General features: G+C 53.3%; 4 protein-coding genes and 1 long non-coding RNA gene across 18 annotated transcripts in view; all 5 read left to right on the forward strand.

Moving 5' to 3' along the window:
- The first annotated feature begins 4,687 nt into the window (after positions 1–4,687).
- Positions 4,688–56,494, forward strand: IFFO2 (intermediate filament family orphan 2). Of its 3 annotated transcripts, XM_032759113.2 has the most exons (10): positions 4,689–5,693; positions 39,670–39,730; positions 41,018–41,113; positions 42,291–42,431; positions 42,936–42,998; positions 43,753–43,892; positions 48,753–48,873; positions 49,326–49,418; positions 50,335–50,465; positions 52,123–56,494. In XM_032759113.2, exons 1-10 carry the CDS (start codon positions 5,032–5,034, stop codon positions 52,226–52,228), a joined length of 1,614 nt encoding a protein of 537 aa, XP_032615004.1. In that variant the 5' UTR covers positions 4,689–5,031; the 3' UTR covers positions 52,229–56,494. The 3 variants fall into 3 exon arrangements, with proteins under 3 accessions (XP_032615005.1, XP_032615004.1, XP_032615006.1); XM_032759114.2 differs by lacking the exon at positions 42,936–42,998 and having other exon boundaries at positions 4,688–5,693; XM_032759115.2 differs by lacking the exons at positions 42,291–42,431; positions 42,936–42,998.
- Positions 56,495–58,219: 1,725 nt separating this feature from the next.
- On the forward strand, positions 58,220–88,217 carry ALDH4A1 (aldehyde dehydrogenase 4 family member A1). The gene is made up of 15 exons (XM_032759112.2): positions 58,220–58,313; positions 70,966–71,059; positions 71,619–71,711; positions 74,555–74,602; positions 75,434–75,589; positions 77,631–77,780; positions 77,861–77,935; positions 79,172–79,359; positions 81,639–81,712; positions 83,377–83,573; positions 83,733–83,780; positions 84,561–84,713; positions 85,523–85,644; positions 86,455–86,573; positions 88,079–88,217. Exons 1-15 carry the CDS (start codon positions 58,252–58,254, stop codon positions 88,189–88,191), a joined length of 1,692 nt encoding a protein of 563 aa, XP_032615003.1. The 5' UTR covers positions 58,220–58,251; the 3' UTR covers positions 88,192–88,217.
- Positions 88,218–92,757: 4,540 nt separating this feature from the next.
- TAS1R2 (taste 1 receptor member 2) lies at positions 92,758–122,637 on the forward strand. 6 transcript variants are annotated; one of them, XM_032759119.2, is made up of 7 exons: positions 92,758–92,830; positions 99,554–99,630; positions 103,365–103,665; positions 106,001–106,774; positions 111,721–111,930; positions 119,431–119,554; positions 120,739–122,637. In XM_032759119.2, the coding sequence occupies exons 1-7, from the start codon at positions 92,819–92,821 to the stop codon at positions 121,665–121,667; spliced, it is 2,427 nt and encodes an 808-aa protein (XP_032615010.1). In that variant the 5' UTR covers positions 92,758–92,818; the 3' UTR covers positions 121,668–122,637. The 6 variants fall into 6 exon arrangements, with proteins under 6 accessions (XP_032615010.1, XP_032615008.1, XP_058299780.1 ...); XM_032759117.2 differs by having other exon boundaries at positions 92,795–92,857; XM_058443797.1 differs by lacking the exon at positions 92,758–92,830 and adding an exon at positions 99,916–100,044 and having other exon boundaries at positions 99,553–99,630.
- A 12,284-nt stretch (positions 122,638–134,921) lies between these two features.
- On the forward strand, positions 134,922–135,663 carry LOC116813007 (rootletin-like). Its single transcript, XM_058443809.1, has one exon. It carries the CDS (start codon positions 135,025–135,027, stop codon positions 135,361–135,363), a length of 339 nt encoding a protein of 112 aa, XP_058299792.1. The 5' UTR covers positions 134,922–135,024; the 3' UTR covers positions 135,364–135,663.
- A 101-nt stretch (positions 135,664–135,764) lies between these two features.
- LOC116813009 (uncharacterized) overlaps positions 135,765–138,967 on the forward strand; it is a 12,739-nt gene continuing 9,536 nt past the window's right edge. Inside the window, exons 1-2 of one of the 7 annotated variants that reach the window (XR_009214792.1) lie at positions 135,765–137,497; positions 137,931–138,049. This is a non-coding gene — a long non-coding RNA (uncharacterized LOC116813009). The remainder of the gene's footprint in view (positions 137,498–137,930; positions 138,050–138,967) is intronic. The other 6 variants (XR_009214791.1, XR_009214788.1, XR_009214789.1 and 3 more) reach the window with 6 other exon arrangements.

The following is a 138,967-nucleotide window of genomic DNA, read 5'->3' on the forward strand; positions in this document are numbered from 1 at the left end:
TCCACTTGTTTTGGCCTCCCAAAGTGTTGGGATTACAGGTGTGAGCCACTGCACCTGGCCCCAGGTCAGATAGTCTTATAGTCTTATTTCCAGATGAAGAACTGAGTACAGAAAAGGAAAAATTAAAACTATTAAAATTTAAAAAGAGATAATTAATAAAGAGGAACAAACTACTGATACATGCTACCACATAGAGGAACCTCAAAGACATTGTGCTCAATGAAAGTGGCCAGACACAAGAGATCACGTGTTGTAGAATGTCATTTATCTGATATATGTATAAAAGGCAACTCCATAGAGACAGATCCTAGATTAGCGGTTGTCTGGGGCAGGGGGTAGGAGTGGGGATGATGAAATACTCTAAAACTGGTTTATAGTGTTGTTTGTACAACTTGGTAAATTTATTAAAAACCACTGACATGGGTGAATTATGTAATATGTAAAATATTCCTCAATAAAGTAAAATAAAGAAATGCAATTACGTTCTGCAAATATAACATTTCCTAAGCAGCCATGATCCACTTTACAGGAATTTCTCCAGTAATTAACAGCTTATTCATTTGTTCACCTGAACTCATCTTCGTTGAGCACCTATTATGTGACAGCTACCATGCCAGGATATGGGTTCCAGGGTGAATCGGGTTGGCAAGTGTTAGAAGGCTGGGCTAGAAGGGGTGGAGATGCAGATGAGAAATCCAGCAATGACAAGAGAGTATACTTGGGGCTGCCACAGGGTGGGCAGTGCTGGCAGAGCCTGGAGGAAGCACCCTCCACCCAGACCTGGCAGGTACTTGAGAAGGTTCCGAGAAGAGAAGGTTCCGAGAAGAGAAGTTTCCGTGCTTGGGGTTGGGACCTGAAGGATGAGGGGTTGTTAGCAGGTGAAATGGCTGGGGAGCAGGGCAGGAAGAATAAAAGTCATTTTCTCATTCATTTCTTAATTCTTTTATTCATTCATTCAGCAACTGTTCATTGACAGCGGTTATGTCCATTTCCCTGATGAGGAAATAGAGCCTCAGAGAGGTAAAGTGACTTAGATACAAACCTTAGCCAATCTCTTGTCTTAAAAGTCCATCTCTTTCCACTCTCCCCTCTTGCATCCAGAAAGAGTCTGGGCAGGTTAGACACACCACTGTGACTTTGACAGTCAAGGGGGGAGGTACCCTGCCAAAAAACAAAAACCTAATTATCCTTATTTAGTGAGAGGAGGCTGGTGTGCCCCTCAGGGATGTTCCTTTGTCTGTTGGAACCCTCCCGCTGCCTTAAGGACCCGCCTTTAGCCTCCTTTGGATCTTGAATGGGGGAGCCAGCCTGCCAGCGTCCAGGGTTAAGGGGAGGAGACCACTGAATTCATTGTCTGGGCCAGGGAGGACCTACCGTTGGAAAGGGAATGGGACCAGAATTCTAGACCAGGCTTTGCTACCAATTATTCGGGTGACCTGGGTCAGTCCTTACCTCTCTGTAGTCCTCAGTTTTCTGGTCCCTAAAACAAGAGCATTGGGCTGGCTGCATCCTGAGCTACAGGACTTCTGGCTTCAGACGCCTCCAGATTGATACGGGATGGAAGTAGGCTGACACATTCGTTCTGATTTGCTCGTTCTGATTTACTTTCCAGGTTTTAGCATCAAGAGAAACCTTCTCAGTCCCTGATAAATTGGGATGGTTGGTCACCCTAGCTGGAGGACTGTTAGGTTAACCTCACCTCACATTTTACCCACAAAGAGCGAGACACGCAGCACCCGCGTGTCTTGTTCCTATGTGGCCAAGAAACTATTTTCTAGCCATTTTGTCTGTACATATCGTGTTTCTAGGGTTCAGCTGAAACCCCTTTCAGGTCCAGCTACCACTTCCCTCAATTCCTTCAGATCTTCTGGGCTCTGCTTGGCCATCTCCTTTTTCCTCCTCTGCACCCCTCCCATGCCTCAGGATGGTCTTTTTTGGTTGTCTCCATCAGCTCCCCTGGAACCCCTGTAGCTCCTTCCTCTGCATTTAATGCAGGATCTGTGCCGAAGCAGGTGCTCCACAAGTCATCATGGAAAGTCTGAGTATCTCCAGGGCCCAGGGCAGGGCTGCCCCCACCCTCAAGGAGGGCTTCACACCCCAATTCCAGGGCAACTTTGTTGGCAGGACAGATCCTTCCTGAAAGAGGTTACAGGGAGCCACTCCCCAGGTGTGACTTCTTAACCCTTTCTCTTCCATGGGACCACTCAGGCATTGGGTGGAGCCTGTGGACCCCTTCTCGGAATAATTTTTTTTAAAAGGCATTAGGATTACATTGAAAAATCATTTTACTAAAAATAGATATCAAAGTATTAACAATTTGTCATAGAGTAACATATGTTCTCCTTTACTAATACATTAAATAAGATTTAGTGGTGGGTCTAATATGACTTTAATTTCGCAGTTCTGGTAGCTTAGATGATATCTTGAGATGTTTACAGTAACTGTAGTGTGTTATGTAAATACCTGTGATTTCTACTAGTGACAAAATCACAGGGACATCTACTTGCTGCCTACATTCATAATCAAAGGATATGTTAAAAACCATTGGCTGGGCACGGTGGCTCACGTCTGTAATCCCAGAACTTTGGGAGGTCGAGGTGGGCAGATCACCTGAGGTTGGGGGTTCAAGACCAGACTGACCAACATGGAGAAACCCCCATCTCTACTAAAAATACAAAAAATTAGCCGGGCGTGGTGGCGCATGCCTGTAATCCCAGCTGCTTGGGAGGCTGAGGCAGGATAATCACTTGAACCCTGGAGGTGGAGGTTGTGATGAGCCGAGATCGCACTGTTGCCCTCTGGCCTGGGCAACAAGAGTGAAACTCTGTTTCAAACAAACAAACAAACAAACAACAAAGCATTTAGAGATTAGTGAGGATAAAGATACAACTTTTGTCCACCCCTGTGTCATGGACCCCCCAGAATTCTATCCTCAGTCCTCTTGGGGGGTCCATGAACCTCTGCTTCAAGGCAAAGGGGTTTTGATTACTTAGGTTAGATAAACAAGAACATCATCAAGAGAGGAGAGAATGAAGAGTAAAGGGCAGTGTCCAGATTGGGTTGGGTTAAGCAGAGAAAGGTTTCTAGATGAGTGAGTTTCAGAGCTGGGTGTTTAAGGTGAGTCCGTGTTGACAGGAAGCAAGGAACTGCGGTTGAGGGAAGGTACTATGGGGAAGGTTTGCTTTTGTGGCTAAATCAAAAACACAGCAGACTAACATCACAGCCACATCACTCCAGGGCAAGCCCGTGTCTCCTTTGTCACCAAGAACACCAAGGCATTGTCCATGTAAGACAGTGTGCCTGTCCTCAAGCTTACATACAAAGAGACAAAACAAACACAAAAGTTAGTAGCAAGACAAAAATTAAATTGCTATTAAAAAACGCAGTCGGAAGAATCTGAAACATGCCACATATCTGGTTAAGTATATACAATGCAAACCACAGGCGTTCAAAGGTGGGGGTTCAAGGTGGGGGTCACCTCCCCTCTGAGGTTTGCGGTGAGGACCAAATGCGGAAATGGACACAAGGCCCGAGGCCAGCATTGCGGAAGGCCGGTTAGAGTACGCACTTTGGACCACTGTGGCTACTTAACATCTCAGTGACCTTCTCTGTAAAATGGGGATAATAAATAAGTATGACGCCTGACATATACTAATGTTTGCAGCATGGTTCAGGAGACACCAGAGACTGGAGAACTTGGCCTTTAACGTGGTAGGTGTGAAAACATTTGAATGAATGAATGAATGAATGAATGGGTCCTCGGGTTGCCTCGGTCTGCCCCGGGCGGCCCGCTAAGCCCCATGTCTGTGAAAGGAATCCCCAGCTCTCGGGGTCAGCTTCATCTCAGCGTGTGGGTGTGGGTGGTGGGGAGGTGCTCAGCAGCTCAGCAGAGGCGAGGCCCAGGCCGAGTTTGTGGGTGTCATCCCGGGAGGGTCTTTCTCGGCCTCCCCAACCTCCATGCTGCTCGGCTCCTCAGTGGGCGGGGGAACCAGCGGGCTTGGCTGTGCCCGGGCCGATCTCGAGAGGACAAGGCCCGCAGTTAGCATCCGAGGAGCCCACCCCCGGGTCCGCAGCGTGGGGCACGTGCCGGCCTAGGCGCCTCCTTATCCCCGGAAGGTCGATCTGGGCCTCCCCAGACTAGAGTGGGGGTGGGGTTCTGATGCACCTTCGGATACTGTGGTCCCCTAGCCCTTCCAGCCGCGGTCGCCCACATCCGAAGGAATTTGGGGCCAGGGGCATTGGGGGCGGAGAGGACAGAGAAACGGAGCCCTCTCGGCAGGCGACGTGGGAGAGGAGCGCCCTAAAAAGTGGAAGCGAGCGTTGCCGAGGCTGCTGGCCCCTTTAAGAGGCCCGGCTGGCTCTGCGGCGGTTCCAGCTAACCCGGTCCCTGGTGCAGCTCTGCGGTCCGGGTCCCCCAGCAGAGAATCGGCACCCGGCGGGGAGGCAGGACCAGACGCAGGAGAGGGCGTGGCCCCGCCGGGGAGCTGGGCGGAGTCTATGCTGCGGAGAAAGCGGGAGAACCCGGAGGTGGGCGGAGCCGAGGGTCTGTGGGTGGGGCCCGGCGCTGCGGGCCTCGTGGGGCGGAGCCTCGGGCTCGGGGAACGCCGCAGAGGGAGGAGGGGTGGGCGGGGCCGCGGCGGGGGCGGGGCCAGTGTCTGCAGTGGGCGGGGCCCGCCGCAGAGGGGGCAGTGCCGGCCGAGAGTCCTCTGCGTGCGGCTGCCGCGGCCCCTCCACAGCGTCTCTGACAGCCCGGGCGGTGCGACCCGCGACCCTTCTGGCCCCGCGCAGATACCGCGGCCTCCACCGCGTCCCGAGGAGCGGCCGAGTGCCCTCTCTCGCCTCGGCGCCCGCATCCGGGGCCATCCGTCCCGCCGTCGCTGCGGAGGCCGCATCTGGCGCGCATCTGGAACCGCCCGGCCGGCCGCGCTGGAGCCCGCGCCCACCCTGGCCCGGCCGCGCCGGGAGCCCTGCCCGGAGCTGGAGCCGCACTTGGAGCCGCGGGCCCGGGGCCCTGAGCCGCGCAGCCGGCGCATGGTGAACTCGCTGCTGTTCGGGGAGATGGCCTTGGCCTTCGGCTGCCCGCCGGGCGGCGGCGGCGGGGGCTGCCCTGGCGGGGGCGGCGGCGGCGGGGCCGGGCCGGGTCCGTCGCCGGTGACGGCGGCGCTGCGGGACGACCTGGGCTCCAACATCCACCTCTTGAAGGGGCTCAACGTGCGCTTCCGCTGCTTCCTGGCCAAGGTGCACGAGCTGGAGCGGCGCAACCGGCTGCTGGAGAAGCAGCTGGAGCAGCAGCAGAGCGAGCGCGAGCGGCGGCTGCGCTACAAGACCTTCTCCCGTGAGCAGGCCGTGCAGACCGGGCCCGAGCTGCTGCGGCCCCCGGCTCCCGGCGGCGGGCACGGCCTCGGCAGCGGCGCGGCGGCCGGCGCCAACGCCAATGCCGTGGCCCTGGGCGGCCTGCCTCCCGGCGGCGGCTCGCATCCGCAGCACTACGGCCGCCTGCCCGGGACTATCTGGAGCTACACGCAGGTGCGGCGCACGGGCGGCGGCGGCGTGGAGACCGTGCAGGGCCCCGGCGTGTCGTGGGTGCACCCCGACGGCGTGGGCGTGCAGATCGACACCATCACGCCGGAGATCCGCGCGCTCTACAACGTGCTGGCCAAGGTGAAGCGCGAGCGCGACGAGTACAAGCGGAGGTGAGTGGCCGCCCCTCCCCCGCCGCCCTGGGAGGGGGTGCCCAGGTCCAGGCTGCCGCGGAATGCGTGTGCGGGCCGGGGGCCGGGCGGGCAGCTGGTACTGGCAGGTGGGCTGGAAGCTGTGTTTGCAGAGCGTCTTACGCACGCCAGGAAGGCCCAGTTATCTAGATCCCAGGATGGGGGCGGGCGCTGGCTACCGTGGGGGCCACCTCGATGCTGTCACTGGTTAGGCACATTGTTTTCTAGGTGACATAATAACTATCTGTGTTTTATGCGATCTCATTTAATTCTCAGCACAATACAGCGTATTGTGTAAGGCAGTCTTATCTTCATCTTGCAGATGAGGAAACCGAGGTGCAGAAATGCTAAACGATTTGCCTAAGGTGGCTTGGCGAGTAAGTGGTGAAACCAGGATTTCAACCAGAGATTTTAACCACTCCTGGCTAGTCTGTCTCCTAGCATAGGTATTTTTACCAAGGAAGTAGGAAATAGGCTCCCCTCCCTCAATATATGAAAAGAAAAACTCTAACCAACCCACTGCCTTTTTATTTCTTGAATTAAATGAGATCACGTGTTTGAAAATGGATGGATCTGCCCCTACCCCCTGGGGCCAGTGTCTGCTGTCTTGCTCCAGCTCTGTAAGGTCCAGCTTGCTGGGTTGGATAACCACAACTACAGCAGACTGCTCACAAGCTTTTATAAAATGCCTCCTTTCATCCCTCTTCTCCCCACTCCCTGAGTCTCATGGTTTATTGAGCCCTAACAAACTCAGCCTTAAAAGCCCCCAGGAGAAGATAATGTTGGGCTGGAGACTGGACATTGAATGGACTGAGACCACCATCTCTGGCTAGAACTGGGGTCCAGACTCTGCAAGACTGGCCAGTGCATTCCTGCCCAGCCCAGATTCCCCAGCTGGGAAACTGTCATTGCTTCCTGCCTGCAGTCTGGCCGACAATACTGTCTGCTTGGCTTTCCGATAAGAGGAGAGGGGTCTCCTATCCTCCTCCTCTTCCCATAAGAGGAGAAGGGTCTGTCTTTGGCATCTCAGGCCTGGCTGGGGGAGGGGCCCTCTGGCCCTGGCAGTCGCTGTTCCAGGCACGGGCAGCCTTCCATTTGGAGATATTGGCTCTGAACTCCAGGGTTTGGAGGATGTACTGAGAAGGACCCTTCCTTCCATCTCTAAAGGTCTGTCCAGGGAGCTGGGCATAGGTCTCCTTCCTTATTCTCCCATTGGACAGGCTAGCAACTGGGTAGGATTCAAATGCCAGCCTTATACCTGCTGGTGAGATTATCAAATCACTTGAAAGCCTGTTTGCTCATCAGAGAAATGGGAATAATAAAATCTGCCCACAGTTGCTCGAGGAGAGAGCAGGATGGTGATGCTCTTTGGAAGGTATGAAGTAATCAAGCCGATGTTATTAAAGATGATAGGCACTTTGTCAAGCTAGCAGGGAGTAGAAATGCTGAGAGTCCTCAAGCTCTCATGTGGCACCTAGCTTCCTGGGGGTAGGTCTTACACTCCACTGGGAGATGGGCTTCTCTCCTGTGTTACCTGTTTCTCTGGAGGACTTGAGAATGGCCTGCCTGGTGCCTTGCCACAGGGAGGCCACCTCGCCGCCCCTTATGGTCAATGTCATTGGGGCAGGCTAGGGAAGCAGGCACTTGCTCTCAATGGTGAAACTGGGGAAGGATGGGCCGGGCCCTCCTGTCTGCCACTGTTGATTGTGTCGTCATGCCTCAGGCTTGTGTTGTGTTTGTTTTATTGTGTGTGTGCTTTTTGGACCTGGCTACTAAGGTGATGGAAAAACCGTGCCCAGTCTTGGAGGGAGATGGGTTGGCATTGAGCAATGATCTATTCAAGTTGCACCCAGGGCGTGGGGTGTGATGTCAGCTTCTGGCGCTGGCCTGGAATGAGACGGCGCTGCTGAGACAGGTGGAGTGCGGGCGTCTCTCTTCCCGCCCTTCTGGGAGGCATGCACACCTCTTCTTCCATTTTTTTTCTGAAGTTGACTCAAGACTCATGTTGAATTTTTCCAAAGCAGGTATACTCCTTTCCCGGGGCCTCAGTTTCCCCATCTGTGAAGTGAGGTGGGTGGGCTAGAATTGTGGTCCTTGAAACCCCGGGCTTTCTTAGAGATGCTTTAGGGGTTTATTGAATATCTAATAAAAATGATAATTTAAAATAACATTAAGACGTTAATACAGTGATAAAAATGTGCTCACCCACCTTTAAGTTCTTAATATTCACTCATTGGGTTCCACTAACATGCTAACTTGTTAGTAGTATCTTTTGGGTATCTCCTAAGAATTTTCTTTGGGAAGGAGGGCAGACATTTGATAAGCATTTTTAAAAAAGTTGAAAAACCACTGGGCTAGATGATCTCAAAGGGTCTTTCCAGCCTTGGCAATATATAAATCTGAGTTTGAGCTCCCAGCCCGCTTCTGATCCCCTGGCCATAAGAGAAGTCACCGTCTAAGGGATGAGACCCAGGTGTCTTCTGCCTGGACTGTTGTGGCCATGAAGGGCTTTAAATCATGCCAGGATGTCTATCACAGAACTCCAAGCAGTGACGCTCAGAAGGAGCCTAACCCAGAAGGGAAAGGTTCCAGGGTTTCTGCTGGTCCACCTGGAGGGAGCTGCACCTCCAGAGACCCCCACTTGCTTCCCCAAAGGACAACTTGGGCTGCGAGGCTCAGCGATCTTCAAGCCGGAGGCTTGTTGAGTTCCACCTCCGTGAATTCTGGCCACGTCCATGTACTACCGCCTGTGCTATTACTTACATAAAATGTTTTAACAACTTCATTGAGGTACAACTTGCATATCACAAAAACTGCCCATTTTAAGTGTACAAGTCAAAGATGAATAAATTCACAGAGTTGTGCAGTCATTACCACAATTCCGTTTTAGAGCATTGCATCACCCCCCAAAAAGATCCTTCATGTCCATTTACAGAAAATTCGCATTCCAAGCCTAGCCCAGGTAATCACTGACCTGCTCTGTTTCTAGAAATTGGCCTTTTCCGGACATTTCATAGAAATAGAATCATATACTCTGTAGTCTTTTGTGTTTGGCTTTTTTCACTTAGAGTATTTTTTTTGAAGTTCATCCATGTTGTAGCATGTATTCATCGGCTGTTCCTTTTTATAGCTAAAAATATTCCTCTGTAGTATAGACCATATTTTGTTTATGAATCCACCCAGGTATTCAATATATTTTAGATTTAAAATGTCAACTGTATACCACCGAGCATCATCTCATGTGCCGTCAGTGGTCCACGAACTGTGCTTTGGAAACACCAGCCCAAACCAGAGCCCCTGGCCTGGGGTGCCTGGGTCCTGGCCCCAGTCACCACTGCTTTGGTTCTCCCTTGGCCCAACCAAGGTCTTTACCATGTGGGAAATGTGGTTGCTGAAGCTGCAACGAGGACAAGGTTGTCAAGCGTTGATTTGGAAACCAAAACAAACATCTCTACTCTGTCACCACCCAGGGCCACTAAAATATCCTGTTCTGACTTTGCAAGCTGGGGGCTTTTCCCTGGAGATTCCCACTGAGTTTATCTGAACTCAACAGTGGAGAGTTCCCTGAGTTGGCATCCAGGAGACCTGGACTTTAGGTCCAGCTCTGCCACTAGGTGCTGTGTGACCTCTGGCCAACCGCTGCCCTCTCTGGGCCTCAGCTCCTCCACCTGTACATGCAGGAGTTCCTGTAGGTGATCTCTCTCAGCTCTCTCTCTACTTTAGGTCAGTGACTCCAAGAGGCCTGCGTCGTGGCTGATCTTTCTGCCTCTGGAGACCACACTGTGTTCGCTGAAGCCTTTCTCTGTTCTGGGCTTCCCCTTCCCTCTCCTGTCTCTGCCCCAGATAACTAGGATCCAGGCTCCAGGCATGGGCAGTGCTGGCCATCCCATCCCCAGGCTTAACTGGTTCAACCGTTTCCCCTCTCTTCATTGGCTCCAAGGAAGGACGCAGGAAAGCTTTAAGGTTGTCAAGAAAAAGGTCCCTCCAGCCTGGCAGCTGCCGCGAAGTTGCCATAGGCTGGTAGAGGAAGTTGCCTGGTGCTGGTAGTGCTGGCCTAGCTGCCTGTCAGGCAGGGTGACTCATTTGGGGGCCTGGTGCCCCTGTCCAGAAGCCTGTCCAGCCATCCTGGCCCCCTCAGGCCTAGTGTGATTTGCAGCTGGCTGGCCTTGTTCCCTTCCGTGCGAGTGGCTGAGTGTATGCGCCCCCCAGTTGAAGTCAGCCTGGAGGCTAGGTTTCTTTTTTCCTGGTGCCTGGGGTGATTGGAGGGTGGTTTGGAAGCCTGGAGAGACCACTGTGATCATTCAGCCTGGTGGCTTTCAGGTGGGCTTTTCAGAGCCCTGGAGTCCATAGCAGGGCGCCTTGGGAGACTTGGGGGACAGTGGGAGGCTGAGTACCTGAGATTTGACCCATGTTGCCCACCATAGCTCCAGCCTCTCTGACTCCCAGATTGTCCAAAAAATATTCCATTTTAAAAAGGGTTCTGCTGTTTTAAAAAGAAAGAAACCGCCGATTCAGCTGAGTACTTTCATTTTAAAGGTGGGGAAACCAAGGCCCAGAGGGGGGCTGGCCCTCAGTGCCGAGCTGGGCAGACCTTCCATCTGCCGTGCAGAGCGGGCCTGCCCGCCTCGACATGATGCCCGCATCATCTGCCCGCAGTCGAGGCTTTGTTATGTTCTTTTCACCTTTTTGTGTGTCTGTTTTAAACATTTTTTTAAAAAGCCACTTTCTGGGATGGGAGGGACTTTTGTCACAGCTATTTCTGACTGTGAGCCGGAAGGGGCTGGGCTGCTGGCCGGAATGGAGGACTCCAAAAAGAGATGGTGGGTGGGTCAGCTGGAGTGTCCCCTGCCTGGTCCCGTCACACCCCAGGGGGGCCCTCAAGCAGGTGGGTGCTGGCCCCTGAATGTCCCGAAGCCCGAAGGCTGCCCTGGAATAGAAAGCTGAGGGCTTTGTTCCCTGCCACTCCCATTGACACTTTCGTTATTTCTGAAGCTGGCACCAATACGGATTCTTTATTTCTGATTTTCCAGTGAGGCAGCCTTCGATGGTGGAAGAGGGTTTCGCATCCTGGCTCTGCCACTGTCTGAGTGAACATGGGCAAGTGGCTTGGCCTCTCTGAGCTGCCCGTGGAGCTCCCCACTTCGTCCTCTGTAAAAGAGGGATCATCTTGTTGCTCTCCCAGGGATTGAGAAGGAACAAATGAGATCTGGTGTTAAGGTACCTGGGGCTTGGCAGGTTTTGGGCATGCCTACCCCCACCGCAGCCCAACCCCCTTCCCCTGGCAAAGTCTGTTCCTTTAATTTACAAGGATTTCTCAGCATGGCCCTGACTGCCTAACAAGTCCATTTCAGGGCACGTCGCCGCTCTCTCTGTCCCATGGAGGCGCCAGAGATGGTGTTGGGGGTGGAGGGAAAACGGCTGCTTCTTTGTCCGGCATCTAAGAAGGATGTTTGACCTACTCTTAGCAGTTGATTTGTGCCTCCGGAAATCTCTCGCCATCCCCCAGCCCTTTCTCCCAACTTCCTTTAAGAGAAACACACAAACCCCTCCATCTAGCGCCTTGGGTCCCTTGAGAACTATATTACAGAATCCCTTGGCTGGGTTGGCATTCTCACTGGGGACAAATTTGGGAGCGATTCTCAGAGCCTCAAGCTAGAGGGAGGGGAATGAGGTCCCAGAAAAGAAAAGGAAGCAGGGAGACAGCTGACGCTGAAGATTCCTTCTCAGAGGAATGCGAGGCGGGGCTTTGCCTTGGCAAACGAGACCGGATGCGGGGCCCCTGGGTCCCCCTTCCCCCCACGTGTATGCACACTCACACACACATGTACATGCACACACACACACTGACATACACATGCAGATGCACACACCAGGCTCTCCATTCAGTCCTGTGGCCCACGTCCCCACACATGACCGTGTTTGAAGGACACAGAAGGGTAGACCCGGAATTTGAACACGCCCTTTGCTGCAACGAGATGCGTTGCCTTCCAGGAGAATTGATTTAAACTGTGCCATGTGTCAGTGACACCGGAGGCTGTGGGCTTTGCGTTTGCAGTCCTGGCTTTTGATCGCATTGAGAGGTGAAGGCCGGCTGGCATTCCATTTATTTCCTATGTCGCGGATGGCTGAAGGCCCGGGATGGGAAGGAGGCAGCCCTGCCAAGTCCCTGTTCTCAGGATTAGGGATGTGTTGCTTTTTCCTGACTTTTCTGCTGTCAGGCGGTCCTAAGCGCCCACCACCTTCCGCATCACAGCCCGCCACACCCGGAGTTGTAACTACCTGGCATGTGTCTGCTCCCGCATCGACTGGAAGCTCTGTGGGGGCCGGCTCCAGCTCTGCCTTCGTCTCCCACTGGCAGATCCCAGCCAGGACCTGGCCAAGGCCCATGCTGAGTAAATACTCATGCAGCAGGGAGGCCTCTGTGTCTGGCTGCTGTGAGCTAGTAGGCCTCCAGGAGGATGGGACAGAAGACGGACGACACAGACCACGTCCAGGGATTCGGCTGCTTGTGGAGGGAAGGGCCTGCACTTGGAATCAGAAGGCCTGGGCCAAAGTTCAAAGTTTGAATGAACCCCCAAGCCTGGCATTGCCGGGTGCTGGGGCCCCAGGGCAGGAGTTAAAAGCCGAGTGACCTTGGGCTAGTCACTGCCTCTCGAGCCTCACTTTCCTCATCTGTAAAACAGGGATGCTAAGCTCTGTGTCCGGAGGTTGTGGAAGAAGTAGACAGGCTTGCCTAGCTACAGCGCAGGGCATGTAAACAGTCAAGTTCGGCATGATTTCACAGGGCAGAGAGTGGGTGCCCTACAGAGGCTGAGCTGTGCTGGCCCTGTGGGGTGGGCAGAGGTTGAGAACCAAGCTGGAAACTGGGAGAGGGTGTCCCGTGCCCTTTGCTGGCAGCATCTGTGGGTTGCACAGCCCTTTGAGCATTGCCAGACTGTGAGGTGCTTAGAAAATTCCAGGCCAGATGGGAGACTGCTGAAGGTTTGTGACGTTGCTGCCGCCTGCCCACAAGGGGAGTGTCCTCCCACCCACACTGGGCACCGGGTGCTTGGCTTCCTGGGCAGGATGTGGTTTCTCATTCTAGACCTGGTACAAGAGAGGGTAGTTGTCACCCAACAGTAAACCTGGCAAATGGCAGTGCCTGGTTCTCTGGAGGGTCCGTGGAGCCCAGGTCCTGGTCTGGATTTGCCTGCGATGTGGTCTGAGCTTCACTATGCCCACCTGGGAATGGGGACAGTGGGAAGGTGGGCTTGCCCAGCATCCCTGTGAAGACTACGTTCTCTCCGTAATGTAGCACAATTCTATGCATGCCATTTAATCTCTTGCACCTCAGTTTGTCGCTCTGTAAAATGGGGGTGTGGTTTCTTACGAGTTCTGCTTCCCAGGATTGAGGTAAAAGTCAATTAAAACAGTGCAGTAGGAAAACATTTTGCAAAAGGGTTTGAAAATAAATCAATATGGCTTAATGCTCCCGTTTATTGAGCACCTACTTTGTGCTAGGTGCAGTGATGACTTCTTTAAATATGTGATAATTATGGGAGCAGTCTCAAGCGGTGGGAAGTGATTATGCTCATTTTACAAATGAGAGGTTCAGAGAGGTGAAGACATCTGTCCCAGATCTCGCCACGAGTCCGTCTGGGTCTCTGGACCCCAAGGTCAGTGCTCCTCCCAGGAGGTGGCCTTGTCCCATGCCCCTGGAGGTTGGCAAAGCCTGGCTCAGGGTGAGGAGGCAGGCAGGAGGCACAGGGTCTCCCCAGCACCTGTCACAATATTGCCATGGCGGGTGGCAGAACAGGAGGCGGCTGCTGCACTGGGAAGACTCCCTGCTGTCACTTTACAGTAATTATTTCTTGAGAAGCAAATGAATCACTGGCAGTAGCAGGCAGATGAGGCTCCCGGGCCACTGTAGCAGGCCTGTCCAGGCCCCTGCTCTTTGGAGAAGGTCTCAATGGGGGCTGGCAGGGCTCGCAGGGGAGGGGTTGGGGAACAGGGAACACATATTATGAACTGTCTGGTGATTTCCATGCGGTCTCATTTAAACCCGGTGGTGGCACTGCAGGATGGAAACCGAGGCTCAGAGAGGAAAAGTAACTTGGAAGTCAGGCTCCAGATCCAACCTTTATCCTGTGCTGTACCCAGAAAGGGCCATGCCCATTGCAAGCCGCTTTCCTGCTGTGAGCCTCAGTTTTCACTTCTGTGAAATGTTGCCTAGCAAAGCTGGGGCAGCCTGTGGATCTCAGACTCTCAATTAATGCTCCATTTATCTTGCCCGGCCCCTGAGTGTCCTCAGGGCAGCAGCAAGCCTGAAGTTCTCATCACGGATCACCAGCAGCAGAGGGCCTCGGGTGTTCTGGTGGCTGTTTGGGAGCTCATCTCCGCCCTGGGCTGGAGTCTCCCTAGCTTTTGCTTTCAGTCAGTGCTGTGAACTTTGCCAGGGAACAGAAAGTTGTTACAATCATTTGGTGCCTCTCGTTGGGGAAGATGAGACTGCTGGGTGTGGATGTCTGAGGAGCCAAAGTGGTGGTGATCCCAGAACAGTGGCTGAGTACACACCGTGGGCCAGGCCCCTGCCCTCGAGAACTCAGAATCTGGGGACATAGACAAATGTGTCATGCCATGTGGCAGCATCACGTGACAACAGCGTGTGCCCAGTACCTTCTCCAACAGTGCTTGTGGATAATGGGAGCACAATAAACATGTATCACTTAATGAATTTCATTGAATATTTATACAGCATTTACTCTTTGCCAGGCTTCATTCCAAGCGGTTTGCAAACATTTAATTCATGGAAGCGCTAATAACCCTGTGAGTTGGGTGCTATCATTAGCCCATTTTAGAGATGCTAAAACTGAGCCACAGAGGCAGGGGAGGGAACTGGGCCAAGACACCTTGAAAGTGGCAAGCCCAGGCCCGGTGCGGTAGCTCATGCCTGTAATCCCAGCACTTTAGGAGGCTGAGGCGGGTGGATCATGAGGTCAGGAGTTCAAGACCAGCCTGGCCAAGATGGTGAAACCCTGTTTCTACAAAAAAAATACAAAAAAATTAGCCGGGCATGGTGACAGGCACCTGTAATCCCAGCTACTCAGGAAGCTGAGGCAGGAGAATGGCTTGAACTTGGAGGGTGGAGGTTGCAGTGAACCGAGATCTCACCACTGCACTCCAGCCTGGGCAACAGAGTGAGACACCGTCTCAAAAAAAAAAAAAAGAAAGAAAGTGGCAAGCCCAGATCTGACCCCAGGAAGTCAGGCTCCAGTTCCAACCTTAAACCTGTGTAGTACCAGAAAGGGCCGTGCCCATTGCAAGCAGCTTTCCTGCTTGAGCCTCAGTTTTCACTTCTGTGAAATGGGAGTAATAAATCTGACCTCATGAGGCTGTTTGGAGGACTGTGTAAAATGATACCTGTGGAGCACTTTGTAAACTGGCAAGTGGAGTGCCTGTGGGGACTAAATCCTTGGGAGCCCTGAGCTCTACCCACACTGCGGTTTCTTTTCCAACTTCCCAAGCAGGCGGAAGCTCCTTGAAGCTCCATGCAATGCCTTGTCCTCTCTTGCCTTTACATTCACACCTCCCCTGGATCCTGGGATGGGAAGTTGGAGAGAAACCTGCTATGTTAGACAGCTTAGAGCAGAACGTTTGTGTGGAACCCAAAAGCTGGGAAGAGAGGAACCTGCAGGGTATATTTCTGCTGCCTGTCAGCTCCGAGACCTTGGGAGAGTCACTTTGCCTCTCTGAGCCTCCATTTCTTATCTGGAAATGGGAATGGTCATGTTGCGTGGATGGCAAGTGCGATGATGGTGCTCCGATTCTGGCTGCTGTGGCAAAAATCACTAAATAAGGCTGGGGGTTCTGGGGAGAGGAGCTGGGCAAGAATCGAATGGCATTTGGGCCTTGGCCCTGGCAGGAGCCCCTCCACGTGGCCGTGCTGGGGGTGGGGACTGTCTCTGAGCTGTCTCTGAGATGCTTGCTCAGCGCCCTCTGGCCTGCGTGCTCCGACTCTGGGATGTGTGTTCGCACGGACCCTGCTCATCTGCTGCTCGATGGAGAGAGGCCCCTGCAGTGGAGACAGCGCCTTCCGCCCTCTTAATTGGCCATCTTTATTACTTGAGTTATTTAAGACGGTTCTTGGCTCGCTGCCGCCTGTTTGCTGTCTTGGGGGAGGGGAAGAGCTACTGGTCTAAGTAGACCTTGTGAAATTCCCCGCAGACAGGCTCCTCTCTGTATAGGGTCAGCCCATCTTCCCAGGGCCCGTTGGCACCCCCGTTTTGCTCCTGGCCCACTGTGGTAACAGGCAGAAGGCCATCTTGGGGGGTGGTAGTGGAAGCTTTAGGGAAAGCTTGTTGCAAAGTCAGGACCAGAGAGTCTTGGAGGTCTGGGTGGGACACTGGTGAGACCCTGGGGTGCCCAAAGCCCAGGGATTCTGGGAGGTACTCAAGCCAGTTTAGGGCCAGTCAAGAAAGGCTTCCTGGAGGTGACATGACCTAGGCTGTATTTGGAAGGTTCAGTAAGAGTGGAAGAGAAGGAGAGAGGGTGTTCCAGATAGAGAGGACAGCTTGTACAAGGGCCTGGAGTTGAGCTGCTGTGCAGAACACAGTGTGGAGCTGCTCCTGGTGCCCGGGCTTGAGCCTGGCACTGCCAGAACTTGGCCTGTCCTGTGCTTGCTTCTTCCCTGGCTTGTCCCCTCCTCCCTCCTCTTGCTCTTCTTGGCTCTCATTTTCTCTCTTGCTCACCTTTCCTCTCCCTCTTTCCTTTCTTTCTTGTTTTCATCTCTACTCTTTACAGCTGGCTGTCTCACTCCCGTCCTGCCCGGGGCAGGGCTCTGAGGGGCATCCTGTCCCCCATCCCTCAGCCAGATGCTGGGCCCTGGTGAGTGGCTCTTGCTGCTGGGGCCTTGTGAGCCCGTGAGTGTGCGTGTATGTGCATGCATGTACGTGTGTGTGTGTGTGTGTGTGTATACACGCATGTGAGCACAGGTCTGGAGCCTCTGGATTTGGAGCCCTTAAGGTCATTGCCCTGCCTCTGGCCACTGCAGACCCCTTGTACTATGGGGCTAGGGGTAGGGTCTTGACATCATGGTGGGGGGCAAGGGAGGCTGCCTAATGAGAGAGAAGCTGCCGGTTTGGAGCTCAATGCTGTCCACTGGGGACCCTCAGCCTCCCCAGCCCCCGTTACGGTCCAAGGCCTAGGATTAGACACAGGTCAGGAATTGGGGGCTTGGGGGAGGCTTGGCTGCTCCCCTTACCTCTCCCCGCCCCAGCCCCCGATCACCCTGGCTGTCCCTTCTCCCTCACACCTGTGACTTCCTCTCATTCCCTGGACGCCCCAGAGGACTCGAGGTACCCTTCAAGCTCATCTCATCCATCCTCCTGCTTCCAGGCAAAATCATTCCCTGACATCCCAACCAAGTTAGGTATGCCTTCTGTCTTTCAAAGCGACCTTCAGCCATTCTTTAGTGGTTTCTATTTCTCTCTCACCCCATTCGCATATTCATGACCATTTTATAGATGAGAAAACTGAGGCCCAGGGAAGGAGAGCAGCTATCTTGAGGTCACGCAACAGAGCAGGGGCCGGAACCCAGGTATTTTCACCCTACCCCCTCCACAGGACTCTCCTTAAACCCTTGAGCTCAGGGCTCCCTCTGGGGGCTGCTGGCACTTTCAGGAGGGGTTTGGAAAACTCCCAGAGGACAGAGCACTTGCAGCAGAGAAGCCACTGCCAAAGGCATGACTCGGAGCCTGTACAGTGGGGTCTGCAGAGACAGGGCCCTGCTCCTCGACCAGACATCTGGGTCCCTGGCGCTGTGGATGAAGCTCCCTCTGCCTACAAAAGAGACATCTGAGGTTGCCTGTGGGGTTTGTCTCCATGTTGCAAAAGGCACTTATCCAGCCTCTGGCCTGGTTTTGAGGTCTTGGGATGCTGACACTGACCTGCCTTCCCGATCTGCCAGCCCTGTGCTTGGCTGCACCATTTCTGTGCCTCATTTCCCTTTTGTATGGGATGGGATGGGATGATGAGACCCACAGGGTGTTGGTGAGCCTGGCCCAGGAAAGGCTGCCCTGTCTCCTTATCTCTGGGATAAGCCCTGGAGCTGGAAGTCTTGAGAACTTTGCCTAGAATGTTGGAGTTGGGTGAACCACAGAGGCTGATCTTTCATCCCCCACAAAGACTATGTTTCCACAGCTCCTTGTCTGGGGATGTGGCCTGACAAATACTACTTTGGGATTTGCACATGTTTTTATATGGAAAGACTTTTTTTTTTAAGAGAGGGTCTTGCTCTGTTGCCCTGGCTGGAGTGCAGTTGAACAGTCACAGCTTGCTGCATCCTTCAACTCCTTGGGCACAAGCAATCCTCCTGCCTCGGCCTCCCAAGGAGCTAGGACTTCAGGCACACACCACTACACCCAGTTGATTTTTTTTTTTTTAATAATTTTTGTTGAGATAGGGGTCTCGCTGTGTTGCCGGGGCTGGTCTTGAACTCCTGGCCTCAAGTGATCCTCCTGCCTTGGCCTCCCAAGGTGCTGGGATTACAGATGTGAGCCACCATGGCTGTCTGAGTCTTAATATTACATTGCAGTTGGTTTCACACTTACCTTTAAATAAAATATTAGCATTTAAAACATCAGGACTTAAATTTGCCGGGTGTGGTGGCACATGCCTGTAATCCCAGCTACTTGGGAGGCAGAGGCAGGAGAATGGCTTGAACCTGTGAGGTGGAGGTTGCAGTGAGCCAAGATCTTGCCACTGCACTCCAGCTTAGGTGACAGAATGAGACTCCATCTCAAAAAAAAAAAAAAAAAAAAAGAAATAATATAAAATAAAACATCAGGACTTATCTGACTTGGAGACTGATGGCCTGAACTCAGCAAGCTACTGCTGGCAGAGCCAGAATTAACCTGATGCCAAGTTGAGGGACCTCCAACTTGTAGGTTATTCTTTTTCTGAGCCCTAAGGCGTGATTCGATTGTGGGGAATTAAAAAGAAATTTCTTCATTTGCTCTTGCTTCATGTTTCCTGTTGGCCCGTGATTTGGGCCTTCTCTTGAGTGGGAGCTCTGGCTCTGAGGTGAGACTGCTTGGAGTCGTGTTACTGCTCTGAGCCTCAGTTCTCTCATCTGTAAAATGGGGATGACAATCTTAGCTGATGAGGCTGCAAGGATTTGATGTTGCCTGCAGAGTGCTAAGTGTGCCGCTGGCCCCTCAGCTGTTACCGCTCCCTCCCTCCTGCCCTGGCCTGGCTCCCACCAGCCCCCAGGCCCCAGTTTGTACATATAAAAACGTGTACAAATCCCAAAGTAGTATTTGTCAGGCCACGTCCCCAGACAAGGAGCTGTGGAAACATAGTCTTTGTGGGGAATGAAGGATCAGCCTCTGTGGTTCACCCAACTCCAACATTCTAGGCAAAGTTCTCAAGACTTCCAGCTCCAGGGCTTACCCCAGAGATAAGGAGACAGGGCAGCCTTTCCTGGGCCAGGCTCACCAACACCCTGTGGGTCTCATCATCCCATCCCATCTCATACACAAGGAAAACAGGGCACAGTGAGAACTGCCTGCTCCCTCCCCCTTTGGCTGAAGACTGGCCTTTTGTGTTCTGAGCACTTCCTCTCCCCAGTAGAGCTGCCTGGGCAGCGAGGAGGAGGTCATGTCCCCTCTCTTCTCGAGCAGACTGTCAGTGCAGGGTGACTGGGAAGGCAAGACCTGGCATTCAAGGCTGTGTCCAGTGCAGGGTGTTGCCTGGAGCCTGTGGCTCCTAGGAGGGCCTGATGGAATGTGCACATGAATGGGGGAGTCTTTCCGTGTCCCCGCCACCCTGGGGATCATGGACTGTCTCAGCCTCCCCGTTGTGTGGATTTGGAAGCAGCCTCAGGGGGTCACATTGCTGGTCTGAGGTCTCACTCTGAGGTAGGGCCAGGAACAGGATTCGAACCTGCCTCTTGCAGACTGTTACCCAAAGTACTCTCTGCCACACGTGCGAGCTCATTCTGGCAGGCTGAGATACGGGAGTTGGAAGACAGGGGTTCAAACCCTGCCCTGCGCCCAGCAGCAGCAAGGCGGCCGTTCCGCCTTCTGGGCCCCCATAGGCGATGGGTAGATGGTTTCTGTGTTTTCATAGACTGCCTTGCGAGGCCTTGTGGGTGAAGGGCCCACTCCCAGACCTTGGCAGAGGAGTGACGTTGAAGGCTGGCTTGGCATTGTTTTTCCAGAGTTGACGTCAGGGCAGCTGGTTTAGGGTTTCATCTGTGAGACAAAGGCTGCTTTGTAGCTTCTGCCCGGTTTAAGTCCGAGCACATCACCCCCCAAGGTGGGAAACGAGGTGGAAGGGATTGTAGGGCCCAAACAGAGAAGCCTTGGGAGGCTTGGCTTGCGCTCAGCCCCTCCAAGAAGGGAGCCAAGATCTCATAATTCTATCGCCATCTTGCTCACTTCCTGAGAGCACCCTGTATGCCCACTGCAGTGTTTGAGCCGCACACATGTGTTCTCTGGAACATCGCACCACTCCAGCAAGGTGGCTGTGGGTATGTCCATTGTACAGATGAGAAAACTGAGTCGTGCCAGGTAAAATGACTTGTTCCTTGTCAAAGCTAGAGAGTGGCAGAATGGGCATGTGACCTCAGGTCTCTTTGGCTTCCAAGATCACCACTAGGTTCCACCACTAGAGTCTCGTGTTGCACCCAGCTTTGGAAAGGGACTTCTAAAAGCCAAGATACCCTAGAATCAGACTGGAGCAGATAAACCTCATGGCTTTTGGGGGGGGACCTGGAGCTTTCTCGTCAGGATTCAGAATTGGGTCACTGCTTTGAGCACGTGTTGCGTATTTGTATCTGCATGTGTAGGTATTTGCACATGTACGTACAAGTTAAAGAAGGGATTTGGATACTGGAGGGTCTGTATCACTGGCAAGTGATTCCAGGGAGGCTTTGTGGGCAGGTGTAAGGAGGCATCCCAGGGGACACCTAGGACCTTCTGCTCTTCTTTGCCAGGATTACCCTACTTGATCATTCATTCTTCCATCCATCTGTCTGTCTGTCCATCTGTCCATCCATCCATCCATCCATCCGTTTGTCCATCAGTCTGTCCATCCATCCATCCTTTTCTGGGCCACGGTGCTCAGGCCCTATGTTTGGGCTTTGGGGATGATGCTGCGTGAACTGGGAGCTTGTGGAATCAGGGGAGCTTGCCAAGGGACTATTAAATCAGGGCTGGAAGAGTCCTTAGAGATTGGTTAGACCTTTTCTCTCCCTTTTGTCAGAGAGGGGCAGTGACTTGCCCAAAGTTGCACGGGGCGAGTGGCGGAGCTAGGGCTCAAAGTCAGGTCTGTAGTTCCCAGCCCCATGTTTCTGCTTCTCCGCTGTGTCAACAGACAGCTGTCACTCCTGGCCGGCAGCCCCCTTACCTAGCTCTTCCTCCTCTGCTGTTTTGATGTGTTCTTGGCTTTTCGGGAGTTGCTGGCAGCCTCTGTTCTGAGAGACTTCCAGAGGTGTCTACTGAACCAGCATGCAGGCCCCAGACTGTGGCCAAGCTTGGCCATGCTCTGCCCTGAGATGACACCCTCCCACGTCTGGAGCAGCAGGTTGGCTGAGCCCCTGAGGGGAGAGACTCCAAGGCCCTGTTGACTTTACCCTACTGGACCCTGGCTTCTTTTCCTCCAGGGGTCTCCAGAGGTCATCTGTTCCTTCCTCATCTTGGGGCTAGGACCACTGCAAATCCTCCCTGAAGATCTTACTGCCTTGGAAGCACGTTCCAGAGCCCTTTCTGAGACAGGCCGTCCAGTGTCCTTGTGGCCTTTTCCATTGGGAAGTGCTCCCTGGTGTCTAACCATGATCCCTACTGCTGCATTTCCCCCTTTGTTTAGCCTTTCCCAGAGGAGGAAAGTGGTTGGACATCAATTGCCTGGTGGTTCTCAAGGCAGCACCATTACCTTGCTGCGTACCCTCTTCCCACCTACAATCTCCCTTTTCTCCACTTCCTGAGAGACTGTGCCTTGACTCAGATACAAGTTGAGACACAATCTTCATGCAGAAAGGATCTAGCTGGTCCCTGTAGGATCCCACAAGTTTCTGGGAGGGAGGCACATTCCTTTTCCAGGAGTCATGGAGCCCTCTGAGCCAGAAGTGGCCTGGATCTCAGGGATCACTCTGGTCCCATCTTTCTTGATAGGGAAACAGGCCCAGAGAGGTTGAGCAACACGTCCACAGCCATTCAGCCAGCCTGTCCGAGTTGGGTGTCCTCCTTCATGTGGCAATGCTGTTTCTATGGTTTGGGCAGGGGGCTTGAGAAAGGTGGCCAGTGGCCTTTTGGCCTGGCGGTCCCTGCCGCAGACAGATGTCCTGGAAGCAGAACAGCCAGCCCCATGTAGCCCCAGAGGGCTCCCTGGCCTGGAATCAGTGCTCCTGCCTGCTGGTTCCCTGGGCTGGCAGATTCCTGGCGGTCCTGGGCTGCCCTCAGGGCCAAGCAGTGGCATCTTCTCCACTCCCACCCACCCTGTGGCTTCCTCTCTCCCACAGCCTCCCAGCCTCCCTTCTGGCCCTAGAGGTGCCAGGGAGGCCCCTCACCTCCGAGGGGAGAGGACCGGAGGCCTGAGTGTACACCAGTAATTAAGTTGCCAGGGGGACACTAGCTCCTATGGCTGGGGCAAGAAGGGGTTAAGCAGTGTTGCCTGCCAGGGCTGGACTCCCAGCTGGTGTCCCGGCCCCTGGGGCCAACCAGGCCATCTGGCCTGACAGATACCACACTGTGTCCCATCTGTCCCAAGGCAAAGTCACCAGGAGGAGACTGCCTTTGAGGGCCTGCAGGGGTGGGCGTGGCCCCTGCTGTCTGTCCCTGGGGGGCCAGGCCAGTTGGGAGGGGGCTCCCCACTGGGCAGGCTGTCCTCTGGCCACGCTCCCTGCAGGGTCTCCCTAGGTGTGAGCTGGGGGAGTCTGAGTCCCTGGTGTGGTCGGAGCTTCCTTGTGCGGAAGGTCTAGAGAGGTGCAGGGATGGACTCGAGGCCACACAGTAAGTCAGCACAGGCGGAGCTGGGCTTCCCCCAAGGCCCTGCTGGTGGTTACGCCTGGTGGCTCCAGCTCACAAGCTCATTCATCCAGTCAATAGCGGTTGAGGGCCTACGGTGTGCTGGGCACTTGGTCACTCTGGATACCAGACAGTTCCCCAGTCCCAGCATGGGAGAGGGAACCCAGAGACAAAGCCTCTAAGGGGAAGCATGGCGCAACTTAGCCAAGCCTGGGGCCCTGGACGCTGTAGCAGCCCTCCCAGTAGCCTCCCTCCCAGCCTTCCCAGCAGCTAGAGGTGGGGCTTGCTCGCTAAGTGGAGCAAAATAATGTTAGGCACTGGTGTTTATGATCTTGTGGGGTCTTCACCATCCCGGGAGGTGTAGGTACTGTTGGTATTCCCATTTTACAGATGAGGAAACTGAGGCTCAGAGAGGTAAAGTCACTTTAGCAGATCACCAGCTGGGGAGCGCCTGAGTTGGACACCCATACCAGCTCTGCCTGACATCAAAGTGTTTTGGGATAAAGGACAGGGGACGGCTGCAAATGGCCTCCCACTTTGCCCCAGGCCGGCTTCTCGCCGCGCTGGCCTGGACCATCTCCTTTTTGGCTTTTTGCTGAGTCCGGGCTGGGAATCCTGTGGCTGGAGGCCCAAATCTCAGAGGGAAGAGAGCCCCCGCTGGGTTGGAGTTGAGAAGAGAGGCTGTGCTGGTGCCGGTTCTTTTGCATAGCTGGGGCTAATGACCCTCTGCCTCCCCTGTGTGGGGGTGCCCGGCAGCATCTGGGCAGCACTTGAGGGATTCCCCTCAGAGGACCCTCCATCCATCTGAGAGCCCCAAGGCTCTGCCCTCCAGTGGCAGCTGGGCCAGGCCGATGGAAGCCTCCATAATGCTGTTATGATTATGTGACCCTGGATGAGTCACTGCACCTTGGTGAGCCTCAGTTTCCCCATCAGCAGAATGAGGGTGAGGAGATGACAAGCTCCAATAAAGATGCTCTCCGAGGGGCTTTGCAGTCACAGAAGGGTCCCTGGGAGGCTTTGCTCCATTTCATTCCCCCTCTCATCTTAAGGGGACTGGCTTCTCTCTCCAGCCCCATGGGTAGGTGGGAGGAACACTCTTGTTTGTGTGTTGTGGGGTTGCCTGGTGCCCTGCCTCCGCACTCCCACTGGTTCACATCAGGTGGAATGCCAGGGCCCGCCATGATGACAGGAGCCTGGGATTAAGTAATGAGTCCGTCCCCTTGAGCTGTATTTAGTCACTAATTCTTTTGGTGCTCATGTTTGCAGTCTAATTACCTGTCTCAGCTGCACTGGAACCTGCCCCTTCCTGGCCAGTGAGGACCATGACGGCTCTGCACAGACAGGTGGCCGTTGCCCTGTCACCCATCCTTGGTTGTACAAGCCCCACGTGTCTTTTGTTAGCTGGGTCCTTGTCACTCTTCCCTCCTCCCTCCTGGAGATTGCTCTGGAATGTTCTCCTCCCCTTACCAGCGGCATGGCAGGCAGCTCCTAGTCTCTGGAGTTGCACTGAGCCAGCCGCTGCCTGTGTGGGACCTTGGACATATCACCTCCCACCTCTGAGCTTCAGACTTCTCATTTATGACTGACCTGGACGTCCCCGTCTGATGTCCTAGGATCCTGTGTTTTGTGCTTTTTTTTTTTTTTCTTTGCCCCACCTGGAGCCAGTTTATGTTTGCCCATCCTCATTTAATCCAGGTGGGGTCATTCTCACCCATTTTACAGGTGAGGAGACTGAGCCTTAGGGAAGTGACTTGGCTTAAGGCTGCAGGGCCTTGCTTTCAATCCAGGTGTGCTGACTCTCGCCTGGTGGGCTCTGCCTGGCTGCCAGCCCCTCATTTTTTCAGGCTGCACATGATAAGGAAAATCTGGGCTCCCAGGCAGCTGGCTCCAGGGCGGCTGCGGGTGAGTAAGTATGCGAGAGATTACCCTGAGGTGCCCTACATTTACCTCCAGGGCAGCACAGTCACTTGGAATAAACAGTGGAGAGACCCAAAGTACATATTAGGTTTCCAAAATAGCCTTGGGAGTTGCTGTTTTTCTCAAAGCTGTAAACATAACCCTGGGCCGGGGGGCCCCCACACTCTCCTGGGCACAGACCCCCTGGGCCTCCTGCCTCTTGACCTGAGTGCCCAAAGACCTGCTGCCCAGACCCCCTGCTGGCTTCCACTTAAGCAAGAGCCGGCAGACACTGGGGATGGGGTGGGGGGTCCATGGGGGCTTGGCCAGGCCTAGGCAGAAAGACAATGTCCCAGGGATGGAGAGCCGTGGACACCAACTTTCCCATCATCTGCCCCATGCAAGGTAGGCCCAGGCTTCAAGTGCAGAGAAGACAGTAGCAGAGTTGGCCTGGACTGTGGAGGTTGTTTGGGGAAACTGAGGCTGGCAGGGAGGGGCTGGCAGGGAGGCCATGTCTAAGGCGACTGGGCTGCATTGGCCTAAATTGGATCTCCTAGAGAAGGCCCTGGAGATGACATTTACTGGGCCTTTTTAATCCAATGAGTATTTATGGAGCCTCCTGTGTGCCAGGCTCTGTGCTGGGCACTGGAGTTGCAGTTCTGACCCAGAGACGGGCCTGATCTTGAAAGAGATGAGGGAAAAAAAATTAGCCAGGTGTGGTGGATCACCTGTAATCCAGTATTGGAGGTAAGGCAGAAGATCCTTGACCTAGATTTGAGGTTGTGCACTCCAGCCTGGGCACACGGTGAGATCTTATCTCAAAAAACAAACAAACAAAAAAGACAGAAAGAGGGAGAGAGAGAAAAGAAAGACGAGTTAAGTAGAGGAGCCCAGTAGGGGATCAGTAACCTCAGTACCAAGTGTCCCAGAGCCTTTGCAGTACAGAAGAGTGGCACTTGACCCTGACCAAGGAGTCGGGTCGGCCTCCTGGAGGGGGTTATAAGCTGGGTCCTGAAGTCACATTAGGTAAGGGAGAGAGAGAGGAAAATAACAAAGGGGAAGGGGTGTAGAACCTGTTGGGCAGAGAACGCAGCCCATACCTTGGAAGTGTGATGGAGTTGGGCACAGCGGGGCTGGAGGTGTGGGGGGATGCTATTCAGCCTTACTCTACCCTAGCATATGGCTTTGATCTCCAGGGCTTATCACCCACCAGGTGAGACCTCTGTCTACCCTGTTGGAGAAGAAGTGTCTGGCCCATTTCTCAGATGAGCCTGATCTCCCAACCCTCGCTCCTTGGGGAAGGTAGAGGGCCACTGGTGAGGAAGGACAGTATTTATAGTGGGGTCTTCCTGCACCCAACGGAGGCAATATTTTGACTAATGAGGAAACTAAGGCACAAAACATTGTTGCTGCAGGAGCTGGAGTAAGGGCCCAGGACCCTGCTTTTCCTTGGCTGCCTGGGCAACTGGGAGCCTGTGGTAGAGAATGCCGGAGAGCGTTCTCTCCAGCTCATCACACATGGCTCTTTAGAGGGGCACAAAAGCCTTTCCACATCTGCACACTTGATCCAGAAACCCAATCTGGGTATCCCAGAGGGATACCTGGACACGTATGCAAATGTGAGGGTACAAAGGTGTTCACAGTCTTGTTTAGATTGCAAGGACTCTGCGCTGACAGTGGAGGACCCATCAAACCAATGGCCCTGCAGCCACCTGCTGTGTCACCTGCTCGGGAGGATGCTGCCGTATATTGTCAGGTGGAAAAAAACGCATTTGAAAACCACATATGGTCGCATCCCATTGTCGTTAAAAACCAATCTCATAAGAACAGAAAATCTAATAAGAAAAAGCTGGGAAGGATATAGAGCTGATGTTAACCGTAATTCTCTCAAGGAGGGGGATTCATTTGGGTGGGTTTTACATTGGTTTTATCTGGCTTACCTGTTTTTTTCTTTTCACTTTCTTGTGTAATCATTGTAAACACTCATGCAATTTAAAGCTAGGGGAAAATGAGCAGGTATTTTTGTCTTTTAAAAATTTAAGTGGTTTTGATGTTTGAGCAGGTATACATGACATGATTCAAAATTAAAAAGATACAGAAGGAGGGGAGATTCTGACACACACTACAGCATGGATGAAGCTTGAGGATATTATGCCAAATGAAATCAGCCAGGCTGGGCACGGTGGCTGACGCCTGTCATCTCAATACTTTCAGAGGCCAAAGTGGGAGAATCGCTTGAGCCCAGGAGTTCAAGACCCGCTGGACAGCATGGGGAAACCCTGTCTCTACAAAAAATAATTTTTAAAAATTAACTGGGCGCGGTGGCTCATGCCGATAGTCCCAGCTACTCCAGAGGCTGAGGCAGGAGGATCGCTTCAGCCCCGGAGGTGCAGGTGCAGTGAGTTCTGATTGTGCCACTGCACTCCAGCCTGGGCAACAGAGTGAGACGCTGTCTCAAAAAAAAAAATAAAAGAAAAAGAAAAGAAAAAGAAAGAAGAGAAATAAGCTATTCGCAGAAGGACAAATACTATCTGATTCTATTTATACAAAGTACCCAGAAGTCGAATCCACAGAGACAGAAAGTAGAAGGGTGGTTGCCAGGGGCTGCGGGGAGAAGGGCATGGGGTGCTACTGCTTAACAGGTACAGTTGCAGTTTTGCAAGATGAAAGAGTTCTGGAGATGGATGGAGGTGATGGTTGCACAGCAGTGTGAATGCACTTATTGCCACTTTAAAAATGGTTAAGATGGTAAATTCTATGTTATATGGTTTATTTATTTATTTTTGAGACAGGGTCTTGCTCTGTCACCCAGGCTGGAGTGCAGTGGCGCAATCTTGGCTCACTGCAGCCTTGAGGTCCTGGGCTCAAGCAATCCTCACACCTCAGCCTCCTGAGTATCTGGGACTATAAGCGGTGCCACCACACCTGGCTACCTGGCTAAATTTTTTGTAGAGATGGGGTTTCGCCACGTTGCCCAGGCTGGTCTGGAACTCCTGGGCTCAAGTGATCCACCTGCCTCGGCCTCCCAAAGTGCTGGGATTACAGGCGTGAGCCACCATGCCTGGCCTATTATGTGTATAAAGAAAAGATACAGAGGGGACAGAGTGACAGTTCTACCCCATAATCCCCAGCCACCCACTTCCCCGCTGAAGGGAACTGATGTTTTCAGTGTGATGGTGGATGCTTGGTTTCCTTCCTCCTGCCTCTGGGTACAAATGGGCAGTGGCAACTTGGATGGGGCCCCTTCACTCATGGACAGAGGAAGATGACCCCTGGCCCAGGGCGAGCATTCCCTTCCATCCCTGCTTGCCTGGCACAAGGCAGCCAAGTGCCCAGAACTTCCCACGCTTCTTGGGTTGAAGGGATTGAGGATCTGAGGCTGGAGGAGCCAGAGGTCCTGCCCCGGCGAGAGCTCTGGAACTCGCCTCCCCTCTCTCAGCAGGAAGAAAATACTCTTAATCCACTTCTGTGTCCCCAGCACTTGGCTCCTGGGTGAGCACTTGGGAAATAAATGTTTGTTGATTCTGTCCTGGGGGAAGAAGATGAAATGGAAGCCGGCAGCCAGCCTGAGTTGGGCTGTGGGAGATATTCTGGGCTGCCGGGCCTGGGTGTCTCCAGAAACACCCAACGCTCACTCCTGAAGGCTCTCTTGGTGCCAGGTCTTGTGCCAGGCACTGGGATATGGTGCCGAATTGGACACAAGGGAGATGAGGCGTCCTCCTGTGTGTCTTGACAGTTCATGTGTTGCCGAGCATTGGTAGCAGAGGGGACTGGTTTGGCACCCAGATACCCTGCCTCATCCCCGGGGCCTTGGCCAGTCTACCCAGAGGAACTGCCCTCCAGCTGAGTTACCCATTTTCCATGGCAGGGAGGACAGCAGAAAGGCCGTGTTCCATGACTAATCATAGCTTCCATCTATTGAGTATTTACTGGGAGCTGGGCACTGTGCTAGGTGTGAAACGTGTGTTGACTCATCTACTACAGAAGAACCAGTGGCAAGGCAGGTTCTTCCGTTAGCCCCTGCTCAAAGCTAGGGGACATGGAGCACAGGCGGTCAAGTGCTTGGCTCAAAGGCACACAGCTCAGAAGTGCAGATCCTCTGCCCCTCCTGGCATCCCAGTCTGCGGGGGTCAGGGGTGGGATCTCTGCAGTCAGTGCCTGGGGGCCGGATGACAAGCTGCAGCCTCCCTGCAACCCCATGATTTCCATAGCGCAGTGGAGCCAGAAAGAAACAGACCATTTTACAGACCAGAGCAACAAGGGTGCTGCTCTCTCAGACCCTGGAGCCAGTGACAGGGAAGGCGGAGAAGGAACGAGAGCCTCCGTTTATTCGGAGCCTGTGCATACCCTCCTTTTCACAAACTGTAGCAGCCTCCAGAGGCAGGGGGCATCTTTATGATGACCAAATGGGGAGGCTTAGGGGTTGGAAATCACTTGCCCAGGAGCGTGTGGTTGGTACCACTGGGATTTGAACCTCGTTCCATCCAGCTCCAGAGCTGGGTGCCTTTCTTGCTCACCACGTGCTGGCCCCAGCTCGTTGCCTTGGCAGTGGAGGTAGTGGTGTGCTGAGGCCTTCCTGCACCCTGGGTTCTCTGGCGCTGAGAAATAAGTACGTGAGCAAAGTGGCTTTTTTTCCGGGTCAGTGACTGTGACCCCATGTGTACACATCTGTGCATCTGACCCTGGCATTGTAACCCAGGGGCATTTTCTAAGTGATGTGCTGGGGGTGTGGGCAGGGAGTGGGGCTTACGGAACTGACGAGACACCGTTAGACTATAGAGAGGCTGCCCAGGCTTGGGAGCCATATGGACCTGGATTTGACCTTGAACAGGTCATTTCACCTGAGTGTGTGTAGTGGGAATGATAACATCTGGCTCACAGAACTATGGTGAGAATTAGAGATGGTGGGAGTTGAATGATTAGCACCTAATCAGCATTTTACAATAAATGCAAATTCTTCCCTTCTCGGAGAAGAGTGGAGTCTGATGAGAGAGACAGGGAAGTGAAAATTTACAGCCCCTGGATGCCAGTGCTGAAGGAGTGGGTTCAGGACTGGGAACATCAGAATGGGCATAGTGACTTATGCTGGGGAAGTCATGAAAAGCTCCCTGGAGGAGGTGATGAAGGGGTACCCAAGCCTGGAAGAGGTTGGCAGTGGTACTCCAGAAACTTCATGGTGGCTTGCAATTTGCGATGCAGATTTTTCCTCACTGTGAGATGCTGGTTGAGACAATTTCCTCCTTGGAGTGGCCTGGTGTTTTAGGGGTGGGGGGAGTGCCCACGTGGGTGTAGTTTCTAGACAGAAGCAGTGGGAAGAGGGCACTGCCCAGCATGCTGCTTGGGATTACGAGTGTCCACAGAGCTGCAGTTTCTCCAAAGCTGTTTTTTGTTTGTTTTTGAGACAGGGTCTCATCCTGGTCATCACCCAGGATGGAGTGCAGTGGCCTGATCCTAGCTCACTGCAACCTCGAACTACTAGGCTCGAGGGATTCTCCAACCTCAGCCTCCCAAGTAGCTAGGACTACAGGTGCGTGCCACCATGCCTGGCTAATTTTTAAAATTTTTTTGTAGGGATGGGATCTCACTATGTTGTTCAGGCTGGTGTTGAACTCCTAGCTTCAAATGATCCTCCTGCGTCAGCCTCCCAAAGTGTTGGGATTACAGCCGTGAGCCACCATGTTCAGCCTCTCCAAAATTGTTTTCAATAAGCAATACCAAGTGGGAGTGATGCTGGGAACCTGGGCAAATATAGACAGGGGGGAATTGGACAGGTGGCTCAGAAAACAACTGAAACCTCAGATTGGCATTGGGGCAGGTGACCTGGGGGTTCCCTGGGCCCCATGTTGCCCAAAAAAGCCAGCAGCCTCCCTGGGTGAACACCCTTAAATGCCTTGTGTGTATTGGAGAGACCAGCTGGGCTCTCCTGCCCTGGACCCACCTGCTGCCACAGTGGCCCTTGTTAGGACAGACCTCACAGGGCTGGGCATGCCCATTAGTTCCTGGGGTACGTTTATGGGGTGTGGACGGCCAAAGCAGGGTTTTCAGTGGGTTTTGCTGATAGGGGGGTTCTGTGGCATTAGCATCTGGCTTCTTTCCTTCTGCCACCCCGTCCCCTTGTACTGCCAGCCACCCAGCCAGGTGAAGTCGGCATCTAGCTCATTTTCATGACCATCAACGACATGACTGTTATGCAGACAGTGGCTCTGGGGTCAGATGGCCCTGGGTTCAAGTCTGACCCCCTCACTTACAATGTGGTCCGAGAGCATTCTCCCAGCCTCTCCCCACCTCTCTGAGCAGCTGTCATTGGGAGGTCGTGAGGATGAGAATGACACCAATGGCATGCTCATGGTAGGCTAGGCACTGTTGTGGGCACTTTTCATATGCTATTCCATGGAATGTGGGCAAAACCCCTCGGAGCTGGGAGGGACTACCAAGGCCCAGAGAGGGTCATAGCTTGCTCAAGGTCACAGAACTGCAAGATGGATAGCTGGGATTTGATCCCAGGACCCTCTGGCTCCAGAGTACCTGCTCCCCTCTTCACTACACACACTGGCTGGAATGCAAGGATAAGACGTCTCAGCTGGCTTTTGAGCATTTGTGGTTTGTCAGGTGGCTTTGTGGTCAGTGTAGGGTGCTTGTCCAGGGATCATGGAAGTTGTTTTCTGGCTTGGCTGGGTGGCCCCTTAGAATTCATCCAGTTTGACATCATTGTATTACTGACGGGAAAGTGGTGCCAGGGGAGGGTAAGGGACTTGCCCCAGATCACAGAGCCAGCTGGGGCAGAGGCAGGGACTAGCTTCAGGACTTCTTGCACAAGGCTGCTGCCTTATTGCCTGAAGGGGTGTGTGGCTGGGGGCCGGAGCCCATTTAGGGGCTTGCCGTTCTTTCCCACTCATCTCTCAAGTCCTGTTGGCTCACCACAGAGAGCCCAGAGACCAGCTAGCTGCCCTGCAAAGGGTCCCCTTGGTCACCAGGAAACAAGTTGGGGGAATGTGATGACCCCACACAGCTCATCCCCCCTTCCTGGCAATGGGACTCACTTTCACCTCCTTGCTGGGAAAACTCCTTAGCAACTCAATTTCAGTGCCACCTCTCTCAGTTGCTCCTGGGTCCCCAGAGGGCCAGGACAGGATGGAGAAGTGTCCTTGGTTAGGGGGTCCAGATTTCACTCACCCATTTGCCCCTCCCTCCCCCAGGCACGTAGAGCTAGGGTGACACTGGTGAAGAGCATGGCCATCATCCGTCTAGGACACCTGTGTGCCTCACTTGAACCTGCTCTCCTGATCTGTCCATGAGCCCCACAAGGTGGGATTGCTATCCCCATTTTACAGAGGTGGAGACTGAGGCTCCTACCTTGAGGTAGGCAAGCCCTCAGGGGATCACACAGAGGCAGATGACTTTCTCAGCTCACCCGCCCTTCCTAGAGAGGTCTGCAGAATTGCCTACAACCTTCGACTCTCTAAGGCCTGTGGGGCTCGTGGCAAGCCCTCAGGAACTGTTTATGGAATGAATGAGTGAGGGGCAAACGAACGAATGCATGCTCCCACACCATGCTGCTGCTGCTTCTGGGAGAGGGAACCCAGTGGGTGCTGTTGAGTGCAGGCTGTCAGAGCCCTGATGGCACCCAAGATAACTCTGGATGGAGTTGGTGTCCCTGAGGCTGTCACCTCTTCTGGACTCCAAGGAAGGGCCCTATCCAGGGTGTGCAAATAGCACTGCAAATATCGTGTCCCAAGGGATTTTGGGAGATCCTATTACAGATGGGGAGACTGAGGCCCAGGGCAGAGAAGGGACTTGCTCAGGGTCATGCAGCGAATTAGCAACATAGCCAGGATGTGAACCAGGACCTCCTGCTTCCTAGCCCAGTACCTCTCTTCCACAGGGAACTTCCCTATGGATGTCAGACCCCTCTGCCTCTCCACTGAGCAGCCTTGCGCAGACCTGGCCTGCTGGGATCCCTGGAGGAGGCTGCTGTTTCTGGTTGAAAGCAGCTCTGTGTGTCTGTGTGGGAGGCAGTGTGCTGGGGCACACTTGATTAGTGGCTTCTCAAACCTGGCCCCCATCCCCAGCGTGCAGCCTGTGCTCCGTCCTGCCCAGGCCATTACTGCCCGCCTGTAATGGAATCGGCTGCCCTGGTTAAGTGTTCACATTAAATTAATACCTCCTCCGTGGAGACAATCAGTTGGCATTTAATTTGTCTTTCCTTCCGAGAGCAGCAGAGTACAGCTGGGCAGCCGGGCTCCAATGGGCACGTCTGCAAGGCAGCCTTTCCCGGGGATCAGGGGCTCCATGGAGATGGGAGCGGGGAGGCCACAAGAGGTGGTGCCAGGTGTCCCCGGGGGGTGGGGCTTGGGGCAGGCAGGAGGGGGCCTCTTCCATGTGCAGGGGCTTGTGCTTATTGGCTGTCCATTTTCGGGGAGCGCGCCACGTGAGAGAGGAAGTCAGGAGGCCACGCATCCACACGTGCATCAGTGCTGAGCTGCCCGGGAGGTGAGCCCTGTGTTAGCAGTGGTGGCGGGATTTCCACATTGTATTCCCAGCCCTGCCCCACTCCCACTCCCTTATCGGATTTTTTTTCTGCCTTAAATATAAATTATCTGTGGTATTCGAGGGGGACGGTGTGCAAGGAGGAAGTTGACTCAGTTGTGGTTTTTGGGTTCTCTAGAAGGGCTCAGCAGAAGCAAGTGGAAGCTGTTGGGGGCACGCAGCCCTGACCCCACCGGGGAGCCTGCTCTGGTCTTCCCAACCCATCAGCTTCTGCGAAACTGCATTTGAAGAAAGGGCTCCCCTGGTCTACCACTGTGCCTGCAGCCTCTTCCTCCAGCTCAGATGTTATTTTAGAGAAGAACAGCCGGTTGGGGCCCCCAGGCTTGGCCCTGGCTCTGCTGTGAGGATGCCTCCGTGCATCTGCAGGTGGGCAAACACAGGAGCTAGGGCAGCGCAGAGCTGAGGGGCACCGGCCGGGCCAAATCTGTGGTCTGAGGCGCCGGGCTCCAGCATGGCTCCCTGGCCACCTCCATCCAGCCCTGCTGCAGTGGGGTGAGCTCCCCGAGGCCAGGGTGGAGCTGAGAAGGTGCCAGCCCTCCACCCTCCGGGAAGGAAGCTGCTCTCTGCCCCCACCTGCCCTCTGCCAGAGGCCAGGCCCACGCTTGGCCCAGAATGAAGTCTTCCACTGAGGGCTCCAGCCCAGCCTCACCTGAGTGAGTGGGCCTAGGCGTGCCGGCCGCTTGCCTTCCCGCAAGGTGTTGGCCGTTTGCACACCTCCCTCCCAACTCTGGAGGTGGGAGGCAGCCACGTGCTGTGCAGTTCACATGGAGCTGCTGAACACTCATGGTCTGTTTGGTGCCGGGGTGCTTTCACCCACACCGTCCCCTTCCTGCAGTTCTCACAGCCACCTTTGAAAGGGGGTGGCTGGTTTCCCGACTCACAGAGGGGACAACTGGGGCCCAGAGAGGGTAACTGACTTGCTCAAGATCACACAACTGGGAAGTGATGGGCAGGATTTGAACCCGTCTCTTGCTGCCCTGGTGTCTTGGGATGCTCACTCAGGAGCCCCAGGTTCGTCCCTGGAGCCTTCATTGTTTTCCTGGGCCTGCACCTACTTTCCTCCTGAGCGGGAGCCTCGAGCCTCTTTCTCTGACTGCACAGGAAGTGAAAAATCTGTGAGTCAGCCCCTCTGCTGGTGACTTCAGCTTGGGCTTCCGCCCCTCTGTAGGGCAGGATTGTCGGTCCCTTTCCTGTGGGTCTGTGTGTCATCTTGAGCTGACGGGGGAGAGGGAGGCACTGGCCCTGAGTGCGGTGGGGGTGGGGACTGGCATAGAATCTGCCCACCCCCTTTCCCCAGTGGCCAGCAGAGACTTCTCGTCCCTCACGTGGTTCCAGTGGTGGCTCCTCAGGAATGCGGAGAGACCACATCTGGCTGGGGTGGTGCTGCCACCTCCCCTTCCTGGCCACCAGCCTCAGAGAGTGCTTGTTCTGCTAAGATGGTGGCCGAGGCCCCCGATCTCAGCTGCTGTGTGCTTTTGTGGAGTCATTTCCTCTCCCTGCACTCTTTGTCCTGACATCCCTGTCTCCCCTCCCTGGCCCAGGGCTGTGGGAAGTGGGAAAGGGAAGGTTTCTCCTTCTCCTGCCTGCTTCCTGCCCTGGCCATCCCTCCCCGTGGCCTGGCCTGGCCTCTCCCAGGAGAGGCTCTGGAGCCAAATGGATGAAGCTGAGTGCAGGGGCTATGCTGGGAATTTGCCTCCCGTGAGCCCCTGGGCTGGGATGGTTCAGGCTAAGGATGCTCTGGGGGAAAGGAGCTCTGGCTGGAGGCGAGGGCCATCAGGGCGCTGAGGAGTAAGTGCAGCTTTGGATTCATTCAATCATCCATCCATCCATCCATCCATCCATCCATCCATCCATCCATCCATCCAACCAATCCATTCGATAAATATCTGACTCCTTAGCAAGTGCCCAGCCAGTTTTAGGTGCAGGGAATACAGCAGCAAGCACAAGAATGATCATCATAACTAGCTCTCTGGGCCTGCAGAAGGACTGGACCCTGACTTGAGACCCGGCTCCTGTGCCTGTTTTCCCATCTAGACCAGGGACCTTGCCTCTTGCTTCCTCCTTGCCCCATCTCTGCGCCTGAGACCTCCCGAGATGAGTGCCAGCCCCCGGTGGTGGTGGGGAAGGTGGAAGTGGCGGTGACCGCACAGTGGAGCCATCACTGGCTTTGGCATCATGGGACTGGCTCCTTTGGGCAAGAGCTGTGTGCCGTGGGATCCCACGACCATGCCACTGGGGAAGAGGAGATGCTGGGGCCTCCGCTGCTCTAAGCTGCGGGGCAAACAATGGAAGTGGATGTGAGGCTTGGGGAAGAGATGACATTTGAGACAAGCCTGGGAGACTGGCTAGGGTTTCAGGAGGCTGAGGAGGAGAGAGGAAGAGGGGAAATGAGTTACCTGACCTCTGAGCCTCATCTGCAACATGGGGACAATCCCCAGGGGAGGGCTCAGCGGGATTTTATAGAGGGAGGTATGAGTGCCTAACGTGGTGGATACCAGCGAGAAGGTAATCAATAAATGTCCCTTCTCTCATCCAGCGCTAGAAGAGAGAAGGATTTGGAAGTTTTATGAGCTGTTGGGTCAGGGTGGGCAGGTGCGGCTCTCAGTGATTCAAGCCATGTTGGCCGTGGCTGGAGTTGTCCATAGGCCCTGGGTCTTCATTTTCCCATCTGTAAAGTGGGGACAGGGTAGCTTTCCAGCCCAGTGCATGTGCAGTATGATGGAGGGGATCTATGGAAAGACCCTGCCCCGCAGAGAGCACTGGGATGTGTTTGTCACCTCATTTTCCACCAGTGGCAGGCCTGTCAATATCCTGGAGTCTTCAAAAGACCAGAAAGGACCCCTCCCCAGCCAACAGAACAGCCCCTGGACTGCCGAGGGAGACTCGAGGAAAATGGCCTCTTTGTGCCCCTCTTTATGTTCATTCCAGCCTTCCTTCCCCTTTCAGTCTTAAAGGGCCCAGGCGCAGGATTCCGCCAGATCTGGGTTTGAATCCAGGCACTGCCACTTCCTAGGCAGTCTTTGGGCAAGTTGTTTGCTCAGCCGTGGGCTGGGGCTGGGAGCGGGGATGGCGCAGGCTGACAGGAAACGATGTCCGCAAACCCCTGATCCAAAGTAGGTGCACCCGCCTCTTGCTGGCAGACAGCGCCTGACCTGTCCCTTGCTGCTGCCCTCTTTGTTTCTGTTGGTCCCTCTGCCTGAAACACCCTCCCCACTGAAACCTTACTCTTGTGGGCAGACCCAGGGAAGAGGGAGGGTTGTGCTTGGGAAGCAGCTGTTGAAATCTCTGTGCCAGCAACTTGGTTGACCAGTTCTCAGTTAAGCTGAGTGCCCCCTGGCTCTGGGTGGGTGGGCAGGGAATACGGGTGTCTGGAGTGCCGTAAGAAACACATCGCCCACCTAGCCCTTCACGCCAGTCCTCAGAACGGTCCAAGGACAGAGCTTTTCTGCATTGTCAACACTGGAGCTGGCTGAGCCAGGTTTTCTCCCACCACCGCCGGGAGGGATGTCAGGGCGGGCGACAGGCTCTTCAGTCAAGCCAGCTGCTGTCCACATGCGGGGTCTGTCCTCAACCTCCTGGGAGCAGGCCAGCCGGCTGCCTCCCCAGTCTGGCTTTGGAAATAAAAAGCCCATGAAATCATTTGTGCAAGCTCATCCTGGGGGTATGGTATGTGCAGCTCAGGAAACACGATTGAGATGTGGGGTTGGGGGGTTGCAGAACTCAGGGCAGGAAGGGAGAGGTGAGGTGGAGGGGCTGGGTTGCGTGGTCTTCAGAGCCTGGCCACTCAGTGCCAGCTGTAGCCCAGCATCACTGGGGAGCTGTCTGCCCCAGCCCTTGCCTGCCGAACCGGCATCTGCATGTTAATAAGATGCCCAGGTGATTGGTGTGCACATTCTAGGCTGAGACTTGCTGCTGTAGACGCTGGACTAGCTTTGAGTCCCAGCTCCCTGCTTGCTAGCTGTGTGACCTTAGACAAGTTACTTTACCTCTTTGAACCTCAGCTCCCTCATCTGCAAGATGGGCTTAGTTAGAAATTCTTTCCCCAAGAGGGTTAATAATTCACATTCAAGCCAGTGATGTGTGTGTCCAAGGCAGTGAACCGGGTGTGTGGGGCCCAGACCGTACCCCCTAGTTAATGGTTGCTGGTGCTCTTGCTGTTATTGTGTCTGGAAAGCCAAAGATCTGGGCTCCTGCTGTCACTTTGGGTGGATTTGGGGCAAGTCTCATTCCCTCTCCGGTCCTCGTTTTCTCCATCTGTACAAGGGGTCTGTTGGCCCCTGCCTCGCCTTCCTCATGAGATGGTTGCTCAAAGGAGAAGTGAGGGGTGCTGGGCCTCATTCCCAAGGGCCCCTCTGGGAAATGGGGAGTGTCAGGGAGGTGCCCCTGTGTGCCTGCGTCCAAGGGAGGAGCCATGTCATTCTTTATGTTTTGTGCCCTTCTTTGCCACTCCTGCTCTTGCTGCAAGATGTGTTAGCGGGCTGGCTCTAGATGCCAGGCTGCAGCCAGAGCCACACTGGGGCTCACCCTTGCACCTGCCCTGCTCAGTGGCTTTGGAATTGAGTCGCCTTCCCCGCTCTGAGCAGTGTGGCCAGGAGAGATGATTCAGCTTGGGACCTGTGCTCCAGCCTTGACTCCCCGAGGGAAGCCCCAGATGCCCTGTGCTCCTGGGCAGGGATAGGGTGGCCTGGGAACTTTCACCCCGTTGTGATTCCTGTCCCCAACATGGGGCCTGCTCTTCTCGGTGAGAGGGGCCTGGGACTGGACTCCTACCCTTGCTCCTGATATACTGGGTGATCTGGGCAAATGGCTTGACCACTTGGCCTCAGTTTCCTCATCTGTACAACGAGGGGAGGTTCAGTGAGATGGTCCTGGCTGGATTAGGCCCTTAGGTTCCCTTCCTGCCCCTTCTTAGCTTCCTCTGTGCCCTCCAGCCCTGGCAGGAATCCCAGCCCCTTGCCCTCCAGGTCTGGACCTGGGAGCCCACGCAGATCTCAGCCTAGCAGCTAATGCTGGGGCTGGGAAAGGCTGGAGAAAAGGGGGAGAGGGAGAGAGTGTGTGTCCTCCAGGAGCCCTGGCCGGGGCTGTCTCCTGTGGGAGAGAGGAGGAATTTTCCTCTGTGTATGCAAACAGTATCCGTTTTCTCTTCTTTCCAAAAGCCAGTGACGTAACCGGCTCTCCACCCCTCCCTCCCCTCTGGCCTATTTTTAGCTGGCCCGACAGCATCCTAAAAGGGTTTCAGACTGCCCTGCTCCGAGGCCATGTACGGAGGGTAGCAGTGGGGTGAGGAAGGAGAGAAGCTCCTCTGTCTGTCCCAGGATGGACAGACATCCCAGGAGGGACAGAACCTGCCCCCAGCTTCCTCCAGGGAGGAGGAACTCTGTTGGAGGAGCTGGGTTAGGGCCTTCAGGCTTTGACGGTTCCTGGGTCTATGAGGAGCTCCACAAGGGGATTCTGAGCAACCAGTGTGGAGCCTCCCCACCTGGGTTTCAGTCCTAACTCCACACTATCTCACCCTGGCCTTGGGCTCAGCTTGTGCCTCTGGGCCTTGCTTTCTGCACCTGGGGATAACGACGGTACCTACGCCATAGGTTGTTACGAGGATTGAATTAACTTCATGTAGAACAGTGCCTGGTACAAATAAGTCTCAGTGAAGGTGGTTCTGGAATTGGTATTATCATGCAGTCTCAGGGAACTGCTCCCACCCCTTCCTGCAGTTAAGGGCAGGGGTCCACTGAACTCTCCTCTGCCTTCTCCCCTCCCGCTTTTCCTATTCAGCTTTGGGCGGTACACATGTCAAAGTAGTGGTGTGGAAGCCCTTGGAACAACAGGGCCTGGCACATAGTAAATGCTAAATCAGTGGGAACTGTATTTATTGAGTTTTGTTTTAATGTAATAAAACAAACCTGGGTTTGAATTCAAGCCCCACCCATTGACTCGCTGTGTGTTTTTGGGCAAGACATTTATTTAACCTCTCCAAGCCTCGGTTTCCACATCTGTAAAATGGAATGATAACACCTGCGTAGGAGAGTTCTGTGTTGGTTTGGGTAGGCTGTAGGGCATCGCAATGCTTAGCACAATAAAAGTTTGTTTCTTGTGGGTGCAAAGAAGAGCCTGAGAGTGGAGCCGGCTGCAGCTGGCTCCTGAGGACCGGCTTTGCTACTGCATCTTGCAGCAACAACGGGAGCAGCAGTGCTTGCACAGCACTTTACAGGTCACACGCAGGCAGGGTGGTGGTCCCTGCCACCTCTGTCTTCACGAAGTGCTGGGCTCATACCTTAACGTGGCACTTGTCACCACCACCTGGTACTCTGGTTATACGTCAGCCTGGCTGTCCTCTCACACCACCTCCCCTGGGCTGGGAGCTCCCAGAGGGCAGGCAGGGATGGAGGCCCCAATGCATCTTCCTTGCCCAGCTCAAGATAGGCCCCGGGTGGGTGTTGGGGTTGTGTCTGAGGGCTGAACTGGCACAGGGAACTCACCTTCTGACCACCCGTTCCTCTTGGCTTTTGCAGATGGGAGGAGGAACTCGCCAAGCGCATGAACCTTCAGACCATGGTGGACACGCTGCAGGAGGTAAGAGCCCTCAGATATCCCAACCAGGAGAGGCATGCCAGAGAGCCATGTGGCCAAGGGGCACAGTCTTCATGCGGCAAAGCCAGGAAATTCTTGCACAGCCCCTACTCTGTTACCTCCTACTGCCTGTCTCTCCTTTATGGAGCCAAGAGACCCCTTCCACTTACTCTGCTTGGAAGCTAGGAATGGACCAGCACAGTGTTGCACAAGAGCTCTGATGCAGGGGTTGAGAAGCCTGGGTCCAGGTCCCAGGGTGCAAGTCCCAGCTGCTATATGACCTGGGACCAGCGACCCTTCTCACCAGTCACTGTCTCCCCACCTGAGGCTTGGACTAGATGGTTTGTAAGCCCCCAAGCAAGAAGGGTGCCCTCGGTTGGGGCTGAAGGCATTGGAGAGGGCAGGTGGGCACGTCGCAGGTGGGCTCCCAGCCTGAGCAGGCTCTCCGTGGTGGGCATTTGGGAACATTCCCCTTGCTGCTCTAGCTGGAATCTCTGCATTCTGGGCTCTGCAACTCTCCCGCCTGCGGTGTAACCTGGGCAGCAAACTTCATCTTCTCAGCCTCTATTTTCCTCTCTGTCAAATGGGAACAAGAGTAGCAACCCCATGAGAAGGCATGAAAAGTTCTCCCAAAAATGTCTAGAAATTGCATTCTGCTACTTAAAGCATTTATCGTCTAAGAAAGTTAGAGACAGATTAATATAATTGTCAATGTGTAGAAGGAAAAGGTTGAATATCTCCCTTTCTTTTATAACGAAAGTGCTTTTTTCTTTATAAATTTAATGGGTTCATCGTCAAATATGTGGAAAGTATAGAAAAGCACAAAAATAAAAATTATCTCCAGTTCCACCCCTCCACAGTTGAAAAACTGGTGTGTGACCTTCCAATCTTGTCTGTGCAGACACACACCCACGCTCTTTAGACACATGTTAGGTCGACACACATGACATTGTCATTTTTGAAAGCAGAGATGGCCCAATAGTGGCAATTTCACATGGATTGATCTCATATTTGTAATGTAATAGGATTGCTTGTTAATTAACCTGCTCTTTTAATACCTGCCATGGATTTTCCCACGTAATAGATAATCCTTTGAAAAGTGTTTTAAGCAGTCAGCAGTGCTCAGTGGGAAGCCAGGCTGGGACGAGGTCCTTGGCACCGCTTCCCTGGCATGTAGGTGCCCAGCTGGGGTGGACATTGGGTGCCTAGGGCTCTGGACTCAGGTGTCCAGACCCTCCTATCCCCAGAGGACCCAGCCCATCTGAAGCCTCCCCATCTCCGTCCCCGCAGGCAGCACAGGAGGCTGACGCCATCCAGGAGGAGATGAACGAGAAGATCGAGCGGCTCAAGGCCGAGCTGGTGGTGTTTAAGGGGCTTATGAGTGACGTAAGTGCCGCCCGCTGCCCCTGGGTGTCATGACCTCCCCCACACCCATCATGCAAAGTGCTTCATTCCCTCCGAGGCTCCGGAGCTCGGCTTCTAGTTAGAATCCTGGCTGGCTGTGTTTGACCATGAGGATGACGGATGCATTGGATGCATCGGAGACCAGGCACCCTCCTCCCACCCCCTCCCCACTTCCGCTTCCCTCGGTCTGAGTAGAGATGCATTAATCTGCCGCTTAACCCATCCTGCCCTCCCCCGGGCTCCCCTGATGGTCTGTGTGTGTTTGCTCCCACTCCTTCCCAGCTCGCCTTGATGAGGGCAGGCCTCGGTGTCTGGGTGCAGCGGGGCGTCTGGCAGGTTGGGCCAGGTGCCGTCTGGTCTGTGCGGGCCTGAGAGACTCGCAGGCCCAGCGGCCTTTGGCAGGGTTGCTCCATGAGGTCAGGAAAGGCCAGCGTGCGTGTCTTTTTGACAATCCGGGGCCCCTCTGAGTATCCGTGGGTTGGGGGGAGCTGTTGGCAGCAAAGGGCTCCTTGCTGCTGGGGACCCAGGTCTCCTCTCCCTTCAAACAGTGGGCAGTACAGGGGGAGACCCCACCAGAAGGCAGAAGGGGCCAGAACGTGGGTGACTGAGCCTGGCGTGGCTCCTGGTGTGGAGGGGCATGAAGCTGGGTGTGGTTGGTAGAAGCCTCCCAGGACCCTAGTTGGAGGCCACTGGGCTCCCTCTCACTTGTGTCCAAGGGGATCTACCCTGTGGTCCTCAATGACTCCCACTGCCGGCCATGGGAGGCATCCAGGAGAGAGAGCTGCCTGTGTGGGGGACAGGTGGGGCGTGCAGGTGGGAAAAGAAGGGCTATCTTTCTCCAGCGGGAGTTGTCTTTTTTCTTCGCTCTGACAAAGTAAACACAGACCCTGTGTCTGCTGGGAGGATGTCTTCTAGCCCTTAGGGAGAGCAGCACACACGGCGTCATACTGGCCCCCGACTCCCAAGGCCCCAACCCCATTCCACCCTGAGCAGCGCCGCCGCAGCCCCCCACTCCACAGAAAACCCCAAGGCACCCTCGGACTCTGGAGGCCTCCTCGCACCACCCCTGCTGACACCTAGGGGTCTCCCCACCTCTCTGCGCAGCCCTGCAGGCTTGCTCCATCCCTTGCTCATGTAAACCCTGCTGTCCTCCCTGCAGCCCATGACAGACCTGGACACAAAGATCCAAGAAAAGGCCATGAAGGTGGACATGGACATCTGCCGCCGAATCGATATCACGGCCAAGCTGTGCGATGTCGCACAGCAGCGGAACTCGGAAGACGTGTCCAAGATCTTCCAGGTGACTAGGGCTGCCCTGCTCACCAGCCAACCCCCCACTCTCCCAGAGCAGCCCTGGCCTCCACCCTTGCCCAGCCAACTCCTGTTTCCCTCCACATCCCACTCACTCCCTCCCCTTCCCCGAGAGGCAGCACTACCCGACCCTGTGGCCTCCCCAGGAAAATGTAGAATCAGGCACCCATGGACTCATAGGCTCGTCTGACTGCTTCATCCTATGGCTGGGGAGACCGAGGCCCAGGGGGTGATGTGCTGTGCTCAAGGAAGGAAGTGGCAGAAATCAGTCTCCTGCCCCTCCAGAGCTTGGTTCACCAGCCCACACTGTACCCACTGCCCTGCTTCCTGCCCCTTCCTCTGGGTGTCAGAACTGGGCATCATCCCCACGGTTGGGGAACCCTGGGCAGGTTATGGGGAGAACTGGGGGAGCTGGCCTGAGCTCTGGTAGAGGGGCCTCAGAGTTCAGAAGAGGAGCTGTTGGCCTTTGACTATTTTTCATTCCCCCCCAAAGAGGCTCTCGATACCCCCCCGACCTAACGTGCAAGTGTGGGTGCCCCCGAGAGACGGCGATCAGGTTAGCGCCAGTGAGGCTGTCTTCCAGAGAGGGCTTGGGGGGCCAGTCCAGCCGAATGAGGCACATGTCATTCTCCGAAGGCTGCTTCTTGAGTTTCGGGTTGTGGTTTGGCTTTTGCTTGAGCCCAGGGCAATACGGTGTGTTGTCGCTCTGTGTGTGTGACTTTGATGTTGCTGGGCCAGATCTGGGCCTGCCTGGGGCCTTCTCTCCACCTCCATGCCTTCTTGCTGTCCCTCTGCCGGGAAGCAGGGGAGGCCAATGCAGCCTTCGTTTGCTCATGGCTTGTCTGCTTGGAGTGGAAGCTTTCGGTGAACCTTGCGCCGTCTGTCCTTTGCCTTTGCATGTGAGCAGGAGGGCTCTGGGCAGCATGGGGCCATATGGCCTTTGTCAGGGGTTCTCCGCCTCTCTGGCTGGCTCTGAGATATCCCAGGTGATTCTGTGTCCTTGTCTGGCCTGTTCCTCTCCCCAAACTGTGGGGCTGCTTCTGTGGTAAAAGGGCGAGCTGAGCCGGCGCACACACCAGGCCGCCCAGGGCAGGGAAGAGTCCAGGCCGTCTGTGTCCCCATGCATGTCTCCCACCTCGCGCTTCCTGCTAACGCCGCCTGCTTCTTAGAGGACCTGCACCTTTCCTGGCACTGGCCAGCCCCAGTCACGCTCATCATCCTGTGAGATGCCGGCTCCCTTCCCAGTTCGCCCCTACCCTCCATCCTAGCCAAGCCCCCCAGTTACCTTGATTGCTTCCTTTCCGATTCAGGTGGTCCCCAAAAAGAAAGAGCGTAAGGTGGCTTCCGATGATGACATCTCCGAGCAGGATGGGGAGGTGAACCGGTTCTCGGACGATGAGGTCGGCTCCATGAACATCACCGATGAGATGAAGCGCATGTTTAACCAGCTGTGAGTATCCCCGTGGCCCGCACACTCTCCGTTTCCCCGGATTGCTTGGGCAGGGGCGGTGTACGGGAGGCTTGGGCTGAGAGTAGCCCGCAGCACTGGAAGAATTTGGATTCATTTCCTTTTTTTTTTTTTTTTTTTTTGAGACAGGGTCTCACTTTGTCACCGAGGCCGGAGGCTGGAGGCTGGAGGCTGGAGGCTGGAGGCTAGAGTGCGGCGGCACGGTCACAGCTCACTGCAGCCTCAACCTCTCGGGTTTAGGGATCCTTTCATCTCTGCCTCCCAAGTAGTTGGGAGCACAGGCATGTGCCACCATGCCCAGCTAATTTTTAAATTTTTTTGTAGGGACAGGGTCTCGCTGTGTTGCCCAGGCTGGTCTCAAATTCCTGAGCTCAAGCGATGCTCCTGCCTCGGCCTCCCAAAGTGCTGGGATTACAGGCGTGAACCACTGCACCCAGCCAAGATTCATTTTCAACATTTGTAATTTGGGAAATGTCATATGTTCAGCCTCTCTTGGAAGCTCGAGGAGGTCAGGCATTGCTGAGCCTGGGGCTGAGTTGACAGGGCTGGATGGCAGCTGCAGAATCTGGACAGGCGCATACTCTTCCATTCACCAGCATCCTTTATGTTCCCTGTCTGGCATTCTCCTGCCTTTCCTTTGAAAGCTTCTTCCAAAAAAGCGGTGGGAGAAGGGGTGTTCTTGCCCATGAGATACAGGGGCTGGGCTGTCCCCTCTCTGGTCATGTGTAGACATATCTGTGTCTGAGGATGTCATGAACCCAGAAGGGGCAATGGCAGATGTGGTCTTATTTGTAGGCTATTTTTTTTTTCTTTTTTTTTTGAGACAGAGTCTCACTCTGTCACCCAGAGTGGAGTATAGTGGCCAGATCTCGGCTCACTGCAGCCTCTGCCTCCCGGGTTCCAGTGTTTCTCCTGCCTCAGCCTCCCAAGTAGCTGGAATCACAGGCATGCACCATGATGCCTGGCTAATTTTTGCATTTTTAGTAGAGGCAGGGTTTTACCATGTTGGCCAGGTTGGTCTCGAACTCCTGACCTCAAGTGATCTGCCTACCTCTGCCTCCCAAAGTGCTGGGATTACTGGCATGAGCTACCGCACCTAGCCCGTGGGCCATTCTTGAGCAGACCTTAGCCAGACCCACCTTCACTAGTTTGCTCTTGGTGAGCTGGCTGTATTGACTGCACAGCTTGCAGAAATGGCTCCTGATGTTCACTTGGAGGGGGCTTCAGAAATGTCACTTTGCTCACTCCAGACGCCCATCCTAGGAGATGGGGTATCACTCCCCTCTTGTAGATAGGGAAACTGAGACTCTGAGAGGACAAGGGAGTTGAGCAACACCACTCAGCTAGTATGTGGCTGAGCTGGGATTCAGAGCCAGGCCACCTCCCACGCTAGTGCGCTCTCAGTAGGAAATGCTGCTTGGGGTGGTGGCAGGGTCTGGGCTGGGTATGGTCAGTGGTGGGCGAGCCTGCTGGTGCCAGCTCTTAGAAGCTGCTATACCCACTCCAGGCTCAGTGATGTCATGTTAGTACCTTAAAATTTGCCATTGCAGGAAATCGGCAAATGCTACCAATCAGAGCTCTGGGAGGCTCTGCCACCTCCCAGAGCCCCCCCCAGAGAGGGCATGCTCCTTCTAGCAGATGCCTTTGACATCATTTGTTTCAAAAGCCCGGGGCACGGGCTCTCCTAACCTCCCTGCACAGCTCTGAGGCTGGCTCAGAATTCCATAGTCCAGAGCTCACTCCGCCCAGCCCCTTCATTGTACAGATGAGAGAATGGGCTCAGAGGGGCACACGCGGAGTTAGGACAGAGCCAGGCCCCCAACTCTTGGTCCAGTGCTTTGTCCCCCATGCCATGCTTGGAAGAGAATTCTCTCTTCTGTCCCCATTCTAGGCCGACTTTTAAGATAGACAGGAGGCAGGGGCAGGGTTGGAACTGGGTGGGGACAAGAACTCTTTTGCCTGATACTTCCTGGACCTGCCATTCCCTTGAAACAGAACTGAGATGGGAGCTGTATTTTGGGGGTTTGCTATTTAAGGGTGGTAAGGAGACCCCTAGATTCTTGATTCCTCTTGATTCCCCCCATCTCATATTCTTATCTTCTGCTGCCTGCCAAGAGGGGCTTTTTTTTTTTTTTGAGATGGAGCCTTGCTCTGTTGCCCAGGCTGGAGTGTGGTGGTGTGATCTCAGCTCACTGCAGCTTCCACCTTCCGGGTTCAAGCAATTCTCCTGCCTCAGTCTCCGAAGTAGCTGAGACTACAGGCACGCACCACCACACCCAGCTAATTTTTTGTGTGTTTTTTTAGTAGAGACTGGATTTTACCATGTTGCCCAGGCTAGTCTCAAACTCCTGGCCTCAAGTGATCCACCCACCTCGGCCTCCCAAAGTCCTGGAATTACAGGCATGAGCCACTGCACCCGGCCAATAGGGGCTTTTGGAAAGAACCAGTGGTTGGGTCTAGGTTTTCTGAACATTGCCCTGGGCGTTTCTGAGCCTAAGACAGGATTGTATGCCCCGGAGAGCCCAGGCTGGGTCCATGTGGTTAAATTAAAGGACTTATCTAAAGAAATTGTTGTCCCTGCTTTTATAAAGTCCCCAGGGCATTGTTAAGCTGACCAGGAATGGGGTGAGCTACAAAAGGAGACAGATCAGAGTGGAAGCCAGGGGGCCCCATGGGCAAAGGCTCCAGTGTGTAGAAAGAGCATTCAGATCCAAGTCAGGCGAGACTGGCTGCAGGAGTGGGCGCCTCAGTGTTGATAGAGCTAAATTGGGTTCAGTATGGAATTAGATTTAGCTGGTTGTAAAGTTACCTAAGTTAAAACAAACAGGCCGGGCGCGGTGGCTCACCCCTGTAATCCCAGCACTGTGGGAGGCCGAGGCGGGCGGATCACGAGGTCAGGAGATCGAGACCATCCTGGCTAACACGGTGAAACCCTGTCTCTACTAAAAATACAAAAAATTAGCCGGGCGAGATGGCGGGCGCCTGTTGTCCCAGCTAAGCGGGAGGCTGAGGCAGGAGAATGGCGTGAACCCCTGGGGGCGGAGCCTGCAGTGAGCCGAGATCGCCCGCCACTGCACTCCAGCCTGGGCGACAGCGAGACTCCGTCTCAAAAGAAAAAAAACAAACAATGAAACCTCTGATCACTTTGATCACCCCCCCACCCCCATTTTGCAGTTCTGTGTGGGCTGCCCTGACCCCACCCCAGGCGGGGCCCTGGGCCTTTCCCATGGACATCTCCACCAGCTGTGGGCAGGACCCTAGCCAGGCTGCCCCTGGCCGGATCTGATGAAGTGTTTGAATAATGCAGCCGTGTTAGAGTTGTGTTTTGTTTTGATCTAAGTCGGTTGTTTGGGCTTCAGACCAAGGAGAAGAGGGGGAATGTGCGGCTCTCCCCCGCTGGGGCCAAGTCTCCTTCTCAGCCCCACTCTGCAGATTTGTGAAGTGGAGGCCTCTTCCGAGTCCCTTTTCTTGCCCGTCTTTCTGTCCTTTCCAGCTTCCTGTCCCTCGGCTGGGGTTTCCTTCAGATCCCAGACGCTGGGAAGGAAGTGAAGTCAGGAATCGAGTGTGTGATGCGGTGACCGCTGGACCCTGGCGGCTCCCGGCCACATGGCCCACTCCAGCACCCGCCCCCACCAGCTCAGGACCCTGGACTCGGGGAGCCACCTATGGGCTCCTGTGGGAATGGCTTTTGGAGGGGAGCCGGCCCGGCCTGACTCCAGGGGGCGCTCGAGACAGCTTTTTACCAGACAGCCTTCTTGGGACCTGCCCAGCCCCCAACCCAGTCCATTGGGAACATTCATTGCTCCGGAGGATCCAGGAAGGGAGTTGAGGGAGGGCAGGCAATGGGGAGAGCCCTGGGATGGCAACCTGGAGACAGGGTCCACACTGTCCTGTGCTACCGATGCACTGGGTCAAGTGATTTCACTCCTACAGACAGCCTTCCCCTTGGAAAGAGGGGTATGTTGGATGAGCTGATCTTTAGGTCTCCTCCAGTTGGGGTAACCAATGCATCTTGGGAACCCCTTAGTCCCAGGCAAACCTGCCTGGTTGGTCAACCTACTTTTAGTTCTAGCCAATAGGGAGGTCTTGACATCTCCCAGGCTTTGAATTCAAATCTCATTTCCAGCATGTATTGGTCTAGAAGGCCACTGAATCCCTCTGAGCCTCTGTTTCCTCACTTGCAAAATGGGAATGATAGTTATGCTTACCTCATAGGATTGTTTTGAGGGTGGAATTGTTTTGAGGGCGTTGCATTTTGCTGCATGCTTAGTGGCTGGTCCAGTGCCCAGCACCTAACGGGTGCTTGGGGAGTATGTTGATGGGGAGGAAAAAGCTGTAGGAAACAGAAACATTTGGCATTCTAGCCTGTTTCTGCTACATGCTAGCTGTGTGGCTTTAGACAGTTGAGTTATCCTTTCTGAGCCACCATGTCTTCATCTGTAAAATAGGTATAATACCAACCTTTCCAAATTGCAGAGAACATGATATTATATTGAGCATCTCACTCGAACTAGGGGCTCAAGAAATAGCTGTTAAATGAATGAGGAAAATTGCAAGATTGGACTTGGAGGAAAATATCTTTAGTCCCAATTAATTATAGCCTGACATTTAAAAAATACACATTTTTAATTGTATAAACAATACATAAATACATTCTGCATTTTAAAAGAGTTAAACTCCTTTTGGATAAGGCGAATGCCCCCTTTGGCTTACTACCCCTGTCTTTCCTGAGGACAGCCTTGAAGGTGTGTACCCGCTGGGCAGCTGCCCCTTTCTGTCCCCTGTATGGGTCCGTGGAGCCTGGCTTCTGTTCAGTCATGCCTTCTGGTGTCACCCCCACAGGCGGGAGACCTTTGACTTTGACGACGACTGTGACAGCCTGACGTGGGAAGAGAATGAGGACACGCTGCTGCTCTGGGAGGATTTCACCAACTGCAACCCGACCATTGACCTGCAGGGCGAGGTAAGCCCGGCGCCTGGCTTCCCAAAGGCCAGGGGGCACCTCCTTTCAATGGTCCCTCATCCCTGTTATTTTCCTACAGCCCCCGCCACACAGCTAAACTGTCCCCTTTGGGCCGGGCGTGGTGGCTCACGCCTGTAATCCCAGCACTTTGGGAGGCTGAGGTGGGCGGATCACCTGAGGTCGGGAGCTCGAGACCAGCCTGGCCAATATGGTGAAATCCCATCCCTACTAAAAATATAAAAATTAGCCAGGTCTGGTGGTGTACACCTGTAATCCCAGCTACTCGAGAGGCTGAGGCAGGAGAATCGCTTGAATTCAGGAGGCAGAGGTTGTAGTGAGCCGAGATCATACCTCTGCACTCTAGCCTGGGTGACAGAGCGAGACTCCATCTCAAAAATAAATAAATAAATAAATAAATAAACTAAACTGTCCCCTTTGTTCTGTTTCCCCAGCAAGAGGAAAACTTGGGCAACTTGATCCACGAGACCGAATCCTTCTTCAAGACGAGAGACAAGGAATACCAGGAAACGATAGGTCAGATCGAGGTGAGGGCTCAGGACGTGGAGCACACTCGTGAGGCTCTCCTGAGGTCCACATGGTTGAGATCCTGGCGATCAAACACCCATGTGTCATGGGCAGGGGTTGGTAGAGTGGGGCAGGCGCAGGATTGGAAGTCAGGAGGTCTCAGGGGCGAGTAACATCTTTCTTAGGGCCTCAGTTTCCTAATCTGTCAAATGGGGGTGGTGATCCTTGCCTGCCTCAGAGAATTAAAAAGAATATACGTAGCTGAGATGACGATCCCATAATAACCACAGAGCTGACATTCGAGTGATAATTGAGTGACGCAAGGTACTGAGTACGCCTGGTATCCTTACCTCTACCCTATGCAGTAGGTACCGTGCACTGCTTTTACAGAGGAGGAGATGAGGTTGGAAGAGACCAAGTGACTTGCCCAAGGCCTTGCAGCCAGGAAGCAGCATTGAAGTGTAATTCTCTCTGGCTCCAGAGGCTGTGCACGTGATCACTTCTATAAATGACAGTCATTGCTACTATGCAGGAGAAAGGGAAGCCCAGCTCTTTCCCTGGAGGAAGTATCACTTGATAGAGGACAAGAATCAGAAACATGAAAAAGCCTTCAGGATTTTTGTAATCAGGTCTGGATAAAGGAACCCAGAGATGCTGAGTTATCAGAACTGGGTGGGGTGCATCAGAGCCAGGCTGCTGCTGGGGTTGCTAAGCAACCATTCCTCTTTGGCCAGAGGGAGTTCTAGGGGACATGGACCCATGTGCAGAGAGCAGAGGATGAGGGAGGTTGATGTCCGGAGGCAGGGTCCTGATGGCATGGTGTCCAATGGTGGCCTCGATGGCACCATCCCTGAGGAATCCAGGAGGGGAGGTTGTTGAGGCTTCTGCCACGAGGATGACTTGCCCTCACCCTTATTCCTCATTGGTTCCTCCCAGCTCGAGCTGGCCACAGCCAAAAGTGACATGAACCGACACCTGCATGAATACATGGAGATGTGCAGCATGAAGCGAGGCCTGGACGTGCAGATGGAGACCTGCCGTCGGCTCATCAAAGGCTCCGCAGACAGGTACCTGCCCGTCCTCCCAGGGGATTCGGCTGTGGTGTCCTTGGAGGGGAATTCCCAAGGCTGCAACTCGGCCATGTTTCATGCTCCCAACCTAGCTCTCTGTCCGTCCGTCCGTCTGTCCGTCCGTCCATCCATCCATCCAGTGACTATTAGCACACCTATGTGCCTGATGCCTTACATATCTAACCTCATGCAAGTCCCACCACCACCCTGCCCCTTGTTGATTCAATAGATACTTGTCAAAGGCCTGCTCTGTGCAAGAGGGTGGGGCCAGTGAGTATAGCCCCTGCCGTCAAGGAGCTTAAGCCCCATTTTCTGCTAAATTGGGGAGCAGAGGAGGTAGACAGGGCATGCTCCCATTTGCTCACAGGAAGTGATTTCCCTTCCTTTCCCATCTGTTAGTCTGTTTTTATGGTGCTATAAAGAACTGCCTGAGGCTGGGCATGGTGGCTCATACCTGTAATCCCAGCACTTTGGGAGCCTGAGGTGGGAGGATTGCTTGAGCCCAGGAGTTCAAGGCTAGCTTGGGCAACATAGCAAGACCCCATCTCAAAAAAAAAAAAATGCCTGAGACTGGGTAATTTATAAAGGAAAGAGGTTTAATTGACTCACTGTTCCACATGGCTGGGGAGGCCTCAGGAAATTTATAGTCATGGCAGAAGGCACCTCTTCACAGGGCAGCAGGGGAGAGAATGAGTGCCTAGCAAAGGGGAAACCCCCCCTTATAAAACCATCAGATCTCGTGAGAACTAACTCACTATCATTAGAACAGGATGGGGGAAACCGCCCCCATGATTCAATTATCTCTAACTGGTCCCTCTCATGACACATGGGGATTATGGGAACTACAATTCCAGATGCGATGTGGGTGGGAACACAGCCAAACGACAGCATCTTCTTCCAACCCAGGGCCTGTCCCCAGGAGACTGACATGTGTCAGGCATGGCATATAAAGCAGAGCCCCTGCCTTCAAGGACACACAGCCTTGATGGGGGACAGCCATGCTGAGAATGAGCTAATATGAGGAGAATGCCTGCCACACAGCAAAATACGTTGTCATTATTTTCCTCGTTTTGCTGCATTACTGTACCAGAGGGAGGGATAGCTCTGTGGGGGGCAGATCTGTGTGCAGGGCCGTGGCCTTGCCTTTCAGACCTTTAACTCCTCAAACCGCCAGAACCCACTGTGGTTATCTCCATTATTCAGACAGAAGAGCAGATGCTTAGGCAGGTTAAACAGTTTGCCTAAGTTCCCCCGCCCCCAGAGATAGAATCAGAACTGCAGCCCAGTGATGTTAACCGTATCCTGCATGGCCTCCTTTTGAGCGCTGAGTCACTCAGGGTTTACTGAGCACCTACTGTGTGCCCAGACCTGGGTTAGGTGCTTGGAGGGTAACGGCCAAGCTTGATCCATGGTCCAGCTCCCAAGGGGCTTTCTTCCTAGAGAAGCCAACACAGCCAGACCGAGTAGTGGCCGGTGCAGGGGGTTACCTTGTGAGCTTAAAGGATCTTAAGCATAGCTGAGGGAGGCAAGAGCTCAGGGCCAGGCCCCTCTGAGGGTAGATCTTATAGCAGTGGCAGCTCAGCCTTCCCACTCCTTGACCCTTCAGAGGCCCAGGGCTGCTCTGTGAATTTCCCCACTCTCTTGTGCTTCTCAGGAATTCACCATCCCCCAGCTCCGTGGCCAGCAGCGACTCAGGAAGTACAGATGAGATCCAGGATGAGTTTGAGCGGGAGGCGGATGTGGAGCCCATGGTCAGCTGATGACTGAGGCCCTGCGAGCCTGGTGGTCTTGGTGATGGGGCCCTGCCACCTCTCCTCACGGGGCCAGGAAGGCCCCTCGGAGTGGGGTTCAAAGCCGCACCACACAGACTTTCTCTGCCCTCCCTTCTCTGGAGGCCCCGAGGGACTGCTGCTTCCTTCCCTCCTTCCACACCACCAACGGGTGCCCCGTCTCCATCCCCCACCCACCCAAGGAATGGTGCTGTCAATTTCTATTGTTCTCCACATTACAAATGCAGACTTCTGTGCGGACTTTGCAGTGTTAACTGTGCCTTCTCCCTTAAGCTGAGCCACTTTGAGCTCCAAAGAATTATTCCTAGCAGGTGTTTTTATACAGAACTCTAAGCTGAGGGCCGGGCCAACCCGGGCATGGTGTAATGTGGTTTCTGCCGTCCGTCCCACCTGCTCCTCTGATTGGCCATGGGTTATGCCCTCCCTTCCTCCTGAGCCAGCCCAGACTGGCCTGGGGCTTGGGGTGCTCTGCCAACCCCCAGGAAAGAGCCGCTTGCCTCTGTGAGCTTTCTAGGCCTGGGTAGGGACCACCCCAATTTTCTCACTCCCTGAAGGAGAGAAAGGTGGAAGGAAGGGAAGGAAGACACATTTTAATTTTTGGGGGGGATCAAGTGGCAAAGTTGAAGGGACAAGGCACTGTGAGGGGAAGGCGGAGCCTCACTGTGTTTAAACTACTATGCAAAAAACAAAACAAAAAACAAAAGCAGCTTGCCTTATATCATTGTGGAAGGCAGAACCTCTTCTGGGCTCCTGGCTTCCCCCTGGAGCTGGGAAGGAGGCCGGAGTTAGGGTGATCTGTGTCGCAGCACTGACTGGGTAGTGTGGGTTTGGCCAAGGTTGGTCATGAGGCCGGGATTCCTGTGAGGCACTGGCCTGCCTGACCACTTGCTCCCTTCCAGACCTCTGGGTTCAGCGCGGGGGCGGAGGGATCCTTTATTGCCCTGATAACTTGATGTTCTTCCCTCCCTCGCCAGCCAACAATAGAGGCTTAGAGATCTGTAATTTCTCTGTGAGAAAGTCTGAAGGGGCCAGGCCTGGTCTCTGCTCCCTTCTACCCGCCTTGGGTTAGGACTGTCCGGCAGTTGCCTGCTTTTGGCTGCTGGCAGGAGAGATGCCGGGTGGGCTGCTGGCAGGGCAGGAGCTGGAGTGAGGACCGTCCTCTTTCTGCTCCTGAACACACGTAAGTCTCTCTCAGCAATTCCCTCGACTGGCCAGTCGGGGTATTGATCTGAGCCAGCATCCCCCAAGACTTGAATGGCTCGAGTGGGCCTGCGTTGAAGGGCACTGTGTGGCGACCCTCCCCCTTCCAAATCTCAGCTTGGAGCCAGCTGAGTAGGCTTTGCTTTATTATTATTTTTTAACTTTTCATACCTACTGCAGTGGGTCTGTTGCCAATTTTAATTTTTTGTTGTCCCAGGAGCTCCCTCTAGTGGTCAAGGTAGCAAAATGTGCCCAAGGACTAGAACTTGAGTCCCTCTGCCTTGTCTGGAGGCAGAGGGGGCTCTGGGTTTGACTGGGATTGTGGTCCCCAGGGGTCCATGACCTTTAAAGCTCTTCTCTCTTTTCTGTTTCCCCCACCTGTGTTACAGTCTTAAAAGTACTGTACATAATAGATACATGTAGAGAGAGAGAGACAGCATGGGAATGTGTTAGTGACTACGTGTGATGTAATTTATCACGATTTGGTGGCCTTCGTCATGAGTTTTTTCCTTTGTTTTCTTTTGCTGGGGGCACCTCCCATGGGTCCCCTGCGGCAGTCTGGCTGTGACGCTTCCATAGTCAGCATCTCTTGTTAGCCAAACAGTTCCCTTTGGCAGGTACTTGGAGGGACAGTGGTTTTGGAAGAGAGACGGCCCTTCTCTCTCCTCACTGACCCTTGTTCTAAAGGTTACAGGGTTCAAACATACCTGATTCTTGTTGTTATTGTTGTTGAATTTTTATTTTAACCAAAGGTTATCAGAGCCAGTTGGGCTTGGACCTCAGCTGCTAAAAAGATTTTCCGTTTCCACGAGGGCAGGAAAACATCCACCCTCATGGGTCTCCTCTGTCCAGGGCTGAGGGAGGCGTTGGACAATGTGGTGTGGGAGTTTCGTGGGCAGTGTGGAAGCCAGCCCTGGGTTGTTCCCCAAGGTGGTGGGAGGGTGACAGATATATCTTTAGACTTAAGACTGTAAGGCAGCAGTGTTAGCATTGGAGTAACTAAGGTTACTGTGGTCATCGGTGTCCGGCGGTATTATTTTTACTTTCCTCCTTGTATACATAGGTCATTTGTCTTTGAGGACTAGGGTACTCTAGGGAGTTTGAAAACTGCAGGAGCCAGAAAGAGATCCTGGCCTGAGAGTCCCTTCCAGCTGGCTTTTAATATCTGCTCTCCTCTTGGGAGTGAGGACTTGGGGCAGGTGGGGGGGAGAGGGAAAGCCACAGTGTGATGGGCCTGCCGCCTGGGCTGGTTCCTGGGTCCGGCCTGCCTGACTGCCTGCCTCTCCACCACATGCTTTTTTCAGTTAATGCCAGTGGGCCCTGCTTGTCCCCTCACCATGAGCCCACAGCTTGCCAAGAAAGACCCCAACGCTCACTGGGGCAGCACCAGTCCTAGCTGGGACGAATTGGTCCATCCTTTGTAAAGCTGTAAATACTTAATTTTGACTTTCTATTTCTAAGCCCAGTGTCATATTGACACTGGTATTTTAGAATTGTTCTCAGACGGGCTCTCCTGCGCTGCCCTCTGTCTCCTATTTTGGGGGGTTTTATACAAACAGAGGATTGGGGAGGGATAGGAAGACTAGCATCCTTTTGGCTCCCTGGTTGGTTGTGAAATACACACACACACACACTCACTCACTCCTCTGAGACTCCAAACAGAGAAAAAAATTATTGGCAAGTCAACACATTTTTCTTTCTTGTCTTGAGAAAATGTCTTGAGGCCAAATCCATCGTGGACTAACTCTGTGCGTAGAGCTCAGATGACCTAGGGAGAATTAAACCACTTACACTTGGAATGGGAGGAGAGGGGGTGGGGTGGGGGAGAATATAAGATGTAACTTAAGCTAAATGTAATCTATTTATAAAGCAAGAGACTCTCATCTATTTTTATGAAAGGAAGGGTTTTTTAATCTAGGGTAGGCAGTTGTGGCAGCCCAGCATTTTCCTGTGGACAAGACATGGTGCATGTTGTTGCTGGATTGAATGGAACCCATTCCTGTCTCCTGGCCTCATCTTCTGTCCTCATTTTTGGTCATCCACACCCATAAGCAGCTTCAGCAGAGTGTAGGTCCCACTTTACCCCATTCTCCTCTCCTCTGACCCCTCAGCTCCTTGGAAGTCTTGGGGCAGGGATCTGAGGGGGTGGGTGGGCTGCAGGAAATTCAGAAATGTGGTGGGTGGGGGAAGGGACAAGGCGCATTAGGGAGGGAACAAGCTGGGCTCTGGGGGTGGGCTCTGATTAATTAGTTACTCTGACTCTGGTCTGCCGAGATCCATTTCCAACCCAGCTGCGTTGGGAGAGAGTTGGGAGGCAGCAGAGCATGGGTGACAGTGGGAGCACATGACTTCCTTGGAGCCTGGGCCTTTGCGGGTCCCAGGTGGTCAGGCAGCTGGAGCAGGAGTGGAAATGGTGTAAGATGCTCACAGCCCAGCCCTGGCTGTGTCTACTCCAGGCCAAGCCTGGGCTGCAGTCCTTGCTGTTTTCCCCCCAGGGCCCTGGGCGGGAGGGATCAGGGTGCTGGGGGTTTCCTAGGACAGGGGTCTTCCCCCTGGAGACACCAAGCTCTGGCTCTAGAAGAGCTCTTTCCCGGAGTGGGGAGTCTGGAGGGGACTGGGTGGGTGCAGGTAAAGCCAGATTCTCTCTGGAAGGGAATTTTCTGTGAATGGATGATTTCCAGGCTCAGGGTGGGCTGTGTGTTAGTTCTGGGCAAATCCCTCACCAAGACCCCTCCCTCCCAAGCCCTCAAAGAAACCAGGCAGAGCCCTTCCCTGCAAGACCCCTTGTGGACGTTTTTGCATCTACCTGATTTTTAGCCCCATCCTGGGAGACTTTATACCCCATGATTCCATCCTGCCCAACCGTTGCTGTTGTCTGCCAGCTGGGTCTAGCATCACAGGGAAGGGGGGGATTTATACTCACGGAAAGACTACTGATCCTACCGGAAACCAACCTGTTTACTGTACTGTTGTAAATATCATGCCCTTTATATCCTGTATATTGGCTTCTTTTAAATAAAGTGAAATGTCTTAGAACTGATGGTGCTTTTTTTTGTTTTTGTTTTTAAATAGAAGATGAATCTGGTGTTGGGGGAGGGGTAAGAGGACGGAAGGCTACAGAAACACTCAAACTCATTAGCTAATTAGCCATAAAATGGGGGATTTCATATCACCTGTTACATTTGTAGCTCACAATAAAAGCTTTGGAAGATGACAAAGCAGGAATCATTACACACATTTTACTGAAGGGGAAGAGAGGACACGAGACATCACAGGCTCAGTAACTGGCTTGGCCTGGTTTGGAACTGATGTCCTTTTAACCACAAAGCCCCCATTTCTCCAGGCTGTCCAACGTGCCCACAGGAGGTCACCTTCCCAGGCTCTGGATTTGATACTAACCAACGTTCTAGTTTTTCTTGTTAAGGGGCACGTTCAGGGCAACATTGCCCAAATGTGAACTGAGCCCACCTGTCTAGGGTCTTCTCCAAAGATGAAGACAAATAGCCGCCTCCAACTCCAATTTGCTTTTTGCCATTCCTAATACTTGGCACTTAGGTAATTTCCCTCTCCTACTCTTCATTTAAATGTTTAAATTCTCCCAAAGTATCTTAAATGGTGTAATCTGGAGAAAAATAAGTGGCTTAAGATCACGGGGGCTTTGTGAGTTGGGTACTATTACGTCCGTTTTACAGATGAGGAAACTGAGGCCCGAAAAGGATATGTAGTCTGCCTAGTGCCCTGTTGAGGAACCGGAATCAGCATCGGAACTGACTCCTAAGCAGGTGCCCAGTTCATGCTGCTGGAAGAAATATAAACAAATTAGAACAGAGAGTAAGGAAACGTAACATTACTTTAGGAATAGATTGGGTCTCTGAGACCTCGTCATCAGAGAAGACTTCAGAATCCAAGTTTTAAATAGCATTCTAGTGTTTACCAAGCACACAACATTTTGCAAAGAAAGCTGAAATTTTTACTTGGGGGTAAAAGGCTCAGGAACAACTGGTTTTGCGGCCAAAGGCTTTAAATGAAAAGCTAAGCGTTGGCCAGCTCAGGTTTTATCTTGCATTGATCGTAATCTGCAAGGAAGCTAAGAAGCTGGCCGGCCTCGCGCCTGGAGGGTAGGTGGAGGGCGGCTGGGTCCTGGCCAAGAAGCTGGAAGGCAGGCTCATTCCAGGGGCCGCAGCCCCCGGGAAGAAGCAGGCGGCAGGCCGCGCTGTGGCCCTGCGGGGTCGAGGAGTCTGGTAACGGACAGGTTTCCAGGCTTGCACAAGCCACTTGCGCCCTGAGAGAAATCAGTCGGACGCCCACCGCTCCCGGGGCGCACACCAGGGGGCCGGGCGCAGCGAGTCCTTCTGCCCCGCTTCAGCACGTGTCCCATTCCGGTTATCTCATTGGCTCTATTCAGCCCCTCGCTGCTCTGCTTTGGAAGGCTGCAACAGGACCGCCCCGCTGATTGGGTCAGAAGCTTGGTGTGTCACTCTGATTGGTCGGCAGGGTTCACGCCCTCTCCCCCGGGTCATACCGTAAAGAGAGGAGGGGAAAACGCATGCATTTCAGGACTTCGCTTTCGGATTCCCTTGCCCTGTGTTGTGTAATGCCCCGTTATGGCACTAGAGATATTTTTTATTAGCCGAAGCTAAATATAGTGGGACTTTGGCTGATCCCGAGCTCGGAGGACAGCCGGGGTGATCCGTTTCCCCCCGCGGATCGAGGTGGTGCGCTCTGGACGGGGTCGTGCATTCTAGCCTCGCCCAGGCGGACGATCCAGTTAACATCCCCGCTGCGAGCCAGAGATGCTGCTGCCGGCGCCCGCGCTCTGCCGCGCCCTGCTGTCCCGCCGCTGGACCGGGGCCGGGTGAGTGAGCACGGGGCCCGGGGCGGCCAGAGCGCGCGCCTGGGGCCCGGGAGCCTGGGAATCACTGGGCGTCCCCCGCGCCGCCGCACTCCCTCCCTCGGACCCCCAAGCTGCCTCGGTCAACGCCGGGTTCCTCAGGGGCTCCCCTCCGGCCCCCACCCAGGCCTTTCTCCCACTGAGATTCCTTAGCCTCCTCCCTCAGGTAGTCATCTTCCTTTAGCGAGGGGACTCCTCTTCCCGAATCCTGCGACCGAGTAGGGTGCCTCGGTGGCCCTGCCGGTTCCCACGCTCGGAAAGTAGCCTCTGTGGTCACTCACCTCACTCCTAATACTGGATCTTCGCAATTTGCTGGCTTCCCCTGAGGGGCACTTCTACTTTTACCACACCACGCATCTCACTTCCCCACCCTCGTCTCACGTTCAGTGCCCCCATCCCGCCCCGGATTCCCCGAGTCCTCCTCTCCTTCTACCAGGATTTCTACCTCTCTCTTTCCCGCTCCCCACGCACCCCGACGCCCGCTTTTTTTTTTTCAAGTTAAATGTTGGACAGAAAAGAGGATTCCTTTCTTCTTGTAGGTGGAATAATCATATTTATGGAGTGCTTATAATGAACCAAATGCTGGCCAGGCACTTGGCAGGTGTCTTATCATGAGGATTCAATGAGTTAATACGTGGGGAGTGCACTGAACAGTGCCCAGCACAAAGGCAGCGCCCGGTTATTATTATTGCCACGATCATCATCATTATCACCTCTGTTTAAACTTCTCACTCCTGTGAGGCAGGTATTATTCCAAATAATGAAGAAACCCAGGAGCAGTTCAGGGGTGGAGCTGCCTTTCAAATCCCGATTTGCAAACCTGACATTGTGGAGCCAGGTGTCTGGACCCTTGCCCACTCAGTGACAAATATTCTCAGAGCCCCTCCAGCTCAGAGCTAGGTTTGGAGAGGTAGGTGGGACACAGACCCTGCCCCAGAGGGGTTCCTAGTCTGGTGGGGCTGCCCACCTGTGGATCAGCTCCCCCTCCCATTTGAGTTTTGTTTGCTTGACCCCTGGGGCTGTTAGTGGCTGTGTCTCTCCTGATGAGCTGTGCCCTTTCTGAGTTAATCAGTGGCCCTCTCCCTTCCCCCAAGGGATGGCATGGTGGTGCTCTCAGCACAAATGAGTTTCAACACTGCTGTGTGTCCTCTGTGGGTGGGGAGGGGATAGGAAAGGGCACGGGAAGAGGACATGGGACAGAGGGGTTCCTCTTCTAGGCTGAGACTGGGGCCACACTTGCCATACTCCCTGTGTGATCCCGTTTGCGGGCCTTCCCTGAAGATGGGGCTTATAGAGTCCTGTGTTTCCTGAGTGCCTACTGTGAGCTGGTGCTCTGCCAAACACCCTAGAGGTGAGGAGTACCCAGGGAATTTACATGGGGTGGGGCCTTTGAGGAGTTTTCGGCTTGATAGGGGAGAAATGCATAGGAAAAACCTCCAATATCTAGTAGAAAGCAATCCATATTCTAAAAGATAAGCCCATGATAACAATAATAATTATCAAGCAATCAAGCACCACGGGCTTAACACCAAGCCGATAAGTACTGTCTCATTCCTGTATTATCATGAGAAACGATCTGCCATTCAGAGATATATGACTGAAATTACAGTTGGTCTAAATCCAGATTTATGCTCTGAATTATGAGGCCTCCTAAATTGAGAAGGGAAAGAGAAAGAGCATTTTGCAACCGGTTCCCTGGGCTCAGGTTACCCCTTTAATACAGCAGCTGGCCGCATGCCCTAGACGGGATTTCTCAACCTCACCACTATTTGCATTTGGGGCTACATTTTTGTTGTTGTGGAGTCTGCTGTCCTGTGCACTGTAGAATGTTTAGCAGCGTCCCTGGCCTTTACCTACTGCATGTCAGGGGCACCCCCGGCCCTGACAATTACGAAAAAAACCCTGGCCCTGACAGGAAATACAAGTTCCCAGACATTGCCAGATGTTACCTGGGGGACAAAAATCACCTCTGGTTGAGAGCCACTGCTCTAGAGGAACAGCTTTGTTATTTGATCACTTGTTCATTTACTCAGTGAACATTTAGGGCACACCTGTGACGTGCCATGTCTGCATTTATGGAGAAACAGTCACAGGGCTTTTTCAGTGACATCCCTCAGTGTCCTACGTGTAAAACTCTAGTCCTGAGAAAAACTGCTGCTTTTGAGGAACGGGTATAGGAGATGTTTCTTAGTGTTTTCTTTTTTGCCTTGAGTGCCAGGAATCTCTGCTAGTTTTAAAAAATACCCTTGATACATGTTTTCTTTTAGTTTAATACATGTCAATTGTGAAAAGTACAGATAAGGCAAAAAAAATAGAAAAATCACCTGGAATTGTACCACACAGAGGTACCCACTGTTAACATTTTGATTCATGACCCAAAGGACTATAAATCATGCTGCTATAAAGACACATGCACACGTATGTTTATTGCGGCACTATTCACAATAGCAAAGACTTGGAACCAACCCAAATGTCCAACAACGATAGACTGGATTAAGAAAATGTGGCACATATACACAATGGAATACCATGCAGCCATAAAAAATGATGAGTTCCTGTCCTTTGTAGGGACATGGATGAAACTGGAAATCATCATTCTCAGTAAACTATCGCAAGGACAAAAAACCAAACACCGCATGTTCTCACTCATAGGTGGGAATTGAACAATGAGAACTCATGGACACAGGAAGGGGAACATCACACTCCGGGGACTGTTGTGGGGTGGGGGGAGGGGGGAGGGACAGCATTAGGAGATATGCCTTATGCTAAATGATGAGTTAATGGGTGTAACACACCAACATGGCACATGTATACATATGTAACAAACTTGCACATAGTGCACTTGTACCCTAAAACTTAAAGTATAATAATAATAAAATTTAAAAAAACCCAAAACATTTTGATTCATGTCCTTTAACTTTCCATGAATATACATGCTTTAAAAAAAACCTCATAGAAACAAGCTCATCTGCCCATACTTTATTGTAGCTTGTTTTTTCCCTTTATACATTTGTCTGCCTTACATATGTTCCCAGGCCCTGGAACTGTGTCTGGCACCTGGTAAGCCCTTGGTAAACATTTAGGGAATGAATGAACTTATCGTGTGAGCCCTTCCTTGTCAATCGATATTTATCACGGCCAGCCTCAGGATAATCACCATAAACATGTGGCCTTTATAGGTGGGCCCAGGGATGGCAGCTGGTGACAATGACTGCCATTTACTTTTCATGTGGATTATTTTACTCAGCCTCTCAGCAACCTATGAGGTAGGGGTTACCACCCCCATTTCACAGATTAAACAACTGAGGCCCATGGAAATTAAGGAAAACTTGTCCGAGGCCTTGAGCTGGTGAACACCAGGCCTCCCAGCTGACTGTCTCTTTTCTCCTTTAACCCTGACTTCCTATTTTTTTCTCAATCAACTTTACCATCAGTGTCCTCAGTTCTCTTTGAAAACAGGCAGGATACAGATTAATAGCCAGCCCAGGCATGTAGTAGGCTTGTAAGAGTTCACTTCTGTTCCTTACTTCTTGTGCCAAGCCCAGATGTGACTCCTGCTCAGCCCATCTGACATCAGGGGGCTTGTGGGCCAGAATTGGCTACTGCTGTGTCCCCTGCAGTGATCCTGGGTGATTTTGGACTCTTCTCAGGCTACCTGATGGTTTAATTTTCAAAATACCAAAAACACCCAATGCTTTTCCCAGTCTGCCCGGCCCTTGGATGGGCACAGCTTGCCCTGGGTCGGGAGCTGGCATTTCCCACCATTCCTTAGACATTCTCTGCTGTTGAACTCCTCCAACCAGTGGCTGGGGCAGTGCCTTTGCCCTGGAATGTCCTGCTGGCCATCTCGATGAGCCCATCCAGTGCTTTGTGGCCTTGGCAAGGCAGCTTCTGTCCCTTCAGTATCCTCATCTGCAAAATGGAGATGATTGTATTAACAGCCACGTGGCAGATGGCTGCAAGGATGAGCGGTGATGTGACCGGTGGTTTCCTGGATGCCTGGTACTGAATGTGTGCTCTGTGAGTATTTGAGTGGAAGAATAATTAAAACCTGTGATTATCATCACACTTCTAAAGTAGTGAAAGCACCATTGAGGCAGTGCTTGGCAGTGGCACCCCTGGGAGCAGCCTGCATCTGGCCCGGCACACAGTAGGCGTTGAACGGTTGTTGTTGAGATGGTCCAGAACACAGCATGGCTTGGATCCTGGCTCCAACTCTTGGCAGCTCTGTGGCCCCGGGCAGGTTACTCACCCTCTCTGGGCTCCCTTATGTTCTCATATGGAAAATAAAGATGACAGTAGTAATCACCTCATAGGATTGTCCTGCGGGTTAAATGGTCTCATACATGAAAAGCACTTTGGAGTGCCCAGCACCTGAAATACTCAGTAAGTGCTGCTGCGGTTATGATGATCCCCCTCTCCCACCAATGAGTTTCCCGGAGTGATCATCTTCGATCAGGAATATCAAGACAGCAGGGGCCCAGCAATGAAGGATGGTGGCAGGAGGGGAGGTATGGGCCTCAGATGTCCTCGGTCTCTTCCGTTTATTCCAATTAAGTACCCCAGATGCCAAACCCTTTCTGTTATTGTTGGTTTTGTTTGTTTGTTTGTTTTGGAGACAGAGTCTCATTCCGTTGTCCAGGCTGGAGTACAGTGTCACGATCTCAGCTCACTGCAGCCTCAACCTCCTGGGCTCAGTCATCCTCCCACCTCAGCCTCCCAAGTAGCTGGAACTACAGGCGCACATCACCATACCCAGCTAATTTTTGTATTTTTTTTTTTTTTTGTAGAGACAGGGTTTCACCATGTTGGCCAGGATGGTCTCAACCTCCTGGGCTGAAGTGATCCTCCTGCCTCAGCCTCCCAAAGTGCTGGGATTATAGGCGTGAGCCACCGCGTCCAACCTTCTGTTAGGGTTTTGACCCTGCTCACCTCAGGGGATGGAAGAGACTTCTCCCCTTCTTGTAGCCTCCTTAATCCCCAAACTTTCCCTTTCCTGGCAGAGGTCATGGCATGGAGTGAAGAGTCCCTGGGCTGAGCTGCTGTGCCAGTGGACAGCTGAGTGGCCTTGGGCAAGTCACTGCCCACCTTGGGGCGGCCGCTTTCCTCAGGTGGAAATGAGGTTCTAGCTGTATGGTGAGGAGGATGAATGTGTCCCTTCAGCCCCACCTGACCATGGGCCTCTGAGATGTTCCAGGTGCTTCAGCCATAGTGTAAGTCTCCTGAGTAAGGAACACCTGGGGTCAAATCCTGCTCTGTCACTCATGAGCTGTGACCCTGAGCCAGGAGTGAACCTCATCCGTAAACAGATCATTCTACGGCCGAGTATCCCTCATCTGAAATGCTTGAGAACAGAGTGTTTCATTTTTTGGGTTTTTGTTTTTTTGAGACGGAGTCTCGCTCTACCTCCCAGGCTGGAGTATAGTGGCAAGATCTTGGCTCACTGCAACCTTCACCTCCTGGGCTCAAGCCATCCTCCTACCTCAGCCTCCTAAGTAGCTGGGACTACAGGCACACGCCACCATGTCCAGCTAATTTTTGTACTTTTAGTAGAGATGGAGTTTTGCCATGTTGGCCAGGCTGGTCTAGAACTCCTGACCTCAAGTGATCCGCCCTCTTCAGCCTCCCAAAGTGCTGGGATTACAGGCATGAGCCACTGCGCCTGGCCAGAAGTGTTTTGTATATTGGACTTGCTTGGATTTTGGAGAATTTGCTGAACAAGTTGAGCATCCCTACTCCCAAGTTCCAAAGTCCAAAATGTTCCAATGAGCATTTCCTTTGAGCGTCATGTTGACACTCAAAAAGTTTCAGATTTTGGAGCATTTCGGATTTTGGATTTTTGGATCAGGGATGCTCAACCTGTCATGTGTCCCTCATACACTTGTGTGGTGGATTCAGTGAGATGATCCTGTCTCACTAAGGTTAATGCTTGGCATGTGGTGGCAAGTGCTTGACAAATGTTGCCTGATGTTTGCTGGGCAGTGGCTGAAGCAGCTCATCTCTGGCATTGGGTCTTTCTTTTTTTTTTTTTTTTTTTTTTTGAGACAGCGTCTCGCTCTGTTGCCCAGGCTGGAGTGCAGTGGCACAATTTTGGCTAACTCCAACCTCTGCTTCCCGGGTTCAAGCAATTCTTCTTCCTCAGCCTCCCAAGTAGATGGGATTACAGGCATGTGCCACCATGCCCAGCTAATTTTTGTATTTTTAGTAGAGACGGGGTCACCATGTTGGCCAGGCTGGTCTCAAACTCCTGACCTCAAGTGATCCACCCTCCTCAGCCTCCCGAAGTGTTGGGATTTCAGGCATGAGCCACTTTGCCTGGCTGGGCCTTTCTTTCCCTCCAGGTCCCGCCCTGGGCCCTGCACTCTCCCTGCTCACCTGGTGTTGCCTTTATCTCAGTGATAGAGAGGATTAGCCTTATCAGGCTCCAGATAATGGCTGGGAAAGCCAGGAGGCTGAATGAAGCAAAGATAATTTCCTTTCTATTTCTCCTCTCCTTGTCCTTGGCCACCCCTCACCCTAGCCACTGGGGAACCCAAGGGGCCCGTGTCCAGCACCAGGTGATAGCAGAAGAGCACTGGCCTTCGAGTCCAGTCCTGGGGGCCTGGTGTCAGCTGTGACACTCATGTATTGATTGTATTTCTCAGGTGCTTACTGTGGCTGGTCAGTGTTAGGCTTGGGGTGCCTGGTAGTGAATGGAATGGGTACGGGTTGGCTGTGTGGAGCCTGTGGCCTGGCGGGCACACAGATGGTCATTCAGAGGTTTATAATAGGGTTTTCACTAGTGCTTCCAGAAAAGTCTAGAGCTATGAGAGGATCCGATAGGAGCCCCATTCCGGCTGTGTGAGGTTGGACCAGTGGAGGGCGTCTCAAGCAGAGGGGACCCCAGAAAAGACCGGGGTGGCTGGATTGCTGCAAATGGGGCAGGGTGATGCAGAATACATTCGGAGGCCTTGGTAAGGATTCTGATGTCTTTATTTCAGAAGAAATGAGAAGCCACTGAGTAGTTTCTCACTGAGCTCCCCACTGTGCCACCTCTCTGATGATCGGATTTTCATGTTAACTTTGGTTGCGGTGTGGACTTGAATGACTTGGAGACTGGAGCAGGACTGGCATGGCATGAGTCCAGGTGAAAGTGAATAGTACCTCGGACCAGGTGTCTTGGACAAGGTGGAGTCTGGGCCCTCTGTGTCTTTTCAGTTTTTCCCTCTATAGATTTCTGTATCTGCATTGGCTGGCCCACAGCTCCTTGCAACCCTGACATCTCCTGGTGCAGAAGGTGAAACGGTGCATGACCTTTGTAGATCAGATGCCAGTACTTGCAACCCTGACATCTCCTGGTGCAGAAGGTGAAATGGTGCATGACCTTTGTAGATCAGATCCCACTTGTAGAGGGTGAGGGGGACCAACTTGAGGTCTCAGGCCCAGGGCATGAGGAGAAAGGGCACTGCAGATTTTCAGGGAAACCTGAGTCAGATTCAGACTCTGCCTTGTGCCACCTTCCCTAAGTGGGAGGACTGACGGCTGCTCTGAGAAAGGTTGGGTTGGATTCATATCTGCCTCCCAGAGCCGGACACTTCCTGGGTGCTTGGAAAACCCGTGCTGAATAATTGAGTGAGCTGTTATTGACCTGATCCGATTTATCTCTCCATCCTTGCCATGTGGAATAAACGTGTACTGACTGCATAAATGCATGAATGGATGAGGAATACCGTCCTGCCAAGAAGGTCCTCATGGATCCTCAGAGAGGCCCCAAGTCCTGTGACTGATTCGTCTCTGCCTTCACCCGAGCAGCCAGTGGATGGGTACTCCTGTTAGCCCAAAATTGTTCATGAACCAAGAAAAAAAAAAAGAAAGAAAGAAAAAAGAAAGCATTGATGGGTGGGAGTCCCTAGGTTATTTTTAGCTGCAGTTGACTCAGGCTGAACTTTGAACTAGTGTCTGTTCTCCAGGCCACACTCAGACTGATGGATGGACAGCTGGGCCAGTGCTTGGAGACTTCCAGGCACAGAGAAAGCCATGGGGGCATGTGATCCTGAGGTCACAGTGGGCATCTGGGCCTCTGCCCTGTGGAGGAGGGAGGCCTGCAGGATCTCTGTCTCTGACAATTCCTGGGAGGGAACGGAGAAAGGAGAACTGGCCGCTACTACATTCATTCATTCATTCATTTAGAGATGGAGTCTTGCTCTGTTGCCCAGGCTGGAGTGCAGTGGCATGATCTGGGCTCACTGCTACCTCTACCTCCTAGGTTCAAGCGATTCTCCTGCCTCAGCCTGAGGGTGTATAGGCACACGCCACTACGTCTGGCTAATTTTTTTTGTATTTTTAGTAGAGACAGGGCTTCACCATGTTGGTCAGGCTGGTCTCGAACTCCTGTCCTCAAGCAATCCACCCACTTCGGCCTCCCAAAGTGCTGGGATTACAGGTGTGAACCACTGCAACGGGGCTACTGCGTTTTAACCTGGGGATGGAATAGGGTGCTGTGTATTCCTCCAGTAGTTGCTGAGTACCTGGACCAGCCCCTGAGGCTGTGATTTTGGGGGGCATCTGGGAGCCCATTTGTCTCTGAAAGCCTGATCTACTGAAATAGCATTCTAAGACCTTCACAATTTTCTTTGGAAAGCAAGAGCAGGAGAGGTGAGGAAAGGCCAACACTTGTAATCCTCCTGATGACCCTGCAAGGTGCATCGTGTCAACCTTAAATAGTGCGATTCAGAGAGTAGGACTAAGTAGTTTATTCCAGCCCAGAACTTGAGGATGGCCACTGGGGAGCATAGATTCAAGTTACCTCAAATATACACTCTGATTAGCTGCAGTAACAAGTGGGCTTTTAAGGTGCAGGGGAAAGAGGCAGTTTCTAAGTCATTTACCAAAAATTTATATTAAAATAATATAAGCTACTGGCAGGGCACGGTGGCTCACGCCTGTAATCCCAGCACTTTGGGAGGCCAAGGCGGGTGGATCACTTGCAGTCAGGAGTTCGAGACCAGCCTGGCCAACATGGTGAAACCCCATCTCCACTAAAAATACAAAAAATGAGCTGGGTGTGGTGGCGGGCACCTGTAATCCCAGCTACTTGGGAGGCTGAGGCAGGAGAATTGCTTGAACCCAGGAGGTGGAGGTTGCAGTGAGCTGAGATCGCACCACTGCAGTCCAGCCTGGGTGACAGAGTAAGACTCCGACTCAAAAAAAAAAAAAAAAGCTACTGATTGGCTGTGCATTGTTCTTTGTGTGACACTTTCCAGGATCATGAAGTTAATGGATGAGGCAGCTAGTCAGAAACAAAATGCCTTGAAAGAATTGCCACCGGGTGTGCATGCAAAGGGCATGACTCAGGTCCCGTATTCGTGTCTCCCTGGGCCTGATACCTTTTGCATACTTCACATAGCTCACACTGCTCTGAGCTATTTTTCTCTTTTTGGTAGTATTGTCCCCATTTTCCAGGTGAGGAAACTGAGGCTCGCAGACTTTCTAAGAATGCACTGAGGTCATGGAGCAGGTGTGAGCTTTGCCTCCAGATTTGTCCACTTCTGGGGCCTGTGCTTTTCCCATCCACCGGGGACCTGGGCTCCAAAGAGGGGCTAGGACAGACTCAGTTATTTGGAGTCCTGCCTCTCAGCTGAAAGAGTTGATGGTGATATCTGGCTCACCATCTTTGGTGGGTGTGGTGCCATTGAGGCCCAGAGCGCGGCTGGAATGCATGGTCAGGAGTTTAGCTGAGGTCCCTTACAGAAGCTTCCAGATGGTCCCAGGGGATTGACACTGCCTTCCCCGTTCCTGAGGGACTGTGGAAACTCGGGGCTGCCTCTCCATTCTTCCCATGATGGTAGATGGGAGAGGGCCGTGCAGATTTTAATGTATTTATTGTTATCACATCTCCATATGTGGTCTCCATGGGGTCTCCATAGTAACCCCATGAGGGGGTGTCGGTGTTTTACAGAGGGAAACTGGCTTCAAGACATGTGACTTGCCCAAGGTCACACAGCTAGTGGGAGGCAGAGTGGGGGTGGGGAATGCAGAGCTACCGGCTCAGGGTGGAGGTTGGTGAGGAGGGGAGGGGAGTGGAGAGAAGGTCCTATGTGCTCACTTTACCTGTCAGGATCTTGGGTGCCCTGCCCCTGCCTCTCTCTCTCCCTCTACCATGCAGGCCCCTCTCAGCCCCTCCCTCTGCCTCCTTCTACCTGGGGTGCTCTTCCCAGCTCCTCTCAAGCCTCCTTTAAGTCCCTCTCAGGGTCACCTCCTCAGAGAGGCCTTCCCTGACCACCCTGGCTGAAGCAGCCCTATTCTCCCCCTTGTCTGCCATGCTCACTATCTGCGGTTACCTTGCTTATTTCCTGACCAGGCCTCACACTGAAGGTCACCTGTGTGCAGCCAGGGGCCTCGCTGTCTCTGTCACTGCTTTATCTCCAGGGTCTGAGATGGCACCAGAGATCCTGCGGGTCCTCAGTCAACCTTGCAGAATGAACATGGGGCCTGGCCACACTCCTTTGGTTTCGTGTCCTTCCTTCAGGCCTCCCAGGCTGGGCCTTTGAGCCCCAGACTCCTTCTGGCCCCCGACACTCATAGCCGGGCCATTCTGTCTCCCATAGGGCAAAAACAATCTCACAGAACACTAGCCTCAGGCCACGTCCCTCTGAGACCATGATCAGATGAGACACAATAAGCCCTCTTCCTGATTCTTTTTTTTTCCTTGAGATGGAATCTTGCTCTGTCATCCAGGCTGGAGTGCAGTGGCGTGATCTCAGCTCACTGCAACCTCTGCTTCCCGGGTTCATGCGATTCTCCTGCTTTAGCCTCCCAAGTAGCTGGGAATACAGGAGCGGGCCACTACGCCCAGATAATTTTTGTATTTTTAGTAGAGACAGGGTTTTACCATATTGGCCAGGCTGGTCTCAAACTCCTGACCTCAAGTGATCCGCCCACCTTGGCCTCCCGAAGTGCTGGGATTACAGGTGTGAGCCACCGTGCCCGGCCTCCTCTTCATGATTTTTGTCTAAGCACAGACAAAAACAAGGTCTCTGTGCCACCCACAAAGCTCTGCACATCTTGGTAAATGTTCCTTTTTCCCAGTCAGCCTCACCCCCACTTTCTGACGGCAGCCAATCCAGAGCTAACACTGGCTTCCTTAAACCCTCCCCAAATCACCCTGCCAAACCCCATGGGTTTCCTAACAGCATCTTACTGAGATGCCCTGTGGTTCCCCACGCTGTGTGTTTTCCCTCATTGCGCCGACCAGTGAGCCCCACCTGTGCACCTCCAGCTGTTCTGGGTTGTCTGAGGCCATTGACACCAGACAGAGATGATATCTGGGCCTTCTGGACTCAAGTGCAGGTTTCCCCTACTCTTGATCTTGAAATAGTCATTTTCCTTTTAGGACCGAAATGCCCTTATTTCTGTAGAGAGGTGGCTGGTGAGGCCCATCCTATGCCACGTAGATGGGAAGTTTGTCAATTTCAAGTGCCCTTTGGGCATTAGCTGACTTTGTCATCATGATTCTTCTCATTTACAGAGGGGGAAACAGGCCTGAAGGGGAAGCCCCACAGCTGGGAGGTGGCAGAGCTGAGGCTCCAGCTCTGGAATGACTGACCCCAGCGTCCTAGCTTTGAGCCACCTGACCTCCCACCTTGTGACCCTCAGATGTGGTAGGGGGTGGTGGAAAGAGGTCAGAGGATTTGAGCAAGGAGTTCCTGAGACTCAGTGCCCTGGAATCAGGCACCTCACCCCCACGGCCAGCCCTCCCGGGGCTGTGAACTGAGCTCAGGGCAGCCCTCCAACTTCATGGTCCACATCTTGGACATTCCTGCCCATCTGGAGCTCTCAGCCCTTTGTGCCAAGGGGATCTCAGCTGGTTCACATTCTGAGGAGACTGTGTTCTGGAATGTGCTGCCCTTTCAGCTTAGAGAGAGAAGGAACTTGGGTCTTTTTGGGATAAAGCCTGCCTTGTGGGAGAAGAAAGGGAGAGTAACGCTTTGCATGTGCAAAATACTTAAACATGGTTTTGCATCTATGTGTTTAAACTTCAAACAACCGAGTGAGTTCGGTGTGATTATTCTTACTTGATAGATGTAGAACCATGCTCAGAGGAGGCAACTCACAGGCTCAAGGACACACAACCGTGGGACTGGGACTTGAACCTTGGGTTGTGGACCCCCAAGGTGGGTTTTTGTTGTTGTTTTGAGGTGGAGTTTTTCGCTCTCTCACCCAGGCTGGAGTGCAGTGGCATGATCTCGGCTCACTGCAATCTCTGCCTCCTGGGTTCAAGCAATTCTCTTGCCTCAGCCTCCTGAGTAGCTGGGACTACAGGCACACATGCCACCACACCTGGCTAATGTTTAAAATATTTTTAGTAGAGATGGGATTTCACCGTGTTGGCCAGGCTGGTCTCGAACTCCTGATCTCAAGTGATTTGTCCGCCTTGGTCTCCCAAAGTGCTGGGATTACAGGCGTGAGCCACCATGCCCAGCCCAAGGTGGGTTTTTGACCCCCCATTTTCTAGTTGCATTGGATTTCAGGCTCTGGGTGCCCACCTAGGACCCCCTGTCAGAGGTAGAGGGGCTGGGGTCTGGTGGTGGGGCCGCTGCTGACCTCTCTGCCTCTGTCCCCTGCCCTTGTGTCCCAGGCTGCGGTGGAAGCACACCTCCTCCCTGAAGGTGGCCAACGAGCCCGTCTTAGCCTTCACGCAGGGCAGCCCTGAGCGAGATGCCCTGCAAAAGGTAATGGGAGGGTGGGGGGCACCCGAGAGGTGCAGGGCATGGAGCAGAAGCCGTCCCCAGCAGCCCTGAGATAGCGCTCCGTGCCGGCAGCCATCACCCACTTCTATCCTTGCTCCCAGCCTTGGGAGGAAGCCTGGGAGGGCTGTGGGTCTGGAGTGTGGAAACAGCTGGGAGGACCAGGGTGGCAGCCTGGAGCTACTCTGGGGCTTCTCAGGCCAGGTCAGATGTCATAAACCTAGTTGCTTTATAGCTAAACATGTTTTCCAGTTAATTGCCAGCATTTTAAAGATCATGAGGTTTCATATAAGTTTCAGGTGCAGTTTTTTTTATCTCTGTGTCATGGGTAGAACTCACCTTCCTGCAGGGTGACAATGGCTGGAGCAGAGTCCGGCTGCCCCTGAGGGGAGCACACATTCTCTGATGGCCACCGACCCGGCCTGGCCCCCTTCTCATTTCTGTGTCAGCCTGGGCAACTCCGTCTGTGGACTCTGCGTTAGGGTTTTAGATGGGAGGAAGCGAGGAAGGCAGTGACCATACCCACTCTTTTCCCTCTCCCCAGGCCTTGAAGGACCTGAAGGGCCGGACGGAAGCCATCCCGTGTGTGGTAGGGGATGAGGAGGTGTGGACGTCGGAAGTGCAGTACCAAGTGTCGGTATGTCCCGCACGTGGCAGGGCTCAGCCCCTCCCCTGAATATGCGACCTCTTTCTCTGACAGCTCGTAAGGTTATAATGTGTGGGCTCTGACTTCAAGGCCTTCATAGTGCCCCTCCCCACCCTAGATTTTGAATTCTGTGGACCAGTAAAACTTCCCAAAGCAAAGGACGGCGCCCACACTGCATCCAGCCCATAGCAGTATCCTGTGTCTGGGCCAGAAAGGCCATGAGGGGTCCACACAGCATCTTCTGTTATTCCTCATAGATTTCTTGCCAAAGGGGTTTGGGAGCTAATGGCAAAAAGCTGGGCCCCAGGTCCCGAGCTCCTCAGATGGCGTTGGCCTAAGAAGCCCCCATGCTCGGAGTTCATCCATCCAGAAACTGGCGTGCACTTTACATGGGCCAGGAAACTCATAGATCTGTGATGTGGGGGAGAGTAAAAGGTCGGCCCTTTTGCAAACAGGGCAAGCAGATTCTGGCTCTGTCCGGCTGAAACCCTGCGCAGATGTGCGCAGGGGGAGGGGTGACTGAGGGGGAGAACCCAGGTCCCCCACTCTGAAGGTTCCCAGGACAGCCTGGGGCAGGAGTTGACCACAGAGGTGTCCTGGAGCTCTAGTTGCTGGGTCAGGACTACCTGGAGCTGTCTAAGCGTGGCCTGAGATCTGCAGGCATTGGCCAGGTCACTCTGTCTGTCACTGGGTGTGTGTGCAGGTGCCAGCTGACAGCAGCACCCGCCACCCAGCTCCCTGGTTGTCTCTGTAACTGCCTAGAGTCTGCTCTCACCTGTAGCTCCCCAGGCGTCCGAGGCCGCATGGCAGCTGGGATTTTTCCAGGCAGCGAGGCTCCGGCATTCTGATAAGCCCCTGGTGGATATTGCTGATTTTCATTTCCCACGTTGCCTCGCCGACCTGGCTGGAGGTTCTGGCCATGTGCTGATCACTGTGGCACCAGACATTTGGGGTACTGGGGCGTATGAGGGCAGGATCTATGTTTGCTGGGACATAGCACCGACAGGACTCTGCAGTCCACTGGCGCCCAGGTCGCAGCCACTTTCTCGGCCCCTAAACATCACAGGCCAATCTCAGGTGTGGTCCGAATACAGAGTGACTGTGCCAAGCTTTAACGTGAAGGAGAATGGTCACTTTCTGCTCAAGCCCAGATCAGCGCTGGCCAATAGAATTTCCTGCAGTGAGGACAGAAACGTTCCAGGTCTGCATTGTCTGTTTCAGCGGCCACGAGCCACATGTGGTTGTCAAGCAGGTGAAATGTGGCTCGTGGCTACTCTTTTAGACAGGAAAACTCCAATAACCCACCACAAGACAGATAGGTAGCAAAAGTGTTACCTATTATGACATAAACTATCTTGCCAGCCCTAGGAAGGAAAGAAGTGAAATTTCTCCCTGCTTCGTTGGTCATGCTAGCATTCACCACTGCCAGGCATTAGGTTTTGAAGGGAAGACAGGGGTTAAGGAAAGACACACACACACAGAGAGGGCGGCTGAAACAGCAACACCAGTATATTGCAGAAACCTGAGGACGTGGGGGACCAGCTTAATGCCAGGGCCCACTGCTGCTTACAGGCTGGGGTACGCATCAGTATGGGTGAGACGGGTCTGGGCAGTATGGCTTGCTGCCTGGCAGGATATTGATAAGATGTTGTTATGATCAGGTGGTTTGGCACTCTCTGGTGGGATGTCATCGTGGTGTTCCTTGTACCTTTACCCAGCAAGATATGATAGGGATGGTTTTTTTTTTTTTTGAGACGCAGTCTCACTCTGTCGCCCAGGCTGGAGTGCAGTGGCGCGATCTCGGCTCACTGCAAGCTCCGCCTCCCAGGTTCATGCCATTCTCCTGCCTCAGCCTCCCGAGTAGCTGGGATTACAGGCGTCCACCACCACGCCCAGCTAATTTTTTGTATTTTTAGTAGAGATGGGGTTTCACCATGTTAGCCAGGATGGTCTCGATCTCCTGACTTCGTGATCTGCCTGCCTCGGCCTCCCAAAGTGCTGGGATTACAGGCATGAGCCACCATGCCTGGCTGATAGGGAAGTTTCTTTAGGTGGGCCTTTGTTCGCCTTGCAGTCAGGCGGCTGAGCCAGATGTTTCTCATGGCCTGAGCTCCTGTGAAATGTTTCACTTGGACCAAGGTCTGCAAAATAGCGGGGAGCTTACAAAATGGTGCGGTTTGGACCAACACCAGGTTGTGTTTATAAATGTTTGTTGAGGATCTTCCTATTTAGATTAGTAAATCTGGAGCTTAGGAAACAATTGTTCTGTCCACAATGGCTTCGGGGCAGGACGGAAGTCCCAGGCATTTCACAACACTGGTGCATTCTTTTGGGCCTCACCTGGTTTTGTTGCCCATGGTGGCAGCCTCATGCTGGACCAAAGAATTTTCATCCATGATCCCCTTTGGTTCTCCTGTCCGTGCTAGGAGACAGGGAGGGCAGTCCCCATTTCCTAGATGAGGAGACTTATGGGAGGAAGTGAGCTTACCTGGGGCCCCACAGCTAGTAGGTGGCAGAGCCAGGATTCGAACCCATGTCTCTCTGACCACAAAGGTCTGTGCTTTCCTGGAAAGACCCTGTGGTCTATGCCTTTCTCCTGGACCGTGAGCCGTCCGGAGAAGGAGCCATGTCTTACTCATTGTATAGTGGGTACACCAGCACCCTTAACAGGGAGCAACCTGTGGGCCGGGCACTGGGGAGGGCTTCATGGGAGCAGGGGGGGACAGCAGGCGTGTCCAGGACTTTCCTGGAAAACCGGCCCTAAGCCCAGCCCTCTCCGTCCTTATCCTGGCACCTCCCTCTCAGGCCGGGACCTCACTCTTCTCTCCTTTCAGCCTTTTAACCATGGACATAAGGTGGCCAAGTTCTGTTATGCAGACAAGGTGAGTGAGCCTCTGTGCCTGGTGACCCGGGGGTTAGGGTTGCTGCTCCTGCCCTGCCCTGCCAGCTGCTGATATGGGGGGAGGGGCATCAGTTGCTGTGTCCTTCTTTGGCCGCGGTGGGAAGGTGGGCAGGGGGTGGCTGGCACTGAGGGAGTCCCTAGGTAATGTCTTTGACTGGGCCAGGCATGCAAAGGTTAACTTGAGCCAAATGCAAGCTGCCTCAGCCAGGGCTGAGACATTCCCAGACATGCCCATTGTGGTGGGGCAGACCTTGGACTGGGGAGGAGTGGATTCTGGAAGGCTGAGTCAGGGCAATTAGAGACACCATCGATGGAAAGCCAGGCCCAAGAATTGGCACTGGAAAGGGCCAGCAGGAGGAGCTGGGGTGGCTGGGGGTCCAGGAGCTGGCATTGTGTGGCAATGAGGGCAGTTGGGGTCTGGGAGGCCAGCAGCAGAGCCATGTCTCAGCTCCAGTTGACCTCAAGTTTCTGGATGGTGGGCTAAGGGGTACCAGGTCCCAAGAATAAGGTAAGGTTTTGATTAGACCATGAGAGAAAGTGGAGCCAGTTTAACAGCTGCAGGACTCAGTGCCAAGGCCTTGGAGAGCTGACCAACCTGGTCGGGCCCTTCAGGCTTCAGACTGGCAGCCACTACAGGCTCTGATGGGACGCTGTTGTTGGCAGCTGTGGTGGCAGGGGGCTGAGGGCCCAGGGAGACAGGCATTGTCACCGGATGGAAGAGAGTGGCCTTCCAGGTCTCTCTTCCCTCGCTCACTCCCCAGGGCCCTTCCTGCTGCAGGCAGCAGTCCCCAACCTCTCCCTCTCCCTTTAGAGCCTGCTCAACAAAGCCATTGAGGCTGCCCTGGCTGCCCGGAAAGAGTGGGACCTGAAGCCTATTGCAGACCGGGCCCAGATCTTCCTGAAGGCGGCAGACATGCTGAGTGGGCCACGCAGGGCTGAGATCCTCGCCAAGACCATGGTGGGACAGGTGAGGTGCTGGTGGGCCCGGGTGGGTGGGGCGGGGTAGGGTGGGAGTCAGTCATGCCCCACCCATGGCAGCAGACATCAGCTGAAGCGCTTCTGGGTCCCAAGCCCTTTTGGGGACCCAGAGATGTCCTCAAGGGACAAGGCCTAGGAGCTGGGATGGATGATCACAAATTATTAGGTGAGACAGATTGTGCAGAGCCCGTGTGTCCTGCCTTGGAAATGTCCCCTCTCCTCCATCCCTCTGTCCTCGCTCCTAGGCCTTTGTCATGCTTTGCCTGGACTGGTGGTGGCCTGCCCTGTCTCCCTGCCTCCCAGCTTGGTCAGCCCCTCGCCGCCCTCAGAGTGGTCTTTCCAACACGTCCAGGATGTTACTCCTGGCTTATGACCCACCCAGACCTCTCCACCACTGAGAGGCAAGTCCCAAGACCTGAGCCCCATACCCAGCGCCCTTCTGCCCACCTCTGTCCAGCTCGCCCACTGCTCTGCCCTTCCCTGCCAAGCTGTCCCGCCCATAGTGTAGCCATTTGGCACTTAGCAGGACTCCCTGGCCACGGCAGGCATCCTCTCTGCCTCTGCCCACGTGTCCTCCTGCCTGGAATGCTTGCTGTCTCTTCCGTGCTCAGTGAACTCTTACCTCCTGATCCAGCCCAGATGTCACCCCCTCTGTGAGGCTTCCTGAGCCTTCTCCAGCCAAAAGGACTATTCCTGCCTCTGTCTCCCCAGAGCATGTTGTTCCTGCATCAGTTACAGCTCAGATTGCACTGGAGTATATTGAGTTCCTAGGTACTGCCCCTTCACAAGCTTTTTGGACATAGTAAACATGTCTTGACATTCTCGGTCTTTTTCTGGGCTTTGCATGATACCTTTCAGGAGGCATAGCAAGCCCCTGATCAATGGTTTTCTCTGCACAGAGCTGGCATGACAGCTCCTCACCCTGCTAAATGCAAGTTGAGTGAGGAGTGGCTCTAGCAGGCAGAGTATGTGGGGGACAGGAGTCGTGGGAGAAAGGGTTATTTCACCACCTTCAGGACCTGAGCCCTACACTGCCAACTAACTGGGTTCCTAAAGGGTAAGTTGCAGGAGCCAGAACCCAGGCTGCTTTTTGGATCAGGCATTTGCCACTGCCTGTTCCCCATCCCCATGGTGAGCACCCCCTCTGCTGCACAGAGCTGGTATGACAGCTCCTCATCCTGCTAAATGCCTTCTTAGATTGGCTCAGCAGCCCTCTGGGGTGGGCGTCGGCGCTGCGTATTCCGGGTGAGTCGCACATTGCTGGGAAGACACTGTAGGATCAGTTTAGGCTCTCTCTGTATTTGGCCTAAGACTCAGGAACTTCTAGGAAGCAAGGTACACATCTTAGCTCAGCTTCATGGGCTGTGTGTCTTTAACAGGTCGTGCACCTGCCAGTGACCTTGGGTGCCAAGAGGGGGCCACGTCAATCTGGAAAAGCCCCGTTTTTGGCTGTCCACAGTTCTTTTCCCTGCAGCTCACATTTGCTGTTATTAAGAATGGACGGTTTAAGGGAATCACAGTCACTCGCCTCTTGGTTTTTGGCCCAAACTAACCAGCAAGGCCGAACATCATTCCTGGGGAAGGAGCCATCCGCCTCCCACACACCCAGTCTCTGTCCTGGTTTTGCAGTGGCTAGTCTCTGGCTCATGCTAATCTGCCCTTCTGTCTGGAAGGCTCTGATCCTGAATTTAGTCTGAGGCTTGACCATAGATCCTTTGCCATGCACCACCATTCAGAGCTGCTATGAAACGAAGACAGTGCATGAGAAGTACCTGGCCTGCTGCAGAGGATCAGTAAACTCTTCTGATCCCTGTCCAGCCCAGAGGGCTGGCTGCAGGAGGTGCTGGCTCAGGGGCTTGAGAATCCTTTCCCCCTCAGCCCCTGGGATGGGGCCTGGTCAGCCCTCCAAATGTTTCCTGGTCCCTCCTGGGGCCCGGCTCAGTGCTCGCTTTGGGCACAGCATCATATGTGAGAAGAGGATGGACAGGAGGCTGTTGGCTGCTCCTGACCCCCGGCCCTCTGCCTTGCAGGGTAAGACCGTGATCCAAGCGGAGATTGACGCTGCAGCGGAACTCATTGACTTCTTCCGGTTCAATGCCAAGTATGCGGTGGAGCTGGAGGGGCAGCAGCCCATCAGCGTGCCCCCGAGCACCAACAGCACGGTGTACCGGGGTCTGGAGGTACCTGCAGGAGGCAGTGGGCGAGCAGGCGGGGCAGCCCAATGCCGTGGGCCTGACCTCACCACTGCCTCCTTCCCCAGGGCTTCGTGGCGGCCATCTCGCCCTTTAACTTCACTGCAATTGGCGGCAACCTGGCAGGGGCACCGGCCCTGATGGTGAGATGTGGGCACAGGTGGGACAGTGGCAGCTGGTTGTCCTCCTGGTCCCAACAGACAGACAGAGGCCACCCCGAGCCCCTTGGGTCTCAGCCTAGTCATGGGGAGAGGCACAGAAGGTGGAGGCAGCTTGGGGCTGTGGGTAGGCTTTGGGACCAGAGACCCGGTTTGAATCCCAGCGTCATCCCTCTCTGCCTGGGAGACCCTGGCAATCCCTGAACTTCTCTGAGGCACAGTTTCCTCATCTGCAAAGTGGAAATAATAGGAAAGCCTCCATGACCAGGTTGTGAGGCTCAAATGAGACACATCCAGCAGCAGGCAGGGCTGCCCCGGAGCTGGCTGAGTGTTGGCGGCTCTGTTGATGATAATTACCGCTGACCTTCAGTGCTCACCACGTGCCTGCTGCTGTCAGGCATAGCATGGAGATGATCTCATTTCATCCTCTCAGCAGCTCCGAGAGGGAGTTGTGACTCTGCCTCTTTGCCAGATGACAAAACTGAGACACACAGCCGTGACTTACTTGGCAAGACTGAGTGACTAGTAAATAAATGATGGAGCAGAGAAAGCTTTGGATCTAGTCTCTGTCCGGGTTGATGGTATTCACGTCACTCCTCTGCCATTATCAGAGTGAGGGTGGCTCTTACTGGATGAAGTCCCAGGCCTAGCGGGGAGACGCAGCCCAGCTCCCAGACAGCCTGGGCGGGAGAGGTCCACATAGTCGTCGGGAACCCCGAGCCCCAGACAGGGGCGCTGGATGCTGATGCCGGGGTGTGTACTAGGGACATGGATGGGGACGTCCTCATGCATCTGTGCACAGACAAACACGGTGCATGTCCAGGCGCCCACGTGCCTGGCTGCTGCACATGCCTGACCCAGGACATGTGCTGAGAGAGCCCGTGTGTACTTGCCCCGCCACGCCCGGTGAGCACTCAGTGACTCTAGCACTAAGGACAGACCTGCCTAGGTGATGGCAGGACCGGTCGGTGCAGCCTTCTGGGGAAAAGGAGCCTTGGCCAGAGCATGGGGCAGATTGGGCCGTGCCATGGCCTCCTTGGCAGGGACTTTTGGAGATAGGGCCAGACGCCTTGGAGGAGTGGAGTCGGGTAGGGGATGTCCTGGTTGGCACAGGGTCTGGTGGTTCCAGGTGAGGGATGGCCATGCTGTAGGGTAGGGTGGGGTGGGGGTTGGGGGCTGGTGGCGCCATCCTCATGTATCACCGAAACACCTCCCGGGCAGGGCAACGTGGTCCTATGGAAGCCCAGTGACACTGCCATGCTGGCCAGCTATGCTGTCTACCGCATCCTTCGGGAGGCCGGCCTGCCCCCCAACATCATCCAGTTTGTGCCAGCTGATGGGCCCCTATTTGGGGACACTGTCACCAGCTCAGAGCACCTCTGTGGCATCAACTTCACAGGCAGTGTGCCGTAAGTCCCTGGGGATGGTGTAGGCTGGGGTGGCTAGGGGACGTTCACAGGCAACCCTGCTCACCTGCTGTCTGCCTGGGGATGGGGCTGTGAACCCAGGGGTCATGCACTGACCCTACTCCCTTACTTGCTGTGTGGCTATGAGTGAGCCACTTCACCTCTCTGAGCTTCCATTTCTTCACCTGTACAGGGAGTGATTATCCTTAATTTGCAGAGTCATTGCAAGGATCAAACATGTTAATGAAGAGGAAAGAGCTTCGCAGGCTGGAAGTGCACCCTACAGCTGTGGGTGATATGGATTTCAGTGCTACTGGAAAGGGCACAGGGGAGTGTAGAATGAATTGGAGGAGTCAGGAAGCCTTCTTGGAGGAAGTGACATCTAAGCAGAGGAGTTGGCCAGGCAGAGGGGAAGAGGCAGGAGAAGAATATATATGCTGGGAGAGGAAACAGCACATACGATGTTGTCAAGCCAAAAACATGTGCTCTGGGGCATGGCAGGATCCTGTGTGGCTGGAGTGTGGAGTTTGGGGGCGACAGGGCAACAGAGTGAGGGCAGGACATGGTTTGAGTTGAGGTAGGGGAGGCAGGCCGCTACCTGATCTCGACCATCCATGCACTCACTGGCTGAGCAGGAAATTTGGAGCTCACACTAAGGCTCAGTGGTGAGCACACACCAGGGACAAGGTCCCGGCTCTCGGGCTGGAGGTGGCGGTGGAGAGTGGTTCGGTGACCATAAGATACTTAGGAGTCTGCAAAGGTGTCTGGCCTTTATCCTGAAGGTGATGGGACCCGTGGAAGGTTTCAAGCAGGGAGAGTGGCTGAGTCAGAGTTCTGTGTCAGGCAGAGATTGCAAATAATGGCCCCCAAATTGGATCTGGCAAGAGGCTCTACTTTCTTTGACTCCTAACAGTGATGGCCCAACTTTGTATAATTGGGACAATTTCACAGATAAATCCAAATATTGGCCTGTCTTGGTCCCCTGGACCTGGATGCTCTGATCTTGCATTTCCTGGTAGTACCACTGGCTGGAGGTGGGTGGGTGCGCTCTGGCCCCCTGCATACCGGATCCACCCTGTTTCCTTTCTCTGCTGGCTCCTCTGGGCCCGTGTTTGCACCCTCATTCTCAGTGATCTCTTTGTGACCTGACGCAGGAGACTGGCCAGGAACTGTCGACCTCCAGGGAGGGGTTGTAGGGGCTTGAACCGGGAGAGACGGGGGATGTGGAGAAGGGGGCAGGTTCAGGTGAGAAGGATGCAGGGAGGCACAGTGGCCGTTTCCTGTCCTGGAGTTGGGGTTGGGGTGGGTGTGGGGATGAGGGGGCTAGTCAGCGAGAATGTTCAAGATGGGCACCTGGGAGGGCGAGCGGGCTCGGGGGAAGATGAATCTCGTGTTGGTCACTTCGGGTGTTATCTGGGTGGAGATGCCTGGAGGCAGCCAGAGGCCCGGGTCTGCAGCTCGGGGTCCTTCTTACCTCCTCTTCCAGGCCCCAGGCTCTGTCACCCATTTCCCCGCAGCTTTGCTGGGGATGGGGTGGGTGGTAGCAGTGTTAGAACTGCTGAGAAGGGCCATTTTCCAAAAGGCCTGCTCCGCCAGCCACGGGCCCCTGGGCTCCCCGCCTATCAGCGGGCGGGCGGGCGGGGCGGGGCGGGCCTGGCCCCCATTCTCCACGCTCTGATGAGCAGCAGGCTTAAAGGTGGGAAGGCCATAAATTAGTATTAGCTACTGTGTCGCTGGCTCCCGGGTGATTAGCATTTTTATTGTTTTGTGGTGCTGAGGTTGGTCACACTTGGAGCCTGGGGAGGAGGCGAGGCCCTCCAGGGTGGCAGCTTCGGGCGGGGCCTGAGCTCCCTCTCCCAGGACTCTCCTCGGTTTGGCCTCTCAGGTCTGGGCACTGGGCTTGGGGGGGGATCCTTCGCAGACCACACAGCAGGGTCTGTTCCCTGCCAGGTACCTGCAGTGTGCAGGTCAGGATTGTTCTTCCTGCTTCCCAGATGAGGTGCAGAATTCGAGGCTCAGAGAGGTTAAGTAATGAACCCAGGATCACACAGCCCTGAGTATTCTCCTGGCTGCAGAACGTGGACCTCCTCTGCACCATCTTGCTGCCTAGCCCCCGTTGCCCGCTGCCTGTGGTCTTGGAATGCAGCCTGTTCCCAGCTGCCATCCCCGACTTGGCTCTCACCTCCTGCTGGGCTGCTCCCCGCAATGCTCCTCCCTGGACTTTTCCGCCCTCTTCCTCTGGCCTGGCGCCCTGATCCGCACCCTTTCTCCTGTGGTTCCAGCACCTTCAAACACCTGTGGAAGCAGGTGGCCCAGAACCTGGACCGGTTCCGCACCTTCCCACGCCTGGCTGGAGGTAAGGCCTGCCTCACCTCCTCCTCCCCTGTGGCCCCAGGGACCCGTCCCCTGGCCGTTGTGAAAGAAGAGTGAGGTAGAGGGGATCCAGCCACGAGTCAGGTGGATGAACCATTTCAGGCACTAGCACTGCCCAATAGAACTTTTTGTGATGAGGGATGCGTCCAGTACCTTCATTCTCCAATACGCAGCCACCAGCCACATGTGGCCATGGAGCCCTTGAAGGGTGGCCAGTGTGACTGAGGAACTGTGTATCTAGTTTTCTTTCATTTTAATTAAGTTAAATCTTAGTAGCCACTCGTGGCTGGTGGCTACTGTGTCGGGCAGTGCAGCTCTAAGCAGAGGCAAGTGCAAATGCAGAGACCAGAAGTGGGAATGAACTTGTATTTGAAGAAACAAAGCAAGGCCCGTGAGTAGGGAGGGAGGAGGGCTGGTAGGAGAAGGTGGGCTGAGAGGTAGGCAGGGCTGGACGTTGTTGGCATATTAAAGTCTTCCCACAAAGAAACAGTTTCATGGTCAAGGAAATTTGGCATGTGTGGTGTTAAAGCAAAATGGACTCCTCCCGTGCAGAACTTCTCAGAGCCTTGAATGCTCTAATATGCATGGCACATCTTCAAGGGCAAGGTCTGCCATGCAGTGTTTCCCACACTCACTGGGCCACGGAACCCCGTTTCTGCAAAGACCCCCATGGACCACGTGTTTTGCGGAGCACATTTTGGGAATGTGCTGAGACCTAGAGGGAGGGAGAGCTGCAGCCAGCACATGACCAGCAGAGCTGGGACCGGTGGTTCAGCATGTTTCTCTGTGGCGTGAAGTGGGGCCCACCAGGGAGTCTAGACCCTGTTCCTGGACTGGTGGGAATTCGGATGGGGGTGTCAGGGAAGGTGAGCACTCCTCGGGGTCAGCTGTGTGGCTTTCTGCTCTCAGAGCCTCCTTCCCTGCCTCCCTGAGGGAGAGAGGCCGCTGGTTACCACTTTCCAACCTGGAGCAGGTGACTTCATCTCTCTGTGCCTCCATTTTCTTGGTTTGAAATTGGGGATAGTAATGGGAGCTTGTTGTGAGGCTTTGGTCAGACAAAGCGCAGGGTACTTCGTCCAGAGTTGGGCAGCTGTTAAGTGCTTTCAGCTGCTGTTAGCTGCTGCTGCCCACAGGGGGAGGAAACTGAGGCCGGGAGAGTGAAGTGACCTGCCTGAAGCTCCCTCCCACTGGGGAAACGGGGGAGTGGTTTCCCAGCCCTGGCAGCTGACATAGGGTGGGCTCCAATGTCCCTGGTGGTTGAGGGCTCAGGAGAACCTCACAAAAAGCTGTGCCCACTTCTGGGAATGGACTGGCTCTCCGGGGCCTTGGGTTCTCGTCCGTCCTCTGCTGTTATGTTGGTTAGTTTCAGTTTTCCCATTGGTGTAATGGGGCTGTTGGACCTGATCACCTCTGATGCCCTTCACCCCTCCCTGGGCCTCAGTTTCCTCACCTGTGGAATGGGAGAATGGGCCTGGCCCGTGGGTCTCTGGGATGTTGGCCAGCGCTCACTCTGATCCTCCTCTCGCTCTGGGCTGCTCCGTGCTCGTATTGGTCCCGGGCCATGGATGGCGTAGGTGGTGCTTTGGGCCCCTGGGCAGCTGGGGGAGCCGGCTGCTCTGGTCATTTTCCCACCCCCGGCCCCTGTAGAGTGCGGCGGAAAGAACTTCCACTTCGTGCACCGCTCGGCCGACGTGGAGAGCGTGGTGAGCGGGACCCTCCGCTCGGCCTTCGAGTATGGCGGCCAGAAGTGTTCCGCCTGCTCGCGTCTCTACGTGCCACACTCGCTGTGGCCGCAGATCAAAGGGCGGCTGCTGGAGGAACACAGTCGGATCAAAGTGGGCGACGTGAGTGGCACCGTCACCCCCGCCGCGGCCCAGCGGGGGGCTGATGGATTGGGTCCCCAGGAGGTTCCTCTGCAGCCGGGGCTGGGGTGTGCGGGGAGGGGTCTCCCTTTATCTCGGCCTGCAGTGGCTCATCTCTTCTGGCGCCTTCCTTGCCTCCAGCCTGCAGAGGATTTTGGGACCTTCTTCTCTGCAGTGATTGATGCCAAGGTACAGGGTGGGAAGTGGGCGTTCCTGGGTGGGGGCAAGCCCTGGAGTGGGTGGGAGAGGGAGGAAGAGATACGGGGTACTCTGACCCAGGGCATGACCCAGCCCCACTGCTTTGATCAAGGCAGCTCAGCAGCCACACATAACACCTCCAGCTTCAGAAAGGGCAGAATCAGCCGTAGCCAGACAAGAGCTCATCTCATGGCCACCCTGGAACCAGGCTCAGCGAGCTTCTAATAGCATTTGCATGAGTGCATGTACATGTGTGTTTGTGAATGTGTTCATATAGGGCTCCGTGTGGCTACACATGTAGGTCTTTCCATATAAACACATAGATATCCATTTGCACATAAGCGCACACATGCATATGTCAGTAAGTCCACCCACACGCATGTACATGGAGAAGGCATACAGATCCATACATGCTGAGACATGTGACCATGCATATACCTATATATGCATTGATTGACGTGTGTCTATGTTTATATGCGAGGGCACCTGTAGTACTAACACACGTACACTTGTGTGTGTACAGACACACACACACACACACACAATATGCGTGTACACACACACACACACACACAGAGTGTGCGTGTCTGTCCTTGTCTCTGCTGTGGCTCAGCCAGACCCTGGCTTTTGCCCTTGGTGTCCCCCGACCCTGCCCCTGTTTCAGGAGTTGGGCCCTTCAGGTGCAGGTGTTTCGGGGTGAGTGTGTTGCGGGGGCTGCCGCAGGGATGCCTTCCCAGCCTCTTAGACTTCCCTCCTTCCTGCCTACCCCAGTCCTTTGCCCGTATCAAGAAGTGGCTGGAGCATGCACGCTCCTCGCCCAGCCTCACCATCCTGGCCGGGGGCAAGTGTGATGACTCTGTGGGCTACTTTGTGGAGCCCTGCATCGTGGAGAGCAAGGACCCTCAGGAGCCTATCATGAAGGAGGTGACTGGGGCGGGCAGCCTGGGGTCCCGAGGAGGACAGTCCCACTGGAGCACAGCACACACACAGTTCTCCTAGAGACATTCTCCCATTTCACAGATGAGGCCCTAAAGGGAGACCCTAAAAGGGAATGAATGCCTCCTACCGGGAGAGAGTGGAGCCAGGTTTTGAGCTCAGGCTGCCGAACTCCAAATCCGGGGCTGTGTCCTTGACCCTGGCTGGGGTCCGAGCATTTCCACTGCCCACAGCAACCACGGCCACTGCAGCAATCATAATGGCTGATACTGGTAGACTTTTAATGTGGGGCCAGCTGTGTCTGAGCACTTGGCTGAGATGAGGTGGGTGTTACTGTTCCCATTTTACAGATAAGAAACCGAGGCCAAGGCACTTGCCCAAGTTGGCAGTGCAGGGCTGGAGTCTGCCTGAGAAGATCTTCCCCCCAGCCCCTTGGTGGCAGAGGGAACCATGAACCCTTCTGGAGGGAATGGTATCTCTGGGCAACTCTCGTGCCAGCTGCTGCTGGAAGCCTCTGGGACCTGGACCCTTTGTTCTCCAGGTGTGGGTTTGGCAGGGAGAGCCAGAAAATGTTTGCATCTTTTGCTGGCTTGCAGTGGGATGGACAGGACAGGGAGCTGGGCATGTTGCTGTCCTTGAGGGAACCCAGGAGGAGGCGGCACCTGACCCTTCTTGCAGACACTGAAGTGTAGTCTTGAGGCCCAGGGACTGGGGAGAGGGTGAGCCAGAGCAGGGGCACTGGGAGGGCTCAGGACCCTGGTCCCGTGGAGGGTCTCACGCCGGGGCCTCTCTCCTAGGAGATCTTCGGGCCTGTACTGACTGTGTACGTCTACGCGGATGACAAGTACAAGGAGACGCTGCAGCTGGTTGACAGCACCACCAGCTATGGCCTCACGGGGGCAGTGTTCTCCCAGGATAAGTGAGTGGCCAGGCCGCAGCCCTGGTGCTGTGCTCGGAGTGTCCTGTCCATGTCGGCTCTCGCCCCATCCGCACCTCCTGGACGTGGTTCCCAGTAATAATGCTGCCTCTACCTTCTCTCTGTCCCCTCCCCTCAGCCCAGACAGGCAGCCAGGGCTCCCCATATGGGCCCACAGCAGCAGGCTCTTTGTTGCCAGTACTGGTGGTGCCGGTGCCAGGGCGCCACTGGGGACCAGTGAATCTGAACCTCTAGGGGCAGGGCCAGAAATTGGTGTCTTCTACTGGCTCTGTGGGATCTGGTGTTGCCCCACTGAGTGAGGTGATTGTCCCATGCTACAAAGCAGGGCAGGCCAGGGGCTGCAGAGGCAGGATTCGAACCTGGGTCACATGAGGCTAAACTTGAGGCTTTGCCTCTTCTTCTCTCCATGGCACTGGTTGCCCCCATATCTGCCTCTATGAGAGAGTGGAGGTGAGCTTGGAGAGGGAGGAAGGGTGTGGGCCTGGGAGCTAGAGTTTCCCCTGCTCCTGAGGGACGGGAACATTGGACCAGGACAGGCCACTCCCTTCAACTTCACAGTAGCCCTGTGACGAGGCGTGCCAAGCCCCTCCCCAGAGGAGGAAGCTGGGCTCAGAGACTGGGTAACCTGACCGAAGGCCCACAGCCAACAGCTGGCCAGCATCCCTCATCCCTGACTCGGCCTGGTGCTGAACCTGGAAAGCCAGTGTGGGCTGGAGCAGGGGTGTTGAGGCTGGAGCTAGGGCTGGAGGGGAGATGAGCTGGTTGCTCTGTCACCACTGCTCTGCTTTGTAGGGACGTCGTGCAGGAGGCCACAAAGGTGCTGAGGAATGCTGCCGGCAACTTCTACATCAACGACAAGTCCACTGGCTCAGTAGTGGGCCAGCAGCCCTTTGGGGGGGGCCGAGCCTCTGGTGAGTGGTTCCCCCTTCCCACAGGGGAGCTGGGTTCCTGGTGGGAGACCCTAGATGTTACATCTCGAGGGGCTTCAGAGTAATAGGAAGGATAACATTGACTGAGCACTTATTGTGGGCCAAGCAAGTGCACTAGCTGAGGGTCCTTCCAGCAAACTCGTGAGCAAAGGGACTATTCTTCCCATTTTACAGAAGAGGAAACTGAGGCTCAAGGCCACATGGCCCTGGTGGGGTTGTAATTTTGGCTCCAGCAGCCGCACTTTCTGCACCATAGCCAGTGTCTCTTAAGTCCAACAAGCTCTACTTCACAATGGGAAACTGAGGCTCAGAAGGAGCAACAGCTTGCCAAAGGTGACTGCTCCTGAGTGGCAGAGCTGGGGCTGAACCCAGGCGTGCTGGGGTTTCCCACACCGACCAGTTCTCCAGTTCTTGATGGTTGCTGGCTGGGCGTCCTACAGTTTAACTTGATGCTAACTGCCTGGGGTTAGTGCAGACCCCACGGGTTAAGAACTCAGTCCCGTAAGACTGACCCCCCAACTTCGGATGCCAATCACAAGTACTGGGACCCCAGATTACCCACACCTTGTCTGACTTTGCGACACGTCAGAAGTTCCCACGATGCCCTCTTGAGTTTTGATACTTTGTTAGAACGGCTCACGGAACCCAGGGGAAGCGTGCTTACTATTACCCATGTATTGCAGAGGGTATTTTAAAGGATACAGATGCACAGCCAGATGTGCAGACACATAGGGCAAAGACTGGAAGGGTCCCCAGAATGGGCACCTCTGTCCCCCTGGAGTTCGGGTTGTGCCACCCCCTTGGCATGTGGACGTGTTTACCAATCTGGAAGCTCTCCCGACCCTGTCCTTTTAGGTTTTTATGGAGGCTTCATTACACAGGCACGATTGATTCTATCATTGGCCATTGGGGTCGACTCAACCTCCAGCCCCTCTGCCCTCCCTGGGGCTGAAGGTTCCAAGCCTCTAATCACAGGAATGGTTCCTTCGCCAATCAGCGCCATCCTGCAAGAACCCTCATTAGCATACACGCGTGTGATTAGAAGGGGCTTGTTATGAATAACGGAAGACGCTCCTTTCACCCCCGTCACTCAGGAAATTCCAAGAGCTTTAGGAGTTCTGGCTACAAACCAGGGAAGAAGGCTAGATATGTACTTCTTATGGCACCCCAGGACCATGCCAAGTCCCTGCCTGTCAGTCCAGTGCTGTCTCCACGCCGCGCCCTGCCTCTTAGACATCCTCGCATCCCAGCAAGGATGCAAGGCTGGGTGCGATGTGGAGAGATCAACGGAGGCTCCCCACAGACTGGAGACTGGAGGCAGGGTCTCTCGTCCATCTCTCTGGCTCTTCTGCATGCTCCAAGCTTGGCAGCAGGCCCGCTGCTGGCCGCCCACGCTGCTGGCCCATTGATTCCATCATTTCCTCCCCTCCCCTTCTGCCCAGGCTGTTGTGTCTTTTCAGAGAAAAACAGAAGTGTCTTTTCCACAGGAACCAATGACAAGCCAGGGGGCCCACATTACATCCTGCGCTGGACATCGCCCCAGGTCATCAAGGAGACACATAAGCCCCTGGGGGACTGGAGCTACGCGTACATGCAGTGAGCCCCCCTCGGGCTCCACCGTCCAGCTGTCTGTCTGTCCGGGTGGCCGACCTCACTGCACAGACCCCACTCCAGCCCCTCCACCCCTTCTTCATGCACAGCTGCCTTTCTATAATCCGGGCTTGACTCCCTTCTTACCACTGCATTCTGGCCTCTCCCACGCCTCAGGCTCTGGTTTGAGATCGTGCTGGGGAGGAACATGGCCACTGCCCCTTATCCCATCGGCCATGTGGGAGGTATGACCCTGGTACCCGGCAGGTTCCCCTCTCCCCTCCACTGGGCCCAGTGGCTCAGGGACCCGGGGAAAGGAGATAGAGCAGCTCTCGGGATCCTTTGGGGAAAAGGAGGCCATTCTGGGCCCCTTGGCAAACTTCAGCACCCACAGAGGCTCCTGGCCTTGATCCTGCCCCTCCAGGTGTCCAGGGTAAGTGTAACTCAGACTGACCTGTGGCGCACGGGGCACCAGCCGGCCTTGCCCTCTCTGGTCTGGGCTGTCTACCTTCCTCACTGTAGCTCTGCCCAGACCCACCTGGGCCAGTAGGCCCCTGTACCCAGCCACACACCTTACATGCCGGCGTGCCTTACTCCAGGTGCCTGTGTTTGGCCGAGGCCTGTGTGATTCCTGGTCTGCACCACATGGTGGGGTTGGGGGTCCACTGGAGGCCACCTGCCAAGGTGTGGGATGGGATGGTCCTGCCGGTGTGGGCCGTGATTCTGGAAAACCTTGGATGGACCTTCGTCCTATGTCAGCCTTCCCTCGGATCCTCGGGCCCTACCTGTAGAGACCTCCACTCCTAGAGCCAGGCTCAGGGTCCAGGATTTCCCTGCAGGAGCTCAGCCACCACTGTGCCATGGTGACACAGGCCGAGGCAGATACTGCCCCTCCCTTCTTCCAGCCTGGCCTTGGGTTCGTCAGCGTGGGCCGAAGACGTTGCCTGTAGAATCCTCCTTTGTGTGGGAGTGGCTCTGTGTGGACCAGTCCTTCACTGGCCCATTCTTTTTTTGAGGCAGCCAATCTGTGACCATGATTCCTCCCACAGATGCCTCCTGCTTGGATTCTGAGTGGTCAGGGATCCATAAAGCATGACTTTCAAGGATGGTTTTTAGGGGACTGTGAAAGTGTTGGGTCTTCCTCCAGGATGCCTGCATGAGACCCCCCCAGAGCTGGTGTGGCCGTTCCCCAAGTGCCACTGGCCCATGGATGGGGGTGGGTGCTGGTGCCACCTGGGCTGGGTGTGCGTTCTGCGTCCTTCCAGGATCTGTGTCATTTCCCATGAGGGGCCAGGGCAGGTGGCTGGGGGGTCACGGGCTGGAGTATTCTCAGTTCCACTGGTTCTACACTGTGAGGTGGCAATGGGATTTGCTCAGATGCCACCCAGTAAAATGCCTGTTACTTAATCAAAGTGGTGGATGGTCTTTTTGGAGGGGATGGTGGGGGCAACCAACATCTTTTAAGTCTGGTGGCATTGCCAGTGTGTCACCTGGTCGTGGGTACAGTGCTCTCAGTGTGACAGAAGGAACAGTAGGTGCTGATGTTTGAAATTGTCTGTTGGAGGCGGTGGGGCTGGGTTCACATCCTGGCTCACTGCCTCCCAGCCAGATAATTGCCACAAAGTTATGCAACCTCTCTGACCTTCCATCTCTTCATCCGTAAGATGGGGTAACCGCCCCCTCTCCCCGCCATGGGTCATCATGAGAATTGAATGAGTTAACACATACACATGCTTAGAATAGTGCCAGACACATGATGATTCAAAAATATTACCCATAAGGCTGGGTGCAGTGGCTCACGCCTGTAATCCCAGCACTTTGGGAGGCTGAGATAGGCAGATCACTTGAGGCCTGGAGTTTGAGACCAGCCTGGCCAACATGGTGAAACCCCATCTCTACTAAAAAAAAAAAATTAATCAGGCATGGCGGCGTGCACCTGTAATCCCAGCTACCTGGGGAGGCTGAGGCAGGAGAATCGCTTGAACCTGGGAAGCAGAGGTTGCAGTGAGCTGATATCACGCCACTGTACTCCAGCCTGGGTGACAAAGCGACACTCTGCCTCAAAAAAAAAAAAAAAGTTACCTATTATCCATTTTCGTTGTAAGAACCACTATCCTGTGTTGTGATGGTTAATTTTATGTGTCAATTTGGCTGGGCATGGTGCCCAGGTATTTGGTCAAACATTCTGCGTGTTTCTGTGAAGGTGTATTTGGATGAAATTAACATTTAAATCAGTGGAGTTTTAAAGGTAAAAAGCAAGGCAGGTAACCGGTCATCCTGTGGGTGGGCGTGGTCTAATCAGCTGAAGGTCTTAAAAAAGTGAAGAATGAGCTCTCCACGCAGGAAGGAATTCTGCCAGCAGATTACCCTTACACCGAATCGCTGCAGCTCTTCCCTGGGCCTCCAGCCTGCTGGGCTGCCATGCAGATTTTGGACTGAGTAAGCCTCCATAATCGCATGAGCCAATTCTTAAAACCTCTGTCTTGCTCCTGTTCTGTGTCTCTGGAGGTCCCTGATGAGTATGTGTGCTGAAGACCCTGTATGTTTCCTTACAACAGCCTTTGGAAGGAAATTCTGCCATGCTGCCATTTTGGAGAGAAGGAAATTTAGGTACAGAGGTCAGGGGACTTCCTGGGGGTATGGTATTACTGAGATGTAAACCCTGGTCTGTCTGATTGCAAAGCCTGTTCTCTCTCCTTCACCCAGATGTCCACGGCTAGTGCTGAGCTGTCTTGGAAAGACATGCTCAGCTGGCCAAATGATGACTGAGAGGAGCCACTGTGGCCAGTTAGCTTGAGCCCAGGTCTGTGCGCCCTAGCCCATGCAGGCCAGGTGACTTGTGGAGGGGTGGAAACGTGTGACCTGGCCTGTCCCCGCCAACCTGCCCGTGATGTAAAATGGGCTGTTTTGTAAACCACACTGACACCTCCAGGGACAATAGGCAATACCCAGAGTGCCCTAGGCTGGAGCACAGAAGGGAAGGGTGGCAACTGCATTTATAGTCGTGAGACCGGCAGGCTGTCAATGTGTTTGAACCGTTGGTGTGACTTGCTCAAGATCACACTGAGACAGGGTTGGCTAATTACTAAATCCTTTATCTACCTGGTCGCTTAAAGCTTTGGCAGTGACCTTACCAGGTAACTGTGGCAGGACCCACGGAAGTCGGAGGTGGGATAACTAGCTCAAGCTCATGCAGCTGGTTAGGAGGAAGGCTGGGGCTTGCACCTGGGTCTGTGGCTGCCCACGGCCCATGCTCCTCGCCACCTGTTCCACTGGGCTCCTGACTTCCAAGCTCCTCCTCTCCTACTGTTATTTTATTCAACCTTCCTCAACCTGCCACCTTTGCCTCCTTTTGGACTAGGGGTGACTCAAAGCTGTTGATTACCCTGTTCTCTCTCCTCTCCCTTATCCCCTAGACTTGGTGCTGGTGGCTCTTGAGGGCCCAGTGCTGGCTCGGGGACCTGAGGCCTCTTTGCATGGTCACCACAATAAGTCCCTATGTCTGCGGTGGCCCAAGGAGCCCCTTCATTTCCCTGCTGTGGCCAGGGCCAGGGCTTGGAGCGTGAACCATTTGACTGAGGCCGGATATCCCTGCCACCACTGTCCCACGGGCCGCCAGTGGAGCATGCCCTCTAAGGAAATGAGGGGCCACCTGTGCTGGCTGCAGGTCACCAGGCTGACCCAGAGCCCCTTTGGAGGGGGGTCAGGGGAAGTGGCAGGAGGCAGACCCACCCTCTCCAGAGAGTCTTAATTTTCACTAGTTCGTCCCCACCCCGTTCATCGTCTTATTTCCTGGGCGTTCTGTTTAGGGGCCAGATTAGTAAATAACAAGAGCCACCATTGTTTGAACGCAGGCTGTGTGCCAGACATTGGGCTAAATGCTTCGGGCATCATGGCCTCGGATCCTCATGGCAATCTCATAAAGTAGGTGCTGTTACTTCCATTTTACAAAGGAGGAAACTGACATCAATGGGTTAAATAACTAACATGCCAGTAGGAAATAAACAAACTGGGTTTTAGTCCCACACCTCTGACTCCCAAGCCCCGGGCCATAACCACCACTGCACGGTGCCCTGGAGCTGGACAGGCGCTGGGCTCAGATCCCAGCCTTAGCCCCTTGTTCCTGTGCCTTGACCTCCCAGCTTCAGACTCCTCCAGGAGCTGAGGACCAAATGAAATATTTAAAAATGAAACGCTGCATCCCATGGCCTGCCAGGGTGAGGTGCCCAATCAATGTGAAATTTTAATTTTCAACCCCAACACTTCTTCATCCTAGATATGTGCGTTCCCAGGAAAGAGGAGAAGCCAGATTTAAATGAGCACCTATCAATAGGCCAATTGTTTCTACGAATTATCTTGGACCGCACCGGCCTGTGAAATGGTATTTTAGCCCCATTTCACAGATGAGGACTGAGGCTTAAAGAGGTGAAGAGAGACCTGCTTAGTAAGGGAGAGGGGCAAGAGAAGAACTTGTTTCTGATGAACATACCAGCAACCCCTTGTCCTCATCCCTCACAGGAATCCATCCTTCCAGGTGTTCTGTGCGTGGATGGGAGGAGGCACTGCTGCTGTCATGGCTCTGAACACAACCAGCCAGCCTTGTCCTTCTGTGTCCGGGGGGCTGTCAGCCCCCCTGGATGATGAAGCAGGTACCACATGCCCCTCAGGCACCCAAGGTAGAGCAGAAGACTGTTCCAGGCCTTTGCCGTGCTTTCCCTCAGCCCTATGTGCCCAGGCAGTTGCCCTCATCCCCCAAGCATCTGGTCCATAGAGGTTGGAGGGAGCTGATGTTCTGTTGGGCACCTGCTCCAGAATGTGCATCGGGGCAGGCATTGCTGGAGGGAGAGTGAGGCTCAGTGAGGGAAATGCCTGGAAGAGGCCACACAGCACGTGGCGGAGCCAGAACTGGAACCCCAGTGAGTCAGATTAGAGTCTCAGTCAAGAGCCATAGAGAGTCATAGACCCCAGCCTTTTACTAGGGCTAAAATTGAGGGTCCCGGCCGGGCGTGCTGGCTCAACACCTGTAACTGCAGCACTTTGGGTAGCTGAGGCGGGAGGATCACTTGAGGTCGAGAGTTTGAGACCAGCCTGGCCAACACGGTGAAACCCCGTGTCTACTAAAAATACAAAAATTAACTGGATGTGGTGGTGAGCACCTGTAATCCCAGCTACACAGGAGGCTGAGGCAGGACAATCGCTTGAACCTGGGACACAGAGGTTGCAGTGATCTGAGATCGTGCCATTGCACTCCAGCCTGGGTGACAGAGTGAGACTCCATCTCAAAAGTAAAAATTAAAAAAAAAATTGAGGGACCTTTGCCAGTACCATGCCAGGCACGAAGCCATCAGCACTGGAGTGCATCATTTATTGGTGATCATTTACTAAGCAGGTGCTTGATATATTAACCTCATTTAATCACCGTTTGAGGGTGCCTGTGGTCATTTTACAGGTGGGGAAGCTTTGAGGAGTCAAAGCCTGCTTGTTGTCCCCTGTCCCTTGGGTCAGGCTGGGGCCTCAGGAGCCCCACAGAACAGGACCACTCCCTCGTCCTCATCCCAGCCCTTTACTTTCCATCAAGATCTCCCTGAGTCTCTTCCTTCCCAGGCTGAACATCTTTTATTCCTTCAGCTACTCTCTGTGGGATGTAGTTTCTGGATCTTTGTCTACCTAGTGACCTGCTCTGGTGATGCCAGGGAGTAGAGTCTGGAATCATCCTGAACTGGGATCCAGGCTGTGTGACCTTCGCTGAATCACGTCCCCTCTCTGGGCCTCAGTCTTCTCTGCTGTCAAATGGGCACATAATGTTGATAGTACTCATCCCTTACCATTGTTAGGAGGATTGAATGATCTGAAACGTGAAAACAGATTTAGTGCTGGGCCTGGTGGCCAGGAACAGGTCAGTCAACATGAGCCAGTACTGTTAAGGTCACGCACCCATGTGAGGTCTGATCACCACATCACACGGCAGGACGATCACCTCTCTTGTTCTGGAGAATCTGCTCCTTTGGCTATAACCTTAAATTTCACTTGGCTTACACGAATACAGTGGAAAGATTAAGAGCTCTGGAGTGCAATGAAAGTGGATTCAGGTGGGGCACGGTGGTTCTTGCCTATAATCCTAGTGCTTTGGGAGGCCGAGGAGGGAGATCACTTGAGGGCAGGAATTTCAGACCAGCCTGGGCAACGTAGTGAGACCTGACTTCTACCAAACAAACAAACAAAAAAGTTTAAAAATTAGCCAGGAATGCTGGCATGTGACTGTGCTCCCAGCTACTTGAGAGGCTGAGGCAAGAGATCTCTTGAATCCAGAAGGTTGAAGCTACAGTGAGCCATGATCACGCCACTGCACTCCAGCTTGGGCAACAGAGCAAGAGAGCAAGATCCTTTCTCTTTAAAAAAAAAAAAAAAAAAAAAAAAAAAAAAGTCAGTTCCCAGGGACTTTGGATAAGCCACTTAACCTCCTGAGCTCTGGTTTCTTCATCTGTACAATGGCGATACAAAATCCTTCACAGAATTCTGGAAAGCAGATGCGGTGATGTTTGAAAGCATCGCAGAGGCTCCATAAAAGCTGTTTCCTTTCCTTTAGGCTTTAGTCACTATTACCCTTTTGGCTCTTATTGAGCTTGTGGTCATTTGAGACCTCCAGCTCTTTTTCTGGTTGAGAGGCAACCTGCTCACCATCACTCAGCAAAGTTTGGTGAGGAGGCTTGAGTGGATCCCTGGGTGCGAAAGAGTATCCCAGCCACAGCAGAGTCCCTTCCTCAGGTCTTAGCCGATCCCTGGCTTCCCAGCTTTAGGAGTCCACACCACTCCTTGGACTTCTTGTCTCAGAGGGGTCGGGTGAGGAGTGCTGATGAGGCTGGGCCCTCTGAGAACTGGCTTTGAGGCCTTCCCAGGAACCCTCCTCTGAGGTGCTTCTGAACTAAGTGGGTTGGCTTAGGAACTGCCCGTCTCCCAGAACTTTCTTGGGGTGGCCCTGCATGCCCACCCCCTCCCCAACATAAGCCAGACTGGAAGTGGGTTTCTAGCGGCCCAGTTTTGTCCTGGAGTATGGAGTGCTGGTGAGAAAGAGGGAGAGAGAATGGCGGGTGGGGAAGGAGGAGACAGGAGCGAATAGAGAGATATGCAAGTAGAGAGACAGAGACAGATCAGAGGGTGGGGCAGGGGCAGCAGCTGATGTATCCCCCAGTCCCTAGGGTCAGGATCCTCTTGGGGGCTCCCCCTGTGCCCCAGCCCCCATCCAACCACAGAGCAGGGGGAGGAAGGGCTTTCAGGGCAGTCCCTTCCAGCCGACATGCCCATTTCCTTTCCGTGCACCTCAGGGGAAGCAGATGCCAAGGCAAATGGGCAGCTCCTGGCTGGCTGTTTCCATTGCTCACCCTTCTCTGCTTCCCCTGTGGACTTTGCATAAGTCTGTCATGGCTAGTGGTCACCTTGGCAGCCACAGAGGTATGAGCATGGGGACCGCAGGCCCTGGACCAGGCGGTGAGGGTGATGGCTGGGGCTGGCCTGCGCTGTGTCCAGCCACGCGGGGGCATGTGCTGTGTGTGCGGCACTGAAGGAGAATCCCAGTGACGGCATTCCCAGGCATCTGTCCTCAGGGAAGCCAGTGCTCTGGACGGCGTCCGCTTGCCCCTCCTAGATAACGTCAGGGCCTGAGGGGACCTTGCAGATCATCTCAGTCCAGAGTTCTCAGATGAGCCTCAAGGGCTGGCAATGCCCCGGATGTGGGTGCATGGCTGCGTTTGTTGGGGGTGTGTTGGCGTGCAGGGCTTTCGTCAGAATCTCAAAAGGATGCTCATCTCAAAACCATTAAGAAGCACTGAGTCCATTTTACAGATGGGAGGATGAGGCCCAGAGAACGGAAGTGACTTGCTCAAGGGCAGCATTGCAAGTTGGGGCAGAGCTGGACCAGGATTTTGACTCTCCATCCAGTGCGCCTTCAGATTTCGGTCTTCAGAGACATCATCTATCCATACTGGCAGCCCGCTCTAAAAAGCTCTCCCTGTCGATGGGACCCCCATTATCTCTTCCTCGTTGGAGCCGCTGAGTCTCTACCACTCCCGTTAGTCCCCATTAGGGTGCTGGGTTGTTCCAATCCACATACTTGCTATGTGCTTTCGAATAAGTTACTCGTCCTCACTGAACCTCAATCTTCTCTCCTGCAAAATGAGGAGATAGTAGCACCTTAAAAGGTAGAATAGGCCAGGCGCAGTGGCTCACGCCTGTATTCCCAGCACTTTGGGAGGCCAAGGCGTGTGGATCACCTGAGGTCAGGAGTTTGAGACCAGCCTGACCAATATGGCGAAACCCCATCTCTACTAAAAATATAAAAATCAGCTAGGCGTGATGGCATGTGCCTGTAATCCCAGCTACTCAGGAGGCTGAGGCACGAAAATCGCTTGAACCCGGGAGGCGGAGGTTGCAGTGAGCCGAGATCACGCCACTGCACTCCAGCCTGGGTGACAGAGCAAGACTCCTTCTCAAAAAAAAAAAAAAGTAGAATAAAACAGAATGGCGGGGCATGGCAAGGACTCAGGGCAGCACCTGTCGGTCAGTGGGCACTCAAATCACGTTAACAACAGAAATCGCTCGTGCTCACTATCACCATCATTGCCCATGTTTCATGGCACAGACCCTGCCTCCCCCAAGGAGCTCTTGGCTGGTTGATGCCTTCCTTCCTCTTTACTCTATCCCGGTGGCATCACACACTGTCCTGATGTACTTTTGATTGACTTTATTAGAGCAGAGGGCTCAAATCCCAGCCTTAGCCCCTTGTTCCTGAAAGAAATCTGCCTTTCTGGACTTGGTCCTGAAAGTCAATGTGCCTTTCTGGACTTGGGTGACTGCCCCTCTCCAGGCCTCAGTTTCCCTGTCTGTATACTCGGTGGGTTTGTGGGTCTCCATAGGCTCTCTCAGCTCTGACACAATACATCACACTGCGGATGGGCCTGGTTCCCCGCTGTCTGCCAGTGTGCACTGCCCTCACCCGGGCCCTGGTTTCTGTCTCCGGATGGTAAACCCTGCCACACAGTGGGCTCAGCCGGTTCCCACCGAATAAACAGCTTGCTTAACCATTCTTGCTCTCTACCACCCTCCCCGTCCCAAACCCTGAGACTGGGGCTTTGGGCCGACTGACATGGAGGCAGATGAAGACAGTGCAAAGAGGGCAAAGAGGGCCTCCCCACTCTATAGATGAGGAAACTGAGACCCAGAGAAGGAAGAGGCAGGCCCAGAGCCCATACGTCCCAACACCCCATGCAGGGTGCTTCCTTTTGTTTTATGAGTCCCCACCTCCCATCCACTGGTTTACCCAAAGAGGGGCAGGGACAGGCCCTGATCACACAGCCAATTCTGCCTCTTCCTGCAGAACCAGGAGGCCTCCCCCTGTTGACTTAAAGGCCCACGGGATGGCCCTGCCCCAGGAGTGGTCAGGGGCGGGGGGGGGGGGGGGGGGTGCCCTGAGACCAGGGCTCCATCCTGGGGTTCCCAGTTAACTTAGATGCTCTCTCTCTCTCTCTCTGGCATACCCCCACCCGTAAGCTTTGCCAAATAATGTGGCTTTTCTAGAAGTCTCCAGAACATCCCAGTGCCTCCTGGACTCTTTATTCCCCAATTCAGAACTGACATGTGCAGTCATATGTGCCTTCTTATGGCTGCACCAGGAACGAATCCTTCCCCAACACCTGGGGTGGGACCTGAGTTGAGGGAGGGCAGGGCCGTCCCAGAACCCCCATGGCAGGAGGTGCAGTGACAGCTTCTGTAGGCAGAACACACTTAGCACAGGCACTAAGAGCTTGGGCAGCCTGGATTTACATTCTGGCTTCACCACCTAGTAGCTTTGTGACTTCTGGAAAGTTGCTTAGCCTCTTTGAGCCTCAGTTTCCTCATCTTCAAAATGCTAGTAAAAATGGCTACTTTGAAGGGGAGTTGTACGAATTAAATGATAATGTATATAAAATGCTTGGCACAATGCCTGGCATTTAGTAGACTCTGGGTGGATTTAATACACACCAGGCATGGTGATTTATACCTGTCATCCCAGCACTTCTGCAGTCAGAGGAGGGAGGACCGTTTGAGGCCATGAGTTCACGACCATTCTGGGCAACATAAAGAGACCCCATCTCTACAAAAAATTTAAAAAGCTTAGCTGGGTGTGGTGGCACGTGCCTGTAGTCCTAGCTACTCGTGAGGCTGAGGTGGGAGGATCACTTGAGCCCAGAAGGTCGAGGCTGCAGTGAGTTTTGATCATGCCACTGCACTCCAGCCTGGGTGACACAGAGAGACCCTGTCTCTAAAAAACAGAAACAATAAATCACACTCTGGGAAAGGCGCTATTTGTTGTTACGACCCACTCATAAACCCCTAGGTATTTGGCAGGGCAGGCATCTATGGTCTTGCAGATCCCTAGAATGCTATCCCAGGAAGATCCTTCAGGGACCCAGACCCAAGGAGGCCAGAGTGGCTGTGGTTTGGGGCACGTGGTGCAGGAGAGACCAGGCTGGAAAGGCCAGGAAAGGGAGGATGAGTGAGCTGGGGCCGGGCTGGGGAGGCCTCAAATGCCAGGACAAGGAGCTCAGACTTGATCCAGCTGGTGACGGGGAGCCCCGGGGGGTATTAGAGCAGAGGAGTGATTAGCTGACAGCTGTGGTTTGGGGTTTTAAACAGTCAGTGTGGGGCAGATGGAGAGGTGCAGAAAGGGAGTTATGAGGGTCTACGGGGGGTGTGGCATGGAAAGTGGGAGGGCATGGAGAGAACCCATGGGGCAGCGGTGGGTCAGCGCTGGGGTTTTGGGCCAGCTGACATGGAGGCAGACACAGGCAGTGCAAAGAGGGGCTCCCCACTGTACAGATGAAGAAACTGAGACCCAGAGAGAGGAGAGTCGGGCCCAGAACCCGCACCTCCAAACACCGCTTGCAGGGTGCTTCCTTTTATCTTATGAGTCCCCCCCTCCCATCCACTGGTTTACACAGGCCCAGAGAGGGGCAGGAACAAGCCCAGATCACACAGCCAATTCTGCCTATTCCTGCAGCACCAGGAGGCCTCCCCCTGTTGGCTTACAGGCCCACGGGATGACCTCGTCCCAGGAGAGGTCAGGGGCAGGGGAGGGGGCGCCACTTTGGCTCTGCGGTGGCTAAAGACATCCAACATCCTTCAGGGTAACTTTGAGAGGCTTTGGGACACAAAGGGGCACTTTCAGCTGGTCCCGGAGCCCACGGTGCCCCTTGCGGCAGTTGATTTCATTGTAAAAAGAAACAACCTCGCATTGTGGCAAACTCACCTTTCTCCAAGCCTGCTCCACACCCCCCAGTTTTATTTAACTTAATTCCCACACCAAGTCCATGAGGCTGGAATTGTTATCCTTGTTTCAGTGGGGAAGAAACAGAGCCTCAGAGAGATTAAGGAACCTGCCGGTGCTCATCCAGCAAACAGCTGATGTCAAATCCAGGTGGGTCCAAGTCACGTGGTTTCAAGGTTCCCCAAGTAGAGTGGACACACAGCAGGATCCGGTTAACAATGTGAGGCTGGTAGCTAGTGCCCAGCGACGATGCAGACAGGAGGCTTGTCGCTGCTCAGAGCGGGGGAGGTTCCCTTGAACTGGGGACAGGAGTGGTTCCTAGGAGGAAGGGAAGCTCAGACTGGGCCCTGAAGGAGGAGCAGGGCTTGGCTGGGGATGGGGCAGGAAAGGGCATGTTTTTATTTGTTTTTGTTTTTGTTTTTGTTTTTTTTTGAGATGGAGTCTCACTCTGTAGCCCAAGCTGGAGTGCAGTGGCACAATCTCGGCTCACTGCAACCTCTGCTTCCTAGACTCAAGCAATTCTCGATTCTCATGCCTCAGCCTCTCAAGTAGCTGGGATTACAGGTGTGTGCCACCATACTCAGCTAATTTTTTGTGTTTTTAGTAGAGACTGGGTTTCACCACGTTGCCCAGGGCGGTCTCAAACTCTTGAGCTCAGATGATCTTCCTGTCTCCGCCTACCAAAGTGCTGGGATTACAGGCGTAAGCCACTGTGCCCAGCTGAGCATGGGGTTTTTGATCACCTTTTTGTACCTTGAAGCCTCTGCCCATCAGAACCCTGGAGTGCAGCAGCCGGGTGTGTGCCTGTGACAGACCCATTCCAGCCACATGGTGTGTGGCAGGTTCCCTAAGGCTCGGCCACATGTTGGTAGGGCTGGAAAGGAGCAAAACAGCACTAATTGGACAAGGGTCTCTGATTCAAATGGGTCCCTAATTCACCGGAGCCACCTCCCTGCCTCTGACTCCTTGGGGATATTCACCTTTGAATTTAGGAATTTTCAACTTTCTGTTTTGCCAACAACCCTGCCCTTTGGTGTGGGGTCCAAGGAGTCGGGGACCCAGAGCGTGTGTTGCTAGGCTGACTGATGGCAGCCTTCAGAGGGAGTGAGACGGCCCCTCCCTCACTCCTTCCCCCATCCTCTTTGCCACTGCTGTTTTTTGTTTTGTTTTGTTTTGTTTTAATCAAAAGCACTAATTTTGTGATGTAATGTGATGTAGTGATGAAGGACCCAGCCCCAGAGTCAGACCATGTAGTTTGAATCTCAGCTCTGCTAATCAGGCAGCCCAGGCTGGATTTCTTAATTTTTCAGTGCCTCCATTTCTTCATCTTTGAAATGGGGTTAGTAATGGTCCCGGTTACTGCAACCATTGTATGAGATGATGAACCGCAAACACCAGCATGATGCCTGGTTCTTATTGACAATGGCTACCACTTTCTCAACACCTATACATCACTACATGCCTGGCCTGACTTGGCCGGACTCTAGAGCTTGGGCTCTTTTGGCCACAGTACTCTGTTTCCTGATAGCACTTATGTCCTTTACTCCTGAAATATTTGAAATGTCAGGAAGATGAGACTTGTCCTTGGACAAGCGGCAGAAGGCCAGGGCATGGCCAAGTTATCAGGATGCTCTCTCTTTCCAAATAGGGATCCCCCAAACCACCTAGCCCCTCTATGCTCTAAGAAAGAATCATCATAATTCCAGCCTCCTTTCCTCCCTCTGGGCCCCCAAACCTCTCCACCTGCTCCAGGTGCCCCACAGTCAGTGGCAGGACCATTGCTATGTAAATGTCTGTGCAAATACCCTGGTGTCAAGCCACCGATTCTCCAGTTAGGCAGGACTACCTCCTGAGACCATCACTTCCCAGCCATGGGGCCCAGAGCAACGACCATCTGCTCCCTGTTCTTCCTGCTACGGATCCTGTCTGAGTCAGCTGAGAACTCGGACTTCTACCTGCCTGGGGATTACCTCCTGGGTGGCCTCTTCTCCCTCCACGCCAACATGAAGGGCATTGTTCACCTTAACTTCCTGCAGGTGCCCATGTGCAAGGAGTGAGTCTCCAGTGTGGGGCTGGAAGTGGCAGTGGGGATGGGGTGGGAGGCCAGGCCTGGTCCTGTGGGTCCTTGGGAGCCAGGCCAGGACCAAGGGCTTAGAGCACTCCTCCCCATTCATTACCAACCCCCTTATTCTGGATCCATGCCCCAGCCCACAGGGAGGTCCCATATAATACGGGTTACCAAAATCTTTGGCGACTGTGCTCTGAAACACTGAGACTTGGGTCATCTCAGTGCCATTTTTTTAAAATAGAGTTACAGAATGTTTGAGCCTAGAGGGCTCTTAGAGGCCATCAAGACTGCTCCCACCCACTTTGGCAACTGGGGGACTCCCAATGGGTCCATGTCAAAGCCCATTCTGAAGACCTTTGGGAGGCAGAATGTGATTTTCCTGTAGCAGGTTCTGTGGGGGGTAGGGGTGCTTTTGGGCCTAGAGGGAAGTTCCTCTTCCCCCACCTCCTCCCTGAGCCCCTTCGGATGGCAGCATCACTTGGAGATTGTGGGGGCTGTGTGCATCTGCATGCAAGCACGTAGGACATGGAGCCAGCCTGGGACTAAAAAAGAGTGACCTCTTGCAGAGAGGGTGAAGGTATTGTGGGAGACAAGGAGAAAGGTAGGACAGTGCAAAAGATGATTAAGGGTTGACTGTAAGAAATGCATCATTTATGACATTGGGGAAGATTATATGCTGGCTTGAGAATGGTGAAGGTGATGGCACCAGGCATAATGCTGGGTTTTCTAATGCTTGTGATCATGGTGGGGTGTATAATGATGGTGATAGTTGTGATGAAAGTAATGGTGGTGATGCTGATAATGTTGATAACAGTAATACTGGTGATGATGACAATGATAAAAAGTATGATGGTGATGGTGATGATGATGATGGTGGTAGTGGTGGTGATGATGGTGATGGCAGTGATGATGATGGCAGCGGTGGTGGTAATAGCCTGGGTAATGATAGTGCTGGTAGTGATAACGGTGATGGTTGCGTTGATGATGGTGATGGTTTTAATGATAGTGTTGGTGATGATGGTGATGGTAGTGATGATGGTGTTGGTGCTGATGATAGTGATGCTGATGATGGTGCTGATGGTGGTGATGGTGTTGGTGATGATGGCAATGGTAGTGGTGCTGGTGACGGTGTTAGTGATGGTGTTGGTGATGGTGGTGATCATAGTGATGCTGATGATGGTGCTGATGGTGTTAGTGATGGCGTTGGTGATGGTAGTGATGATGGTGATGGGGGTGGTGATGATGGTGATGCTGATAATGATGGTGCTGATAATGGTGACGGTGGTGAGGGTGTTACTGATGGCATTGGTGATGGTAGTGATGATGATGTTGGTGGTGGTGATGGTGGTGATGATGGTGGTGATAATGGTGGTGCTGATAGTGATGGTGGTGATGGTGATGATGGTGGTGATGATGGTCACAAGGTTGTGGTGACAGTGATGGCCCTGGTGGTGATATTGGTAATATGGATAGTGGGTGATGATGGTGACAGTGGTGATGGTGATGATGGAAGTTTTAGTGGATAATGATGGTCACATTGGTGGACATTGGTAGAGTGGTGATGGAGGTTACAGGGATAGTAGTGATGATGCCCACATGGATAACAGTATCAGTGGTCTCCATATGGACAATGGTGACCCTAGAGATGTGGTATGGTGACAATGACATGGTGACAATGCCCGAGTCTTCTGGAGTGGCTCTTCTCAGGCAATGCCTTGGCTTTCCTGTGGCAGGAAGGAGGAGTGGGCTGGTTCCCTTATCCCTTCCTTCCTCGTTCTGGATCTGCTTCCACCTCATGATGCTGTGGCCCCTCCAGGTATGAAGTGAAGGTGATAGGCTACAACCTCATGCAGGCCATGCGCTTCGCGGTGGAGGAGATCAACAATGACAGCAACCTGCTGCCTGGTGTGCTGCTGGGCTATGAGATAGTGGATGTGTGCTACATCTCCAACAATGTCCAGCCGGTGCTCTACTTCCTGGCACATGAGGACAACCTCCTTCCCATCCAAGAGGACTACAGTAACTACAGTTCCCGTGTGGTGGCTGTCATTGGCCCTGACAACTCCGAGTCTGTCATGACTGTGGCCAACTTCCTCTCCCTCTTTCTCCTTCCACAGGTGAGGCCCCTGGGCCCTGGAGAAGGACCTGGGGAGGAGCAGAGGAATGGCTGTCTAGAGGCCTCAGAAGCCACTTCCTCCATCAATCATGGGAGGTGATGATAGGACCAGAAGCAGGGTCAGGACATCAGCCCAAATCTTGAGAAGGCAGCCCAGCTTATGGAGTAAGGGCTCAGGCTTTGGAAGTGGGCAGATCTGGTTGTGCAACTTGGCACTGAGTCTTGGCCACAGTGAAGCCTTTGGCAAATCTCTTAACTCTTCTAGGCCTCAGTTTCCTCACCTGTAAAGTGGGATGATAAGCGTTCCATCCCAGGACTGTCTGAAGATTACTGTTCAACCTGTGTAAATTTCTGGCACACAGTAGGTAGTAAATAATGTTTTATAAAGCATCTTGCACAGCAATAAAAACTGAAAGTGCTTAGTATTATTCTGTACAGCTGCCTAGCACAAGGTCTGCCTCATAGTAGGTCCTCACAAAGGGGTGATTTGTATTACTACTATTATTGTAACTATTATCATAATCATGATTGAAAGTGCCAAGTGCAGTACTGGTACAGGCTATATATTCATTAAAGATCAGCTAGCAAAAGACTTGGCACACAGTAGGTAGTCACAAATATTGTGATTGTTACTGTTTAATGTTAGTACTTTTACGTGAGGCATCTAGCTGAGGACTGAACTCATTCATTCATGTAACAGATATTTATTGAGCACCTACTGTGTGCCAGGTACTGTTGTAGGTGCTGGGATACAGCTGGCAACAACATAGAAATCACCGACCTCATGGAGCTTCTCTTCTAGTGGAGAGAGACAGAAAATAAGTGTAAACAATAGGTGATGCAGGATGTTAGAGGTGAGAAGTGCAATGAATAAAATAAAAATGTGGGCAGGGTAGGGGGGCTCTGGCATATCAGTGGAAAGGAGGAGTTGGTAGAGGGAGATTGCAGTTTTCAACAGGGTGGCCAGGTGGGTCTCACTGACAATTGGGCAAAGACTTGAGAGAGGTGAAGGAGTGAGGGAGCCATGAGGGACCTAGGAGAAGAACATTCCAGGAAGAGGGGTTAGCAAGTGCCAAGGCCAGGAGGTGCCTGGTATGTTTGTGGAACTAGATGAGCAGAACTGGAGCCAGAGGGAGAGGGGAAGGAGATGAAATCAGACAGGCGAGAGCTGTGCAGATAAATGATGGAGCCCTCAGGGGCCATTCAAGGACTGGCTTTTCCTGAGTGACATTAAGAGCAGTTGAGGAGTTCTGAGAAGAGGAGTAAAGTGAGCTGGCATGTGTGTGGGCAGGGTCACCGGGCTGCCATGTTAAGTGTAGACTATAGGGGAAAGGTGGGTGGGTAATGCTGCAGTGCAGGCCGGGGATGATGGTGGCTAGACAGGAAGGAGCAGGGAGCTGGTGGGCACTGGATGGATACATTTTAAAGGTAGAGCCAAGAGGATTTGCTGATGGATCCAGTGTGACCTGTGTGCAAAGGAAGAGTCAAGGACGACTCCAGAGTTTTTGCCGTGAGTCACTGGAATGATGGATTCATCATCAACCAAGATGGGGGAAGGTGTGGATGGAACAGGCTCAGAGGAGAACAAGGGTTCGGTTTCGATTTGTGAAGATTGAGATGTCAGGCAGGCAGTTGTGGTATGCATCTGAAGTTCAGGAGAGAAGTCCAGGCCAGGGCTATCCACTGGGAGTTGTTGGCATGGAAATGGGATATAAAGCCATGAGGCTGGATGGGACCACCAAGGGAGGGGGAGAGCAGCTGGAGAAAAGGCAGGGACTGAGGCCCGAGCCCAGGGTCCTCCAAGGTTAAGAGGTCATAGAGAAGAGAAGGAACCAGGAAAGGAGATGGAATACCCAGTGAGTTGGGAAGAAAACCATGGAGCCCTGGAGGTGGAGGGAAGAAATGTGGCTAGTTGATGAGCCTGATGGTGATGAGGGGGAGGAGGAAAGTGCTGTGCTCAGTAAGAGTTTCTAGATGATGGGGATGATGGCTATGCCATTCACCTAGCCCAGGAAGTGGTTCTCAATAAAAGCCAGTGTGCTGATGACCATGAGGATGATGGTGTATGTGGCTTGGCCCAGGGCGTGGTACACAGTAGGTGCTCAATAATCATGATGAGGCTGAGATAAGGCACCTGGCCTGGGGCCTGGCACACAGTAGGTTCTTATTGCATGGGGCTACCTGGGGACCATGACGATTGACGGTGGTGTAAACCACCTACCCCTGGGGTGGCTTGCACTAGGTGCTTCCCAAATGATGACGGTGGATAGAGCCCTGGGGTGGGGGCAGAGCACCCAGTGGAGCCCTCACTCATGCCACGGCCCTTCCCCTTGCAGATCACCTACAGCGCCATCGGCGATGAGCTGCGAGACAAGGCGCGCTTCCCAGCTTTGCTGCGCACCACACCCAGCGCCGACCACCACATCGAGGCCATGGTGCAGCTGATGCTGCACTTCCGCTGGAACTGGATCATTGTGCTGGTGAGCAGCGACACCTATGGCCGCGACAATGGCCAGCTGCTTGGCGAGCGCCTGGCCCGGCGTGACATCTGCATCGCCTTCCAGGAGACGCTGCCCACACTGCAGCCCAACCAGAACATGACGTCAGATGAGCGCCAGCGCCTGGTGACCATCGTGGACAAGCTGCAGCAGAGCACAGCACGCGTTGTGGTTGTGTTCTCGCCTGACCTGACCCTGTATGACTTCTTCAATGAGGTGCTGCGCCAGAACTTCACGGGTGCTGTGTGGATCGCCTCCGAGTCCTGGGCCATCGACCCGGTCCTGCACAACCTCACGGAGCTGCGCCACATGGGCACCTTCCTGGGCATCACCATCCAGAGCGTGCCCATCCCGGGCTTCAGTGAGTTCCGCGAGCGGGGCCAACAGGCTGGGCCACCACCCCTCAGCAGGACCAGCCAGAGGTCTACCTGCAACCAGGAGTGCGACGACTGCCTGAACGCCACCTTGTCCTTCAACACCGTTCTCAGGCTCTCTGGGGAGCGTGTCGTCTACAGCGTGTACTCTGCGGTCTACGCCGTGGCCCACGCCCTGCACAGCCTCCTCGACTGTGACCACAGCACCTGCACCAAGAGGGAGGTCTACCCCTGGCAGGTGAGGGGGTGGCTGCCATAGAGACTGCAGGGCACCTCCATCCTCCTCCCTTGGGGTTCTGGGCAAAGGAGTGTGAAAGGGCACGAGTATCCCATTCTTCCAGACACATAGCACTAGTCCTTCCTGGTGCCAAAACAAAATTGCTTTTTAAATTAATTGAACACTCACCATTCAAGATCGTAGTCTGTTCTTGGGAGATTCAGGTAGAATGCACCAGAAGGAAATCCCACAGGCAGTGGGAACCGCAGCCCCTGCTCTCCCCCAGTCTCTCCAGGGTTGAGAGCCTGGGACGGGCTTGTGTTTTCCCGTGGACCCTCTAAAGGCCTTGCATTGCTTTTATGGGTCTTCCCATTACCCTAGTTCTCTCTCACCCTGGTTCAGACATACACTTTAAATCTATCCTTCTGGCTTGACACACACATCCACATCCACAGGCACACACAGAAACCTCCCACCACGAAGCTTTCTGGGACATAGGAGGTTTTACTGAGGATCAGAGGAGCAGGGGGGATTTACATTAGAGATGCGCACTTTATACTTTGCTATTAGAGATCTCTGTTCTTAAACGGTTCCTTGGCTTTTTCACAGTTTGGGGCCAGCCTCCCACCCTGCTGTTTAGCCACTTCCCTAAACCCTGTCCATCTCTCCTCTTTGTTCTCCCCTTTTGCCCACTTGCTAGATCCTTCTCCAATCCTCAAATAACTGTTCACTTCCTTAACAGAACAAATCAGTTTGCTCTGAAGAAATTCTCTCTCTCATTCTATTTAATTGTACCTCTCTATCCCATAATGTCAGATCCTAACCTTGCAACCTTAAACATTTTTCTTTTAAAAGATTGCAGTTGTTCTTTAAAGGAATTCTGGTGCCAGTTGGTAAAAATACTGCGTATTGCTGTATGTCCTGTTACATTAATAATACACATAATTATCATGGGTGCTTTACTCCTCTTTGAGTGCCTACTAGGCACTGAATGCCTAGTATATATCACATCTAACTCATGACCCTCCTGTGAGGATAATCTACCGGTAGAAAAACTGAGGGACAGGAAGTCAATGTGACTAGCCCGTGACTGCTCAGTGGTAAGTGGTGGACCGTGCTTTCGAACCCGGGTCTGGCTCATTCTGCTGTGGTTTTCCCACTTCACCTTCCGGGCATCCTCCCAGCTGCAACTGGCAGGAGCTATGATGAAAGACAGTTGACTTTTTCCTTCTCCCAGCATCAGAGACCAAAGGGCACCAATCTCAGCAACCAGGATGTCCCATCCCTTTTGTTGAGCATCTACTATGTTCCAGGCCTGGGGGACCCCCAACCTAGAAGCAGATGAGGACAGTTAATAAGATCTGTCTGCCAAGTGCAGCAGGGAGTCAGAATTGCAGCTGTGCATGGAGCAGGGGCATCATCATGGTGGGAGAGGGCCAGGGAAGGCAGGACTGAAGTAGGGAGTGAACAGGCACTAGACCTTCCAGGAGGAGAGTGGGAGAGTGATGGCCTGGCCACATGATTGGGCTTGAGTGGTGAAGACTGAGAGGTGACGGGAACTGCAGGTGATACTGGAGGGCATCTAGTGCCCTGAAGGAGAGGGGGCTTTGTCTAGAGGCAGCAGGAGTTCATAGAGCATTCCAAGCCCTGAGATGACGTTCTTGAGACAGCCCAACAAGCCAATTCAGGGCTGGGGATGATGCAGTCAAGCGGCAGGGAGCCCAGCCCACTCTGTGTAGGCTTCACCCAGGGTCTCTGCTGGCATAAACAGCCTCCTTGTGAGAATTAGAAAATGATGCCCTTTTGTGCAGACAACTTAGACCAAGATGCTCTTTGGCTTTGGATGGACGCAGACCTGTGGCAGGCACATGGCTTTGTGGCCTGAATGGGCTGGACTCCAGCTGTTCCTCCCAGTTGTCTTAAATGGACCCACCCATGCAGGGCACAACCTGCAAAATGGTATGTGGTGTCCTTACCACCTCCCACCCTCCTTGCCGGGTCACACGATGACACTGTTTATTTTTGTCATAACACGTATCCCAAGTTGTGATTGAGTTGATATCCTTTGTTTGTTTATTGGCTGTTCCCCACACCTCCCAAACAGAGGCTAGTGAGAACAGGGACCCTGTCAATCCTTTCCAATGCTGTATCCCAAGTTGCTGGCACTGGTCTGGCTTGGCGTTGATTCTCAATGAATATTGGATGAATGAATGAATGGGCACTTAGGTGCCGGACACTGTGTTCACCTCTTTACATGAATTCTCAGTCACCCCCAGACAGACACTGTTGAGCAGATACTGTTAGTACACGGTTGCTCTCCCATACACAGGTCAAACTGAGGTTCAAAGAGGTGACAGGCACCCAGCTAGGGAGTGGCCAGGGGTGGTGGTAAGGGATGGTGATGAAATAGTGCTGGGGTAGTGGGGATGAGTACCCCATGAGAGGCGAGGCAGAGAGAGGCCTCAGGGGCAATGAGAAGAGTTGGAGATGACACTGGGTGGATGTGCTGCCTGTGGTGATGGTGGTGGTGGGGTCAGATCAGTGGGAGGTTGAGTAAATCCAGGCTGGCAAATTTGTGGCCATCCCAGCAAAAATGTTCAGCAGGTTGGCTGGGTGCAGTGGCTCACACCTGTAATCCCAGTACTTTGGGAGGCCAAGGCAGAGGAATCATGAGGTCAGGAGTTCGAGACAAGCCTGGCCAACATGGTGAAACCCTGTCTCTACTAAAAATACAAAAATTAGCTGGGCATAGTGGAGGGCGCCTGTAATCCCAGCTGCTTGGGAGGCTGAGGCAGGAGAATTGCTTGAACCCAGGAGACGGAGGTTGTAGTGAGCTGAGATCTCACCTTTGCACTCCAGCCTGGGCGACAGAGTGAGACTCCATCTTAAAAAAAAAAAAAAAGTTCAGCCAGTCATTGAATCATAGAGGGTCAGGGTTGTGAGGTCTTCTTAGGTTCTGGTCCAATCCTTTTATTTCACAAGTGGGGCCCTTGGCACTGGTCTGGCTCTTCCCCACACACCTCTCTCCACCCCTCAGGCATCTTGGATATGGCCCACCTGTTCGTACATTGTGAGGCAGGTGGCGGTGAGCTGGGCAGAGCTTAGCAATCAGACCTGGAATGGAATCCCAGTGCTGCCACTACTAGCTGTGCAAACCTGGGCAAATTGAATATCTCTGAGCCTTGGTTTTCTCATCTGTTAAATGGAAGGAATCACAGGCACCCTGCTGGGTTACTGAGGGGATGTGCAATTATGATGCAAATTACCTGGGGCAGAGAAGAGGCTGAATGTACTCCTCCTCTTCCTCTTCTCTGACACCGAGTGCTGGCCTCGGGAGAGAGTGTGGGGTTGGAGAGGTGGATTTGAGTCTGCCTTAAATGTACAGCTTATGCTGGGATAGGGGTGGGGCTAGATGGTGAAGGAGAAATGGGGTTCAACCTGATGAGGGAACCCCAAGGTGCCCAAGCCCCTGCCAATAATAGTCTAGGCTCCCACCCACTCAGGACAATTACAAGGCCAGTGCTTTCTGATCCCTTGGGGGTGATATCTTGGATCCCTCGAGTCCCAAGTGCTCAACCCTGCTTGGGCAGGTCACTGCAGCGGTGCAACATGGGCACCCAGGACCTGACTCCCAGGGGCAGGGAGTGATCCTGCCCCTCAGGCCGACCACCTGGTTGGAGCCTCCTTCTTGGCTCAAACGACCATTGCCCTTGGGCCTAGCAACCTATGCACATTCCAAGGAGTCTTTCTGAGTCAGGACCTCACCTGCTAGGCAGGGAAGGGAGAAGGCCAGGGCCCGACTCCCTTGGCTACCTGTCTGTGTGTGTCAGTCCCTGAGGCCAGGTGAGCCCTAAAGATATAGCCCAATGGACACTACCATTTATGGAGGGAAAATCTAGGAGCCAGGTCCATGGGATATTTGAGCTGGAAGTCCTTTCAGGGTTAGCCCAGCAAGGTTCAGAAACTTGCTCAGAGTCACACAGCAAATTGCGGACAGAACTGGGACTGGACTTTAGGTCGGAGGATGCCCAGTTCAAAGTGTGCTCTAGTTTGTCCCAGCTGCTGCCTACTGAGAGTGGTGGGGGGCTGGGAGGTGGGGAGAGACTGGAATGAGAGCTGACCCTAAGGTCTGGGGAGGCAGGAAGGACCCAGGGATCAGGGGAGACCCCAACTGACCTTTGCAGGTGACAGAGACAGTGGACTCTGTACCTCATCTCATGTATTGGGTTAAGAGGGATGACTGAGGTGACTTCCAGGGAAAAGGAATTCTTTTTTTTTTTTTTGAGATGGAGCCTCACTCTGTCGCCCAGGCTGGAGTGCAGTGGCACAATCTCGGCTCACTGCAAGCTCCGCCTCCCGGATTCACGCCATTCTCCTGCCTCAGCCTCTCCGAGTAGCTGGGACTACAGGCGCCTGCCACCACGCCCGGCTAATTTTTTTTTTTTTTGTATTTTTAGTAGAGACGGGGTTTCACCGTGGTCTCGATTTCCTGACCTCGTGATCCGCCTGCCTCGGCCTCCCAAAGTGCTGGGATTACAAGCGTGAGCCACCGCGCCCGGCAGGGAAAAGGAATTCTATCAGCACCTTGGTAGGAGTGCTTCCTGTCTCAGGCTCTGCTCTAAGTCCCTAACATAGATGAACTTATTTTTTGCTTCCAAGCCCAGAAGATAGAGTTTTTATTGCTCCCACTTTGCAGAAGAGGAAATGCGTTCAGAGAGGTTAAGCAAGAGGCCCAAGGCCTCACAGCAAGAGGCAGAGCTGAGGCCTGAACCCAGATGTGTCTGGTTCCAAAGCAGAGGTCTCAGCCACTGACTCCTAAATTGCCACCTTTTTGGAGATTTATTGCTTCCATATTACAGAGTTGGAAATCAAGGCTAGTGGAATGGTAGAATCTTTCCCAAGTCCAGGAAAAATTCTGGCTCGCATTCTGATGCTAGCTCCACTTCCCTTCCCTCTCTCCCCGCCAGCTGCTTGAGGAGGTCTGGAAGGTCAACTTCACTCTCCTGGACCACCAAATCTTCTTCGACTCGCAAGGGGACCTGGCTCTGCACTTGGAGATTGTCCAGTGGCAATGGGACCAAAGCCAGAATCCCTTCCAGAGCGTTGCCTCCTACTACCCCCTGCAGCGACAGCTGAAGAACATCCAAGACATCTCCTGGCACACCATCAACAACACGGTCAGCCAGGGGGCCTGGCGGGTGGGCAGGCCTGGGGCGAGGCCTGGGGTGGGGCCTGGTGGGTGGGCAGGCCTGGGGTGGGGCCTGGGACTCATGCTGGAGTGGCTAGGGCCCTTTTCATTATGGACAGAGCCTGGAGATTCTTTATCAATCTCTGGGGGGATGTCTATTTGTGGGTGTATGGTCTGAGGTCCTTTCCTTCCCCCATTGATTGTGAACTATGCCTGTTCAGGGCTTTCTAGTTTCCCAGGAAGAGGGGCTCAGGGGCCTCTGCAAGGTAAAACGTTCACTGAACATGTGTGTGCCTGGCCTGGTGCTAAGGATTTCAATTCTCACATCAACCCTGGGGCAGTGGTCCCCAACCTTTTTGGCACCAGGGACTGGTTTTGTGGAAGACAATTTTTCCACAGACGGAGAGGAGGATAGTTTCTGGATGATTCAAGTGCATTACACTGTGTGCTTTATTTCTATTATTATTGTAATATATAATTGTAATATATAATGAAATAATAGTACAACTCACCCTAATGTAATATTAATGGGAGCCCTGAGCTTGTTTTCCTGTAACTAGACGATCCCATCTGGTGGTGATGGGAGACAGTGACAGATCATCTGGCATTAGATTCTCATAAGGAGTATGCAACCTAGATCCCTTGTGTGCACAGTTCACACTAGGGTTTGTGCTCCTATGAGAATCTAATGCGGATGTTGATCTGACAGGAGGTGGAGCTCAGGTGGTAATGCAAGCGATGGGGAGCAGTTGTAAATACAGATGAAGCTCTGCTCTCGCTCACCTGCTGCTCACCTCCTGCTGTGTGGCCAGGTTCCTAACAGGCCACAGACTGGTACTGGTCTGTGTCCCGGTGATTAGGGACCTCTGCTTTATCAATAGCTGGTAGGATCTCTATTCGTGGGTGTACAGTCTGGGGTCCTGTCCTTCCCCCATTGATTGGGAACTGTGCATGTTCAGGGCTTTCCAGCTCGCCAGAAAGAGGGGTTCAGAGACCTCTGCAAAGTAAACACCCACTGAACATGTCCAGGCCTGGTGCTAAAGGCTTCAATTCTCATACCAACCCTAGGGGATAAATGCTACCATTCTCTCCATTTTATAGGTTAGGAAACTGAACGCACCGAGAGGTTGTGTGACCTGTCTGAGGCCACACAGCTAGTCCGTGGTGGAGGTTCTCTATATACAGCATTCAGGCTAAATCCTGTGATATGGCTTGGCTCTGTATCCCCACCCAAATCTCATCTTGTGGCTCCCATAATTCCCACATGTTGTGAGAGGGACCTGCTGGGAGATAATTGAATCATGGGGGTGGGTCTTTCCTGTGCTGTTCTCCTGATAGTGGATAAGTCTCACAAGATCTGAAGGTTTTAAAAATGGGAGTTTCCCTGCACAAGCTTTCTCTGCTTGCTGCCATCCATGTAAGACATGACTTGCTTCTCCCTGCCTTCTGCCATGATTGTGAGGCCTCCCCAGCCATGTGGAACTGTAAGTCCATTAAACCTCTTTCTTTTGTAAATTGTCCAGTCTTGGGTATGTCTTTATCAGCAGCTTGAAAGTGGACTAATACAGCCTGTCATTGGATACTCTTGTTTTAGTATGGTAGCTATGCCTTCAACTGAGTCTCACATCTGTCAATCTAAAGATCCATTATTTTACCCTCTTTGGAGAGTAGACCATCAGAATTCTGCTGGAGTAGGAAGGGATAGAGACCTGCCTTGTGGAGTTGGGGAGGGGATCTAGAGATCTAAAAGCTTCTGTAAGAGCCTTCGTCACTCTCCTTTGCTAATAGCCTGCCCCTTCTTCCCCCCAATCCCCGACAGCACTCTATCCCCAGTTGCAGAGGTACCTGATGGTGTGAGTTTCTGAGTGCCTTGGGGATTTTTGTGGAGTAAATTAGGGCGGTGTTTGTGTTAGTTTCCTGGGGCTGCCATAACAAAGTATCACAGACTAGGGTGGGTGGGGAGCTTAAACAGATGAAATTTATTGTCTCACAGTTCTGGAGGCTGGAAGTCCAAGATCAAAGTGTCAGCAGGGTTGGCTCCTTCTGAGAGCTGTGAGGTAGAATCTGTTCCAAGCCTCTCCCCTAGCTCCTGGTGGTTTGCTGGCACTCTTTGATATACCTTAACTGTAGATGCACCACCCATATTAGTCTGCTCTTGAATTGTTACAAAGAAGTGCCAGAGACTGGGTAATTTATAGAGAAAAGAGGTTGAATGGGCATACTGTTCTGCAGGCTGTACAGGAAGCATGATGCTGGCATCTGCTCAGCTTGTGGGGAGGCCTTAGGAAACTTACAGTCATGGTGGGAGGCAAAGGGGGAACCAGCTTGTCACATGGCTGGAGCAGCAAGAGAGAGTGAAGGAGGAGATATCACACACATTTAAACGACCAGATCTCACAAGAACTCACTCACAATCAGGAGGAGAGTGCCAAGAGGATAGTACTAAACCATTCTTGAGAACTCTATCCCCATGATCCAATCACCTCCCAATCACCTCCCACCAGGACTCACCTCCAACGTTGGGGACTACAACTGGACATGAGACTCGGGTGGGGACACCCACATCACCACCCCATCTCTGCTTTCACCTTCAGGTGGTGTTCTCCGTGTGTCTGTCTCCAAATTCGTCCCTTTTATGAGAACATCACTCATATGAGATTAAGGACCCACCCTCCTCCAGGATGACTTCATCTTAACTAATTATATGACTATGTTAACTGCAATGACCCTATTTCTGAATAAGGTCACATTCTGGGGTCCTGGGCACTAGGACTTCAAGCAGGATATAGTTCAGCCCATAACACTGTCTTAGCTTGGGTGTCTCCCAGAAAGCAGAGCCTGAGACAAGGGTTTATGTGCAGAAGATTTATTCCAGGACAGGATACATGGACAGGAACAGGAGTGGGAGACTGGGGAGAGTTCCACAGGGAAGAGGGAAAGTTGGTCCAAGAGAACAACCTCAAGCCAGACACTACTCTGAGCAACTGGAGGTCAATCTTACTGGGACCTCCCGAAGAGCCACCTTAGCATTGTCTCCCAGAGGAGGGAGGAGGGTGGCAGTAATCCACTAGCTCCCATTGCCTGGTGGTCAGGGGTTGCTCTTTGGGGTGTTAGCTGCAGAGGCCTCCCATGGGCATTTCATACTGCAGCCTTAGGGCAGAACACAAGACACAGCTGTGTAGCCGAGGCCAGGTGCTGACAGGTGGCACTTGCTTGAAATTGGTGACTGCAGCGATGGCTGGAATAAACAGTGGGTAGAGAAAATATGAGGCAGGCCACAGAGAGGTCCATTTCTTGTTCCACTCAGTGGCTTTCCTTGAGCCTGAGGAGTCAGACTTTTTAGAGCAGCAGCCAGCTCAGTCTCTAACAGAAAGGGAGTTTGGTGGACTTAGCCACTACCCAAGGTTGTCACTGATATTCATCTCTCTCTTTTGCTGACCATTCTGGATTTCTTCACTCTCAGCCAGCATTTGGCTGTTCTCAGTCACTTGCCTGGGGGGGTGATACAGACCCTCCTCCCCAAGGTGTCTGGGCCCTTAGTTGCCTTGCATTTCTGGGCTGTGCCTGCTGCAGATCCCCATCAGCAGGTGCACTGGGATTGAAGCACCCAGGGTTGCCTGGTGAGTCCTTGGGTGCCAGACCTACTCCTTTCTACTCCACTTGTGTAGCAACCACCTCAGCTCCACCCACGAATCCAGGTCAGTTACCTCTGCCTTTCTTGGCCTTCTCATTTACTGGCATGAGGACCCCAAAATGACCACATGGTAATTGTAGAGCCCTATAGTGTCTGCTGGTGGAAGTATTCCCCCTTTGGGACCAGAATCTCTATTCCAGCAGAGTGTAAGATTGTAGAGAGGAGAAGCACCAATGTTGCAATAGGTCCATGAGAATAATGGTGCATGTAGCCAATCTTTCTGGTTGCTGGATACACATATTCTAGCTGTTGGGGCCACAACACTATAAACAAGCCATTCATTCAAAACTTCATCTTAAAGGGCAGTGTCCCCACCTTGCAGGAGGTCCTGAAGATGGTACCTTAGCTGAGCTTTTAGTATGCCATCTCATCACCTGGTTAGCTAGGATACTTCTGGGTAATGTGGTATATGTTAGGATCAGTGGAGCCTGTGGTCATGTGCCCATGTCACACCCCTTTACCATGAAGTTGACTCCTGATCTGAGGTGATATGGTGTCCTGCATCAGTAAATCCTTTTCTCTGTAAGCCCTCAGATGGCGATGCTGCACTGAAATCAGGGAAGGAAAATTCTTATGAGGTTGAAACACTGCTTCTTCCAGAGAGGAAAGGATCTGATGTAATAGATCTTTCAACAGTTGGTTGGCTGGTCTTTTTGAAGAATTGTGCCAAGTCAAGGGCTCAGCATGGGTCTCTGATGCTGGAATGTTAGGTGTTCTGCAATGGCAGTAGCTAGGTCAGCCATGACCAGAGGAAGCTCAAGCTGTTGGGTTCATACCTGTAGCCTCCATCCTTGACATCATGGCCACTCTGTGCAGGCCTTGGGGTGGCTGAGGACAAAAGCCAGCTGACCTCCATTGGACAAGGCAACCTTTTTCTTGTTCTTTTTTTTTTTTTTTTCTGAGACAGTCTCGCTCTGTCACCCAGGCTGGAGTGCAGTGGTGCAATCTTGGCACACTGCAACCTCCACCACCAGGGACCAAGAGATTCTCCTGCCTCAGCCTCCCAAGTAGCTGGGATTACAGAAGTGCACCACCATACCTGACTAATTTTTGTGTTTTTAGTAGAGACAGGGTTTCACCATATTGGCCAGGGTTGGTCTGGAACTCCTGACCTCAATTGATCTGCCAACCTCAGCCTCCCAAAATGCTGAGATTACAAGCATGAGCCACGGTGCCTGGCTGGGACAAGTCAACCTTTCAATCTGGTTTCTATGACTCTGTGTTTGCTCTCTGGTTTGCATTAACATGAGACACAAGATCTTCATGCTTTGTGCTCACTCTCATGGATCCATGCATATACCTTTCCCCAAGCAACCTTGTCTCCATTCTTCCACTCTTGCTCCTTCCAGGCCCCTGAACAACAAGCCAAGCCATTCCATATGTCCAGGATCTCAGGAATATCCCTCCTTCAGGACATCTCTCCATCCACACAAAGCAAACAACCAAGTGTACTGCTTGCATCTCTACACACTAGCAGTATCTCCCATCATTACTTTCCTTCAGGATTCACCCTGAAAAAAGCTTTGTATCCTTGAAAAAAGCTTAGTATGGCAGCAGTCCACTGTCAGCTCACATTAATATATCAAACCAACCTACTTGTGAATCATTCCTGAATGTTCTCCTCTATTTATTTGTCATAAAGAATCTCTCCATGAGGTCTTAGGTATGATTTGAGGGAGAGGCATTTGTTACAACAGAAATAGATACTGGAGTCACAATAATTGATTTAAGAAATTTACTTGGACCCACTGACACTTCTTGGACACAATTTCCCTTATATGAAGACTTGTTTTTATTCCTGCCTCTCTATAAGACTCTGTGAATCTGATAGTCACTTGATGTCCTGGGGTCAGGTACTCAATTTCCATGATGGCCCAGCAGGACTCCAAGAGTTGATTTTCAAGTAGCGAGTAGCATGTTGTTGTAGAAGGCATGGCACTGTTGCATCTCTCTCTTTGGGCTTGCCAATTCTTATAAGCATAGATAACTCAAACATCATCAGATCTCCTCGATCATGTGGCCCCGGTGGCAGGATTGCTTATACAGAAGCCAGGGCCTTCTTCAGAGTCATTTTCTGGACCTGTTACCCTCTTGAAACTGAAAGCCTTTTGAATCACCTGATAAATGGGTTGCAGCAGTATTTCCAGGAGCAATTTATGTTGTCCCCGAAATCTAAAGAGGTTTATAAAGTTCCATCCTTTCATGGTAGCGGGTGTAGGGTGGATGACTTTTCTATTATCTTAGAATGGATGTCCTGGCATTCTCTGTACCATTGGCCTCCTAAAAACATCACCAATGTAACAGCACTCCCAACCCCAAGTTTTGAATCTTTGTAAGGTTTATCTCCAATCCTCTGGCATTCATAGGTCTTACTTAGATATAAAAGTGCTTGCTACTTTGTACTAACCAGGTCCAATTACCATGGTGTCATGAATATCATAGACCAGCGTGATATTCTGCAGAATGTCAAGATGGACACCTTCCATGTGGACTACATTGAGATCGAGAGTGAAAGAGTAAACTCTGTGATAAGATAGTGAATGTTAGTGATTTGATAAGATAGTGAGTGTTAATGATGTAACATCTTCCTTCTTTTTAAATACAGATGTTTATAATAATACATTTCCGTCTTAAGTATTGTTTTCACTGTACCCCATTAATTTTGGTACATTGAAATTTTTTATTTTTGTGATAAAAGACATATAACGTTTACCAGTTTGTTTATTTTTAAGCATGCATTTCAGTAATGTTAAGTATATTCGCATTTTTGTGCAACAGATCTCTAGAACTTTTTCATTTTGCAAATTTCTAACTCTATTCCCATTGAACAACTCCCCATTTCTCCCTTCCCCCAGCCTCTGGCAACCATCCTTCTATTTTCTGTTTCTATGAATTTGACTACCTTAGGCACCTCATATAAGTAGAATCACACAGTATTTGTCTTTTTGTGGGGTTATGTTGTGTTTTTATTTTCATTAATCTCAAAGTATTTTCTTATTTCCCTTGTGTATACTACTTTGACCTATTGTTATTTAAGGGTATGTTGTTTAATTTCCACATATCTATGAATTCCCCAAATTTCTTTCTGTTATTGATTTCTATTTCATTACATTGTTGTTGGAGAACATACCTGTCATTATTTCAGTCCTTTCAAGTTTATTAAAACTATGTTTACTATTTGCTATAAATAAATAGCAATGGTGTCAGAGGCCAAAATTTTCTCCAGTGTCCTTTTTTGTCTCCCATTTTATCTTTGGGTTTCCCTAGATATTCCTTCTTAAATGCAGTCTCAGCCTTGCAGTTATTTCGGTTGTATCCCTTGATTGACGTGGTGGTGAGATAGAGGGGAAGTGTTCTGTAATCCTGTGATTAGGTCTCAATCTTTCAGTAAGCCTGTGCCCCAGAACTGTGACCTTCATAAGTGCTTCTCACCCCCACCCCCTTAGGTAAGACAAGAAGGCTAGAGAGGGCTGGAGTTGGGAATTTCTCTTTTCCCATGTCAGTTAAGCTCTGGTAAAATTCACATCAGTTGGGTTCTGGTAAAGTAGTTTCCCCTGAGGAAAGGCATTTGTTAAGGAGAACAGAATGCTCTGAGCATCTTTCAAAATGGCTTCTTTCCTTATCCCCTGCTACAAGCATGAGGGTTTTTGTTTTTTTTTTTTTCTACAGTTTCCACCCCAAAACCTAGGGGGTTTCTAGGCTTCCTCCCCTGAACATCCTGCTGGTTGGAGAGGGGAGGGGGCCCCCAGGATGTGGGAAAAGAGGACTCAGGGTCTCTTGCCCTCCTCCCTCCAGATCCCTGTGTCCATGTGTTCCAAGAGGTGCCAGTCGGGGCAAAAGAAGAAGCCTGTGGGCATCCACGTCTGCTGCTTCGAATGCATCGACTGCCTTCCAGGCACCTTCCTCAACCACACTGAAGGTATGATTCGCAGGCCTAGCACTCCTGCCCTGCCCCCGCCCCGCCCCTGGAGTCTCTAGGGCTTGTCCTCCTTGGCAGGGTCTCTGGAGTCCCCCCCAGGGGGTGTGAGTGTCCAAAGCCCAGGGACCAGATCTGATTCCTCTTGTATCCTCCCAATACCTAGTGTAGAGCAAAATCCTCCGTACAGGCTGCTTCAGAGAGGGAGGGAGAAGGGAAAGGACAAACTCCCCCAAGCCGGACTGCAGCCGATCCCACTCCACACACACATAGCCCAGGGCCCAGGGAGTCAGGCTGGGGAACACCCACTGGATGAATGAATAAATGAATGGTGTTTGCAATAGGAGGAAAGTTTCTGGCAGACAGGGAAGACACTATCTCATTTATCCCTCTGGCCTCCCAAGTGCCTAGCGTAGCTCAAAGCATAGCATAGTTGCTCACTGGCTGCTTGTTGAATGACTTCCTTGATGAGAAGAATGATCATTTCTCCCTATAGAACATAAAATCTAGGAACATGCAGACAATGTCATCTCTGTTCACATTAGTGTTTAGCACAGTTCAGAGTTGGAGCTCAATTCTTTTTCATGATTTCATGTAAATTAAATGGATGATGACATTTACCAATATAAGTATTTAATATGTGCCTAGCAGACCACAGGACACAGAGGAGGTGGTGAACAAGTTTGTGGAATGATTTCATTGGCCTTCCTCCCACAGTCAGTCAATAGCGGGGAGGTGAGGGCTGGGTTTTATCCATCTCTCTGTGGCCTTCCACGCCAGGTCCCTATGACAATGGATGGTGCTCAAAAACACATGAATTGAACGCATTCTTTGAGTAAGTGGTTGAATGCCTCTCACACCAGAGGGTGCGGTCTTGGAAGGGAGGAACTACAGTTGGTAGGCTCTGGGTCAAGGAGACTTGGGTTCAAATTCTGCCTCTCTAAGTTACTGGCTTTGGGAAAATTACTTAACCTGGCTGAGCCTTGGTTTCCTCATCTGTGAAATGCAGTTGCTGTGAGGATTTGATGAGCCAGTGCACATGAGACTTGAGGAGTATTGGCTGTGAATGCAAGGGTTGCCCTTGGTGCTCTCTCTCCATCCCTGGGTCCTGGCCCTGTGCAGGGCTAGGAGGATGCAGGTGCTTGGAAGATGGGCTTGGCTAATGGGAGTCGCTGTGGGTTTTGCAGATGAATATGAATGCCAGGCCTGCCCGAATAACGAGTGGTCCCACCAGAGTGAGACCTCCTGCTTCAAGCGGCAGCTGGTCTTCCTGGAATGGCACGAGGCACCCACCATCGCTGTGGCCCTGCTGGCCGCCCTGGGCTTCCTCAGCACCCTGGCCATCCTGGTGGTATTCTGGAGGCACTTCCAGACGCCCATGGTTCGCTCGGCTGGGGGCCCCATGTGCTTCCTGATGCTGACGCTGCTGCTGGTGGCATACATGGTGGTCCCGGTGTACATGGGGCCGCCCAAGGTCTCCACCTGCCTCTGCCGCCAGGCCCTCTTCCCCCTCTGCTTCACCATCTGCATCTCCTGTATCACCGTGCGCTCTTTCCAGATCGTCTGCGCCTTCAAGATGGCCAGCCGCTTCCCACGCGCCTACAGCTACTGGGTCCGCTACCAGGGGCCCTACGTCTCTATGGCATTTATCACAGTACTCAAAATGGTCATTGTGGTAATCGGCATGCTGGCCACGGGCCTCAGTCCCACCACCCGTACTGACCCCGATGACCCCAAGATCACGATTGTCTCCTGTAACCCCAACTACCGCAACAGCCTGCTGTTCAACACCAGCCTGGACCTGCTGCTCTCAGTGGTGGGTTTCAGCTTCGCCTACATGGGCAGGGAGCTGCCCACCAACTACAACGAGGCCAAGTTCATCACCCTCAGCATGACCTTCTATTTCACCTCATCCGTCTCCCTCTGCACCTTCATGTCTGCCTACAACGGGGTGCTGGTCACCATAGTGGACCTCTTGGTCACTGTGCTCAACCTCCTGGCCATCAGCCTGGGCTACTTCGGCCCCAAGTGCTACATGATCCTCTTCTACCCGGAGCGCAACACGCCCGCCTATTTCAACAGCATGATCCAGGGCTACACCATGAGGAGGGACTAGTGCCACCCGGTGGCGTCTGGGAGGGAGGGAGGGCCACGGCGTTGGGAGGTGGAAGCCAGGGGTCTTCCCTGGCTGGTTCAACTCCAGATGGAAGCAGGGAAGCCATCCCCAATTACTCCCACCTTGCCCTGGTTAATAATTTAGCATTCCTTGGAGGTCCTTTGCATCGGGGCCATTTTTACCCACTTAGTGTTGGGTGTCTTAAAACATCCACACTTCATTGCTTCCCCTTGACCTATTTTACATGCCAGGCACTGTCATCTTCTAGGAAAAAAACTACCCAAGGTGACCTATTGGTCTCCAAGGACAAAGTCTGATTTAGCAGCCTACAGCCACCATCTGGTGGTCGCAGTGGGCACCTGCGAGTTGCAGCTCATTCCCTTCACTCATGTTCAAGGCCAAGGGAGGCCTTGGGTGCGCTGGGCTGGGTGCGCTGGGCCGGGCTGGGCCAGGGTTGGTGTGGGCGGGTGGGGCCTACCGTTCAGCATGTGAGCTCGGATAGTGCAGCCATGGCTCCATTTGGTAGCTGTCTCACGTGTCCATTTCCTTTCCTTATTCCCGAAGTGCTCGGGCCCAGGTCCCTGGGTTATCTCTAAGGGATGGCCAGGCATAGCGTGCTTCCCAAATGCTTGTGAATAAACCTCACTTGGGTGAAATGAATGCACTTCCTTCCTGTTTTCTGACATCCCCTGAGGAAGAACATGTGGAATCAGAGAGACCTCAGTCTCAATCCCAGTAGTGCCACTTCCAAACTGTGTGACTGAGCCATTGTGTTGACTTTGATGGTGACAACAGCTAACACTTATTGCCAAGCCCCTGGCTAAGAACTTTACTACTTTACCCATGTATTCCTCACAAAACTCTATTGGCTGTGTGCAATTATGCTCCTTATTTTACAGATGGTGGGGTGAGGGCAGGGGGAAGAAGAACTCAAAGAGGTTATGGAGCTTACCCAGAGTCATAAAGCTTGTCTGAGCACCTCCTTCCCCTCCCCAGAGCCCATTCCTGGAGCCACTGTCCTCTACGGAGTAACATCCAGGCAGCCCTGCCTGGGAAGCTGTCCCCACCACAGTGCACAGGGGGAAGGCTCCGGCTCCCCGGCCAAGGAACTGTGCTATGGCAGGGGCTTCAGATTTTAGACAGGTGGCTGGTGGGTGCAGTGACCAGGAAAGCCTTTGAGAGAAGCTGGCATTTGGAAAGAGCCTTGAAGGACAGAGAAGTGTTGGAAGGCAGGAAGTTTGGGTGTGTGGGGGAGGGGCAGGTGGGGACAGCAGGAGGAAAGGCGGGGTGGAAAGAAGCCCAGGCAGTTCCAGGAGGATCGTGTGGCTGAGAGTGGCCGCACTGTGAGAACTCAGCTTCGAAGGACAGCTAGGGCCGTATGTGGGGGGCCCGGCCCTGGGTGTCTGGACCTTGTCTTCTCTGGGTGGCTACTGTCAGCATCCTGTGCACATGCTGGTTTACCCCTCTCCTGGGTTACCTGGGATGCCATCCAGGCCCTGTCTGGCCACTGTGACCAACCTCCTCTGTGGCTGGGTCCTCTTCCCACAGTCCCCAGTGCTGGCCTGGCCTAGTGGGCTGGAGACTGCTGGGCGCAGACCCCAAGAATAGACGGTCAGGGTCTTTCCAGAATGTCCCTTCTCTGTCCCCTCCAGTTACTTCCCAGGGGAGGCCAGAGCCTGGGCCGAGGCCCACCCCAGCCCCGAGCTTTCGGGGAGCCACTCTGCATGATCCGTCCCTGGGTACGGCTGTGTCCCATCCCCCTTGCCCTGGGGACCAGATTGTCAGAGGCTCAGGGAGTTTTAAGCTATTAATTCTCTTTTCTTGCATGCTTCTGATGCCTTGGTTTAATTTTTTTTTTTTTTTTTAAGAGATAATCACCAAATTTCTTGGTTCTGCCTCGCGGACCACCATGAGAGTAGAGAATCCTGGAATCCCACTGACATCAGAGGCCCTCTGCTCCACACCTCCTAAAGCAGCCCTGAGGCTGGGATCTTAAGCCTTTAAAGTTCCCCTCCAGTGATGGGAGCCTCACCGAGGACAGCTGTAGTCGTCAAAAAATTCTTAGATGGAATCAAAACCCTACTCCCTGGGATTTCAGTTTGTGGACTCTAGTTTTCTCCTTTGGGACCATGAATTAAATCTAATTCCTAGCCTAAGCATGGTAGCTCGTGCCTGTAATCTCAGCACTTTGGGAGGCCAACATGGGAAGATTGCTTGAGGCCAGGGGTTTGAGATCAACCTGGGCAATGTAGCAAGACCCCATCTCTACAAAAGTAAAAATTAGCTGGGCATGGTGGTGCATGCCTGTAGTCCCAGCTACTCAAGAAGCTGAGGCAGGAGGATCTCTTGAGTGCAGGAGTTCAAGGCTACGGTGAGCAGTGATTGTGCCACTGCATTGCAGCCTGGGTGACAGAGCAAGATCTTGTCTCTCCCTTCCCCACAAAATCGAATTCCTCTTTCTCATGATGCATTTTACATACAATAACAAAAAGAATTGCCTTTCAAGGAGCACCTGCTGTGTGCCAGGTACTTTTCACACATCATTTCTAGTCCCCACAATGACCATGCCCCATGGGTACCAGTGACGTTGGTGGACACAGGCTGATGCCTCCCACACCCCTTCCCTCTGCCCTACCCGGCAGCCGCTATATGGTTCCAGGGAAGATGAGGCCATCTCCTGGCTCCAAGGGCTGCAACAAGTGACCTAGGCCAAGCCAATCAGCACTGTTCTTCCCAGTCTGCAGTGATTGGCTCAGAGGTGGGCACACGACCTTGGTTGGTCCAATCAGAGAGACTCTCAGAACTTTTGCTGGAACCAAGCTTCTTTGTATAGGAACTTGCAAGGCCCTAGACTGAAGAGCTGGGGGCAGTTCTTGTGGGATCACGAGGTGAGTCAGCCTCAGGGGAAAGCTGAACCTTACAGAAGGCAAAGAGGAAGAATGGAAAAACTCAGCCCTTAAAACTCTTTGTGAGCTATTGGATCTCACCTGACGGCAGCCCTGCCTCTGAAACCTTCCATTTCATGAGTCAGGTAATATCCCTTATTGCTTAAGTTAGCTTGAGTTGGATTTTCTATCCTCTGCAACCCAAAGCATCCCTGTACTACTGTAAAGGAAACTGAAGCTCAGAGATGCTGATTAACTTGCCCAGGGTCACTCAGCTCTTAAGTGAGCGAACTAGGATTTGGGCTCAAGGGGGGATTTGGGAGGGGTTACAGCAATTGTGTTCTCCTCACGTCATCTCTTCTTTGGTCTGAAGGTCCCCAGGTGCTCTTAGGACCTGATTTTGGCCACCATCCTGGTCCTTTCCTTTGGATACTGATTTGCAAGCCTCTCTCTTTGACCACTTTTCGAGCTTTCCTCTTTTTGGTCCCTGTCATCCTTCCTAAATCCACAGTCTCTGGCCGCCTGAGTCATGTCCCCTAAACCTGACACAGTCAGGAGCCCTCCTGCCTCAGGAACCTCCTGTGGCTCCCCAGTGCCTGGGCAGTAAGTCCTCATTAACATTGTTGGTACATTCCTGGAAACTGTGACTTTAGATAAAAAGACAAGGCATATAATGAAACCAATATTTTGTTCTCATCTGTATTATAATATATTATAATGAAGCAACCTTATTTGAGGACCTGCTGTACGTCCTTTTGCTTAAAGTCGCAGTTTCCAAAGACCTATCCACGACAGCATTAAGTGAGGACTTCCTGGACCGTCATGCCTGACCTCCTTTGTGTGTGGAAAGCTTCACAAGATCTGAATCCTGCTCATCTTCCCAGCCTCATTTCCCAGTGGCCCCACTGGACTCCTGGCTGTCCCCAAACATGGTTCCTGATTTCACACCTTTGCTCAAGATGTTCCTTCTTGATCGTCCTGTGGGAAACTTGCATTTATCCTTCAGGGCCCAGGTCAAATGCTTCCTCCCCTGGGAAGCCTTTCCTGCCTTAGGGCAGAGGGGATTCTCCACTCCCATAGCCTCTTGAGCTTCATACCTGTTGGTCCTAACGCTTGGGACCTGGCTGCTGTCTTTCTGGTCTGGGACTTCCTGCAGGAGAGGGTCAGCTGTGTTCTCTGTGCAGCTCTCTTCTCACCTGTTGTGGTCACCTACAGCCCATTGCTGCTTGAAGCCTTGAGCACTTGTTGGCTGGGCAGGGCAATCCCTGGGGCCATTTGCAGGGCTGGCACTGACCTGGTGGGAGTGTCCTTTGTGGGGAGTTGGCTGCAATCGGGCGGCCTGGCTCCATCACTGACCCAAAATAGTTTGGAAATGGAGCTCCCTGAAAGGAGCTGGCATTTGGGTACCAGGCTTTTGCTGGACGCATTGCATGCTACAGCATCTCCTATTACCCCTGCTGTAGCACATGGGGGAGGTAGGCAGCACCCCCACCTGCTCCTGTGGGGAAATAGGGGCTTAGAACATTGCTGTTGTCTCAGATCAAATCCCAGTCTGGTGGGTGTGGGCTCTGTGACTTTGGGCAGGTTACTCTGACGCTCTGAGGCTCAGTTTTCTCATCTGTTAAACAGGGAGAATGTTACTACCTACCTCATATAGCATCGTACCAAGATTAAATGAGTTAATATAACTGAAGTGCTTAGAACAGGACTGGACACATGGTAAATGCTCCAAAAACGTTCATCACCATTGTAGAGGGGAAAGATAACCCAGGGAGCTGTGGTTCCTGCCTGTGAACTCCTGCTCTGCTAAGGGCTGAGCCCTCCTATTATACCCACCCACTCATGAAAGGTAGTTTTGACCCATTGATTAAATGATAAACAGGCCACTGGTGCCCAAGTGCCCGGCATCGCCCAAGTTCAGTGTGGTTATCTAGGGGCCGGCTCCCAGTGGATATGGGGTGGTATTTGATACATGTGTCCCTACAGTAGTAGGTCCCAAGTGGCCTTGGGCCAGGACTGGGAGGGTACAGGGGCAGAGCTGAACCTGCTGCCATTCCCGCGCTCTCACAGATGAAGATGCTGGACAGTGAGAACACCAGACTGGGCCGGGAGCTGGCGGAGCTGCAGGGCCGCCTGGCGCTGGGCAAGCGGGCAGAGAAGGAGAGCCGGCGGGAGACCATGGGCCTCTGGCAGAGGCTGCTGAAGGGCGAGGCCAGCCTGGAGGTGACGCGGCAGGAGGTGACTGAGCAGGCGGGCGGGCTGGTGCATCTTTCCTTCCCCCAGCAGGAAGCAGGTGAGCACCCCAGTGCTGGGACCATTCTGAAAGGCCACTCCCTAGGGCTTGTTCCTTGCCCCACTCTTTGAGACTCTTCCCCAGTTGTAGTAACAACAACCCAAAGAACAGTGGGCCTACCGTGTGCCGGCACAAAATGGGTAGGGAGGGGAACTGCCGATAGGACCTTGTTTGATTCTCCCAGCAGCCCCATGGGGTAGGTACCATTAGCCCCATTTTTATTTTTTAGTTTTTTTGAAATGGCGTCTCACTGTGTCGCCCAGGCTGGAGTGCACTGGCACGATCTCGGCTCACTGCAACCTCTGCCTCCTGAGTTCAAGTGATTCTTCTGCCTCAGCCTCCCGAGTAGCTGGGATTACAGGTGCTTGCCACCCGCCCAGCTCATGTTTTTGTATTTTTAGTAGAGATGGGATTCACCATGTTGGTCGGGCTCGTCTCAAACTCCTGACCTCAGGTGATCCACCTGCCTCCAAAGTGCTGGGATTACAGGTGTGAGCCACCACGCCCGTCCTACCATTAGCCCCATTTTACAGAGCCCTCAGAGAGGTCGAGGGATCTACCCAAGGTCACACAGCCACCTAGGTCTGTCTAACTCCAAAGCCCACACTCTTTCTGCTCTGCCTTTTCTGGCTGTTTCATCGCCATGAATCTGTTGTATGGCCCGGACCAAGTCATGTCATCTCTGTGCCTCAGAGCACTCGTGAGAGATGGGCTAGCACAGCTGGGCATGTATGAAGGGTCCTGGCACAGGTCCTGGCACCCAGCTGCTCAGTAGATGGGGTTTCCAGTGAAACTGGTGACTGTGAGAGGTTGACTCCCTAAATGGCAGGAGTGGCTTTGTGTCTGTGTGACCATGCATCCCATCAGTAAATGATTTTTTAGTACATGCCCCCATTGTGTGCAGATTTATTGATAAATTATGGGCAAGGAGGGGCAATGTAGCCTAGTGGTTAAGAGAGCAGCCTCTGGACACACCTCCCTCTGGAACCAGTGGGCACTTAACCTTCCTGGCTGTTCACTGTGTTCCCAAGTGCAGCCCGCAGCCCCCGTGTGGCCCCGTGTGGTGTGCCTCCCCGCCTTCCCCCGACCCCCCAGGGCTGTGAGTACATGTGATTAATAAGCTGCTGTCAAGCTATGAAAAAAAAAAAAAAACAGAAACAAAAACAGCTGGGCACAGTGGTTCACGCCTGTAATCCCAGCACTTTGGGAGGCCAAGGCTGGCGGATCACTTGAGGCCAGGAGTTCAAGGCCAGTCTGGCTAACATGGCGAAACCCCGTCTCTACTAAAAATACAAAAATTAGCTGGGCCTGGTGTTGCTCACCTGTACTCCCAGCTAATCGGAGGCTGAGGCGGGAGGATCACTTGAACCCAGGAGGCAGAGGTTACAGTGAGCCAAGATTGCACCACTGCACTCCAGCCTGGGTGACAGAGCTAGACTCTGTCTCCAAAAACAAACAAACAAAAAACCCACAAAAACAACAACAAAAAAAACAGCCTTTGGAGCTAGAGTGCCTGGCTTTGAATCCCAGCTCTGCAGTTTACTAACTCTGGCCTTGGACAAGTTAGTTACTTAGCATCTCTGTGCCTGTTTCATCTTCTGTAAAGTGAGATCCATTCATAGAGTAGTAATTAAAGTTCATATTTTTTGGAAAGTTGCTTAGTGCCTGGCACTGATAAGCCCTACGTATTCAAATGCCAGCTGTTATTACTAATAAACTATGGGCATTACAAGGCTTGCATAAAGAATCAAGAGATTAATAAACAAATTACAGAATTTCCTCCCACAGGGATGTTTTTGCACTGCCTGCTTCAGAGGTGAGCACTAAAGGAGAAAGAGTTGTGCTGACCACACAGCCAGGGATGGTGGGCTCCAGTCTGGGCCTTAGGGGTGGGGCGTCGTGTCGGGGGAGGCCTTGCCAACTCCCACCTCCTGGCATCCCTCCAGCTCCAGGTAGCCCAGCGGAGGCGTGAGCCACTGTGCCTGGCGCACCTGGCTAATTGTTTTTTTTTTTAGTAGAGATGGGGTTTCACCATGTTGGACAGGCTGGTCTCAAACTCCTGACCTCCAGTCGGGATGATCTGGGAGCAGATGATGGTGATGGCTGCACAACAGTGTGAATGCAATTCATGCCGCTCAGTTGTACACTTAAAAATGTTGAAAATGGCTGGGCACGTTGGCTCATGTCTGTAATCCCAGCACTTTGGGAGGCCGGGGCGGGTGGATCACTCGAGGCCAGGAGTTCAAGACCAGCCTAGCCAACATGGTGAAACCCTGCCTCTACTAAAACTACAAAAAATTAGTCGAGTATGGTGGCAGACGCCTGTAATCCCAGCTACTTGGGAGGCTGAGGCAGGAGAATCTCTTGAACCTAGGAGGCGGAGGTTGTGGTGAGCCAATATCGCACCATTGCACTCTAGACTGGGCACCCAAGAGCAAAACTCCATCTCAAAAAAAAAAAAGGAAAAGAAAAGGTCAGGTGTGGTGGCTCACACGTGTAATCCCAGCACTTTGGGAGGCCAAGTTGGGCGGATCACCTGAGGTCAGGAGTTTGAGACCAGCCTGACAAACTTGGAGAAACCCCGTCTCTACTAAAATTACAAAATTAGCCAGGCATGGTGGCGCATGCCTGTAATCCCAGCTACTCAGGAGGCTGAAGCAGGAGAATTGAGGAGAATCACTTGAACCCAGGAGGCAGAGGTTGCAGTGAGCCGAGATTACGCCATTGCACTCCAGCCTGGGCAACAAGAGTGAAACTCTGTCAAAAAAAAAAAAAAAAAAATGGTGAAAATGGGCTGGGTGCAGTGGCTCATGCCTGTTAATCCCAGTACTTTGGGGGGCTGAGGGGGGTGGATCACTTGAGTCTGGGAGTTTGAGACCAGCCTGGGCAACATGGGAAAACCCCATCTCTATAAAACAAAAACAACAACAACAAAAGTTAGCTAGGCATGGTGGCGCATGCCTGTAGTCCCAGCTACTTGGGAGGCTGAGGTGGGAGGATCTGTTGAGCCCATGAAGTCAAGGCTGTAGTGAGCTGTGAGCACACCACTGGGCTCCAGCCTGGGCAACAGAGTAAGACCCTGTCTAAAAAAAAAAGTGGTGAAACTGGGACACTTTATGTTATATATATGTTTTCCAAAACAACAAAAAAATTAGGAGGCCGGGCACAGTGGCTCACACCTGTAATCCCAGCACTTTGGGAGGCCAAGGCGGGCAGATGACAGGAGATCCAGACCATCCTGGCTAACACGGTGAAACCTCGTCTCCACTAAAAATACAAAAATTAGCCGGGCGTGGTGGTGGGTGCCTGTAGTCCCAGCTACTCAGCAGGCTGATGCAGGAGAATCCCATGAACCCGGGAGGCGGAGGTTGCAGTGAGCCGAGATCGCGCCACTGCACTCCATCCTGGGTGACAGAGACTCCGTCTCAGAAAAAAAAAAAAAAAAAAAAAAAGCCAAGGGACGGGCTAGGGCAGTTCATGCGGGGGCAGCAGGGACCTCACTGAGGAGGTGATGGGTAAGGGGAGAACGTGAGCGAGCAGCTGGGGGAGGAACTCGGGGCGAGTAGGGAGGTCCTGAGTGGAGGTGCGCCTGTCCTGTGGACAGCAGGGGCCAGCAGTCCCAGAGCATCAAGCAGGGGAGTGACGGTTGGGGATGAAGGGCTTGCTCCAATGGACATTATAGGCCTCTATGAGGACTTTTACCCGGAGACGATGGGATCTTCTAGAGCTGGAGGCCCCCAGGGGCAGGCCTGCTTCTTTGGGAACCTCTGAGAGAGGCCTTTTGGGTGGTGACCAAGTTTGTGGCTGCGGGGCAGTTTCGGTGTCCCTCTGCCGCCAAGGCAGGATGCTCATGGTAGGACCTGTGTCCTACAGTTCCAGCGCCAGCCTCCAGGTAATGCCCTGGTTCCACCTGCCCTGCCCCCTCCACCTCCCAGGGCTATCACTCCAAGCAGAGTGCACAATTTTCTGCCAGGGAGTTGGGCTGTCTGGATTCCCATCTCAGCCCCGAAACTTCCCAGCATTGAGAACAACCAAATCACTTTTGTGTGTGTGTTTGTGTGTGTGAACCCAAGTCTCGCTCTGTTGTCCATGCTGGAGTACAATGGCGTGATCTCAGCTCACTGCAACCTCCGCCTGCTGGGTTCAAGTGATTCTCCTGCCTCAGCCTCCTGAGTAGCTGGGACTACAGGCGTGCACCACTGCGCCTAGCTAATTTTTTGTGTTTTTAGCAGAGATGGGGTTTCACCATGTTGGCCAGGCTAGTCTTGAACTCCTGACCTCAGGTGATCTGCCCGCCTCGGCCTCCCAGAGTGTTGGGATTACAGGCGTGAGCCACTGCACCCGGCCCACTTTTTTTTTTTTTTCTTTTTTGTTTTTGAGACAGAGTCCCGCTCTGTCGCCCAGACTGGAGTGCAGTGGCACAGTCTCAGCTCACTGCAACCTCTGTCTCCAGGGTTCAAGTGATTTTCCTGCCTCAGCCTCTGGACCTCAGCCTCCCAGGTAGCTGGGACTATAAGCAGGGGCCACCATGCTCAGCTAATTTTTCTCTTTCCCTTCCTCCCTCCCGTCCGTCCGTCCTTCCTTCCTTCCTTCCTTCCTTCCTTCCTTCCTTCCTCCCTCCCTCCCTCCCTCCCTTCCCTTCCCTTCCCTTCCTTTCTTTTCTTTCTTCTTTTTTTGACAGAGTCTCCCTCTGTCTCCGAGGCTGGAGTGCAATGGTGCAGTCTTGGCTCACTGCGACCTCTGCCTCCTGGGTCCCAGTTCAAACAATTCTCCTGCCTCAGCGTCCTGAGTAGCTGGGATTACAGGCGCCCACCACTGCACCTAATTTTTGGATTTTTAGTAGAGACAGGGTTTCACCATGTTGGCCAGGCTGGTCTCACGAACTGCTGACCTTGTGATCTGCCCACCTCGGCCTCCCAAAGTGCTGGGATTACAGGCATGAGCCACTGTTCCCAGTCTTTTCTTTCTTCTTTTTTGAGACAGAGTCTTGCTCTGTCTCCCAGGCTAGAGTGCAGTGGTTCAATCTCAGCTCACTGCAAGCTCTGCTTCCCGGGTTTAAGCAATTCTCCAACCTCAGCCTCTTGAGTAGCTGGGATTACAGGCATGTGCCACCACACCCAGCTAATTTTTGTGTTTTTAGTGGAGATGGGGTTTCACTACGTTGGCCAGGCTGGTCTCGAACTCCTGACCTCAGATGATCTGCCCACCTCGGCCTCCCAGAGTGCTGGGATTACAGGCTTGAGACACTGCACCTGGCCAATTTTTGTATTTTCAGTAGACATGGGGTTTTACCATGTTGGCCAGGCTGGTCTTAAACTCCAGACCTCAAGTGATCCGCCTGCCTTGGACCCCACAGTGCTGGGATTACAGGCCTGAGCCACCACACCCAGTCAAGAGAACAAGCAAATCACTTAATTGCTTTGTGCCAGCCTTGCCTGGGAAGAGGGTTAATTGTTCCTTACCTGTCAGGAAGTTGTCATGAAGTGCCTAGCACAGTAGGCACTCAGTATGGAGAGACTTGAGGTGATGCAGTGGCCACCCTTGCACTGGGCCCTGGGAACAGTGGTGGATGGAAGAGACGAGGCCCAGCCCTCATGGTGCTCATGGTCAGGGTGGGGTGGCAGACATCAGACCCCCGGAGGGTGGGATGAGCTCACTGTAAACCAGCCTGTGGCCAGAGAGGCCTCTGAGGAAGGGGGATGGCCCTAAAGGATGGACCAGTCAAAGAGACACCATGGGGAAAGGGGGAGCAGCATGTACAGAGGCCCTAGGGCTGGGACAAAGAATGTTCTAGACATGGGGGATGCAGGGTGGCCAGTTTGTAAAGGGTGAGAGGGTTTCAGCCGGGATGGGCAAGAAAGCCCCTAAGCTATAGCAGAGAAGTTGGGTTTGATTCTGAGGGCTGTTGGGAAAGGCAGGGACGACAGTGAGTGAGATGGCGTTTGGGAGTGAGTGAGATGCCTGGGGTGGCCCGTGGCTCCTGCATCACTGAGCAAGTCTCTTCTAGGAAGTGGGGAAGGGCTCAGCAGCCCCAGAACCTTAGAATGCAGCCCTGGGTCTCAGCCACCATCTCCAGGACCTGCCACCTCCCTGGCTCCTCCAGACCTGGACCTGGAGGCAGCGCGTGGGGCCCTCCGGGAATTCCTGCAGGAGCTGCAGAGTGCCCAGAGAGAATGGGTAAGCCTGGGTGTGCGTGCCTGGATAGGGAACCTGGAGGGCCCTGGAGAGGTTGCAGGGTGTCAGAGCAGGGGTCTTCCTTTGTTCCCCCATGTCGGGGCTGCAGGACGAACTTTGGACCCAGACCAGTGCCCTGAATCGCCAGCTGGCCGAGATGGAGGCTGAGAGGGACAGCGCAACCTGGAGGGCCAGGCAGCTGCACAAGGCGGTGGCTGAGAGTGAGGAAGGTGAGTCTGATCCTCGGGGTCCCTGTTCTCTCTCCTATTTTGGGCAGTTGAGGCAGGAGCTGGGGGATTGGCCTCTGACCTTGCCATGGCCCCCGTGACCTGACTCTGGCTGTCTCCAAGAGGACCCTCCTTGGACAGCCTCACCTGTGTGCAGACTCGCACACTATGAAGGGTGCAGACAGTCTGGCCCTGCACTAGGTGGAGTGCAGGCTGGACATTTTGTGACCTGGTTTGGGTCTCCGGGCTGTGCTTGGCCATGCCTGATGGGGTGGGTGGTGGCTGCAGCCTGGTGCAGTGTGGATGGGCGGCTGAGCAGGGTCCAGGCAGAGCTGGCACTGCAGGAGGAGAGTGTGCGGTGCAGCGAGCGGGAGCTGCGTTCAAGCAATTCTCCTGCCTCAGCCTCCTGAGTAGCTGGGACTACAGGCGCTGTACCTAGCTAATTTTTTGTATTTTTAGTAGAGATGGGGTTTCACCATGTTGGCCAGGCTGGTCTTGAACTTCTGACCTCAGGTGATCCTCCCCCCTCGGCCTCCCAAAGTGCTGGGATTACAGGCGTGAGCCACCGTTTCCAGCCTATCAGTTTCTTAAGTGACCTTCCAGGGTTATTTTATATAAGTAAATAAAGCAGATTACACACACACACACACACACACACACACACACACACTTTTTTGTATATACGCCTGGTAAAATTTCATCTTCACAGTTGTTGAAGATGCTTTCCTCACCTACTAGTTATAACCGGGAGGTGGCTCTGTGTCAGGCCAGGAAGAACTCCACTGGTTTTTCTTGGCCACAGAGTGTTCCATTGAATGGATGTCCCGTTGTGTACTTAGTAGCAGTCCCATTTTGATAGACATTTAGGTTGTCACCAGGATTTCTTACATGAGCAATGCTGCAGTGAACCTCCTTGTCCACAAGCCATCTCCTCTGTGCTGGGGTATATCTTTGGATACGTTCTTAGAGGAGGAGCTGGTGGGGAAGGTCCTATGCATGCATAGTTTTTGGAGCTCTCCCTCAGTGCCCTCCATTGTGGTTGTACTCACCCTCCCACCAGCTGTGTAGGGGAGGGCCTGTTACCCCAGAGCCCCTCCCTATGTGTTTATGTGACCCTTTTTTTTTCCTCCCCAATCTGATAGTGGACAAATGGTATCCCAGTGTAGGGTTTTTTTTTTTTTCCTTCCTCTTTAGTTTTTGAGGTAGAATCTCACTATGTTTCCCATGCTGGCCTCAAACTCCTGAGCTCAAGCAATCCTGAATCAGCTTCCCGCACAGCTGGGACTGCAGGTGCATGGCACCACACCCAGCACAGTGTAGTTTTTATTTTTATTTTTATTTATTTATTTTTTTGAGATGCAGTCTCGCTGTGTTGCCCAGGCTGGAGTGCAGTGGCATGATGTCAGCTTACTGCAACCTCCACCTCCTAGGTTCAAGCAATTCTCCTGCCTCATCCTCCCAAGTAGCTGGGACTACAGGAATGAGCCACAACGCCTGGCTAACTTTTTATATTTTTAGTAGAGATGGGGTTTCACCATGTTGGCCAGGCTGGTCTCGAACTCCTGACCTCAGATGATCTGCCTGCCTCGGCCTCCCAAAGTGCTGGGATTATAGGTGTGAACTACCATGCCCGGCCCCCGTGTAGTTTTAATTTGTAGTTGGGAGTGAGCCCCATCCCATTCCCAGCCTGTGCTCTCTCCCCAAGGGACCTGCTGCAGCTGGGAGGGGAGCTGGCCAGGACATCATGAGCTGTCCAGGAGGCGGGCCTGGGACTGAGCATGGGCCTACAGCTGGCAGAGAGCTGGGCCGAGGCAGCCCTGGAGAAGCAGGCCCTGCTGCAGGCCCAGCTGGAGAAGCAGCTGCGGGACAAGGTGCTCCGCGAGAAGGACCTGGCCCAGCAGCAGATGCAAAGAGACCTGGACAAGGCCGACCTCAGTGCCAGGTGGGTACCTGGTGGGTGCCGCACGAGGCAGGCGTCCGTGCAGAAGGTAAAACTGGAGAGTTGGGGAGAAGGGAGCATCTGTTCACTAGAGGCAGGGCCTTCCTCTGTGAGCTCAGCCAGTTTTCCCAGGCACCCCACTGAAGTTCCGAAGGCACTTGCCCTGTGTAAATCATAAACAGCTTAGCCTCCAATGACAGAACTTGTGGCCAGGTGTGGTGGCTCACACCTGTAATCCCAGCACTTTGGGAGGCCAAGGTGGGGGGATCACCTGAGGTCAGGAGCTCAAGACCAGCCTGTCCGACAGGCGAAACCCTGTCTCTACTAAAAATACAAAAATTAGCCGGGTGTGGTGGCGCGTTCCTGTAATCCCAGCTACAAGGGAGGCTGAGGCAGGAGAATCGCTTGAACCCAGGATTCGGAGGTTGCAGTGAGCCAAGATCACATCGCTGTACTCCGGCCTGGATGACAGAGCGAGATTCTGTCTCAAAAAAAAAGAACTTTTGCCCCTTATTCCTGCCACCTGGACAAGTCCTCGAGTGCTTTCCCATGAGATAAAGCTGGTGGGAACCTCATTCCCATTTCACAGATGAGAAGTGTGAGGTGTGGAGAGGAGCTGGGACTTGCCTAAGGTCACACAGCCAGGGAGGTGGATGTTAGGGTCCCTGCCTCGGGTTTGGAGAAACATGGTGGACACAGCTAGTGGATTTGAGAGGCAGGGGTGGTTCCCCCACTCACCTCTGTTGTTCCCCCAACTCCAGAGTGACAGACCTGGACCTGGCAGTGGGGCATCTTCAGAAGCAGAATCTGGAGAAGGATCAGGTCAACCAGGACCTCACCGAGAAGCTTGAGGCTCTGGTGAGCTGCAGCTGCCCCTGAGATGTGGCAGGGTGGGATGGGGTACTGGCCAGATCCATGGCAGCACTGGGGGAGGTGCCTGAAAAGCACAAAAGCAGGCATTGCCGCCCCATGGTGTCACCCACCTTGGTGGAGAGATAGGATTGAGCTTCTGTGTGAGCTCTTCGGAACGCTCTTCCTGACCCCTAACCAGTTTGGGGCCTGGGACTTGGCACGTGGCTGGCACGTGCCAAATGAGAAGGGAGGCCAGGTGTGGTGGCACACGCCTGTAGTCCTAGCTACTCGGGAGCTGAGGCAGGAGAATCGCTTGAACCTGGGAGGCGGAGGTTGCAGTGAGCTGAGATTGTGCCACTGCACTCCAGCAAGGGTGACAGAGCAAGACTCGAGGTCAGGAGTTCTAGACCAGCCATGCCAACATGGTGAAACCCCGTCTCCACTAAAAATACAAAAATTAGCCAGGCATGATGGTGGACACCTGTAATCCCAGCTATTTGGGAGGCTGAGGCAGGACAATAGCTTGAACTTGGGAGGTGGAGGTTGCAGTAAGCCAAGATCATGCCATTGCACTCCATCCTGGGCAACAAGAGCAAGACTCTATCTCCAAAAAAAAAAAAAAAAAAAAAGTGAAAACGTACATAAAATATCCCTGGAAGGATTCATAGGCAACAGCATCCCACAGATTGCCTACAGGGTGAGACTGGGAGACGGGAATGGAAGAGATGCCTATTTTAACTTTACAATTTTCTGTACTATTTGAATTTTTTTTTTTTTTTTTTTTTTTTTTTAAATAGAGACGGGGCTCTCTCTTTTTTGTCCATGCTGGTCTCGAACTCCAGGGCTCAAGCCTGGCCCTATTTGAATTTTGAACCAAGTAAATGTACTGTCTTTTTAGAGAAAAATAAAATCTGGGCACGCGGCCACACTCCGGCCCCCGAAGGGGGGTGTCTCCTGCCTCTTTAACATGGCAGGGGCGGTTCAAGTGGCCTGGGAAATCAGCGATTTGGAGGGCCGAGGGCTGGTGCTTTTAAGGAGAGGCGGAGGGGAGAGAGGGATTCCCAGTCCCAGCTGCACTCGGTGCATCCCCTCGGTTACTGCTTTTCTCGGCCCGCAGGGCCCCTAACCTGCTCGAACCCATTGTGCAATAGAGGCGGCCGGGTCCCTTTAAGGCCTCGCCGCGCCTGCGCCTTGGGTTCTCCTGACGCGCCAATCAGGACCCTGAGGAGCCAGTGGGCCGCAGGCGCAGTCGAGGGGCAGGAGGCGGTTGAGACAGCGGCGGTACTGGGAGGGGTAAGTGAGGGTCGCGAGGCTGCCTGAGCTTCTGAGCGAGCGCGGTGCTTTCGGGAACGCGGGACCGGCGACCCGCGGCGCCAGGAGCTGGGCCGAGGCGCGCCGGCGCGGCTGCCGGCTGCCGTCTGGATGGGAAGTTACCGCGAAGTCCACCCAGCGTTTCTGAGGTGAGGGCGCTGCGCCAGGCTGGGCGGGCGGTGAATCCGGGACCCGCAGGCGCACAGCTGGGTCGAGGCGCGGCCGTGCAAGTTTTGTTGCGCGAGCGCGGGTGGGGGGTGTGGGGGCTGGTGCACCGCCGGGGCCTGAGTTCCCTGCGCTGGATTCTTCGCCTGCCGCTGCGGCTCGCAGCCCACCTCTCCTGGGCGCTGGGGAAGAAACTCGCTGGCAGGTGTTCTGTGGCATCCCAGCGGGTGGAGGGACGGAGCAGCTTCGGGGGCACGTCCTCCTATATCCTGTAGAGGACACTGACCCCGCACCCCACCCTCGAGGCCGGAAATAGGTTCCCTCTGCGGACCTGAGAGGCCAGAGCGCTCGCGCCCCTGACTTGCAAAGTTGGGGTGTTTACTGGCCTCCGGCTTCTGCTCCTGGCGGTGTCTCCAGGCTGGTGATGGGCAAGCCAGGTGTGCCAGGTCCAGGATGCACATGAGGAGCGTTTGTAGCCAGCACTGAATCACCTCCTGACTAGCGGGGCAAGCCTCAAATGAACCGCAGGATTTCGGGTAGGTTGGATTGTGGGGTTGCTGTTTGCGCTCCGAGGAGTTGCTGTGAGTTCCCTGTGTCTGTCTGTCTGGCTGGCTGGCTTCTTAGATCATCTTATTTGGCGTCCTTTCGCCGAAGAGTTAACCAAGACGTTTGGCCTGGTTTCCTTGCTTTCCTCCTATCTTTTGCTGCTAGAGCTGCTTTCGAAAGGAAGTCTTTCCTGGTAGTGGTACCTTTTCTTTGGGTTACAGTGTTGTTCATCCTTTCTTTGCCAAAAGAATGAATCCCAGTAATTCACGAAGTTAAAGAAAAGATCTGCTGGTAGTGTTTAATCTGTTCGGAGCGGATACGCATTAGTAGCTTTGTTTCATTATTAGTAAAATTTCACTAGTGAACTAGAAGCTATTTTTTTCTATTCTGAAATGCTAGCTTTAAGATTTCTGAGAACTTTGCGTCAAAGAAATCTTGGAAAAGTTACTGAAGTATACAGAAGAAGTTCACAATTTTAAATGTGCAGGTGGCCCGGGCGCAGTAGATCACACCTGTAATCCCGGCACTTTGGGATGCCAAGGTGGGTAGATCACTTGAGCCCAGGATTTCCAGACCAGCCTGGGCAATGTGGCAAAACCCTTTCTCTACTAAAAATACAAAAGTTAGCTGTGTGTGGTGGTGTGTGCCTGTAGTCCCAGCTGCCCGGTAGGCCGAGTTGGGAGGATCACCAGAGCCCGGGAGGTTGAGATTGCAGTGAGCCGTGATCATGGCAGTGCACTCCGACCTGGATGGCAGAGTGAGACTCTGTCTCAAAAAAAAAAAAAAAAAAAAAAAAAAAAAAAAAAAAAAGAGTAATGAATTTTGACCAAGTGAACCACCACAGATCAAGAAATAGAACATTACTAGACTGGGGTATATTTGTAGGAGTGGCATTGTTGGTTTTAGAG

Source organism: Hylobates moloch, unplaced genomic scaffold (genome assembly GCF_009828535.3).
Source record: "Hylobates moloch isolate HMO894 unplaced genomic scaffold, HMol_V3 SCAFFOLD_9, whole genome shotgun sequence".
Classification (NCBI taxonomy): domain Eukaryota; kingdom Metazoa; phylum Chordata; class Mammalia; order Primates; family Hylobatidae; genus Hylobates; species Hylobates moloch.

Excerpts from the sequence above, each read along its gene's own strand:
- ALDH4A1 (XM_032759112.2), top strand. The coding sequence starts at position 58,252 with ATGCTGCTGCCGGCGCCCGCGCTCTGCCGCGCCCTGCTGTCCCGCCGC. Across the intron at positions 77,936-79,171 it reads CAGGGGCACCGGCCCTGATG|GGCAACGTGGTCCTATGGAA; the intron begins GTGAGATGTGGG and ends CCTCCCGGGCAG. Across the intron at positions 86,574-88,078 it reads TGGGGGGGGCCGAGCCTCTG|GAACCAATGACAAGCCAGGG; the intron begins GTGAGTGGTTCC and ends TCTTTTCCACAG.
- LOC116813007 (XM_058443809.1), top strand. The coding sequence starts at position 135,025 with ATGGGCCTACAGCTGGCAGAGAGCTGGGCCGAGGCAGCCCTGGAGAAG.
- IFFO2 (XM_032759113.2), top strand. The coding sequence starts at position 5,032 with ATGGTGAACTCGCTGCTGTTCGGGGAGATGGCCTTGGCCTTCGGCTGC. Across the intron at positions 39,731-41,017 it reads TGGTGGACACGCTGCAGGAG|GCAGCACAGGAGGCTGACGC; the intron begins GTAAGAGCCCTC and ends CCGTCCCCGCAG. Across the intron at positions 41,114-42,290 it reads TTAAGGGGCTTATGAGTGAC|CCCATGACAGACCTGGACAC; the intron begins GTAAGTGCCGCC and ends TCCTCCCTGCAG.
- TAS1R2 (XM_032759121.2), top strand. The coding sequence starts at position 101,352 with ATGGGGCCCAGAGCAACGACCATCTGCTCCCTGTTCTTCCTGCTACGG. Across the intron at positions 101,534-103,364 it reads CAGGTGCCCATGTGCAAGGA|GTATGAAGTGAAGGTGATAG; the intron begins GTGAGTCTCCAG and ends TGGCCCCTCCAG. Across the intron at positions 106,775-111,720 it reads GGGAGGTCTACCCCTGGCAG|CTGCTTGAGGAGGTCTGGAA; the intron begins GTGAGGGGGTGG and ends TCTCCCCGCCAG.